Consider the following 144,179-nt stretch of genomic DNA (forward strand, 5'->3'; position numbering starts at 1 on the left):
TAAGGGAAAAAAAAACTTTTTTTCACTGTTTTAGATTTTTTTCCCAGTTGTTGAAAGTAATGGTATTTAAATGTTTAATGCATTAATTTTTCATTCCATATGAAAAATTGGTTAAAAATACAGGGCTGTCCGTCCCCCCGAGTGTACTCTCTCAAATGCTACGGAGCAACCCCCCCAGAAAGAGAGCCCCCCAAATAAGATCAAAACCCCCTCCGCCCCCAAAAATTTTAATGGCGCGGTCTGTGATATGGGCCCATCCTCGTTGGCACTCCTGAGAAATATGTTTCGTAAAGATGTTTTTGAAAAAATAAGGAAAAATGTGCGAAATATACAAAATAGATGATATTAACGAAACTGCATTGTATAAGTACTCAACATCGTTTTCGTGGAACCCGCATATTAATAGTATGCTGGTTTTGAAGCATTAATATTCACAAAACGTAAGGCCTGACTTTTTTCGTCGTAACATTTGCTGTCAATTTTTCCTAGCCTCTTAAACGTATCCATGTAACATCATCGGAATTTTTTCATGCAACCCAGAAATTCTTACAGATAGCTGTGCTGTTCATACTTGAACTTGAAATCACTCACGGTTTACATTGAACACAAAGACGGTTCATTTCAGGCTTAGACGATTGAGATATAAACAAGTCATTTCATTCAGTCACTAATGTATGCGCTGAAGTAGGAGTAAAGGCGACAAGGTTTATTAGCCGGGGAAAAGATCAAATAATTTCCCCGTCGTGTACCACGTGGTACCGTCCTTTGGATTTCTAAGTTTTCTTCCTCTGTTTGTATTCTGCGAGAGCGCAACTTTTCGAACCATTTTAAAATTGACAAAACTCAAAAACTTACAGTATAAATTAAAAAAAAAAAAAAAAAAAACACTTATCCCATGCACTTGCGAGCGACAGAAAAAAAAGTGCCAAAACATTTCAGGCAGAAGGTAAAAAATTCAAATCGACGATCATTCAAATCCCTACGAGATTTAGTGCAGACATGGGAAAGTGCTTCTGTGGAAGGACGGAGTCGCATGGTCTCCCCTCACTTTCCTCCGCGAGGATTCCTGCGTCAATAACCACACCCACTTGTCATATCTATGTGCTAATGATCCTAGGTTCATATCTGAACTTGAAATCACTCACGTTTTACATTGAACAAAAAGGCGGTTCATTTCCGGTATGTTAACACCGCGATAAGAAAAGTCCCAGAAAAAGAACAAGAAGTTCCGTCTAGAACTATACGAGTCTACTTTCCCGTATACCCATACTACTTTCTAGTACATGATCAATATTCTCAAAAATAGCTAAAATCGCAAATTGTTTCAAACATATTTTTGCTGATTTCTAGGAATAAAGTATTCCTCACACATCTAAAAAAATTAAAAAAAAAAAAAGCAGCACCTTTTAAACGAAGCAGCTAATACACTTTTTTCCCTTAAAAAAAATTATTTAACAGCTTTCAAAACGAAAAAATAATAATTAAAATTAATAAGCTTTTTAAAATAAATACATCATATCAAAAAAAAAAAAAAAAAAAAAATCGTTTCTTTTTCCCCTGTTGCCAAAAATAATTTTTTAAATGAATTAATGCACTTACCAAAATAAATAAAAACAATAAAATGTCAAATTAAAGAAATACTTTTCACTGACAAAAAAAAAAAAAATCGTCTGCGCATATCGTTATGTAGAAACATAAATGACTTTGAGTTTATTCGGAACTCCAGCGCTCGAATACGCTACCTTGCGGCAGGGGCGGCAAATAGGGGGGTCAAGAGGGGGTGGTCGCACCCCCAAATTTTTTGAGCAGAATGATAGAAAACATGGGAATTTAATTTATGTATGTCGGAAATCAATGTTCATTTAAAAAAATCTCGCTGGTTCTAAGTAACTATTTGATGAAACTCGACACATTCTCAGACTAGAAAAAGGGTTTTTCGTTATTTGGATCATGACTTAGAAATTCATGAAGTATTTTCCTGCCTTTTCAAAACATAGAAAACTGATAGAGAACCATGGTTAATTTTAACTAAAGAAGACATTTCCTCATATAGGCTAAATATTTCATACTTGTGTGCCCAGTGTGACGATGATATGTCCAATAGGTGCCCGTTCAAAGTGGTGTGGCTGCAAGGTAAACACAAGGAAAGTAATTGATATTTTACATTCACTTTTACGCATTTTTTTTTGAAGTGTATATTTATTTAATGAGTGTTTATCGCTTTCTTTTGCTAGAAACACGTTTCAGCTGCTCAATGCATTATATGCTTTCATAGTAACTTCTTAAAAATGCATGTGCTTATTAAATAAAAATAAAAAAAACGTATCAACAATACCTTTTATGGGGCTGTATAATTATGCAATCTCGGAGTGACACAAGATGGTCTTCAAGAGTTAAAACCATAAAAACATTTCCCTATAACTTTAAAGCAGTGATTTGACGACTGGAAGAATAATTGCAAAACGACTCTTTCAATGGTGAAAAAGCTCATGCCCTTTAGCATGTATGACTTTGTTCGAATTTTTATTCAATTTGTTTGTATTGAGGAAAATTTATGGAAAATGCTTTACTCTATCGAAACATCTTCAATCCGCTACCCTTAATTTTTGTACTATTCAAGCCACAGTTCAATCTACTATTGATCTGCGCATTCGTACTACTATAGTTCAATCTACAGTTGAAACTGAAAATAGATTTTATAAAGATGTATTTATTGTATTTCAATCAATCGTGAAACTTTTCAAGAAAGTTCTTCCTTCGAGCCAATTTAAAAAAAAAATAAAAAAATATCCCACATAATGATGTGAAGTCAAACATTGATTTTCAATATTTTGTATGAAAAAATAGATTCAGTTTCGAATGAAATTAACACAAGATTTGGGGATAATTATTTTTTTGTATGGTTGGCTCTAAATTATCTGGATTGGATTTTGAAAACGAAAAATAAAATTTTTCAATTATGAGTAAAATTTTTAGCATGAGGCAAGAAAAATTACAAGCAATATACCGACAGACTGGTTATCACATCCAGAGACTGCAGTTCCGTCCTTGTTATGGACTCATCAGTATGGAATAGTGAATAACAGAGCTGGAGATAGATGACATCTCATTGAAACTGAGAGCGCCGACGAGACTAGATTATTCAATGATGAAAAATTAAGCCCCTCACAATTTTTGAAGTTGCCAGAGTGATTTTGAAGAGCAAGATATAAAAAGTGTTTTCATACATAACTTTGTTACTTCAATTATTTTTAAAATATTCCTATAAACTCCTAGTAGAGAAAGATTTTTTTATGTCTCAGTATATTTTCAAAGTACAATGGGCAAAAAAAAAACCTTTTCTATTTAGCTGTACTGGCAAAACAGCTTGACACTGGGCACTGATACATTAGGAACATGATTCCCTGCTCTTTAATTTTTCCAAAAATCATGCGTTAAAATTTTTCCAAAAGGTATAAAAACTTTAGTATCGAGATGTTTTGTATGATAACATATTAGAAAACGAATCAAAATTTTAATTGTTTCTAAACACTATTTTTTATTCATATTAAACCGATTTTATGAGCACTTCCTGTTAGCTAACGTGTGTCTTGTCCTGCACTGTGGTAATACATATTTAAGAAACTCGACCCTCCAAATGAAATGCTGAAATGAAGCCCCTGACTGTGGTAATACATATTTAAAAAACTCGACCCCCCAAATGAAATGCTGAAATGCCGCCCCTGCCTTGCGGTGATTTACAAAACTGCCGATGAAACTAAAACATTGCCACGCTGCGTTCCACGTGTGTCTGTTGACGTAAATACAGGCAGTTTGTTCTGAGTATTTATTAACGCAATCGATGTGTCTTAGTTTGCTTTCAGCTACAGAAATTAATTCGTCCCTTAGTAGTATTCTCGAGCTTCTCAAAATAATGTTAGTTTTCCTTATTTCTTTCAAAAAAGTATTAAATGGTGGAAGCGTAAACAAGAAAACTCTGGATTAACAAAATTGGATAACGTTATACCAGGTAAAATATTTTATTGTTTTGTATGAATTTGTAAGAATATGAGTTTTTTTAAATCTTAAATTAATTTAACTAATCATATTTTACAGCAGCATTTAGTTGGAATGGACAGTATGCAAAATATTTACTTGAATTTATTATCGTAGAACAAAATGAAAAATGTTTAACCGAGAAAGAATTCACTTTATTCCTTTTATTCTCAGCTGAAAGGTTTCGCCAAATTTGTTTAGGATTATAGTTTTAGTATTGTGCGATCAAAGTAGCCTTGGCGAGATTTCGCGTTTTTAGTTAAACCATTTTTAATTTTTATCATGAGTGGAATAAAATGATAGTAAGATTACAGAATTCGATAAGTAAAAAGAAATAATGGTCAATCAACTGAAAAGAAAACTACCACCATATAGTATAAACTGTGAGTACACATTTTATTTATTTTGTTCTGAGTGAATTTGAATAAATATCAGTTTTTCAATTCGATGAAAAAAAAAAAAAAAACGAACTTAACAACATTGACTGGACACTTTTCCTTAACCTAATTCCACATAAATGATTTAAATAACCTTTGTTACTACAGTATCCTACTGAAATAGACAGTATGCAAATAAATTTTCTTGAAAATATTTATCGCAGAACAGATTGAAAAATCCAGAAAGAACGTTAAGAATTTGAACAATAAAAAATAAAAGTTCGCCAAAAATCTGTTTATAGGGTTATGGTTTTAAAATTGTGTGAAAGAATAATGTATCTTGACAAGATTTCGCATATCAGGTAAATCATTTCCATGACGAATGAATTAAATGCATGATTTCTTTGGATATCCAATCATATAGTCATAGAAATAAATTATCTAGTGTTAAACGTTACTCTTGACAGTCTGCCACGTATGTGCACTATGTGACAAAAATGTCAACAAATGCTGGAAATGTCACGAAACTGAACTTAATATGTACTAATGTATAGAAAAAACGGTACAAAATGAAAATGCCGTTCGAAGCGAACCAAAAATTTATGAATACCGAATTCAACATCGTGAAAATGGCTGCTTCAGAACAACTTACTGTGTGTTCTGCATTAATTGTTTACTTTCGTAATACTTTTTGGTTTCTAATCTCTTTCTATATGGGTCAGAATAACCAAAAGACTTTGAAAAATCTTTTCAAATGAATAAAGCGAAAAAATCATACATACGAACAAAAATCACAACACTTTTAGCATTTTCTTCGTTATCACATGCGTTTTAGTTTTTAAGTCGGCCATTAGACAGTGACTGCAGTGCCCCCTATAGTTCGTTGGAGTTGCGAATTCGCCGAAAACTGAATACCTAAATTAAAACTTTAGCGTGAAAATAAAAACAAATCATATCAACAATAATTATTTCACAGTGAAAACCATAGCGGCGGAGTCGGAGTCGGAGTCAATCTCATTTTGGGATAAAGGAGTCGGAGACGAATATCCAAGAATCGGAGTCAATCATTTGTCCTCCGTGTATAAATTTTTGCCAAAGCTACGAAGTCAGAGTCGAAGTCGGGGAATCGGAGTCCAATTAATTGTCGGGCACAGGAGTCGGAGTCAGGTGCCTCTAAATTCTCAGAGCCGGAGTCTGGCGTCAATAGCTATTTCCAACAAAATTTGTTTGAAATAAATCCGCCCTCAAGTACGGAATCTACATTGACTTTCAGTTTCCCCGTAGGCGCTAATGTTAAGTTTTTTTGAACTGTTCAAAATTGTACAAAAAATAGTTCAAATCAAAAAGTGAAATATGGGACTGAGGTGTTCTCGCCGAGATCTTTCGAACAAAAAAAAGTTTGTTCGAATCTGACTATTCATTCAAAAGTTATTAGGGGGGGACAGACAGACAGACCGACAGACCGGCGGATCGACAGACATTTTTTCCCCATCTCAATACCATACTTTCCAATTCTTAATTTTTCGATATTTATTTAATTATTTTATTTATTTTTGATTTTTTTTTTTGTTTTTCGCGACTTTTTTAAGATGCATTAAGCCTTCTTTCATGCTTTTTTCTTCTTTTTCTGACTTTTACTGGGAAAGTAGGCTAAAACAGGCAGAATATTGTAGTTAGAATTTTGTGTCTGCTTCTTACCAGTTACAAAGGGAGTTAGTCCAGAGAATTACTGGTTAACTGCAGTTTTTAATGTAAAGGGTACTTTTGAAAATCCTTACTTTTGGTAATAAGCCTGGTCATTGCATTTCCTTTATAAATGCTTCCTTTAACAAGCCATAAGCATCCGTTTGATAACAGATTTGTCACTCGAAAATGTAGACCAACATTTTTTGGTTATAAACTACCCGAAAAAATGCGAGGAAGTATTACTCTAGGAAACACATTACAAGACAATATTTTAAATTGTTGTACTTTGATAGTTTACTTGGGGACAGTGGAACAGTTCGAACCTCTTCCGAACTGCGCAAGAAATTGGTAAATCCCTAGCTCCGTAGCAAGTTAGTTTAAGGTTAAAAAACAATAAAATTGGGAAAAGTTTTTTCTATGTTTCGCAATAGTTTACAACAAGAAACTAATATGTAATTGCAAAATATCTGTAGCACAAACCCTGATACAAACTAATATGATAAAATACACATCCATACAAGAAACTGAATATCAATTCATTTCAACAAACCGATTCTTAGCAAGCATACGTTAGCTTTTAAAGAACCCTTGATGGAACAACTGTCGCAGTTTCCTACAGTTACAATTTTACATTTAGTTATGTATTTAATCTGTCTTCTGTATTTACCTTTTGGATAAGTAGGGGAATGTGGTGCAAAGTGAAATAGTTAAGATGACTGAGCTTTTTCAAAATGAACAAGTGGGAAGTTTGTTTTGAAAATTACGGAAGATAAAGAAAAAAACATCGTACTTTATAATGAAACTTGCATTAAAATATTACTTTTTATTTTTGGCAGTAAAATTGCGACTTCAAAAAAAGTGGAAAAACTTCTTCCTTTTTTATGGAGCAAAGTGAAAAATTGAATATTTTTCAAATGAAATATTGTTAACTCGAGTGTGGAAAATATTTTTGAAAAAAATTAATGAGCAAATAAAAGGATAATTGAGTAAATGAAAAAAAATGAAGCAAAAAACTAATAAATAAATAAACTAATTTATTAATACACGAGGAAAAATAAATGAGTGAATAAAATTGTGAATGAATAAAAAATAAGTTAATGAACGAATTAATAAGTGAATTGCTAAATTAAGAGCTGAAAGTACCTTTGTTAATAAATGAATTGGTAATTGATTTAGTAAATGATTGAACTACAGTAGCTCCCAAAAGTGTTCGTACCCCCTGAAATTTTGTAGTAAAACCAAAATAACGCAAAACTGAATTCGAATATGAAGTCCAATTTTTTTTCACACCATTCCAATGCCATTCTGAATAAAACCCAGTAGTTTTTTTCAAGATATTGCCAGATTTTATTTTTGAAATTTGTCAAAGAACGAAGAGACAGAGAAAAAATACGCCACAAAAGTCATCGTACACTGAAATATTTCGAATAAATTCATAATTAAAGTTATCATATGTGGGTTTTTTTTATATTAGTTTTGCATTGTAATGACACTGTAAAGTCATTTGCCTTTAATTTTTTGTTTATTTATTCCCCAATATTCTGCTTATTATTTTAAAATGGCAGGTATGCGTAGAAAACAGCAAACACGATTCGAAACTTGATTTTTTCCCTTCACAGCAGCCGTAAATTGGTTTGAAATGTCTCTAAATTAGTTAAGTTGAACCATTCTATAGTGAAGTGCTTGATAAAATGCTTTAATGACAAGAATCGGATCGAAAATAAAGTAAGAAAAGGTCAACTGGCAAAGTTAACAAAGCGTGATCGGAGGTTTACAGTTTAAAAAAAAAAAGTAAAAAATACACATTTCAGAACTGAAAAAGTTTCTGCAGAATGGAATGAAACATTTTACGTTTGATTTTAACCTAAAATTGTTCGCCGAGTTCTCTGATTAGCTGGATTAAATGTGACCTCTTCCCGCAGAAATTTTCTTGTTCGTGCGAAAAACAGTAAGCTTACGCTTTTCGTAGTAAAATCAATGATAAATAAGCTCAAAACGTTTTGGAACAATGTCTTACTTATAGATGAAAATAAATTCAACAATTTGGGTTAAATTGTTGTATAATTGTAAATGGAAGAAAAAAATGTGGAATTTAATCTTAAGAACTTAGTTGGATCAGTTAATCAGGACGGTGAAGGTGTTCTTGTGTGAGGGTGCATATCAGCATCAGGACTTGGAAATTTGGAATTTTTTGATGAAATAATCAATTATGCTGTTCATTTAAATATTTTAAAGAACAATTTTAAACTATTAGCTCAAAATTTGGTAATTGGAAACAACTTTGTTTTTTTATCAAGATAACGATAGGAAGCACACGTTTGTGTTTGGTGCCTCAAAAATTGTTCTTAAGCTTAGAAATACCTCCTCAATCGCCAGATTTAAAATTAATGGAACATATTTGGGGAAATCTGGTGGCTAGATTACGAAAATACACCATTGAAACGAAAATCGAACTAGAAACAGTAAGGCTCGAAGTGAGGCTGAACGCTTACTCAGAAATTGCACAAAAAAAGAAAGAAAAAACAATGAAATCTATTCCCAGACGTTTAAAAGCTGTTGTTGCTACTGCATGATATTCTACTAAATAATAACTTAGGAAAAAGTTAGATTATTTACTAATTTTTTGACATTTTTTCAAAGTGTACGAAGACTTTTGTAAGATAAAATTTCCGGCACTTTTTGGTTTTTGATTTTTAAAAAATTAAGTTTTAATGTTCTATTAAAAATTTTCATGTGGTTTTGTTGAAAATAGATCATAGATCTTATAATAAAATATCTATTCCGAAATATTAATTCTAACCAATGGATAAGGGCCTATTTCATTGAAAGTCGTAAGTGTACGAACACTTTTGGGAGTCACTGTATTTCCCTTTGCCCCTTATGCACTTGGTTAATGGCAAAAATATTAAGAATACAAATACGCTAAATATTAACTATATAAATATTGCACCGAATCTAGAAGGACCCAATTAATATTTAAAATGTTAATAACAAGAACTTTATCATTTAATAATATCAAAATAGTTTTTGACTTACAACAACATATTACAATTCGAGTATTCATTTTTGAAAATTACATGTATTATCACATGCTTTAACTTTCAGAGGTAATTTTTTCTTAGCTGGAATAGAGTACACATGTTTCTACATAGTTAAAATATTATTAAGCAAGTGGCACTAAAGGTGGAGTAAATATTTCACCATTTCACTTTGCGCCGCTATTTCACTTTGTCCTACGTTCCCCTAATATGTTGAAAATCCTTGAGAGAGAAAAAATGATGTGCCAAATAGAACAAAATATAAAAAAAAGTTTTTCTGAGAGATAGAAAAATTAATTTAAACCACGAAGAAAAAAGTGAAATAAAAAATTATCTAGAAAAATAACTTTAATAGAACTAACTGTCTCAGAATTATCAAATAACGTTTTACAAAAGAACTTAAGTTTTAAAAAAGGACCTAAAAATTTACTAAAAACTATTTTCAAAATTGGGAAAATATAAGAAGGCAGCTTTCCTGACGAAACGACCATAGACTAATAATAAGAGTAGACCGAGCTATGGCAACCCTTTTGCTGCTCATAAACCAAACCATGTGACTGGTGGATATCCTAGCAACAGCGGGCGTTAATCGTAGAGACGATCAACGCCAGCGCGAAATAAAATAAATAGAATTGATGGAACACGGAAGAATGATCTTTTATGGAGTCCGATTTGTAAATTTGTTATTCTAAGTTGTAAATATTTTGTTAATATAGTGAGTTTTTCGTTTAGATAGTATTGTGCATTTTCTTTAGTCAATTTCAATAACTCTCTAAGCAATAAAAGATACAAGCGACCAAGAAGAATCAGCAAACGGTAAGATTTTTACCTACAGTTTCAATTTAATATACCGATTAGTACATTTTTGCGTTAACGCAAAACGTTTACGCCATTTCGTTCACGCCAACGCTGACAGCTCCAAATGAAATAAAAGTTACCGAAAACTGATCAAAAACTATTACTAATGTCAAAATAATGCATAACTAAAAGAAAAACAGTTCAATCTCTGCACCTGGAAGTTTTTTTTTAATGAAAACACATTGTCTTAAAATACATGTCGAGTGCCAAACTATAGATAATGCTGCCATCTAGCAACCATGCTGTCAAAGTCTTCGCCAAGCCCTTCCACTAGTCACATGATACATCTATGAACCAATTTTCTTCATCAGCAAGAATGAGAAAGCTTTGGTCTACTCTTATTATTAGTCTATGGAAACGACAAAAGCTTCTAAATTAAAACGTTCGTGGAAGGTTGAATGTTGCCATTTCGGCCTGTAAAATCTTTTAACATTTACAGGGTGTCCAGCAAAGGACTCCCTGGTTTCAAAATTAAATATCTCGAAAACAAAGGACGATATTGGAATAAAATAAACTGTATGTTTATTGTGAAACCCATAAAAATCATATACAGGAATGCGGAAATTAGTTTAAAAACTGCCAATAGGTGGCGCTGTACAATATAACTGCAATAGAAGTCTCCATAAATAGTGCTGTGAAGAGAGTTGTTGTTTCAGCAGCAGTTTAGTCTCTCAGATATGCTTACATATACGCTAGAAATTATCGTCCAACCTCTTCGCAGCACTATTCATGGAGACTTTTATTGCAATTACAGCGTGCAGCGCCACCTGTTGGAACTTTTTAAAACTAATTTACAAGTTCCTGTATATGATTTTTATGGGTTTCACAATAAACATACCGTTTATTTTATTCCAATATCGTCCTTTGTTTTTGAGATATTTAATATTGAAACCAGGGAGTCCTTTGCTGGACACCCTGTAGTTTTAAAATTGAAGCGCTTTGGGGAACCTGGCCCCGTGGTAAATGCGTTTCAGTACTTTTCAGTTTTGATCTGTTGAAAATAGTTTTATCGTTGAGTTACCTTGAGTTAGTTTACTTGGTTTTTAGGCTTTAATACTAATTACAAAAAACTGCTTTAATTAGGAACTATTCTTATTCCCTATCGCCAAACTAGTTGTTGGTTTGAATAAATGTTGTTCTCTGTTCTTCCTGAATACATTCTTTTGCAGAATTTCTCAAAACTGTCTGACTTTTTCCAGTGTTGAACTCGTTTTTTGAAGCCTACTAACAAAATAATTTATATGTACCAGCACTTTAGATGCAAAACAGTTATATATCTCGGTTTTCTTTTTCATTCTTTTGAACATCATAACACCATCGAGAAGAGATAAAATGGATTGAGGAAAGACTTTCATTCGTGAAACAAAGATACCAAGTCGCGTGATAGATTTTAAAGCAAAGCATTGGAAAAAAATCAGGTTTCTTTCACTAGTTTTACGCTACAATCATTCGTCGTTGTTAAGTTACGTGACTTGAGATCTTTGTCCAAGCTTTTGCTAAGCCAATGATTGGGCTTGCTCCCTCCATTTATAATTTCTGCTCTAAGCATAACACTCGCAATATTTATTTTTCGTTTTCATTTCGTTGTGTTATTTGTACGTAGTAGTCTTAAAATACTAAACTTTAACGGAAGAAATCATAAACATAGTAGGAGAAAAGTATAAGTTCGCTATAGGATATTACCAAACCTAGAACCAGGAGCACCCCAAACTTAAATTTTTGGGAGCGAGTTAATTCTCAATTTGCCGAATGAAACCCTGAATTTTGCCGAATGATAAAATTGAGGTATGCACACAAAAGTGCCTCTAATGAAAAGGGACATTAAGGTATTTAAAAATCGCAACACTGCATTTTTGTCCCCAAATTTGCCGAATAGGGACATTTTTTGGGAGTCACAGTGTCCTCCCGTGACCTCCAAAAAGGTGTTTCTGCCTAGGACAAATTCTGAAAATTTAGAAAATCAAAAAGTCATCAAATAAAAATAAAAAAATTAAAAACACCTAGGCAACAAAGAAAAGCAATGAATATGTTTTTGATAAGAAAAACAGATCATTTTACTGAAGTAGTAAAAAATATCAAATTAAAAACTTCAGATTTTTCAAACACAAAATTTCCTTCGCTATTCGAATTTTTTTTTCTCCCACACAATAAACATTTCATCGTTTAGTTTCACATCTCGAATCCTCCAAGAGCTAACCCACTTACGTTACATTAAAAAATAACAGCAGAAAAAAAATCGAAGTAAGGGGGGTGGAGTAAAGCTAAATTCCCCTCTCTGTATCCATCCGCGGCAAAAAAGCACGTGGTTGGAAAAGCCTCTCTTTTACTTGCTCATTCGCGCTGACGGCAACCGGCAGGAGTAGATTTTTATCCTATGCCTCCCTCATCGAATCCCTCTTTCGAACATGGAAATTCCTTCCTTTTTTTTCGGCTCCCTATTTTAAGCAACTGATCCAAATATTCTGCTTCCTAATCACCTTGGTATAATTTTAAACGAATCAGTTGTCTTCACATTTTTCTAATGAATGCGGTTGGAATTCGTATGAAGGAAATTATTTGTTTACTGTGAAATAAAGACATTCAGTGCGAGAAGAAAAATAACAAGTATTTAAGGAAGTGATTTAATTTTAAAAGAAGAAATCACTTAATACAGTTAATATTTTGTCAAATCTTTTAAAAAGATCTGTTATTGGACATGTATTTGGGTTGTCATCAAGGATGTATAGTTCAACTAACATTGCAATGCTTGGTGTTGATACTGTTTTACCCCTACGCACATGGCCATATGAGAAGCCATATGAGAAGAGGTCAGCCACCTGTGACAGAATTCAATATTGTGCGAGTGAATGCCGGAATATCGGTTCCATTTGGAAGATCCGTGTACGTTGATCCGGAATTGGATTTACATATCAGTGTGCGACCTGGTGACAGGTGTACGGTTAGAGTAATACAGAACGATCCATTGTCTCAGAGGCCGGGAAAATTGAGTCCGACAAACTTTCCGTGCCAGTTTGGACAAGAAGATGTGCAATATTCTCACTATGGAGCTAGGAGTCCAGCACAGGATAAAATTAGGTTGATGATCCGTTATGACTCCAGTGATGACACTTTCATCATACCCGTAATCATTAATGTACAGGTAAGGACAAAATTTCAAATTTTACAAGCGAATAACATGGCAAAGTTATTCCTTAGCCTTTAGTAATGTACATAATTTTCATTTAAATACATAATCACTAATCAAGTTTATAATCTATTAGCTTATCACCAGGCTCGTCATTTAAAATTTTTCCAGGGACGGGGGGCCATTTTTGTTTAAAAAATCAAAATATATTTAATAAAAGTAAATTCTCCAGTAGTCGGCCATAGGGCCATATACGAGTATGAATTCAGTAGCCAGTAATTTTATATTTATTAATATAATGGGTTATAAGGGATTTTGTTAGCAACATTTAATGCGAAGCTTAAATATAATGATGTATTTTGGGAGGCGGGAGGACAACGTCTCCATAACTATTTGTACTTTTTATTGTAAAAATAATGCAAATGTTATGAAAACTGGTTTCAACCCACTTCTTCATTTGCTAAGTTCCTTCAAACCCCCAAGTCAGCTTCCCCAAGTATTTTTTGTAAATTACGGTAATATAATACCGGTATCTTGAACATTTGGCAAAACATAAAATAAATTAGGATAATGAGTTATAGAAAGAATAACCACAAATTTGTTACTCATTCGAATGATTTCAGCTAACAGAAGTGCATATCACAGTTTTTCAACTTTTTTTGTCCCGCGGGCCAGCAAATGCTTTTGGAAAAAAATCGCGGACCGGCGAGCAAAAAAAAAAAAAAAAAGAAAAAAAGAAAAACCTTTATTTTTGGATTAGTAAAAATAGGGGAAATTTTTTCACTATTCGGTGAGGTTTTCTCCTCTTTTTTATCTTTTTGAAAATAAAAATAAAAAACTTTTCGACTCGGCGACAGTCTAATACTCAAGGAAAACATTTTTGCAACAGTTGAGAGTTTTTCTCTATTTTTACAAAATAATGATAATTATAATAAATAATGAATTACAAAACTTTTCTTAGTGCTTTAAAGAACGGTAACAAAAATTATTTAAATGTTAGGAATAATTATTGTAATAACTATACATAACTAATAAATATTGCTGAAAAATCATAAAAAAAATACGAAAACTAATTACAAATTCGCGTAAATGATGTGGTATAGGATGTTATTATTATGGCATTTTATTTTTTCAGTAAGGACATTTTTTTTAACGGGGACAAGCAAAAATCTTTGGGGAACCGTCAAAGGACCGTTGCCGGTTCACCGGATCACCATTTGAGAATCGCTGGTGTAGATAATACTTTTGAAATGTTTAGTAATTTCCGAACATGGCCATTGGAAATCAAACCATTCGCTCATAACATAAGATTCGTTAAAGTTATTGTGGCATCAACGAAGTTTTTAATTCTACCAATTTTTTTTTAGAAGATTTCATTCTGATGTAAATTGCACTTTTGTGCGTATTTTTCATAAATCCAGGACATAATTAAATTGTTTAAACGATTTTTCTTTTAAATTTGTTTCAAATTAAATTTGGAGGATTAAGACGGTCGCATGTAATCTATTGGCTACAGATAGCGTATTGTTGATGTAAACTTCCCAAGTCTCCCAAATTCATTTATTATAGTGCTAATAAAAGTGCGATTATCTAAAACATCAAACTCATGGATAAATAAATGGGGTGTTTCCACTTACCATCTACTTTCTGGGGTAAAAAGAAATACGCTGTGATGAAAGGAAACATAATTTCATTCAATAACAAACATTCACAAGATCGAATTTTTTATACCCAGTTACGCTCTGTGAGTGTCGTCTTGGGTACTATGAAGAAAATGTTGTGTCTCAATTCATCCAGTTACTCTCCGTAAGTGTCATCTTGGGACTTTGTGTCTAACTCATCCAGTTACTTTCTGTGAATGTCATCTTGGACGCGATGTACAAAATTTTGTCTCAATTTGTCCAAAAGAAAGGATGGGATTAAAAGTTAAAACATTGAAATTATGTTTTCTTTTACCCAAATGCGCGTGCAAGAATTATACTAACCTCTGATAGTTCTGTTTGGCCAAGGTAGTTGGATCTGTAAGGAGCGGGATTCTTGGCTGAAGGGTAGTGGCTTCGATACTGACCTGTTGATGACCCTTGGTGCTGTTGTGTTCACAAATTTCACTACGTTCTCATTTCAAGTCAATATCTCTGGGAGTCCTGGAAAAAAAGAAGAAAAAATAAAAGGGCTATCTTCAGGGCTGCATCTAACTGGTTAAACCACATGTTGTGATAGGTACGGAAGATACTGGAGTGTGATAATGGTTGTGCTGTTTCTTAAATTTCTTACTTGGTTACTGTGTTATTTTCACGGTCGAAATCGAAAGTCTTTCTTTTTTTTTCTCCCTATAAGTTTTCTCTTTCAAAAAACGCAAATTTCCGAAAAAAAAAAGTATCAAAAAAAAAAAAAAAATGCATTACAATACTTATACAAGTGAGGGCTCTGAAGAAAGGTTGTGGATGGAATAATAGCATTGAACTCTAAATCTGTTTAAAAAAAAAGAATTCTTTTTCACCGCATTTCTTAATCAACTAAATTGATTTTCGTGAAGTATGTCATAATTTTACAAACCACTTATCTTCTTCATCCTTTCTTAAAAATGAAATATTTAAACTTATTACAATTTTGTTCCGTGGAAGTTTTTTTTTTTTTGCTCAAGCTCTATTTCGCTCTTTTCACTTCATGTTTTCATGGGTGCACCTTTACTTTCATTTTCAATTCATTTCCAAGTTTATATACACTGTAATGTGATCTTATTCCATGAAATCGGAGGCAGCATTTCTGCCTCCAATTTTCAAGAATAATTAAACTGACACAGCGGCGTAAAGAAATTCATTGCTTTAGGAAGGTTACGTTGGAGTGAAAATAAGGAAAATCGCTCTGCATCTGCCATGTTTAGTAACAAAGATTTATACATCATTCCTACCCAAAATGTTTGTTTTGCTTCAAAAATGTTTGAGGAAATAAAAAAAAACTATCTTCAAAACCTACATTTTTAAAATTAAAAACGTTAGGAAATGTATTAAAAGTTAAAGTAAAAGCACAACTTGTAGAACATGAGATGAAAAGCGTGTATTTCTTTATCAGGGTGGGTAAAAAAATTCAACCCTTGCTTCAATAAATTCCTCACTTGTTTAGATGTAAGCAATTAGAATAATGTGCAATATAAGCAAAAAGCACAAGAATGTAAGGAAAAAAAAGTATTTTAAAGTCGGAATGCTCAGCTTTTTGGAATTTTTGAGATTTGCGTTTTGTAAAATAGCCTTGGGTAATGGGGAACAAATAAAAGTCATTTTCGGATTTAGCGCGCTAAAACTGCATCAGAACCACCTAGCAAAAATTTACGAAAAATGACACAAACCATTTATTACTGTGAAAAATCTAACATCGAATACAATCAGTGTATCTCAAAACTTACTGACATAATTTCATTTTGAATATTTAATTCTATGTTGTTTCGTATGTGAATTTATAAATATAGATAAGATGAGGGTAATATGGGAATACCATTTACTTTTCTTTAAATAACGTTGATGAAATCACCGATGCTTGTCAGTGAAAAGCGCAAAATTCTGAAAGCACCTAAAATGCGCAAAAAGTTGTAAAATGAAGAATAAAGGAAATTTTAACCTCCAATTTCATTTATTTTACTATTTGGCTGAATGAAGATTACCTCCAAACACTTTTTAAATTAAAATGTGTTTAACAAATTTTTAATTTTATTATTATTTTTAAATATGTTTTTTTCATCTGTTCAATCATCGAAATGTGTATGTGTGAGAAAGAGAGAGAGGGAGAGACGCCTGAGAAGAAAGAAGGGAAAAAATAGTCTCTCTACTTACGTCTACTCTACTCTACTGTATTATCATATAAAAATAAAATTAAAATTGTAATTTAAATCAAAAGGAAATCAATACTGAATTTTTGAGTATTATGGCTCAAAGATACTAGGTGAACCGGAAATACATGTTTTTTACATCTATTTCAAACACAATTTTTTTAAATAATTTTTTTTCTTTAAGCACACCTTTTTTTCGAAAATGTGGGCAAAAGGAAGATCCCTGAAGTACTTGTAAAATCTTTTTTCCTCTAAAAAGGGGTTTTTGTGTGTTTGGCCGAATGTTCGACAGCATCTTATATTTTGAAGGGCTGAAATTTGGACAAACTATGAATGCAGAATTTTAGTGAGAACAAATGGATAAATTTTGGATTGAAAACTTTCCAGTGATTGTCAACAAAAAAGTCGTAACATTGAAAAATTATTATACAGGACTAGACTGCTCAAGTGGAACCCTGGGAAATACTAACGAAATGTGTTGGATTGCCTCACCTACATACTTGCCCGACATTGCACCATCTGACCGATAGAACACTTTCTATGTGCAAAAAAAGTCTTGCGTCGAAACTGCCATCTTCAGATATTTTACTACAAAACCAGTCGATTTTTAGAGATTAAGGATTGAAAATTTGCACCTTAGATGGCGAGAGGTTGATAACGAGGGTAACATAAAATATTTTTTTTAACTGAATGGGGAGGAAAAAAACCTCATTAACTTATTTAGATGCTAATTTATAATCTTTTATGTCTAAGTTCAGTGGTGCCCAATCTACGGTCCGCAGGCCATATGTGTCCCACGAAGCTTATCCATGTAGCCCGTTGTTCTGTTTAATGTTACGAATCGAGAAGTATATTTTGGAATCTTTCAAACAACCGATCATGTTCATTCGGTATTACGAACGATTGTTGCAAACTTTCAGCTCAAATCGTCAGAAATTGGTTTCCAAAAACAGATGGAACCTTTGTTTCAACAAAATAAGTATGTTGTAATGTTAACAACTGTTCTTAGTTTGCAGTTTTCTTTTCTTTCCTGCACTTTCCCACATCATCTAAAATAATTTAGATTTTGAAAACGCCTTCAGGCCCTCGAGATTCACCTCAGTATGAGGCACGCCCTTAGGGTAAAAAGGTTTGGCATCATTGTCATAGCTAGTAATCTTTAAACGGAAAGAAAATTTCTGCAATCAACGTGAAAGTAGAATCGATATAGACCAGGGGTTCCCAAACTATGGCACCGCAGGTAGAGGCGAGAGGTGCCGCGAGATGTCTATGGTGTCAATGTATGTATTGTCCGTTTTTCACAAGAAGGCACTTTACTCCTCCCTCATCACGTGGTATCCGATGATTCTATTTCGCTGTTTTCGGCAGAAGAGATATTCGGATCATAGCATTTTGTTGTAAAAGCAGCCGTTTTTAAAATGTAAGAATAACCAAAATGACAACAAACAAGTGAAGCAAGTGATGTAAAGAACACTAGACTTTTTTGCACATTAAAATGCACGCCCAAGTTGTCTGGTTGTCTCCTTTAAAAGCACGTGGATTGCGTACCGCTCACCCCCGCGTAAAATGGAACTCTGCGTTCAAGGGGGCGTGGCGAAGTGCCTTCTCCAGAAAAACAGACAATATGTAACAGAAATAGGTTAGGGTACCGTGCGAAAATACTAATTCTTCAAAGGGTGCAGCTAATCAGAAGTGTTTGGGAACTACTAAACATAAAGTCGCGGATTTACAGGTTTGGGGGTTCCCTTTTGTCTATTACAGAACTAGGTAAAACATTTATCATGTACATTTTCAAACCCCCTTCAGGCCACCTATGGTAGATAGAGACTTCGGCAATTGCTATATGGTAAATCCGCTTCTGTTTATGGATTCAAAAACTAAACACACGCAGAATAAGACGCGAAACACTGAGAAAATATTACAAGCTAAAAACATTCAAATTGTATCTGCTTATTTCTTAAAATTTACTTTTGTTTTAGGTTCTTTTTGAGCAACTGGAGGTCGTCACGAAAAATATTCCTCTCACCGTGGATAAACTGGGTGGTGTCAGCAATCCGATTGACAACCGCGTCCTGCAGTTCACTTACGACAGAGGACAACAGCTGTGCAAAATATCAATTCTAAATGCTGCAAGTGGACTTCCAGCTTACGGTGAACTAGTCAATGATACATCAAATGGGTTTATGCAAGACTGTGATGCCTTATTAAAAGCAGATATCAGGTAAATTACACTTGAAGCTTTTGCTTAGAAATAAGGAGTGAGAACTTGAGTGTCATCAAAGCGCAAATTGAAATATTAATGTAAACCCTTTACCAATGCATCAAGTTGTAAGCTTTGGAGCGTAAGGAATTCGAGAAGCAATTTGAGCCAGTAAAGCGCAAAATAAGTTCCATGATGGTTTTGTATCTTGTGGTTTGGTTACATTGATTTTCTCATTCATTATATTTGAGAATTTAAAAAAAAAAACATTCTGTGATGCTTCAGAACGTATTAAATAAATAAAAAAAAGAACAGACATCAAATTTAGTTCGACAATTTCTTAATTTTAAGTGCCCCATTTGTGTTTTAAGAGTTATTACATCTATTGACAAAAAACTGAAGAAAAACTCCTGCAGTATTGTATAGTTATATTATACAAAATTAAGAAGTAATCGTAATCACCATTTACAAGGAATTATTAACCTGGTTCAAAGTTATGGTGCCACTAAGGGCATTTTTCGCCAGCCGATTCAAATCTTCTCCACACATCCGAATCGAAATTCGAAATCTTCATCAACTAATAAGAAGGCTTTAATCGGTAGTTAGGGTGTCTGACGGAGTTCTAATCCGCTGGTAAATAAGGACATTATAGTTCATTCAGCGAAAGGTGAGAGTGGAAGTAAGCAAAGCAACATGGCACTCGGCCATACCATTGTCTGCTTGGTGTAGGGACGATCGAAAACAACGTCAATCAAATAAGCGAAATGCTCATGAACAGAATAAACAATCCAACGTGTAATTCATGAAAGTAGACAATATTGCATCAAACAGCAACTCTCTTTGTTTACTTCCGCTATCACTTAACCCTGACTGTACTTATTTTATAGGTCATTTTGAATCATGTGTGAAATATGATGTAAAATAACTAATTTTAATAAAAATAATGCAAATTTGAACAAGGAAAAATAAACTTATTAACTGTCTAAAAACTCCCCAATTTTTATTTCGTCAAGTATCAAAATTGACAAGATTACTATTATTGAATCGTACTTCACGGGCTCACTTACGTTTACTTTTGTTTTATATTTGGCATCAGTGGCGTCCTTGTATTTTCTTTTTACTAAAACCTAAGTAGGCTCTACCTGTCTGGTCATACCTTTTGATGTTATCTGCATTGGCGTTTCATATTCATGTCTCTTTGTATATAAGTAAATAAATTGTCAACTTGTGTTATATCTTGATAATTTTTGTTGACATTGTCATTTTGACTTGTGGGGATATAAAATATGTTTCAAAAAACTCCCGAGTTTTCAAGAAGTTATGCAGGGATTCAGACAAAAAGTAGCATACTGAAGACTTTAGTGGAAACAAATGATGATTCATTTTTGGTGCTTATTACTGCAAAAGGATGGCTACAATATCGTTTGCACTAATTTTAAGACTGATCAATTTTGATAGTATAACATATACATTTAAGTATGCATACATGATATACATTTTTCAAAAATTTTGTATTCTGTTTCCTTTGTAGAACCTTATATTATTTTAATTTCCAAAAAAATAAATAATTTTATACGTTTCAAATGTATAAATTGATATTTTCTTTTATAGATACCATCATACATCTCCAAATGAGACCCCAAATCGGGATTACATTCCAATGGTGGTAGAGCTCAATGACTTAGAAGGCAACTTAATTAAACAAGAATATTTCCAAATGATGGTTCGAATTCGTGAAGGAGAAGATAATACTCCACCACAACTCAGCTTCAGTGCTTTATTATTGATGGACGTTAATCAATTTGTCATGACGGCAATAACTCCCAATATTCTCATAGCAGAAGACCACGAGACTCCGTCTGACAAGCTCATTTTCAACATCACAACGCCATTAGGAATTGGAGAAGGTTCCATTGTAAGTACAGACGATCAAAACATACCGATCACTTCCTTTTATCAAAAGGATTTGAATGACCTTAAAATTGCGTACAAGCCACCAGCATCAGATTCTGACGTCAGGCGGTTCTACTTGGTGGAAATGGAAGTGGTGGACTCAGATGGATTAACTTCTGAGCCATTTAGTTTGACAATAGTAGTGAATCCTATGAACACTCTCGCTCCTTTAGCAACTAAAAATGCAGGGTTACTGCTGTTCGAAGGACAATCTAGACGGCTGCAAAGCTCAAAAAACTTGCAAATCTCTGACGAGGACAATATAGATGATGTGGTAATCACCGTTGTGGGTGGAATGAAACATGGACGGTTATTATTGATGGGAAATCCAGTGAAGCATTTCACCCCAGGTGATTTGGAATCTGGATTGATAGTATATGAACATGATGGTAGTGATACTTACAGCGACAACATAATATTTCGACTAAATGACGGACAGCATCAAGTCGAGTTTTTATTTCCAGTGATAGTGTACCCAGAAGACGATGATGCTCCTATCTTGAACGTGAATACTGGTTTAACAATAACAAGAGGAGAAGAAATTGAAATAACTCCATTCGTACTTAGCGCTACTGACATTGATAGCGATGATTCTTCTATTCGATTCATTTTATCGCAGCCACCACCTTCAGAAGGAAAAATGCTCATGAAACGAAGTGATATTCCTGAAGATCCTGAAAACTGGATGTATGATGACGGTTTCTACGAAAAAGATATTTCCTCGTGGACTCAGCAAGATCTTATTGAAGGAAATATATTCTATCGGCACTCAGGGAATCATATTCCTAATCCAGTAATAGAGCGGTTGAGATTTACACTTAGTGACGATAACATTCCTCCAAACGAATCTCAGGTTCAAGAGTTCGTTATAAGAATAATGCCTCTTGATAATATTCCACCTGAGTTACATCCAGACAGTCCATTACAGATGACTGTTGAAGAATTTCAAATAACTGATATCACAAGGCAGCATTTGCGATACACAGATTCTGACACAAGAGATAGAGAACTTATTATTAAGATTACAAAGCCACCTTATGACACGGATGTAAATAATCCAATGAACCCTGGTAAAATTGTTTTAGCAGAAAACCCAGACATAGAAATAACAGAATTTAATCAGGCTCAAATCAATCATCATAAAATTGCCTACAAACCACCTGAAAGCGAACTTGGTCTACTACCACGTATTATTCATTTCAACTTCGAAGTAAAGGATAAAGCAGGTAATACACTTCCAGATCAAGTTTTCCAAATATTTCTACAACCTGTTGATAACAAACCTCCGGTTATTCACAATAAAGGAATTGAAGTTTTTGAAAACGGATTTACTGTTATAACGCCAGAAGTTTTAAATGCTGTCGATGAAGATACTGATCCACACTTGATAACTTTCACAATTGTTCAAGCACCAAAGCACGGTACTTTACAGATTGGAACTTTAGAAATGGTTGAAGGAGATTCTTTTGCCAAACCTGATATAGAAAATAGCATTGTAAGTTATGTAAACAGTGGTTCTGAAATGGATAAAGATAATTTTTTATTAGAAGTAACTGATGGAACTCATTCACTAACAGTAAGTGTAGACGTATTAATAAAAAATATTGACGATGAGGCGCCAAAACTAGAAATATTTCCAGGAACATTGGGAGTTCATATTGAAGTTGAAGAAGGCGGGAGAAGCTCCGTAACAAGCGATTCCATAAAGGCTTCTGATCCAGATACAGACGACCACATGATAACTTTCATAGTTGAAGATTTACCGCATTTTGGTTCAATTGAAGTTAATGGCGTAGTTGTTGATAGATTTAAACAAGAGGATTTGAAAAATGGAAGAGTTTTTTACCTTCACAATGGGATAGAAATCGGGATGGATTCTATAGAAGATTCTTTTAACTTGTCAGTATCAGACATGTCCAACGATTGGATTATTGGAGGAAACGCTGTTGACCACATTTATGCTTCTGTACTTATAAAACCTGTTGACAGTTCGGCTCCAACGGTAGAAGTTGGAAATCCTCTTGTTGTTCTCGAAGGAAACAAAAGTTTAATAACCCAGCATCATTTAAATGCAACAGATGCTGATACTTTAGACGAAGACGTAATTTGTACGTTAATCGAACCTCCAATTCATGGCTATCTTGAAAATATGGCCCCTTTCCCTGGTTCTGAGAGGAAAAGAATTGGAATTCCTGTAAATTCTTTCACTATATCAGATATTTTCCATGATTATATTAGTTATGTTCAGAGCATCCACAAAGGGTCGGAGCCTATTGATGATAAATTTACATTCTTTTGCTCGGATGGCAGAAATGAATCTCCTGTACATAACTTTTCCATCCAGATTCATCCTACCAACGATGAAGTCCCAGAAATTTATATAAGAGAATTCATTGTTATGGAGGGAACTGATCTCATAATTGACTTACCTATTCTAAATGCCCTTGATCTTGACATCCCGAAAGATAAGCTGATTTTTATAGTTACAAAAGAACCACAGCACGGCTTAATTGCTTCTCATATGCCAACAGGTACAGTCGAAGTTCAAAACTTTACACTCGAACGCATCGCAAGAGGATCGACTATAGTTTATCAACACGATGACAGTGAGACAACAAAGGATGAGTTTGAACTAACAGTAACGGACGGCATTCACAATTCAAGCAAAACATTACTGGTAATGATAATACCTGTAGATGACGAAACACCAAGACTAGTTATTAATGACGGATTAGACGTCAAAATAGGAGAAACAAAACTTATTACGAATCGAGCGCTCAAAGCTGAAGATTTAGATTCCGATGATGCTTCCATTACGTACGTCATTCGCCAAGTTCCAAAGCATGGTACAATATCATATCTGGATTTTTCTGGACTACCACTTTACAATTTAACACATGGAATGAATTTCACGCAAGCCGATATAGATAATGAGCTTATAGCATACACCCATTCCGGCCTTGATGGAGTGAGAGACATAATAAAATTCGATGTAACTGATGGATATAACCCGTTTGTGGATCGATATTTTTGGATTACTGTTGAAAGTATCGATTCGGTTTACCCTGATGTCATTAACAAAGGAGTAGAGCTGCCCGAGGGTGGAAAAGTAATACTAGATACTAACACTTTAAGTACGAGTGATCTTAACAGCAATGATGAACTTCTGCTGTTTACAATTACAAGAGCCCCGACGAGAGGTCACCTAGAAAATACCGATTTTCCCGGGGTTCCTATCACTTCATTCACCCAGTTAGATATAGCTGGTAGTAAAATATACTACATCCACACCAGTGAGGATGAGAGTAAAGTGGACAGCTTTGAGTTTGAAGTAAGCGATGGATACAATTCGGTTTATAGGACATTTAGAATTTCCATCACCGACGTAGACAACAAAAAGCCCATTGTGAGGACTACGTTGTTGAAAGTGAAAGAAGGAGGTAAACGGTTAATAACGCCGTTTGAACTAAAAGCTGAAGACAGCGACACTAGTAAAGAAAACATCAAATTCATCATCACGCAATTACCAATAAACGGTAAACTACTGAGGGGTAAAACTGCCGTCGTTAATTCATTTACCATGGCAGACATAAGTGAAAACTTGATTTCGTACCAGCATGACGGCTCAGAAACATTAGAAGACTCTTTTTCTTTTATCGTGACTGATGACACGCATTTTGAGTTTTATTTGTATCCGAACACCAACAAACCTCAGCGAAACCCAGCAACAATGGAGATTTTGGTTGTTCCTGTTGATAATATCATTCCTCAGCTCGTCATAAATCGTGGTGCCACATCGATAACCCCTTTAGATAATGGCGACATTGGATTTATATTTTCAAAGAAGACTCTCAGAGCAGAAGATGTGGACAGTCCAGTTACGGAATTGGTGTATGTGATGACCGATCCACCAAAATATGGAATTATAGTTAACAGCAACCTTGGCAACGGAACTATTTCCAACTTTACGCAAGGTAAGTTTTGTTTGCTATTAACAAAATATTTTGGTAATTTTAAACCTCGCAAATACAGAAAAAATGGCTAATCAACGAAAATAGTGGCATACAACAAAATTTGAAGAACTATAACAGTTATTAATTCAAAATCTAAATTTAATAGTCTGTTTTACCCCAAAACTTGCACAAAATTATACAGAACTAGTGAGTTAGTGGCGTGTGAACGATGCAATCAACAGTGACATATCATATAAATGTTATAGTTTTGAAGAAATTTTTTTAAACATTTAAGTACCTGCACTACTGATTCAGACAACAAAAACTAGATAGTGAACATAACTTCATAACTGTTTTTCGCGAATTGTAGCGTTTAAGAATAAATCAGTTGCAAGTAATTTTGTGTAAAACCTTGATTTTCCACTTTTTTTTCTTTTTGAGACGTGTTACTACTGCCACTGGTGAGCGAGAACAGCTTTTCAGCAGGTTTTCTTGTTTTTAGGGAAACATAGACTATGGATGGAATCTTCGCAACTTGTCTTCGAATCGAGCTAATCGTTATTATTATTTTTCTCCTTTGGGAGTGCTGGAGATGGGTAGACAGACGGTCACAAATTTTCTCATCTCATGTCAGCTTTAATATTTTTTAATATTTAATGATTTAACTTATTTCATTCTGACTTTTTATTTTAACGATATTTTTACGAGACCTTCCTTTACATTTTAACACATATTTTACAAACATATTTAAAAACATTTTACTCAAATTAACCTAAAGGTAGCCACACATTGACTTGTGACCGATTACCAGTTTTCTCCTTAAGACATCTAATGTGACGATCGATGGCACCTCTTCATAACAAGGAGCCAGCATGATGAATGTTTTCCTATCTCTTGATCAGAGACATTCTCAATTTCATTCATCCAGAAGCTTGAATGAAGAGTAAGGAGAAAAAAAAAATCTGTGGATCATCGCTCTACGCTTAATGAGGCCCACGTATTTGTTTTTTCTAATCTACGAGTGTTTTACGCGTTTCTCAACCAGTTTCCAGAAGCTAATTGGATAAAATGCGCATGTTCGTGATGATATTTTGTCGTCTGTTTGCAAGTTGACGCTATTATTGCTCTTGGAAACGTGGGAGGATGTTATAATTTAGAGTCTAACACTTCGTCTATGTTAACAGATAAATAATAATTCAATCTGATGTAAGAATCTGACCCTGAATGTGTAGATTCACTAAAAAAAGTTCTTGACATTGACTTACTGAACTGGAAACCGTGTTTCAGAGAGAACTCAGATTGAAATACTCGCAATTCAATCCAAAAAATAAAATAAATAAATAAATAAAGAGGAATGAATGAATTTAAAATTAATTTAAAGGAATAATATTGCAACTTGCTACGTGGATAGTAGCTTTTACTGTACGTATGTGAAGTTGGAAAAGCAACCAAAATGTGATTACATAGCATTCGCGTTAAAGATCTTCACCGTAATAATAGTTTTAACAATAAATAAATAAATGAAATACGTCCCATTTGAACTTTTTAACGGTAAAATTTCTGAGTTTTACTGGTAAAAAATAATTTATTTATAAGAAATTATAGTAAGGGAATGAGAGGTAAAGTGAAATAGTGGAGCAGAGTGGAATGGTAAAATCTTTTCCGTTTGCAGCGCTACCTTTCCAGTAGTTTTTTTTTTTTTAAATGGGGAAAAGTAAAATCAAATCGTATCGTTTACTTATTCATTCATTTGCTAAATCACTGAAAAAGTTAATTAACTCATTTAAATTCCTTCATTTATTTATTCACTTATTCATTCATTTATTTATTTATTTCCTAATAACTTATTTATTAGAAACTAATAGGGGAATGTGTGTTCTTAAATGGGGCAAAGTGAAATAGCTCCTGTCGTTTACTTTTTCATTCATTTATTATATCACTTAATGAATTCATTAATTTATTTACATTCCTTCATTTATTTATTCACTTATATATTTATTCATTCATTCCTTTATTTTCTTACTTATATACTTGTTTATTCACTCATCTATTTTTTCTCATACATTGATAAATTTACTTATTCCTTAGTTTAGTGTTTCTTTTTTGTTTTTCATTTATTCATTCTTTCTTTTATTTACTCATCCATTCAAACAAAAATATTTTTAATAAGCAAATTTCGTTAAAAAAATATTTTCTCTATCATTTTGTCAAAAGAAATAAAAAGGAAGTTTTACAATTTTTTTGAAGATATAAATTTTCTGTCAAAAATGAAAAATAATGCGTCAATGCTAGTTTTATAAAGAATAATTTGTTCGTTCTTTATGCACTGTAATTTTCAAAACAAATTTCCAACTGTTAATTTTGAAAAAGATAAATTGTTTTAACTATTTCACTTATTCCCACTTTGCCCTGCATTTTTCATTCTATAGTGACTCTACTGATTAATGTAGATTTCCTGTTGCCAATATTATTCTTACTTAGCTAGTACAAATGAAACGTCAAAACCATCTCAATCCACATTTTAAAATTTAACAGGGGAAACGAAGAAAATTTATGGAAAAGTTTTTTTTCCAAATTAACTTACACATGCAACTTTAGCATCAAAATCAGCTCCATCCGTTTTACAGGAGAAACGAAACACATTCCTAGATATATATATTTTTTCAAATTAACTTACACATGAAACGGATTAGTCAAAACCAGCTCAATCCGTTTTTTTTTTTGCAGAAGAAGGGGGGGGGGGGGAAATCACGGAAAAGTTTTTTTTTTTTTTCCAAAGAAGACCGAATTTCGGTAGCTGTTTTCAAATTGATTGAGCTGGATGCACCAAAAATCACTTTTTAGCGTGATAGATAGCTAAGAATAATCCAACGACGGAAAAAAAAACTTTTGAAAATATATTTCATGGACTGAGCTGGTTTTGATAACTATAAACATCTGACATGTCATAATCACAAAACTTATGCAGATATTGAAAAACAACGTGGTGAAACGTAAAAGGTCTTTTTTTTTTAAATTATTTTTCAAAATTATACTCTATGATGAAATGCAAGTAATTAAAGGGAATGAAAGAAGGGAAATTTTTGAAACAAGAATTACATACAGGCAGAAAAGTATAGAAATAACGAATATTTTGAAACTCCAGAATTTGCTTTTTCTTATAATGACTTCTATACCACACGTTTATTAAATAAATAATTTGTTGTTAGAAGAATCACTATGCATATTAGGGTGTTACAAAAAAAAAAAAAAAAAAAAAGAAAGTCGATTTTTCAAGTCGCACACCCTCTTATATTTTTCATGTTCGGTCAAAACAATTGTTAGAAAAATTTATTTAATTTGAACAACGGCAACCTGTGCCGACTTGTGCCCAAAGGCGTAAACCAGCAGTGTGTACTAGGCCGAATCGAAAAAAAAAATTTTTTTTCGAAGTTCGAAATTTCATGTTGATAAAACGTTGCCCCTAAGCCCCACATGTACAACAAAAATATTTATCCAAATTTTTATCGATATATTCAAAAAAAAGTAAGGTAAATTTTAAGAAGTTATCAAGCTGAAAAATATAAAAAGTAATGTCGATAATTAGCGTTAAATAGAAATGTTTGCTCTCTTGTAATATTTAAGTTCCCACTTAGTACTCAAAATATCGATTTTTGTTTTCATTTTTAAGTTAAATTTTTCATTTTAAACAAATTTTTTCATTATTTAGTTACAAATGTTGATTTGAAAACGTGTTCGCTAATAATTTTTGAACTTGATATTTTACTTGAATCTATGTGTAATTTTTTAGAAGAAAAATAAAAAAATTTAACTTTTTGAAGACAATTACAAGTTTTTTGCCTCCTGCTCGACACATAAATATTTTAAAATTTGGATAAATAGTTTGAGGTACATGTAGAGCTATAGGAGCAACGTTTTATCAATATGAAATTTCGAACCTCCAAAATTTTTTTATTTATTTTTGATTCGGCATAGTACACAGGGCTTGTTCACGCTTTCAGGCGCAAGTCGGCACGGATTGCCGTTGTTCAAATAATTTTTTTGACCTAAAAGGAAAAATATAAAAGGCTGTGCAACTTAAAAACCGACTTTCGTTTTTTTTTGAACACCCTAATGTTTGGGACACCCCTATATTTATGTATACGTATTTTTTTCCCGTATTAAATTTCAATTGTAATGCTATGACAATATGAATAACTAATAAATGCATTCAAAAAACAATTGTTCTGATTAAAAAAAAAGTTTCATTTGAAAAATATGACCAAATTTAAGTTTGATTAAGTATGTTACATTTTGTTAAAAATTAATTTCAAAAACAAAAAATATTTTTCGTAATATTTTGTTTTCTGTGACATTATTTTTGCAATTTAAAAACCTTTAAGAAACCTCCAATAACGAAAGTTTAATAAAATGATTCAGCGACATTTTATTATCACATTTTATTTCAGGCTGCGTGCAGTTCAATTGTAAAACAGTTTTTGCTTTCCCAAATTAAAGCGTGCTCAAAATATAAAATATCGTCATAAGCTTCTCAAGCAATCTTCTGACACTTTAATAGCGGACACCTGCTCTCTAGCAGTAATTTTGATAGACGTTCCTGATATTTTCCCATTGAACACATTATCAACAAAACAGTATAAAAAGTGGAAGGGCAGAGGTTAAATGGAATGCTTTTTACAGCTTCATAAATGCCACATAAAGTTCTGTAAAAGAAGAAAATTCCCACTTTAAAGGATTCTCTAAAGCTTTATATTCGTTGATAAGGTTCTCATTTCGTACTTCAGTATTAAAACACGCGTTTTAAACTGAAACGGAATGTTTCAGTTCTTTTGCTATGCTAAGTCAGATTCATTTGCAATAAATTTTGCAAATCTCTAACAATCATTTAATTTAATCTGTTATTTCAAATATGTTAGTTATTATTTTAAATGTTTGTTTTTCAAAAAAAAAAAAAGACTCGTGTTAATTTATAATCACCTAAAATGATTTAGAAATTCGACAACGAAAATCAAGTACGAAATATAATAACTACCAGAGTTTTTATTCCCAGCAAATTATTAATACCGGCAACCTGTAGCTTAGAAAAATTCATTTAAAGTAACTCTTTACATGGATTTCCTTCGTAGTTTGTAGTAGAGAATGAATGCAATGCCGTGAACGTGAGCACCAAGTTAAAAAAATTTTAATGGTTTTGCACTGTTGGCATTATCTAGTACATTTTCCTTTTTACATGATTCTCATTCATCCCATTTTTCATTTATACTTTTTTAGAAAATATAATCAATTTATATTGTAGTAGTAAACTCCATACTTCCTACACATTTTCCTATTCCTTTTCGCAATTTTGCATTGAAGATGTCCTGTTTTAATTGGAAATAAATAAATTAAGGTTTTATTTAAAGGAATTGTGATTAGGAAAAGTCGCTTTACTTCTGGTGTGGCTTAAAAGACCTACGAACAGCAGTATCTCAACTTTTGTTTTGACCCGGTTTGAACGGTAAAAATGAGAGTTAAAACTTCTCGGGTCATTGAGTTTTTTTAAATACATTTTACATTTTATTTTGTGATTTCTATCATAATTTACTTAAATTAATATTTCAATTAAATTTTCAATGCAAATGTAAATAGTTATTGAAATTATTGCAGAGTAAGTACTGTTTAGCTCCGACAAGTTGAGCTATAACCTTGTAAGCAAGTCCATTTCTTTCAAGGGAGAGAAATCAGTAAGAAGAGGCATTGTTAGGTGTGGTTGGGCTACCATTGCAACCCTTTTATTGGCGAGAAAATCCTGTACCACTTGCTAATAGTTAGGTATATTGTTCGCCATATGGGCAATACACTGCCAACTAAATCGCTGAAAATCGTTGAATCGGTCGAGCAGCGGAGCTCAACTTGCCATAGGTGGACAGTAAATAAACCTTTGAAAAAAAAAATCACAGAAAATATTAAAAGTAACTCTCAAAATCAAAGTAAAAAATATCCTATAAATCATCAGTATTATTATTTGGAGTAGATTTTTTTTTTTTTTAAATTTATTCAATTATTATTATTATTTATTTTTTTTAACGATTATTTATTTATTTTTAACAAAGTTTTTGACTGCGTTCTACAAACAGATAAGCGCTTTGTTTCGACTTCTTTGGCGAAAATTTTTGAAAACACGCCAAGTGTTCTGCGTTATGCTAATTCCCCTGTTATCGTTAGTACGACAACTCATTGCTGTCAAGTCCCTTTTCAGCTCATTCTCACATCTGATAATCTGGCAATTTCAGTAATTTTTTCCCCTGCTAAATTCCCCTGTTATCGTTAGTACGACAACTCATTGCTGTCAAGTCCCTTTTCAGCTCATTTTCACATCTGATAATCTGGCAATTTCAGTAATTTTTTCTGTTCATTGTTTAACCATCTAAATTTAGAACTCCCCCAAATTCTTTGATATTTTGAGATTGGTAATCATCGTCCAACATTTCTGCATTCATTCTTGAATCATGCTCAGTGACTTTTTTAACTTTGGCAACAAAACATCTTTTTTCTCAGACGAAGCTCAAGATTTAACTTAATACGCGATAAATCGTCCCGAATTTATGTCAAAATCAAATATCAGAATGTCTAAAGGAATCAGTTAATGGAATTTAGCGACCGTAAAACTGAAACTTTTCAATATTTTTGCAATTTATATTTCACTGAAATTTAACGTGATGGGTAAGTTAAATATTTTTTTAACGTGCTTCCTTTAAAGATAGTTTTTAAAGATTGATTTAGAGAGTCGAAAGAAGGAATAAAAAAAATTGTATCGTGAAGACACATGATAGAAGGGAAGCTTTTAAATTTTTTTTCTGAATTGTCACTTTACCACATAGTGATCACAAAATAGTCTATTTTAATGAAGGAGATAGATTATTAACGACGAGAAAACTAAGCAATACTCGAAATCTGCTTTTTAATTGTTGCCAAAAACAATAAAAAATAATGGACATTATAAAAGATAATTTTGTTAAATATGTGTTGAAAAAAAGTAAGCAAACTAGTTTCAATACTGAACTTAAGCACTGTGGATTACATTTTTCAAACTGACTTGACATGAATCAAAGAAATCTTCAAAAACCAACATTGTTTGAAAGTTTAAACTGGCCAAAATTCACAAATATGCTTGCCTAGTTTCAGTCTTGAAGATCATTTTTTTAAACTTTATTAACAAAAACTAACTTTTTAATTACTATTATTGCTCATTGTTTTGGGCAACAATTAAGAAGCGGAAATGTTTTAACTCACTGTTATTTTTTTATTGCTTTTGGCAACAATTAAAAAAACAACTACGTCACTTCCCTTCACACAAAAAGGTTGTGGATCAGAATTTCAAAGCCCACCTGTAAAAAACTTTCACTTCAAAAATCTTGTTAATATCTAATAACGCTGGCAGTATAAAATGATAATTAAAGTTCTAAGTACGATGTCAAGTATTGGGTGGGAAAAACGCAATTAGTTTCATCATATTTCTCTGGTAGCTCTAAATCTATTTTCATCAAATCCAATTTAAAAAATTACTCCCATTACTTTCTGCCAATTAAATCAATTTGTTTTTCTGCTGACTTGATTAGCTGAAAGTTTTTTTTTCTGTCGTAGTGAGCTAAATCGAAACATGTTAGTGCTCTAATAGAACATCCTAAGTAATTACCTGTAAAAAGGTAATTACACTGATTTCATCGTCACTGTACCAAATCGTGACTAAAGTATTTATTTCAAACAGCTCAAAAGAGGGCCTTTGATATAATTTGGGGAGTTTGGTGAAACCATGATTTATGAAGAGTGATATTATACTCACGTCCTATTTCATCAAGTTTAGTTTATTAGCTGAAACTTTTACAGACTTCGAGGAAAAAACAATTTCTGATGTTATTAAGTTTATGCAAGTTAACGTCAAAAGCAGAATTTGAAATTTGCAGGGGTATCAAAAAATTAAAACTTTTTTTGAATTTTGCTACAAATAATAGTTTTAAGGAAGTAATAATTTTTGAATGTTTTGCTGATTCATGTTTACTAAAATCTAATACGATGAGAAAATCAAACAGTTATATTTTGTAGCAAGTATTTTAGTTTGAGAAAAAATCTTTAACATTTTTTTTTACATCAGAAATCTTATACAAACAATTCTTGAATAGTTTGTTATTTCATATTGTACTAAACTCTCATACGATGAAGAAAATGAACAAGTCCATTTTAAGAAACATTTAGCGAGAAAAAAGTAGTAAAAATGCAACTTTATTATGTGCGAATACAAGATACTTTTAGCGCTGTGAAAGAGGATTTTTTTTTTTTGTCTGAAGTAAAAATCATTATCACCAGGGCCCAATTTCCCAATAGGCAGGGTAGGCAGCTGCCTACAGCGGCAAAGTTTTCAGGGGCGGCAAATTTTTGCTTTTACCAGGCATTTTTTAATTATTACTCTTGAAGTGAACAGCTAGCATTCTTTCATTTTCCACAGTGACACCATTTTCTTGTAATTTAATAATGTTTACTTGCACTCATCTTATGAAAATGAAATATTTTTCAAGCATGGTAATATAGATGTAAAACAATAAGTGTTAAGATAAAAAGCGGGGTTGTTTGAAGAAAAGCAAGTATCACTGCGTTTGACCAGAAGGTCCAACAAGATGGGAGTTTGAATAAGATTTTTAGTGCCATAGTAAAGTTTATTCAATTATGGTTTCTTCAGTGATTGACGTGTACTTTCTCTTCTACGTTATTAATATTTAAAACAAATATTCTGTTGATAGCATTAAGTCAGTGCGGCAAATAAAAATGAGTGATGAAAGAAAGAAAGCTCAATGGTTTTAAATGAAGCAAACATGCTTAGTTAAAAACCGATGAACAAAAAGGGGTCTTCAAAAAGTTTTTAAAAAGTGATGAATGTTTTTCAAATGAGCAGTTTTCAAAAGCATAATCTTTGGACTTTTCGGAATGTAATCCAGTAACAATTTACAAGGGAAATACCATCGCGCAGTGAGGAGTGGTAAGAAATGTAAAGTGAATGAACGTAATAACACAGAGAAAATGATTTAAATCGTTGATTCATAGATGAAAACAATGCTCAATTTGCCGAATTATAAAATACGAGCATGCACGAATATCATACAGGGTAAAGTCAGACCAAACAACGTAAGTAGAAGCACAAATTTGTAAATTACAGCAGACACGTGTTTCGGCGTTACAGGGAACGCCTTTTTCAATGCAAAAATAATGAGCTTATGGATGAAAAGACATCCGACAAAAGCCAAGAGCAGATAAGCAAGCAGCTTAAAAGATAAAAACAGCGGATTAGCCAAACACCAATGACAAAGTTATAAACCGATCAGGAACCAATAGGAATGCAAGCAAAGGTCAGGAGGTTTCGCTTAGGTACGAACCCAGAAAGAAAGAATTCAATTGGACAAGGATTAAGCCGAAGCTTAAACAAAAAGAAAAGAAATTGTCAGTAACCGTGAACCGCAAGAAAGGAAAAGCAGAATGGAAAACCATGAAATAAGATAAACAGAAACAAAAAATATTCGAAAAAAGGAAAAATAAAGATAAATAGAAGAAAATTGGGGGGGGGGGGGGGGGGTGTCAATCAAGACAAAAAGGCAAAAATAAACAAAGGAAGATAGATAAAAATGAGTGGGAAAAAAAAAAAAGAGGGGGGGAATGGGGAAAGGACAGTATTAAAGATATGGGAGCCAAATGTTAGAAAAATATGGAACTGCACTAAGATCGTTAACTAAGTTAGAACTGTTCCTCAAAATATGAAAGGATTCCCAAAAGTCAAGATCTGATGAATTGGGGCATTTTTGGATAATCTGAAAAGAGTTAAAATCAAAAGAGTGATTCGAATCCCAACAATGTTGAGCAATACTAGACTTATTTAATTGTTGTTTTTTCACATAATTTTGATGCTCTTTCAAGCGAATTTTTAAAGCACGCCGAGTCTGTCCAATATAGGCAAGTTTACAACTACAATTAATTCTATAAATTCCACAACAATTAAGAGGGTGAATAGGATCTTTAAGAGAAGAGAATGAAAGTTTATTAATAGGAGAGAACACCACCTGGAATTGGAAACGTTTTAGAATCTTAGCAACCTGATAGCTTACAGATGGAAAGAATGGCAAAACAACCAAATTCTTTCTGATGAAGGTTCGGTTAAGAACATTAGTTTGGGATTTATTTGAAAGTTTTTTATAAATGGAATCAATCAAAGTTGGCGGATGGTCTCTATCAATTGCCACAGCTTTAAGATAATTAAGTTCCACTTTAAGAAGTTCCGACGAAGAACAAATATTAATTGCGCGATAAACGAAAGAATTGAAAGCAGAATATTTTTGATTTGGAGGATGAGACGATAGTCTATGAGGAGGTAAAGAGACAGCAAAAGGTTTGCGATAAACAGTAGTTTCAAAACCAATTTCTGTACGAGAAACAAGTACATCAAGAAATGAAATGCAATTATTCCGTTCTTTCTCACAAGAAAACTGAATATGAGGATCAATGGAGTTTAAAATAGATAAAACCTCATCACTCTCAAACTGATTCTGGTTCATTAGAACAAAACAATCATCAACATACCGAACATAAAATTGGAACTGCAGTTTTTTGAACAGCTTAACCTCAAAATAATGCATGTAAATATCACTAAGAATGGGGCTAAGTGGGTTACCCATAGCCAGACCATCTAACATAATATAAAAATTCCCATTAAAAACAAAAGAACATTGTTTAAGACAAGTACGGGTAAGGAAAATTAAATCCTCAATTTCCGTATTGGTGAAATGAAATTCAGAAAGTCTTCTACGAAGGCATAACAATGAACCCTCGACGGGAACGTTCGTAAATAAAGAGTTAACATCAAAAGAAGCCATAAAAGAATTATTTGGAACGAAACTATGAATTTTTTTAACAAACTCAACAGAATTTTTAATTTTAAATAAATAACTTAATTATCTTAAAGCTGTGGCAATTGATAGAGACTATCCGCCAACTTTGATTCCATTTATAAAAAACTTTCAAATAAATCCCAAACTAATGTTCTTAACCGAACCTTCATCAGAAAGAATTTGGTTGTTTTGCCATTCTTTCCATCTGTAAGCTATCAGGTTGCTAAGATTCTAAAACGTTTCCAATTCCAGGTGGTGTTCTCTCCTATTAATAAACTTTCATTCTCTTCTCTTAAAGATCCTATTCACCCTCTTAATTGTTGTGGAATTTATAGAATTAATTGTAGTTGTAAACTTGCCTATATTGGACAGACTCGGCGTGCTTTAAAAATTCGCTTGAAAGAGCATCAAAATTATGTGAAAAAACAACAATTAAATAAGTCTAGTATTGCTCAACATTGTTGGGATTCGAATCACTCTTTTGATTTTAACTCTTTTCAGATTATCCAAAAATGCCCCAATTCATCAGATCTTGACTTTTGGGAATCCTTTCATATTTTGAGGAACAGTTCTAACTTAGTTAACGATCTTAGTGCAGTTCCATATTTTTCTAACATTTGGCTCCCATATCTTTAATACTGTCCTTTCCCCATTCCCCCCCCCTCTCTTTTTTTTTTTCCCCACTCATTTTTATCTATCTTCCTTTGTTTATTTTTGCCTTTTTGTCTTGATTGACACCCCCCCCCCCAATTTTCTTCTATTTATCTTTATTTTTCCTTTTTTCGAATATTTTTTGTTTCTGTTTATCTTATTTCATGGTTTTCCATTCTGCTTTTCCTTTCTTGCGGTTCACGGTTACTGACAATTTCTTTTCTTTTTGTTTAAGCTTCGGCTTAATCCTTGTCCAATTGAATTCTTTCTTTCTGGGTTCGTACCTAAGCGAAACCTCCTGACCTTTGCTTGCATTCCTATTGGTTCCTGATCGGTTTATAACTTTGTCATTGGTGTTTGGCTAATCCGCTGTTTTTATCTTTTAAGCTGCTTGCTTATCTGCTCTTGGCTTTTGTCGGATGTCCTTTCATCCATAAGCTCATTATTTTTGCATTGAAAAAGGCGTTCCCTGTAACGCCGAAACACGTGTCTGCTGTAATTTACAAATTTGTGCTTCTACTTACGTTGTTTGGTCTGACTTTACTATTCAGCACAAAGGTATTTATTTATCATATCATACAGGGTGTTCCGTTTTAACCTGCGAGACTTTTATTTTCGCAACCGTTAATCCTACTTCAAATTGCAAAAGTGTTCAAAATCAGATGCAGAGTTAAGATATTGAAAGTTTGAAGCAAAAATAAAAACGAGTCGAAAATGCAAAATTTAACTTTTTATATGGGCCCTATAGGTCCCCTAACTAATATTTAGAGAAATAATCTCCATTGAAAACTATTACTGACACAAAAAACTTGACATTTGTGAGACCAAAACGCATGGAGTTATTCCAGTTTTAAGTTTTAAGGGACTATACAGAAAATAAAATCGGAACTTGTCGCCCTTTCAGAAGAATGACAGGTCGTCAAAGTAAGAAAAACAAAATATGAATAATTTTTCTTGCTATTCAAAACCAAATGCAAATGTTATGACGTGATATGCAAAAACACACTACAAAACCTCGAACAATTTCAAAAACCACTCTTTGCACACATATAATTTTAAACACTTGTTAACCGCTATATTTTCACCAAAAAGGTGTTATTGACGGCAAGTGAAGAGTTGTGTAAGTCACAAAACGCTGTGTTTCATATCTCGGTGAATCTTGATCATACTAATTTCACCTTTTTGTGTTGGAATTATTTTTTAATGGAGATTATTTCCTTAAACATAAGTTAGGGGACCTTTTCCCCGTATAAAAAGTTAAATTTTGTATTTTTTGACTTCTTTTTATTTTCACTTCCAACTTTCAATATCTTAACCCTGCATCTGATTTTGAACATTTTTGTAATTGGAAGTATACATCTAGGATTAACGGTTGCGAAAATAAAGATCTTGCAGGTTAAAACGGAACACCCTGTATATTCATAACACCTAATCGTAAGGAACATTAAGCATCATTAAAAAACAATTTTAAAGATTTTTAAAAAGAAAAAGAAAAAAAAATCTCAATGTTGCAATTTTGTCTCCAAATTTTCCAAATGAGCAATTTTTCGGGAGGTCACAATAACCTCCCATCGGGGCACCCCTGAATATAAAATACCATCAATTCTTCATAAGCTTGACAGTTTAAACTTCAGAAACGCAATTTTTTGCGTCCTTTTTAATCACGGAAATTTTGCAACTTTTTTGTTTTTTGAGTAATGGAGGGGGGGGGGGGGTCGCAGATTTCAGATCTGGCTAGGGGCGGTGTGGAGATAAATTCGGCTCTGATAATCACTTAATTTTTTGAGATTTAATTACTCCTTAGAATGAGCTTAAACAGCACCAAAGTTCAAAGGTTTGAAAACTATTCCCAAGTTTTTATTCAAGTTTTTAAAACTCTGAATGGTGTTGGAAGAGCACTTAACCATAGCTTAAGATTCGTTTAGTTACAAAAACGACAACTACAGCTTAATAGTTCTGTATTACTGAATGTAATTCAGAAATAGCATTATTTCCACAAAGAGGGAGAGAGGACTACCGTTCTTCTTCCAAAGTCATTTAGCTGCGACTGAAAAAAACCCATTTAATTCTTTGATAAAAGATTATTTTTTAAAGTGTTATTGAGTTCTTCTATTTGGGCACGTCGTTACCCGATTTTCTTTTTTAGAAACGCGTGCTCAAGTTAATAGATCTGAGGGAGATTTGGAATGACAAATGTGTCTGGATTGAAGAGGGCTTATTTTAAAGAGCTATCTTTATAGCCAACACTCTTTTTGCTTTACATTATAATAAAAAAATAATTTCATTCAAATTACGTGAATCATACATATTAACGTTCTACTTCTGCATCGGAATGGGACTATTCGGCGCGGCCGTTTCGGCGCTGCCCATTTCAATACGACCTGTTCAAAAATCGAAATCGTCAGCATGTAAATCTGCCAAACATTGCTTCAAAATTCAAGATATCTTTTGTTTTTTTAAGTTTTGTAAAAAGTTTTATGAAGTAATATTTTTAAAGGTGTATTTTGTTTTCTTTTCTATTATTAGTTGATAACATGTAAGTTTAAAAACATCTTCATAATTTTTCGAAGTAGATAAGTTAGGAAACAGCATTGACATTTTTCTATGAAATGTAAATATAAAACTCATTCAATTTAAATTGATTTTTTCTTCGTTGCTGATCATTAATTTTGTGCACTTACTTAAATATGTGCTTTGAACACAGGATCGACAAGAAAAAACTTTATTATGTAAAGATTATTATTATTTATTGCTTTTAAGTTTCATAAAGACTAATATAATGAACAAAAAATATTGTAAACTTTTTTTAAAATAAAAATAAAAAATTTTGTGTCTTTTTAGTTCCTGTAACTGTTCTATAGCAGTAAACTGTCGACTGACTATTTCGTAAAAAAAAGGGCAATAATAAAAAATAATAATAATAATAAAACTTTAAAAAAAAAAAGTAATTTACAAAAAATTTATAAATTGATTACAGAAAAATAATAGTGTTTAGAACTAACTTTAAAAAATAAATGATTTTTAGTCAATAAAAAAAAATCAAACATTGCCCTAACTTTACCTTTATGTCCGTACATGGGTTTGTAATAGTTAAGTGGAGCTTTTTGGTTAGTTTGAAACGTGTTTTCACGTGAAGAAGACTTATGAAATTATTTCCAATAGCTGCTACAACAAAGGAGTAATCACCACAGAAACACAAAACGGCTCAGCATTAATTTAAAAAAAAAAAAAAAAAAAATCAACAAAGAGGTAGGACTGGTACTGGCATTATTTGCTAATTTTTCAAGTTATTTTCATTTATGTTATCGCAGTAAAACATACGTGGATCACATATGCCCCCTCTTTTCCCCCACTATAAATTTTAAAACAAATTTTAACCAGCTTCTAGAGCGCTAAATTCACATTCTTCTTCCAGAAATCTTTTTCCTTCTTTGAACTAAAATTTCTGAAATTCATAAAGTTCAGAATGCAAAAATCTGGCGCCGAAACGGCCGGCGCCGAAACGGTCAGCGCCGAATCGGCCAGCGCCGAAACGGCCGCGCCGAAACAGCCGCGCCGAAACGGTCGCGCCGAATCGTAACAAACCCCTTCTGCATGTAAGTTCGGTTAATTTGCATTTTTGTGCATTAGAAAAAATCATTTCATTCAAACTATGTGAGTCATACATGCCAGGGGCGTAGCTAAGGGGGGGGTTTTGGGGACAAAAACCCCCCCCCCGAAAAGTTAGTCTCAAAAAAAAAAAAGAGAAAAAGAAGAGAGAAGTGAAAGAAAAAAAAAAGGAAGAAAAGGAAAAAATTCCAAGCGATTATATATATATATATATATATATATATATATATATATATATATATATATATATATATATATATATATATATATATATATATATATATATATATATATTATATATATATATATATATATATATATATATATATATATTATATATATATTATATATATATATATATATATATATATATATATATATATATTATATATATATTATATATATATATATATTATATATATATTATATATATATATATATATATATATATATATATATATATATATATATATATATATATATATATATATATATATAAAAGAAGTAACCCCCCCCGAAAGTCGGGTCTAGCTACGCCACTGATACATGCCAGCGTTTTACTTTTGCGTACAAGTTTAATTTGCATTTTGATGCACTTGACAAAATAATTTCATTTAAATTACGTGAATCATACATGTTAACGTTTTACTTCTGCATATAAGTTCGGTTTATTTGCATTTTGATGCCCTTTGTATTAACGTCTATTTAAATTTCTAAATGATTTTACGAGCAATTTGAAGCAGGTCGTGCATTTTTTTTTTCTGTATTTTAAAAAATTCAAGCAGCTTTGGTACACAGATAAGACATGAATTGAAAGCAAATATTGGGTAAAACTCCATGTACTCTTATGCAAAATAAAGTATCTAAGTATTATGAAATAATAAATGGATAAATCTAATCCTATGTATCTATGACCTAATATTGTGAAGATGCTGTTCATTTATATTAAGTAAGTACAATACAAATGCATGTTTGAATAAAATTTTGTTCGAGCAACAGGTTTTTCTCATACAGTAAAACCTGTAAAAGTGACCACCTGTCTAAGTTGTCCGCTATTTTCAGACACAGAATTAGATCTTATCATATAATTCAACCTCTGTAAGTTGACCACCTGTTTAAGTTGACCACTAAAGTAGTGCACCGCAAGTGGTCAACTTACACAGGTTTCACTGTATTGGAATTCCTCAAAATATGAAATGAGTCAATTATACGTTCAGAGTGTCAATTTCTTCATTTTACTTCTTTTTATTTTATTGTTAACTGTCGTATTATATTCGATAGACTGACACATTTTCTGATAATCGTGATCTAGGGTTTACTTCAAAATGCGAGCCTACGTTCGAAAATATATGCGACCGTAAATTTGAACCCAAATCTTAATGCATGTGTAGATGTATGTTTTGATATTTTGAAAATATGATATTTTTACTGCCATATGCTAACATAAAGACGGTTTAAAGTTTGAAATATATTACTAAATGGTAATTATAACAAGAATAACATGTTACCATTGTCATTAAAGATTACAGCAATTGTAAAAATTATATTTTGACAATCGAGATATAAACTTTTGTGTAAACTTTTACAACCCGTGAAAAATTGTTTACAAATGATGTGCACGGGTGAATTATTTTTTAACACAAGAAAAGTTTTTGAAGTGATTACATCTAATTCTTAAAAGTTAAATCAGTAGAATTCCCTATAAAAGTTGAAACCACGTAATTTGAAAATAATTTAACTTGCATCAATTTCGTGTCATTTCCTATCAGAAAAATAAATAAATAAAATTATAAAATAGAAAATAAGGTAGCGTATATATAAAAATGTCTTTTACATGAACATCATCATAATTCAAATGTTTATCAAATGAAAGAGTATGATGATCCTTTTTACAATCAAAAATTAACAATGTTCCAAAATGTCGTTCAGAGGGAGCATTTACAAGCTCCACTCAAATTAATATATTTAGACATTTATTAATGCTGAATATGTAATTAATATATCTTTCCATTTCAGACGACATAAACCGAATGAAAGTACGCTACGTTCTGAATCCGAATGAAAATGCTACCAGTGATCGCTTCCATTTTAAAATTGTAGACAAAGGTTAGTAGTTTTTGGCTGTTTTTTAAACATTGTTCGATTATATTATTACTACACAATTAACATATTAATCTGAATGATAGAAATTAAGCTCTGTATTTATTAATTACTAGCCGCCTGCGGCGACCAGCTGGTTCGCCTTTTTACGCCATTCGCCTTTTTGCGCCAGGGTTGCCGTCTTCGGCGGCTGCCTAGACAATTTAGCGACGGTATTAATCAATGTGTTTCTCTAGATATCAATATTATCATTCGCCTTTTTACGCCGATGTTGCCGCCTTCGGCGGCTGCTTAAACAAATTTCGTGGAGGTATCAATCAATCTATATCTATCTATATCATTCGTAGTATGAATAAAATATTTTCTATATCTTTCTTTAGTTCCGTCGTTTGAAATATTTTTAAAGGAGGAGGAGGGGAGACACAAACGACGTATACTCTTCATGCAAATTTTGTAGAAAAATAACAAAAAGCACTTCCACTTTTATGTGAAAACATTGTTCTTTCAAAGTCACGGTGTGTGTGGGGGGGGGCACTGACACCCCGTTGAAATTCCTTAAATGACGGGCATGCCTCTTTCTTGCTGTCCATCTACTATATCGACCTTTATATTTGTCTATCTATCAAGCTATACGATCTAGGCATATCTACCTCCTGACTGTACAATCTTTTTTTTTTAAAATAAGTATTAATTCGGAAACAAAAACATTTTTTGCCCACTCAACCTCTATCTATCTCTGTATCTACCTAACCTAACCGCCAATCCGTAACAAAAACAAAGATCATGCAAAAGATCGCGGGCTTTATTTAATCAAAATAGCCCGCAAAAAAAAAAAAAAAAAAGGGCTCTATGTTCCCCGTAGTGTTCAAAAATTAGCTCTTGATGCAAAAAGATAAAAAAACTTTTAAAAAAAAGGTAAAGAAAAGGCAAACGATTTCAGTTGGATCACGTGATGAGGTAAGTTCGGAACTCATCCGGCAAGCGAACAGCTCGCGTTATGTTCTGCCATTAAAAAATCGTAAAAAAAAAAAAATTATTGCGTATTTTTAAAAACTTTTTTCTTCTGAAGGGGGCAGAATGTTTTTACTATTACCAACTAAGCTTTTAGAATTGAGGGTTCAATACTTTTTGCGGGATGGGTTTCGAAAAAAACTAAACTCAGAAAAAAATGAAAAATAAAGGTTTTTCAAAAATTTATAAAAAATACAAAAATTTCTGTATCTTCAAAAATTTTTCATTCACCATATTTAAAATTAAATTTCCTACACTATAGTACAAAAAAACATTTGTGTGGTGCGATTGGTTCGGGGTTTGTGAGGTAAAAAATACTAAAAAGTGCAAAAAAACACATAAAACATTAAATAACTTTTTTTCTAATTAAAATATCAAAAATCGAAGCCCGAGGTGCACAACTTCAGCAAAAACTACACCTGTATACCAAATTTCATCTTTCTAGGCCTTACCGTTTTCCCGGGATGCGTGCCACACACACACACAAAAACATCTTATTTTATTACTAGCCGCCTGCGGCGACCAGCTGGTCCGCCTTTTTACGCCTTAGACAATTTAGCGACGGTATTAATCAATGTTTTTCTCTATATAACAATATTATCATTCGCCTTTTTACGCCAATGTTGACTTCTTCGACGGCTGCTTAAAAAAAAAAATTGTCGATGGTATTAATCAATCTTTTTCTCTATGCATCAATATTAACATTCGCCTTTTTACGCCAAGGTTGCCGCCATCGGATTCTGCTTAAAAAAATTTTGTGTTGAATAAAGTATTTTCTAGATCTATCTCCCGTTATGTCCTTTGGAATATTTTTCAGGGAAGGGGAGGGGAGGCACAAAAGGCATACTCTTCATGCAAATTTTGTCGGAAAATAACAAAAAGCATTTCCACTTTTATGTGAAAGCATTGATTTTTCAAAGTCATGGTGTGTGGGAGGGGGGGGGGGGGGGGGGGGGGGCTATTGATCCCCCGTTGAAGTTCCTCCATTTCTTACTGTCCATCTACTGTATCCACCTCTATCTTTGTCCACCTTTCTTTCTCTCTCTCTATCTATCTATACGATCCAAGGATATCTACCTCTGATAACAATCCTTTATAGGTAAAAAAAAACATTTTTTGCCCACTTAATATCATCTCTCTATCTACCAAGCATAACCACCAATCCCTACAAAAATCATGCAAAAAAACCGTGGGCTTTATTTATTTACTTTAAATTACACGTAAAAAAAGGCTCTATGTTCCCTGTAGTGTCCAAAAAGCAGCTCTTGCAAAAGTTAAAAAAAATCACCGCTTTAATTGAATTAATATGCGCAAAAATATTTGACCAAAAATAAATATAGCAAACAGTCCAGAAAAAAAATAGTTGGAAAAATAAAGATCTAAGAAATCTCTGAACGTTAAAAAAAATAAAAAAAAAAGTGAAGAGAAAGCAAACGATTTCAGTTAGGTCATGTGATGAGGAAGTGCGGAACTCAGCCGGCAATGCTTACAGGTCGCGTCGTGTTCTGCATTTAAAAAAATGTAAAAAAAAACTTTTGCGTATTTTTAAAAACTTTTTTCTTCTGAAGGGGGCGGAATGTTTTTACTATTACCAACTAAAATTTTGGAATTGAGGGCTCAATACTTTTTGCAGGCTGGGTTTCGAAAAAAACTAAACCCAGAAAAAAATGCGAAATAAAGGTTTTTTCAAAAAATTATAAAAAAATACAAAAATTGCTCTATCTTCAAAATTTTTTCCTTCATCCTATTTAAAATTAAATTTTCTACACTATAGTACAAAAAATATTTGTGTGGTGCAATTGGTTCGGGGTCTGTGAGGTAAAAAGTACTAAAAAGAGCAAAAAAAAAAAAAAAAAAACGCATAAAACATTAAATAACTTTTTTTCTAATTAAAATATCAAAAATCGAAGCCAGAGGCGCACATCTTCAGCAAAAACTGCACCAGTATACAAATTTCATCTCTCTAGGCCTTATCGTTTTCCCGGGATGCGCGCCACACACACACACACACACACACCCACACACACACACACACAAACATCTTATTTTATTATATGTATAGATAGATAGAAGATATGTATAGATTACATTCTTCCCTTTATAACATCATTTTTAAAACAATTTTAGATAACATATTTCACTTATTTATTAATTTATATTGTTCTCAGATTTGGGGGTATCAGTATAACCGCCTCAGTATTGTTGGAACTCGGTGGGAGAACTCAAAAACATCGAACTCCCATTAAATGAGAAGGACAGTGGTCGTGATCAGAAAGGTTAGCAGCGAATTTTCTGTTAAAAGTTATTTCTCATTGTTAGAAACGACGCTTCAGGAAACACAGCTTGTTTCGTCAACGCTTAATGATGACAACCCTCGCTTTTTTTGTTTTCAACAGATTTTGAAGTGGACTCGCCAAAGGACGAATACCCACAATCCTGAGCTGCATTATATATTACTTATTTCTTGATAATTTACTTATTTTTTTATTATTAAGCTTTAATATTAAGAAGAATTAAATTATTTTATAATACCTATTATACTATATTCGTTACAGAGTGCGCACAATTTCAACAACTATTAAATTTTGCTTGGAAGCTCATTCATTTTGGCACTAATTTCTTCATTTTTTTAATCAAATGGTTGGTCATATTACGAGGCATCCTAAATCAATTTTTTCATAAATGTTGTTATCGAGTTTTGCTAGCTAAAAGTTTGCTTACTTGTGTTATCTTTACGGCTTATGAATTTGAAGCTAACATATTTAGTGTTATCTGTCTCTTTATTAATTGCATATAATTGATGAAGAGATATAAGAAAACTATGAATATTTAAATTTTTTGCGAAGAAAAAACTGATCGTTTTGGAAGAGAAAAAAGAACGTTCTTAACTCATGAATTGCAAAATATATTGCGTACACTTGTTGCAGGGGTCACAATAAACTTGTTTTTCAATCGGAAACATTTCGAGGTTCACGATGCAAAAAAGCGTTCGCCATAAAGCTTCATTGGCTCTAATGAGCAGTCGCAATGAAGCTTCATTGGCTTGCAGCAGCAGTTGCAATAAAGCCAAAACAATATAAATGCCTTTAGTATTGTATTTTGTTTTCAGTACATCTTTAGTTCTGCTTTTTGTTGCTTAGACATGGCAGTAAGAAAAAGATAATAAATTGTGAATTTTTTTTTTTTTTTTTTCAAACAAAAAAACTAGAAACGCAAAGCATCTAGGAAAGATGTCAGAAAAATTTATATAGTCTGACACAAATCATGCACAAATAAATTTAAAAAAAAATCTAAAATAACTCATACATGAATGTATCTTGGAGACGAAATACGAACTTACAAACTTACTCGATATTGCACTCATTAAGGCTTTTCCAAGAAAATGGAGTGAATTTATGAAAGTATGGATTAAATAATCTATTGAGAAAATGGTACCTCTTATGTTGTACATCATGTCTTACACAGATTCAAATCGCATGCAGAAGTTACTGCAGTGGATGAAAACAGCTTGTAATAAAAGTCTCTTCCAGATATGTTTACGACCCATTCCTTTTCATAAAGATTATGTGATCGTTCCCGACAACGTTGATGATCACAATCACATCTGCATCAACTCTGAGCGTAATTTGGTGTCCACGAACTCCTTCAGTCACTCCAGTCTTCCCGTTTTCATCACTGTTCGGGAATTTTAGTTTTTGTACCAATTAGCAGTTTATATCGTAATTTTATTCAGATTGAAATCAAGCATATTGTTTTCATAGTTAGATGCTGCGATCACTAGATAAGTGAAAAAAAAAAAAAAAAAAAAAAAAAAAAAAACAGGTTGTGCGACTGCGTCTAAAGTTTAGAACATGAAATGGAATGAAATTATTAGTAAAGTAAAGGCAAAAAAAAAATGGGTGGGGGGGGGCAGGGTAAATAAAATAAAAATTAACTAAACCGGTAGATGAAAAAATTATTCTATGTGAAGTGACTGAGTATACTCGATCATTTATTGCTTTTTTTGCATTATTAAGTGTCATATACGCCATCCATGACACAGACTACGTCTAGGCCAAACACTTTTTCGGGCCTCAGGTAATAAAATGTACCATTTTTTTTTGAAGAAGGGCTCCCCCCCCCAAAAAAAAAAAACATGACATGATAATTTGCGCCGTTAACCATTGCCTAGTCTGCCTTATTAGACACTAGATGCATTGCTTAGCATTACACGATCTACTTCGAAAATAAAAGCTGTATCTAGTGATGCTTAAATAAAAGAAAAAAAATGAGTAAAATTTCCCGATATAGTGTATAAACGGGCAATTTTATGACACAAAGTTTAAGTTTAAACTTCTTCGTTTTTTTTTATTCCAAAAGTTTAGTCTTTGTTATTAATAAGCGTAAACATTTTGCTTCACGAATTTTCTTGCGAAAAGCCCCGAAGTAAGTAAAGGATTTCTGTACCAAATTTGGCAAAGATCCAACGTAAACTGGAACTCACACACTGATGCACAAATAAACATTCATTTTTATACAGAGAGAATTGACACTGTCGGAAGTTCTCTTTTGATAGGAGATACTTCACAGTTTATTCCACAAAGCAACGCTTCTTACAGCTAACTGCCAATACGGACTTTTTAAAATTTCTCTGCTACATAATTTCATTTGATAGTTCCGTTTCTTACAAATAGTTTCCGTTCCAGTTAGCAATGAGGTTGCAATAAGTGCAAGAAACTAGATGTATCGATTTCGAATTTTGCTTACGACATAATTTTTTCAGACCTAATTTTTATTTTATGCTACTCTTGAATCATTAGCACGCTTCTGGGCAATTCAAAAAAGCAAGAGCTGCGAACAGATATCTTGTAACATGACAAGAATTGGCATCATGGAGTTAGTTTAAAAGAGAGTTTCTCCAGTCAAAAGAAAACTATTTTAAACGTTTGGTAAGGCTGAAAGGAAAATATTTCATTCGGATGAAGACTAATGTTGCAAATTAACGGATAGTTGTGCTACAGAGAATGTTTAGTACCATATTTCTTGTCAGAATATTAGACTTCGCTTCTGTTGCATAACGCATTTAATTAACTTTCTAAAATATAGTAGAACAGCAATTGTTTGAGCTAATTGGGGATTATAAGACGCTTTAGGTACGCAGCAATATGTCAATATGACTTAAGAATTAAAGCAGTGGAATTGTTAGCTACGCACACCTGTTACTATTTAGAAAATTAAACACGATAAGCGTAAAATATAGTAGGGGAATGTGGGGCAAAATGAAATAGTTAAGATAACTTACCTTTTTCAAAATGAACAAATTGGAAGTTTAAAAAAAATTACAGAACATAAAGAAAGAATAATGTATTTTTTACAAAACTTGCATCAATCTATTATTTTTTATTTATAGCAGTAAATTTGTACCTTTAAAAAGAGAAAAGAAACTGGAAAGTTTTTTTTTTTTTTGCCTAATCACCTGACTGCAATCCTTAATTACGAAAACTTTAAGTTATCAGACACGAAGTCTTTTACAATTTATCATATAATTTTGTATTAAACTAGCAAGAATACCCGGCGTTGCCTGGGTCAGTAATATTTATGAGAAACAATCGTTATTTGCATCTGTTTTCTGTTTTCGGTGAAAGAATTCAAAACACAACTTTTCGACGTGTTTAATAAAATCGAGATTCTTCCTTGCTCATAAACTAAAATACCAATAAGTATGAAGAACAAAATAGTATTCATTTAGAAAATGAAAGCACGACATTTAAGCATATACAAATTTGAAGAATTTCCAAAATATGAAATTAAACTTCATTATGTTTAAAAAGATACACATCCACTTTTCCTCGTTATTTCTGTCTGAGATCTTGTTGATAGTTCGGAACGCTTTTACAGTACATCACGTAAATAATTATTTCATTTTTAATTGACAAAAAGAAGTAGGCATGATGTCCGCTAGTCAGAGAGTGAACAGTAACAGAACAGAACAGGAACTGAATACTTTAAAAATGACATTGGAAACAAAATTAATAAACAAACGGAGCCGCAAAGCTGAAAAAGAAACTGTTTTGATACCAAAAATGTTTATTTAGTTAAACAGCTTCTTAAGTTGCAGTCGTATTCTTGTGAAGTAGAAGGTAATTTCACGTAGAGGTCAAGGTTTATGATTAAGTCTTCCGTCGCTCAGCAAGGCGTCAAATAAGTTAAAGCGAAATAAAGAGTGAAAGAGAAATAAACTGAGGCAAAACGAGTTTTTACTTTTTAAATAGCCAGTGGCGTAGCTACAGTTTTTGTACAGCCTGGGGCGGTGCCTTTTATCTTCCGCCCTTTCTTTAAGACATATCTAATACATTAAACCATCGAAAATCATTGAACTTAAAATTGAAAACTTTATTTAAGGGATAAAGAAAAGTAATTTATTCCGCATTCTTCCCAATAAAAAAAAAACAAAAGAGAAGAAAAGAAAAAAAAAAGCGTGGTGGGGGAGAGGGATGTCAGGCACCTGTTTCAGAGTAATTACTATTTACTGAATTTGTAACAATATACTCACTCGCTACGTCAACTGGAAGAGACACTAACAAAAATGCCATTCAGATAAATAAAATGCGCCAATGGTGCACAGTATTAGTTAATATTCTTGTTAGTAGACGACTACTGAAAAAATGGTCTTTTCTTGACAGATTTTTGTTCATAACTTATTTACAGATAAGAAAAAATAGCATTTTCTGAAAAAAAAAAGAAAGAAATGCTAGTGAATTCTTTAAATATGGCATTTTTTCATGTGAAGAGAATCATTTTACATACAAATCTTTCACCTCCTGCTTTAGAATCCCGTTATTTTAGTACCGCTTCTCCAGGATACACTAACTTCCTCAAAAATAAAAATAAAAATAAAATAAAAAAATCTGCACCTGTGTTTCGAGCCAATGAATACATTACAAAATATATATATCATTTAATGTTGGTCTTAAGGAGGATGATAAATATCAGTTGTAATGAGAAATCGTTGATATTCTTTCTTTTTTTCTTGCGTTACTTTTTCTAAGGCAGCAACCAGATTCGTTTGACCTTATAATGGATACATATGCTATGAACTACTTTTTCGATTAAGTTGCTGTCGTCACATTCCGATGCTAATAATTTTATCTTATGCGTAAAAACACATATCCTATGTTTGAGCTAGATATGTGGCATGGCGGAGCAGGAATAATTAAATAAAATTACAATAAATATCGAAATAAACGAAAAATATCATAGGAACCATTTGAAAGTTTGTGAAAACACCTGCACTTTCAGTTCTAATCATGTGGTGAGACAGATGTTGAAGGCTGGTTCATGGATACTAAGATGATTAGAATGTAGATTGAAGTGTGGTCTCTCTCTAACTTTTTGATGTTCTGTCTAAGCTTTTTTAAGTCTTTAACGTTAGTTAATATTTATCAGAGAAATTATTCAGCTCATGAAATAATTTCTACCTCATATAAGTAGTTATTATATTTTATTTTATTTTAGATACGAGTTTTCAATAGCATTCTTTTAATGTATCTTTTATGCCTAAATTATGTTTTACGCATTATATACTATGCATTTATTAATGTATTACGTAATCTACAAATAAAGCGCCATGAAAGTACAGATAGACCAAATAAATTATGTACAACAGTTCATGAGAGTTGAATTTTCTAATAATTATTTGTGATACGGTTCACTTTTTTTTCCTATTCAGATTTCTTCCCTGGGTGTTTTAGGAAATTATTTGATGCATTCTTCAATATTCAGTATTGATACAACTTGCGAATTTCTAAGAAAAATATGTTTTTTTTTTTTTTTTTTTTTTTTTTTTTTTTTTGTAGCTGAAACCAATTTCACTCTGTATTATCTATTTTGTCCACTATTTTGTTTCATTTTGAAGCTGGTAACACTCCCCGTCTCACCTCGAAGTTAATGTTACTGAAAATGAAACAAAACAAGTATTATCTGAATTATATCCAGAATCGTATCTGTCTTGTGTTGAACATGCTCCTTACTTTACGGCACATTAGATACGACAGCAGAAAGTAGGTTTAGTCCCTGCAACACTTGCGGTATTCGTAAAGATTAGCCCCTGACTGATTTAAACAACAGAACTAGTCAAGTTTTTTCCCCATTGCAGTTGATCCTTATAAACACAAACGCCTTTGTGCGGTTTTTGCCTTTTTAGCTTGGAATCGTTTGTCGTTGCGTTTTGACAGACGACTTTCTTCTGTTTTTGAAAAGAGAAGACAGAAAATAATGTTTATCATAGATTGACGAAGATTGTCAGCAGCAGAGTTGAATCTTGAATTGACTTTGATGATTGCGTTGGGAGAATTTGCAGTAACTGGTGAAGAAAAAAAAAAGTTTGCAGAAAGTTTACAAAGAGATCCAGCAATATTTAATATAAGGCAGTCAAATAACAAATCAAAGCTTTTCAAAAAAGTTTAATGAAACATCCTTTTTGCCACAAAAGGGTTTTTCTAATAAGCTGCATAATCCATTATACGAGATCAAAATGACAAATTACAACGGTTTGATACGTTGGAAATTTATTCAATCGAGCGGGGTATTCTTTTAACCGATACTTTTATAAGCGGGGTGTATTATTAGCGGGGTGTAAACTGTATATATTTTACACCGTAATTATTATGAGGCTTTTGAAAGGTGATCCGATGGATCTGATCAGATGTGGCGGTGTATCTGATAGTCTTGAAGTACAGTGAAATCCGGTTACAACGAACTACAAGGGACCGCAAATTTTATTCGTTGTATCGGGAATTTCGTTGTAATGAAATACAAATAATGTAATGGCAATTAAATCGGGACTGAAAATGCATTTTGTTGAAACAGAAACTTCGTTGCATTGGTATTCGTTGAAACGGGATTTCATCGTAATTAAAAGTTGACGGATATGTACTTTGGATGTTTTTGCACAAATTGCATTTGTTACTGTGAAAGACCAAAACCTAATAAACTTCGACTTTCACACTAGTAAATGTGATCAACAATAAATTTAAGATGAACCATCTTCTCATGAGTTCAGCGTACAGTGTTAAGTGCTCTTACTTAACTCTCTTAGTTTATTTCGGCCCCACCTATACCAATGCTTAAGTAGGTTTCTTGATACTTGATACAAAACAATATCTTAATCTTCATGTCCGGTACGACCGTGAGAAACTACAAGGGATGTAACAAGTGCCAGGTGCAACCGTACGAATTCAGCCCATAATTTCTCCACCCCTAAAATGTACTCCACCCCCTAACGATATCTATTCTCTTTCATCCATTCAAGGTGCTATCGACACGCCTTTCAAGGGAAACTCGTTTAAGTCAAGCTGTCTCGGTTTAAACGGTGTTCAGCAAAAATGATTGCAATGTTTCTCTAAAGGAAATGCTTGCACAAATTTCATGCTATTGAAAATTGTTTTCAACCAATTTTTCAGTAAAAAAAATTTCATTTATTATTTCAATGTTATAAAGCATGTTATTTATGTTTGCATATTTTAAAGCAGTAGCGTTACTAGGAGGGTGGGGGTGCTTAAATTATAGTTGCTGTTTGAGCCCTAGTTTGCAGCTCTTCTGCGCAAAAATAAAGATCATCGGAATTTATTTTTTCCTCGCTGCTAAAGACTAATAAATAAAGAAAAATGTATACTCTAGAAATTAAATATTTAACTAGCAAAATGTCCTCTTAAATAAATGTTTAAATTACATTTAAGCTATCAAATTTTAACGAAAATAGGGCGCAATGTTAAGGGAAAGGACAGTTATAAATTGCGTCTTAGGCAAATTTTGCATCAGTTGCATTCGTGATTTGTACTTTAAATTAATTTTTCGTCACTTCATGTTTAGATTACAGATTTTTTTGTCTGGTGAGGGGGAGGGAGATGGATGAGGTCACAAATTACCGCCCCCGGTGACGCCAGTGCAAGGAGCGTTACCGTATAATTATAAAAGGTAATTTCGCAGAAATATAATTGAATAAAAGATTTTAAAAAATCAAAAAATTAAGATTTTTCTTCCTTGACAACAGTTTAAAAACCAATCGTTCACCAATTGCCTTTTAACTGCCTATAACACTTTTTCAATCTGTTCATTAAAAAATTGAGCTAAAACTAAATGAAATCACAGTAAAAATATACTTACGGAGATAAAACTTTCATTCAAATAAGTTAAAAAACATGATGTAGCCAGCACACGACTTCCTTGTATGTCTATTTAAAAAAATCTATCTTTTATGAACTGAAAACAAATGGGTGCGTGTATGTATGTACATCCATTAGAAAAATGCTTCTTTAATGTATAATATTTCATGATTTTTTCCCACACTGAATATGTACACGAAAATAGGGTAAATGTAGAGAGCAACTCTTTCAAAGTTGAAAAAGTATTTTGTTTTTATTTTGGTCTGAAATTTGCTATTGCAACAAAGTTTTAGCATCTCATGTTTGACGTCAAATTTGCCTCCTAATTGGCAAAATGTCACAAAGGTGACGGCAAGCAGTTAGTGACAAAGCACTTGGCCACGTTTCAGTCACTTAACGATCTTTCAATTTGCATTGAAGTTTCAATTTGCAGTTAGTGCCCTTTCATTATCTGTTCTAAAACAACATTTTGCCTCTTTGCCGCAAAATCTTAAAACTACCTTTAGTGCTACAGTGAAACCTGTGTAATTTGACCACTTGCGGTGCACTACTTTAGTGGTCAACTTAAGAAGGTGTCAACGTATAGAGGTTGAATTATATGATAAGATCTAATTCTGTGCCGGAAAATAGCGGTCAACTTACTACCAAACGGCACGACCTTGAGGGTCACGGATTCGGACAAAATTCTAGATATAGGTCCATTCCTACGAGGTATGAATCCAGGTAAAGCGGTTTGACTGCATAGGCTCTAGTTCGGCTGCAACGGGGGTCCAAAGTTGGTAAATTGGATCCAGAAATGCAATGAAATTTCCTTTAGAATTTTCATTTTTTCCTATTTTTCTGCTATTTTACTGCAGTATGAGCCATTAGCATGCACTTACCTTTGAAATAATTATGCTGTACACTAATTTCTAATATGTGGTTCTCTAATTTAAATAGGATACTAATTTTAATTTCAAAAACTTGAATGCCAAAATAACATGGTAAAAGGAAATTTATCGATTGCAAATAAAACTAATTATTTTCGTTTTAATATTAAGTGTCTGCTACCTGTAGTAAAAAGTATTTATCGTTTTCTAGTAAAAAAGAACTTACTTTAACTGGACATTTATCGTCTGCTATCAAATATATTCCACAATAATGAGCAAAAAATTAGGGAAGAGAAAAAGTTCTGATTTATTGCACCACATGGCACATAAAAAAAAAACAAAATACAAGATTGTCTTGACTTTATAAGTAACTTAAATATTGTCCATTAATTAAATAGGTGTTTTCCCTTCCACTCGTTGTACTAACAAAAGGGGACAAATGTTTTGGGAGAACTAACGTTGTGCCGTAGTCGTCTGAACTTCCATTGGAAACGCGATTGAATTTCTATGGCCAAACTAGAAACTTTGGACCCTCGTTTCAGCCAAACTAGGGCTTATGCAGTCAAACCGCTTTACCTGTGCTCATATCTAGTGACAAGGGACCTATATCTAGGACTTTATTCAAATCCATGACCCTCAAGGTCGTGCCGTTTGGTCGTTAGACAGGTGGTCAACTTACAAGGGTGGTCAACTTTACAGGTTTTACTGTACATAGTATTGATTCCTTGAGATCATGGTGACAATAGGCTAAAGAACATCCACTAAACTATTTTGAAAAAATGGTTTAATTAATGTTCCAATTCATGCAACAAAGGTTAATATAAAAAAAATTATCGTTTTTGAGAAGAAGACACAAAAATGAACTGATCCATGGACAAGACATGCACCACTTTTCTTTAAAGAGCCATTCGTCCCACCTCGTATTCCTGTCAGATACGAATTTAACTTACCACTGTTTTCAGGGATGGGATAAAAAAAATATCCGTGCTCTTGATTTTACGTGAGGTCACGTGTAACCCACCCTCTATCCGGTACTTATCAATGAAAAGTTAAAACGAGGGAAAAGAAAAGAGCAAAACGTGGGCTATCACAAAAAGAGGGAGTTCCTACCTGCCGCTACTAGGCGTCTTCTCGATAGGTGGGCTGACGTATATTAGCGCTTGGCAATTGAGGTAATTCGTAATTGCCCCTTATGATAAGGATTGTTTTCCCAAACGTCAAACCACAGTTTTCTCATAAATAATTGTACCTTTTAGTGAAAGTAATTACTTAAACTGGACTGATCCTTTGCGTTGTAGAAAAGTTTTAAAAAAAAAAAAAAAAAAAAAAAACGAGATATTGCAGAATGTTCTCACTGTAACCATATTTTTTACAAGTAAAACTTGAATCATTTTCTAAGAAACAATATTTTTTTCAACCCCCGGAGATGATATAATATGAAACTTTTTTAAAATTCTGCCTAAAAAACCATCAATTTTAATAATTAATCTTTAATGCATACTAATTCTGTAATTGATGACAGGTCATTGTTTTAAAGATCAATCCAACCCCATTTACTTATGTACGTATATAAGATAAGATAAAATTTATTAACAAACAAAATACACATACATAACAGTAAGCAAAATTAAAAAGTTATAAAACTTACAAATTATAAAACATGAATTACAAACGTCATAACAAAACATTAAGAAAATCTTGACTATAGTTCAACATGAGTATTAAATTCAACACTAAAGAGCGCCAAAGGCACTGTCCGCTAATATGATATCTTTTTAATATTTTTATTTCATCCACCCACATTTACTTATTTATATAAATGTGATAAGTATTTAATATTTTGGTTTTATAACATGAGGTATTCCAAAAATTGCATAATTGTATTTTTTTAAATTTTTTGTTCAAAGCTGCCATTTAAAAAATATGTTGTCATTATTTTCAATTTTTATCTTTTCTTTGTCTGTGCATAAAAGCATGGTAAAAATTCTTTGTGGACAAACTTTAACAAGTCAACATTATATTATTAATACGCCTACATCTGGTTTTCTAGAAAAAAAGGACATAAAGCTAAATATTTACCCTCATTGCAACACCTTTTGCTTTAAACACATGAATTCAATAAACTTCTTTTTTTTAAATGTACTCATGAATCTCTACTGCGTTAAAAAGTCTATTTTCAAGTTTAAGTAATATTTGAAAATCTTCAACTATAATTTATTAATTTATGAAAAATAAAATTTAAAAAGCAGACCGTATTTATCATTTTCACAAATGGCTTATATTTAATTAGTACTTGAATTATTTTATAGACTTTGGTATTGCATGTTGACTATGAATGTATTTAAACGATATTTTTTCAAGGAAGGAAAAAAAGTTTATTATTTTTTTCTTTCCTGAAAATAATAATAATAATAATAATAATGAGGGTTATTATTATTATTCATTGCAAATAAACTTCATTTTTTAAAAAGGCTTGGCTAATAAATAAACTATCATTCTAATTAACTTATTCATTTTGTTTTAGGGAAGAATGAGTTAGCAGGCCAAAGTTTCTCTTTTAACTGGGCTTGGATTAGTTTGGAGAAAGAAAACTACATTGTTCACGAAACTGATGCATTTTTCTATTTGACATTGCAACGGAGAGGTTATTTGGGGGAAACGTCCTTTGTGGGTGAGTTATTTTTTTATTTTTTGCTTATTTAATTTTGAGGAAAAAACTGAAGTTTTTAAATCTCCTATCAAGGAATTAAATTGGGATTTATTATTTTTAATCTCCAATGTTTGAACTCGCTGGAGTTAAAATTTGCCTCAATGAAACCACTTTCAATGATATTTTTTAAATGTACTTATCTGTTACGTATTAGAGTTGTCCCGTTCTTGCTGTAAATTAGATTAAATTTTTCATTAAAGAAACAATTTTGGTTTTAAATAGGAAAATTACACTGGTCAACAAGGTTTCTGTTCCACATTAAGTAAGTGGTGACTTTTATGTTTTAGGGGGTGCTGAAAAAGAATATGACAATAAAAATATTCCATCACCTACAGATATTTGAAAAATCCAAAATCTTTTTAAGGACATTTTTTCATTACATGTACAATATTTTTGTCATTTACCATTTTATAAACAATTACAAAGCTTAAAACTAGTATAAAACACAAAAAATATGTATTGTTTAAAAAGTTGTAGAAGAATGGAAGAGATTTTTTATGAAAAAAATAATGATACTTGTAAAAAAAATTCCTAAATTTTATAATTTATGTAGCTGTAATTGCCTTAACTGCGGAAGCTTTATTATTGGTACTAACACAAACTTAAATAAGATATAATATTCTAATAAGATTCCAAGAGTAATCCCAAGCATATTAGGAGTAAACTGTCTATGATATCTCGCTTAAATTGCAGAAATATCCTAGTGGAAGCGCTTCGAATGCTCGTCGTTCACAGCTCCCATACTTTCAGGGGGGAAAAAAATTCAGTGACATTGAACATCCTATTTTTTTTGTAACTTATTAACATGTGTTTAATTAATTTTTCATAATTCGGACTTTTATAATTTCCTAAGAACTGTGTCGCTAGATTTTTAAAATCAATCCATAGTATTTTTCCTAAATTACTTAAACTAGCTACACAACTTAGGTCCTTCATAAGCATTCTTATCTGTAGTTCAAAGAAAATACCCTACTTAATTTTTGAATAAATGAGTGATAGGAACTGTTCCTACAAATATTGAAATCCACTACCTTTTTATGCATTGATTTAACGAAATTCTTCATCAATCCTAACTGTATGTGTAAAGGTGGGGGAATATATTTTTTGAATCGATTAGAGGAACGTTTTGCATATATATATATACATTTTTTCATCTGCAATACATTGTTTGCGCTCTGGCCATTTGTATTTTGATTTAATGTTCATGTATTGTCCTGCTGTTCCAATCTGCTCAACTACCGTGATTTTGCGTGAAACCGAAATGATACGGAGTCTAGCCCCATCTAATCAAGGTCCCGTATATAAAACTTATCAAAGTGAATTCGGTTTCTACTCTCTTGTTACATGTTCTATATGTGTCTATGGATTAAATACATCTAAAAGAAACATATGGTAAACTTTTAACTGCTATGAGATAGCATATATAATCCAAAACTTATAAATGAAATTTCTGAAAAGTGGAGGATGATAGAAAATTTTTGCAAACATGTTCTTTTTCAGCATCTTGAAATCTATAGGAAACATTCAAAGTACATTGAGGAAAAGAAAATTCGTTAAAATTTGTTTTTCAGTGTTATATGAGTTTTGTGATAAATAACTTGAGTTTCAAAGTAATACCAAAAATTAGTAATGTTTTTCGTCACTTTCTTCTGCAATGTTACTTGCAACTTGTTCCTTTACGTCAATATTTTTTGGAATATTGGTTGGAAATGTCTCGTTCATTTACGGAACAAAAAATGCTACTTTTATTCATGCATTTCTACTTAAAACATTTAACTGGCCAAAAGTGAAGTTGCAACAAATTCTTTAGTTGCGTTAAGTCAGTGGAAAAAAAAATCTACCTTTCATCCTCTAATGGCCTCAACTGTGATCTACATTTATACAATACTCGTCTAGTCGGTATGTCAGAGCTTGTTGCGCAATATACGACTGACGCCTTATCCAAAAAGCTGATCTGAACGTCTACTAAACTCATACATGTCATGTAGTTGCACAGGAACAATTTAGTTCCCGTGTCTTCGTTTACCGATCCTTCTCAATTTTGTCATTTTCCTACCAAGAAGTCTTTACAAGGAAATAAAACCTACCGTTTTCGGCAAAATTAAAAGCAACTGAATGATAAGACGTTGACATTAAGAGTTCCAAATGAGCTCTGTTATCGAAACATTCTTGGACATCACTTGAAGCGCCAAAACATATGTACTTCCTGATGCGTATTTCGGGTAGTTGCCGTATTAAGGCACATTTCTGATGACCTACCGTGGGAAAAGAACGTGAAGTTGTAAAACTATCTCCAAGATGCTGCATTCGATATCGAAGCGTGACTCGTTTTGGATTAAATAGACAGTCATTAGAGACTTAACTCTGAATTTTGTAACGAAAACGTGCGACTACTGTTCTGGTTCTCTGCATATACAACAGAGTTACGCATGAACCCAGGTTGAACCAATATCTGGCTCTGGAAATTGCGTGCATTGGTATTACTTTACCTGGCATAACGGTCATGCTAGGAAATATACTCTTTTTTTCCATTATATTAATTGAATATTTTACTAACCGGAACAATAATTGTTTAGTTGTGTGATAAGTAAGTGTATTTGGAAAGATATTGTTGTACTGAATATTACATTAGTTAAAATATAACAACGGAATCCTATACAGTAGTTAATGTAAAGTATCAGAAAAAGCGTCATCCATCAAAGCGTCGAATGTCTCAAACGTCTGTCATCGAGAAAAGATTACCATCATGGGTTGAAATACATACTATGAAATCTACCGTATAAGAATGATTATATAACAAAACGAATAAAAAATGTAAAATTGCTGCAACTAAAAGGAAAAATTTTTGTTACTAAATTGAAAGGGGAATGCGTTCATCAGGTATCATAATTGAAACTAACTCATCACTCGGAGACGCGGACAATGAGCACTTTTCAGATGTCAAGCCTTTTTAAAAGGTTGTGAGGAGTATACTTTCCATTTAATTTAATGACGTTTAAACATTCACATCTACTAATTTCATTTGTTAGATGGTATTTTTCTAAAGATGAGTGAATTATCCATGCAATTGCACTTTTTAATACATTAGAATCTATAAATTTGTAAACCGATAACCTATAGTAGTATAAGCATAATAACCTTTTTAATGAATAATCACTTTTAGGCTTGAATCTGAAAAATGTGACCGCAAAACAAGGTTTAGATTTTGGTAGATTATATGCGCATCAAGTCCAGTTTAATCCAGGACAATCAGAAGCCAATTGGAAACTTCCAATAGTAGATGATGGAATTTATGAGAAAGAAGAACTCTTCATCATTGAATTAGAAGACCCAGTACTTGCTGTTCTGGAAAAGCCTGCCAGAGCAGAAGTAATAATTTTTGACAAGGAAGATGGTAAGTTTCAACTCATTAAAATTTTGAAAACATATATAATAATAAATGTTTTATTATGTTATTCTAGATTATCTCACTGAAATATTTAGAAAAAGTATAAATTTGATAGCTACTCGGTGATTTATCAGGTACTTGTCAGTACTTAAGAGCTAGTTGGGAAAACATTCCATTGAATTCCAGAATGCAAGATTCGAATGCGTCGTCGGGATTCGATGTGGTACCTTCTTCAAAAACACCAGAAAGAAAAAAGAAAAGCAATCTTTCAGAATTGCAAATGTAGGAGGTTGTGAGACAAATTAAAATAGTTAGTTAAGATCAAGTACATTTTTTTCTCAAGATGAATGAAATGGAAATTTAATTTGAAAACTACAGTACACAAAGAAAAAACAGTGTATTTTAGACAAGCGTACTTGTGTTGAAAAGTTATTTTTAATTTTGGCAGTAAATTTGAACCTTCAAATAAAAGTGCAAAATTGTTACTTTGCCTCATGTCATAAGGCATCTTCAAATGAATATCTATAAATATTTATGTAATGAAATATTTTCTATTCTTTTTTTTTTAAATATTCTTCATTGAAAAAATAGCAAAATAATGGAAAACGACTAATTGAAATAATAAACAAATGAATAAAAATAAATGAATTAATGAATAATTAAATAAATGTGAATAAATTAGTGAGTGATGAATAAAAAAGTGAATGAATAAATAACTCATTGTTTAAGAATAAATAAATAACTAAATAAATAAATAAATGAATGAATATGTAAATGAAATACTAAATAAAGGTTTGAATAAATGACATAAATTATTACACTTTCCGCCATATGCACTAGACAAGTTGCACTACACAATTAAAAAAAAAAAAAAAAAATTAAATGAGTGAGTACTGCACTGAAACTCAGTAGGTTTCAATTGACATTTGAAATGTTAATAAATGAAATTATTTTTGATCTGCCACACAATATTACAATATCAGTATCATATTTTGAAAAAGGTTTGTATTTTCACGTACCTTGATCTTCACAGGTAACTTTTATTATTATTATTATTATTTTAACTGGTATTAACAACATTTTTAATAACATAGTTGATATGTTTCCAGATAGGTGGAGCTGCAAACATAGAAAAACATTTCAGTTCCATTTAGCCGCTATTGTATTTTTCATCTCCCTACCTATAAAAAATTTCTTAATGTCCTACGCGCTATTTGTGATGTTTTCATTTCATGTTCAAAAGTGTCCATTAAAATACATCGTTGTCTGTTTTTACGTTTAGTTTTCGAACATCACATTTAATGTATAATACTTTTTTTTTTTGTTAAAAATGCATTTCAATTTCTCCTTCCCCCCTCCCATCCACGTCTCTTTACATTAGTAAATCAAATATTTTTTCTCGTCACTGTAGAGCAACTTTTCATTTTGAAAATATTTTACGATCATAAAAAAGAAAAATGGCTTATTTTTTGGTTTAAGAATTTTTTCTTCGAAGTGTTGTAAAATATGACAACATTTTTTAATTTAGAAAAATAAAACTAATACTGGGCTAACTTTGCTTCTAATAACTTTGCTTTCAAGCGCAGAGTTCAAACTGAGAATATAAATATTTGTTGCAGCTAAGTACATAAAAATAGCTGAATTAAATTGTAAACATTGAAAGCAGTAATATTTAATGTAAATTATACTAAAATAGTTACAAAGAAGCATAGATGATACTCTGAGCAGTATTAAACTATTTACATAGACATCTGAAAGAGTCGCTTATTATGTATAATTTTCCAAATTGAATAACGTGCTGAAATCTATCATTAACTTTAAAAAAAAAATGATCCCAAAAATAAATTTCACTAATTTAAATCTATTACTTCGAGTCGACTTATTTGGATTTTTTTTTTTTTTAATGTCAAATAGTTTAGAAATTTTTATCAAATGAACTTCTGAACTTTTCAAGTGATATACAAAATTAAAAATAACAATTATGTTCTAATTATTTTTTATAACCTTGTTTTTTCATCATATTTTTAGTGAGCTTTTGTTTCTTTCTGTAGAATCATTTGTTTTTATTCCTGATGATATTTACGAAGTTGAGGAAGATATGGGACATTTAGAAATATCAGTCAAGCGTAAAGGCGACACTTCAAAAGAAATGATGGTTATTTGTTCAACTGCATCAGGTAATAATGATAACAATAATAAAACATTATATGAAAATAAATTTTGCTTTATACTGCTAAAGAAGACGCTCATGTTATTTTTCTTTTCTTCCTTGGCATAACGACGATCACAGATCCTTGTAGCACAGATGGTGGGTGCAACGTTGGGAAATATTTAGAACAGTTGGCAAACATTTGGGTGGTTTGGCCAACAATTAGTCAACAGAATCTCAACCTCAGTTATGAGGTTGACAGCATTTGGCAGTACCAATATTGGTCTAGCATAGTTTTTCGTTGGTATAATTAACAATGAAAATTGAAAATGATAGAAAGTTTGGCCAGGAATGAACCAACAAAAACCCCAATCTCAGCTTATGTAGTTGGCAAGAACGACAGTAACCAAGCATCGTTCTTTGTTGTGATGAGTTCTCCAAATAATTTAAACATTTTTAATCATTTAAATGAGTTCTTATTTAATGAGACTCCTTTTCAAGTCAAAGCATTCCTTTTTCATATGCATGTTCATTTGCTCTTCTTATATATTTGGTAAGCTTTCTTTAAATTGCGTAATTTAGAGTCAAAAAATATGCTTTATATTAATAACATTAAAATTTTACTAAAGGTGTTTTAAAATGTTAATTTAAATTTTCAAAACTTAAAGCGAATTGTTGAGTATTCTACCGTGCAAAGCACAAAAGTCGTATATGCACTTCTTGTTAAAATTCAGTTACGGTCACTAGGTTGTACTTAGTCACATGTTTCACATACAAGTAAAGTTTTTTGGTCATTTGCCAGTAAGAAATATTTTTAAAAAATTCTGAAAAAGTTGCATTAGGATCAAATACATGGAGACACAAAACTTTAAACGCCAGTTACTCATTTTGAATTCAGTTGCAGATACGACTTTTCCGCTTAGCACGGCAGTATTATTTTCAGATCGCATACAATAAGCTAGCAAGATTACATAATTAAAAAAAAAAAGAAAACAAAACAAATATTTTTATTAGGCTTTTCAATCTGAATTCAAATAATTTTTTGAATTAAATATTGATTTTTTTCTATTAGCTATGCAATCTTATTGAAGTGTTTTGTATGCTTGATATTAGATTTATTTTGAGTATACTGATAAAAAAAACCCGCAAAAAAAAGTTACAAAATGCCTGAAGTAGAGAGTGTTAAATAAAGTACAGTTAACATGTTTCAACTAATATTAAACACAAAATGTTTACTAGGATTGAGTAAATGTCATCAGTTAAATTTTATGACTAATAAAAGAACCATATTATATTTATTTTGAAGCAACTGAAAGTTAAATTAAAAAGAATTCAGTTTGAAGGTCAATGTAATAAAATAAGTTAATAATACGAGTTGAATATTAAATATTTAAAAAACAATTTAATAATGGAGTGTTAATGTAATTCAGTTTAAAACGTGAAAAAAAGTAAGTAAACAAATAAAAAAAAGAGAAAGGGAGGGAAGGATAAAGAAGAGAGACATAAAAACGATCAAGCTGTTTTAATGTTTCGAAAATTAACGTTGGGCAATGTTGTAAATTGATAAACACATTAAAATTTCTACATTTAGACTTACTTTTAACATTTACCTTTAAACTTAAACATTTACTTTCAAAATTTCTACAATTCTTATCAATTCAAATTAAAAAAAAGAGGCAGAAATGCTAGAAATGCTCTTAATGTGAAATGAATAAGTCTATTTTCACCCTTAAGTGAGAACTAAAAGTTCCAAAAATTAACGAGCACATTAAATTTCATTGAACATTTTAACACTTTGTTGATCATAATCTTTTTCCAATAAGGATTTTTTAGTTCGAAATTTCTAAGAATTTCTTTACAATAAAATTTATTAGGTTAATAAATATCCTAAAGAAGAAAAGATGCTCAGATCTTAAAATCGAAAACTAGTCCAACAGTAAATTATTCCTTCATAAAGAGGAATGTCTCAACGTCTTGTTCACACAAACTAGCCATCCCATTAAGTGTCGTTAACATCAACAATTGCAATTTTGGTTAAATGCCTTTTTTATATATATATATATATTTGTTACTGCAAGAGTCCGAATCTGGTAAATGTCGACATTCATCAGTAAATATCAACATTTCGTATGCCAAAGACAACGTCGAAAGACCGAATGTTTCCAGTGAAAGTTGACATTTTATTTTTTCGGTCTTACACGGTAACTTATATAGTTAATCATCTTTTATCCTTCTAGCTTCTGCAAGAGGTACAGCATCAAAAGCAGTTCTGTCGTTTTCAGATTACATTAGCAGACCTGAGGACCACACCAGCATTATTCGCTTTCTTCAGGGCGAGGATCTCAAATTTTGCAAGGTAACAATTATTGACGACTCGCTGTACGAGGAAGACGAAGAATTTACAGTTAAGCTAACGACGCCAGTGGGTGGTAAATTAGGCACTCACAACCAAACTGTAGTCAAGATCGTATCTGACCTCAAAGATGGTAAATATATGTTTTATCTAGTATAGCTTGGGTTTGACTGTTGTAGTTTCAAAACATTATCATGAAAAATATAAAAGTCTCTGCTTTGTACTGAGAAACTTTCCGTGTTTCATTTATTGAATAAATATATTAGGGTGTTGAATGTTTCTAATATCATTTTCAGTGCCGTCGATTTATTTTGGAGATACAGAAATATTCGTGGATGAAAATGATGGATATGCTGAAGTTTCGGTGTGGAGAACTGGGACAGATCTTAACAAATCAGCAACTGTTACAATTCAGTCAAAGCCCTCTGAACCTGTTTCTGCTAAGCGTAAGCACTAAATTTTTAATAATACATTTAGCTCTTATGACGAAATATCTCCAACACCAACTCTTGAATCAAACAACGAAAGCTTGAATTACTTATCTTGAAGATAATCACGTGAAAATGCAATTATTTTAATTCACTTAGCCCGTTACTACGGAAAGTCTACGGATTGAAATTTAAAGCAAATATTTTGATAATAGCCGAGGAGTTAATAAAAATATAATTGAAGTTAATTTTTTTACATTGTATGAATATAAATTTACATGTATCAGATTTTCAAAATGGTGTAAATCTGTGGTCCGCAACATTTTTTCACCCAGGGACTGCACGTAACATTAAAATGATTCTCGCGGCCAGAACACATGAACAATTTAAAAATATTTACATTTTTTTGCTAAACAACAAGAGAAAGCTGTTAGCATTACTTGATGCTTATTTTCTTGATGAGAAGCTTGCGTCTATTTTCCAAAAATCTATTTCTAAATATTTAACTGCTAATTTGTGGACATAGTAACATTGAAGAAAAGTGGTCACACAGGTCAATTTCATAACAATTTCATCTAAAATATAATTGATAGTTTAGTAATACATATACTTATTGAAACCAACCCCCACCTTTTAGCATGAAGAATTAGGTTAGTAATTCATATAACTAGCATTTATCATGCATTCATCAAAGCTTTTCTTCACTCTTAACGGAAGGATCACGTGAAATAACGCTTTTTCATTGAGACTTCCTAAGATGGGCGAGGTAGATGAACGTTACTGCTTGAAATTTTAGTACGTGGTTTTAGGTTTTCATTTTGTGCTCATAGTGATATTTTTCCTTGCATGTGTGGATACCAGGGAGGGCAGTCCCATCCTTTGACGGAATCTACAGGCAATTTTTCGACATTGAAGCCCAAAAAGTGATTTTTAGAAAATCTTCCATGAATTTAAGGGGGTTCTTGACAGGAAATGTTTCAGAATTGAAGTCTTAAAAGCACATTTGCGGAGCATCTTTTGTGACGTAAGAAGAAATGATGATGGGAAGGGAGGAGAGGGTAACTGTGCCCAAAATTTTTCATGTTTGGGGTTCTAAATTTTATCATTGGGATATTAGAAAGAGAAGAGGTTTGAGGGCTTTCCGTAACACATTTTTCAATATCGAAGTCTTAAAAATGCGATTTTAAAACAAAACTTCGCCCCTCTTTTGAAGAACTCCTAGATCCTTTCTTGTTTCATTGATACCATTAGTGAGAAACTAAACATGTTAGTAAATATGTTCAGAAAATATTATAAGAAATGGTATTGATTTAATAAAACTGCAACAATCTTAGCCGTAAACACCGCACAAGTATGTTTATTTAACTCTGCCTAAAAAAATCACAAACCAGAAAAAGACAGAGCGAAATCTGTCTGATCGTTACGTGTTAATGAATAGGAAGCCACTCGCACAATGGGTCCGAGTTCAAATTCCTCTTTAAACTATAAATACTCTTACGATCCATAAATTTACTTTGTTCTCTGCCTGCTTATCTAAATATAAGTGCAGAAAATGGTCGCTCTTTTGGGTTACAACAAAATGTACCAAAGTATCTGCGATTCAAGTATTATTTAAGCATTAAATTTAATTTTATTAAAGTATAATAAATCTATTATGATAAGACATAAATTGTTCGTTTATACATTAGAAGTATAGTAGAATATTCAATTTAAAATCACTGTAATTATTAAACACAGTATAAATATTTTGTTAACAGGTCGCATACATTTTTATGTGCTTGTGTGTAACGCGTTCTTACTTACAGTTAGGATTATTGATTGTTACAGTGGGACTTGATTACGTTGGCATTGGAAAAAATCTGGAGTTTTCACCTGGAACAACAAAGCAGACATTTCGCATCATTATTTTGGATGATTTAGGACAGCCCCATCTGGAAGGACCTGAAACGTTTGAACTTGTTCTGCGCATGCCCACAAATGCCGTTCTCGGAACTCCGGATAAAATTACAGTTACAATAAACGATTCTGCTTCAGATCGTAAGTATTTCAAACAGGTAATTTTAAAATGAGTTTACTGAAAAATATATAAAAGCTTTTATACTTGCTGAGAAAACCATTTCATTAATTAAAAAAAGTCTCTAAAGGTATCATGTTCACAATCAGCTTTTCCATGTTGTCTTAAGATTTCGGAATTCTGTGATACGCGCAGAGAGATAGGCATTTAAAAGAGTATTGCTTAAGTCAGATATTTCCAGTAGAAATTATTATACAGTGAAACTTCAGTAAGTCGAACTTCAATGAGTTGAAAACTTCGATTAGCCGAAGTGAATATTTATTCCCGTCTAACTGAACGGAGAACTAATGTTATTTATTTTCGATAAGACGAATTTCGTTGAGTCAAAATATTCGAAAGTCGATTTTTTTCTTGACTCGTCAAAATTTCCTTGTTAACGTAACTCTTTAGGTCGAAATCTTTTCTTTTCTTTCTTCTTCCGGAAAAGTATGATCAAAAAGAAAGAAATCGGCGCTATTGCGTTGCATCAAAAGGCGTCTAGACAAAGTGGATCAAATAAATCTCTGAAGTCGATTATTAGCACATAATTTGGCAAGTTTTTTTAATAGAATTATTGTTTGCTTTATTTCCTTCCATAGAAAAGAAAAACCTGCTCATGGGGGAAACCAAGGCTTTGATTAAGAACAGCCCGAAAATGCGACATAAAAATCAGAGAGGGGTGTGTATATTTGGGATTATAGAATAATTCCACTTTTAGTGAAAACGGGAGAGGGAGAGTTATGGACTATTTTTTGGGATTTTACAAAGCGGCTGATCTTTCCAAGACTGACTTTTTTTCTTTCGTTTTTATAAAAAGCTAGTGTTTGTAGTGCCGTTTCATTGATTCCGGAACGTTTGGTATCGAACTTTAATAGACTAATAGAAAAATTAAAATTTTAAACTACCAAAAAAATTTGAATTTATTCGACTGTAGCATAGCAAAGAAGAGGGAATTTTCATTAAAGTTTGATGTGCCTCTAAGTTTTCAACAATTTAAAAAAAAAAAAGTTTCGATTGGCGGTGCTCTTTCCTTGATGCTTTTCCTCCTTCTTTGATGCTTTTAAAAGTATTCATTCTGTCGCCTCAGAAAAACAATAAGGCATCTAGTCCCAAGAATAACAGTAAAATACCCTGCTGGTGCTTGGAGGCGACAATATCTTTGATACATTATTCTATCACTTTTTTGCTCATACTCTAAATTTAATGGTTGTCACTGGTGATATTTTATATTATTCTAGAGTTTTGTTTTCGAATTCGATAAGACGAATTCTTGGTAACTCGAATTGTTTTTGCATTCTCTGCAACTTTGACTTATCGAAGTTTCACTGTATCTGTATATTTGATTAGAGTTACGGAATTTTCTTCTTAGAAAAATAACTCTTTTCTTTCCTTTACAGTTCCCAAGTTTCAATTTAAAGATTCTTCATATACCATATTCGAAAATGACAGTGTTCTGAACACGCTCATCACTAGAACTGGCGATCTCACACACTCGGCTGCTGTGCGATGCTACACGCGACAAAAATCAGCGAAGGCAGGAATCGATTATGAAGAGCGGCCGAATACCTATGACAGCCTCATTCTCTTCCAACCAGGTTTGTTTGTGTGGAATTTTGTCCTTTTGATAAAAACAATAAGAATATTTCTAGATTTTGGCTCGGTCGCCAAAATTTAGGTAATAACCGTTTTATCCTGGCAGTATCAACTAGAACCCCTATAACTGGAGAGGCAACGCATCCGCCATTTTGGAGCAAGTGTACAACAGGGAAAGCTACCTTTATTGGCAATCATTCGCCAAATAGGGAACGAGAGAGTCGGAGAGCGAAGGTGAACATTGGCGAAATTTTGGAAACTGTTGGCGTCGTTTCCAAGCTGCCAGTCACTTCGCGGGCTATTATTAATACATTTCTTTTTCTTTCTGCATCTGCTGGAAATGTGAAGAGTTGAAAACCTTTTTTTGAAGATGTTTACAAAATTAACAGCCGAACTTGCACCCATTTGACTCACTTCAACACATGCTAATGAAATGTAAACATCAGCAGCAATGCTATCTCTACGAAGCACTGGATCAAGTTTGCTCCAAAATAGCGGATGCGTCGGCTCCTCCACTATAGGCGTGGGTCTCGCTATTGGGGCCTTAGTATCAACAAAGCCGAAATACATTGCGTCTAGTCTTTGGCGGGTAAAAATGGCGTCAGATGAAAAATTGCCAAGATAGTTACCAAAATCTTCTCAAAACAACAGCTATCCAGAGAAAGAATTTTCCTTGCATTGTAGGAAGGAAATATTCTTGATGTCACTGGAGTGATATCTTTAGTATTGGAATTAATTTTATTGAATTGGCAGCAGAGGTTGCCCAGTCTTTGCGCCGTATGTTAGTAAATGCACTGAAGGAATAAAAAAACGAGGCGAAGTTTCTTTGCTCTTTTCTAATTTGAAAAGAGAAATGTGTAACTCATTGAAAGCTCATTAACTTCTGAATTTAAAACATACCTTAATGCTAAGTTTGTTCAAGAGTTTGATAAAGTTCAATAAGTTTTTTTTTTAAACCTACTAATTTAAAAAAATACCAATTATTTTGAAAAGAATTAATTTTTAAATCAAGAATTCATTCTTTGAATTTTCTAATTTTTGTGTTTTAACTCAGGAAATTTTAGACATTGCGGTTTCATGAAGCAGTTAATGGAGTCAAAATTGGTACATTCAGTTGTTGCTCAACTTGTGTTCTTAACCGTCAAAAAAAAAAAAAAAAAAAAAAAAAAAAAAAATTGAGTCCAAGTCGGTCAAGGTCCTTTTGAAAAATCAAAGGAGCACCAATTACGGTCAAGTAAGGACAATAAGCAATTCCGAACTGCTCAAAAAATATTTCTTTCCGGTTCCTAATATTTCATTAATGTTTCTAGTCTCGCTTGTTTAGAAGTTTTTCTAAAAAGATTCGAAATAGGTACAATTAAAAAAGTCTAGGCATTCTCCCAATCCCCCCTCCTTATTTACTAAAAATGAGATTCTTAAACCAAACAGAGAAGTGTTAGGGGAAGTCTAGATAGATCGTCATGATTACCTCAAAATTAAGCGGAAAAATAAAATCATTCTGTTTTTGTGGGAACGTCACATTTTCCTTAATACCTCATCAAACTTCATAAGTAAGGTGTCATTTTAAAGTTTTTTTTTACCGCGCTTTCGGCAAAAAATTATCAAATTCACATATTGCATTTTTTTTAATACCACAGCTACAAAAACCGGAAAGGTGTGTTTATTTAAAAATGCAAAATAGAGTCCGACTTTCAATCTAACTGTCCAAATCTCGTTGTCTTTCTTCGGCCAGTTTGCTTTTGCAATATTTTTAAAGAAAGAATTTTGCGTTTAGGGGATTTGAGAACCTTTAACCTTCAAAATTTTTGATTTTCTGGAAAAAATAATGTTATGCATTGTTTAATTCTGAACAGTTTGATACCTTATTTATTACCACGAGAAAAAAACTTTTCGAATTATTTTTAAAAAATATAAACTACCCCATAGAGATTGTTGTCAACAACGTTTTAACCTTTTTATTTTTTTTCAGTGTCGAAAAGTTTGTTATATATTTGTATAAAACTTGTCATGTATGTTTGTTTGTTTCATCCTTATGACTTGAACCTAAATTTTAATTCAAAATGAAATTTAATTTTCTAAATAATATTTTCTTTCAAAATTTTAGTAAATTTTGATAGTATTTTTTAACATTTCAAATAAATAAATAAATAAAAATAAGATTGGGTCCTGAAGTAAGCGCATGGCAATACTTTAAAACTAATATTGGAATTATACATGCATTTTACAGCAAAAGAGAGTGAATGCTGATACATATTATTTTTTGAACTTGTACAGAAATAAATGATTACAAACTTTTAAATAATGGTTATTTTATCGTGTCGTGTTAAAAGCTTAAGAGTCATGAAACTCCTTAATATTGATGCAACGGGAATACTTTTGCCAATACTGTCTAACCACGGATTGTATGGAAAGGCAAACATCCGGTTTACACGCGGAAATGGAAGCATCCATTAGTTTTCAGGGATGTCAGATTTTGCAGATGTATGTTAGCCCCTAAATTAAGCAGAATCTCATTCAAATGAGCGGAATACGTGCATAAAATTTTTATCTTTCCCCTCATTCAGGTGGAGTCGCCTTAACTGGATGTTTGCCAATTCCATACAATCCGTGGTCAAACAGTATGTTGTTTCACACACAATGTTGTAAATGTAAATGTATGTTGTTTCACATATGAGGCAGTGAGAAGCAAAGGCTCGTAAGTGAGTTCAAGTTTTGAGTAAAAGTTAAGGTTCTAGGTAAACCTTCATTGAAAAGTTTTTCTAAATCATGCTGTATAACAACACCTACCAGGGCTAATTGTACTATCCCTTGCTTGCCCAAAGACAGAGGAGAGGTTCACCTACCTTTTTTATACTGGATATCTCCAAATATTTATTTTTGCCACTTATATCCCTTTGCTTCTCACTGCCTCATATGGTGTTTTTTGCCGGGCTATAAGTTTCAAGCGCGAATGCTTTGATTGGGTCAACTAGTTTATGAATAATGTAAATTTTACTACCATTATTTACAACGCATAAAACAACTATATATTAGTTAATGTATTATTCATATTGCAAATGAATTGATGACCTTCACTCTTTGTATTATGCTATGTTGCTTAAAGTTGTTCTGCCCTTTCTTAATTGATAATTTAATTATGTTGCTAAAACTGCATGTTGCTTCCACCACACCAGGAGAAACCGTAAAACCGTGCCAAGTGGTTGTGACCGACGATTCCATCTACGAAGGAGATGAAGAGTTTCGGTTGGTTCTCGGATCACCAATCAGTGATACTGCAGGGGGTGCTCAAATAGGACAGAGGAATGAATCTCTCATCACAATAAAAGATGACAGTGATAGTAAGTACATTTTTTTGAGATTACACATAGTTTTTTAGTTAATCTCCTAAGACATAATTGAACACTTTTGTAATAATGAGAAGCTAAAAGAATTCATGTTTTGTCGTTGATGTGAAATATCAGACAATGGATTTTTTTTTAAAGAATTGCCTTTTGTTTTCATTCTGAGGCGCCAATGAGAGAGAAAGAAAGAAAAAAGGCATCCCTATCATTTCTTCATACGTAATATTTGTCTAAGTTTTTTAATTGCAGTAAAATCAGTATTGAGAAATGGAGTATTGAATTTCATATGCTACGTACTGCAAATGTTAGCTTCAGCATCAGGACATATTTGTAAATCAAGTACAGTTACAGCAGCCGTGCATCCATGGTTGCCTTATACACTATATACCACTGTATACAGTAACATATTTGTGTTTTAATTCGATTAGATTTTCTGGAAAACGCCTCGTAATTTTTTTTATTAGCACTAGGAAACCATCTTTTACAGATGTATAGTATGGCTCTGATAACAAGATGTTTGGACTTGAGGCAGTTCATTTCTTTTGGGAGGCAAGAGGATGAATTATTACATAGACACAAGCCCAAACAAATACACAGTATATTACTGGCGAAGCTAACATAGTTTTTCCACCCTGTTGTAACAAATGGAACCTTTTACTCCTTGGCAAGTCGGAGTTCAAGTACTCAGATCCAAACTATATTTTATATGCAGTCCTTTGTTTGCGTTTCCTATATGCTTTCTAGTCAAAAAAAAAAAGTTTCAGTAAGAATTGTTATAACTCAAGGCATAACGCTAAGAGGTGGGGTGAGAAAAGTAACAACTGTTATGATAACACATAAGGCCTTTCTTTTTCACATACGAAACAAACTGAATGTTTTAAAAATAATAATAACTTCCTTGTATTTTGCTTATTCTTAAACGTTTCTATTGCTTTAACAGAACCAGTTATTCAGTTAGAAAAAAACAGATACAGTGTAAACGAACCTCGGAAGCCTAAGGATTCAACGACTGTAACCATCTCTGTCATAAGAACTGGAGATTTGTCTAAGCTATCCTTGGTGAGGATTCATACGAAAGACGGTTCGGCTAAGTCTGGAACTGATTATGTCCCGTATTCTAAAGGTAAAAGTTCAACATTTTTTTGCTTTTACTCTATTATATTTATGATTTATTTTAACTCACAAATTTCCGTTAACTTGTGATTATTCTTCACTCGGGAATAGTCTTGAGCTACAAGTTTAATAGCTCAATTAATTAGTTTATGTATAGACAGCACTCAGGAAAAAGCGGTTCCTCTTTGAATCGCAAAAAAGTAAAACGGATAATTAAAAGGAAATTAATTGAACAGGAAAATCCCTTTGAAATGATATACAGTTTGAATTTGTTTATCTCGATCATGCTTATCTCGAAAACCTCTCTATGTCGAAGTTTTTCAATTTTCCTGCTTTTATACCATAAATTCAATTTTTTTCTCATGTTTTTGTAGAATGAATTTTCCTGAAAACCACTATAACTCGAATTCTGACTATACTGTCTTTTTTGAATTAGGTTCCCGCTATCTTTAGCTATAGTACAACTTGGAAGCAAAAAGCATTTTTTTTTAAATATTAGCAAATAACCCTTCTAGTCTTATAATATTTGTAGCCCAAAGAAAACTTCATGTACAAGAAGCAAGTTTTCTAGCGCTTTTTTGAACAGGGGGAAAAGCTTACTAAGCTTTTTTACTTTCAAGAAATTGAGAACAGTTATTCTGTTGTGTTTTCTGGATTTTCGCACTTCTAATGTTTATATTATTTTGATTCTAATGTTTAAGCTATAAAAATCTCAACATTTCTGAACGACAAACGTTGAAAAATAATTTATCGTACTTAATGTTATGCATAAACTTACTATCAATTTGTAAAACGTGTAATCACAAAATATCATACCGTAAAATATTCAACAACATTAAGCAAAATAATCTATTTGGTCTTTGACTTAGTTCCAATTGCTTATGTTTATAACTTAACCTCTGTATCTCAATATCTCTATATCTCGAATTTCCTTCTGTCCCATGAAATTCGAGGTAGATAGGTTCGACAATTTTTTGTTAAATTTTAGCTTTCGTCAGATTAATGTTTTTGAAGTTACTATTTTTCTTTTCAGAATTGCAATTTAGGCCTAACGTAAGTCGTCACATAGTTGAAGTCGAAATTTTATATGACTTAGAAAAAGAACACAGAGAAGCTTTCACGATACATTTGAAACCGGACCGAAACATGATTGCAGAAATTAAGGTATGTTATGTGTGTAAGTAAGCTTTAACTTTTATTTTGAATATATTACTTTTTATTACGTTAATTATATAGACCATCTTATCTGGAATCTCTTAATCTGAAGTGATTGTTCGGAAAAATTAACTATTTTTTCTTTTTTACTTTTGTAAAACCTCAGGAGGAAGGGTTATAAAGATAGCTGTTGCACACATTCTACGCTTTGCTGAATATTCTATGGCATCTTTACTAATAATAAAGCTCAAAGTCTCTTTGTCTGGATGTCTGTAGGATGTCTGTGACGCGTATAGCGCCTAGACCGTGTCATATTATGTATTGAGACTCCTCGACGTTTAATATGCATTTTATTTTAGTTGAATTTGGGAACCAGCTTTTCGTTACAACATTTATCGCATCTCAAGTCGTTCTCACAATATTTTAAAAACCTTAAGTCACGTTCACTTACAATTATATTAAAAGTAACATTTGATGAAATAATTAAATATGCAAGGCTAAACTATATTACACGCCCTTTCGTTTCAATGAAACAATAAAATAAAACGCAAAAAAGGAAAATTAAAATTTCAAATTTGGCTTAAAGTTTCAAAGCAAAATAAAAAGTCAATCATAGTCCTTAAAACGAATTGGCGGTCTAATTGCTCTTTTGGGTCTCGCCATTTTTGGAGTAACTGGAACAGCTTGTTTCGCTGGGGTGGAATCATCTATCTTTCTTGGTCTTAAGTGTATTCTATTACGACGATATACAGTTCCTTCTGTGGACTTAACTATATATGATCTTTGGCTGTGTTTCTCTATAATAGTTCCTGGTATCCATTTACGATGATCAATCTGTAGATACACGGGATCTTTTACATTTAAACATTTTAATTTCGTTGTTGAAAAATCATAATAATATTTTTGCTTGTTTTGATTTTCCTTGAGTTGCTGAATGGTGCTTCTAGTGGAAAATAAAGGCTTTAGTAAAATTGTCTTCTGGGGTACCACTGACCTTAAGCGTCTTCCCATCAACATTTCTGCTGGAGAAGGCAATTTAAATTTTGGCGTGTTATTGTACTCCAAGATTGCTAAATTAGGATCGCCTCCAGAAGTTTTGACTTTCAAAATGATGTTCTTCATAGTCTCTATTGATCTTTCAATCATTCCATTAGATCTTGGATATCTAGGAGATGAGTTATAGGTTGAATATCATATGATTTCAAAAATGACAAATATGCTTGACTGTCAAAAGGTGGGCCATTGTCTGAATGTATTTTCTGCGGAATTCTATGTGTACGAAATATTTGTTTAAGTGCACTGATCACTGCTGTAGCAGTTTTCGTGTTGAGCTTCCTCAATTCTATAAATTTTGAATGGTAATCTATTACTTGTAAGAAGTTATCTCCATCCAAATACATAAAGTCTACGCCAACTTCTTCCCAAGGCAGTTTTGGAATATCATAAGGCATTAATGTTTCTTTCTGATTTGCAGTTTGGCGCTCTTGGCAGACTTGGCATCGCTCCATGTAATCTTTAATATGTTCACTCATTTTCGGCCAGAACAAAGATACTTTAGCTTTATTTTGACATGTAGTGATACCTTGGTGTGCAGAATGAAGTTTAGATAACACATAAGATTGCATGGTCTTTGGCACAACAAGTCTATGTCCAAGAAAAATCAAGTCATTACTATCATGTAACTCTTCTTTAAAATTCCAATAAGGTCGTAGGTTTTCTGGAACTTGACTAAATTGTTTTGGCCATCCATTTTGTATTAACAACTTTAATCTGGATAGATCTTCATCCTCCTTTACAGCATTTTGCATTTCAGTTGTTCGTTCATCTGTTGTTGATAGAATCATATGTACAGTTGCAGCTCCTCCCTCCAAGAAACTTGTGTCTGCATAGACCTTTGTAGGACTTCTAGATAGAGCATCTGCTGCATAAAGTTTCTTCCCTGTGACATATACAAGTTTAACTCTGTATTTTAAAAGTTCAAAAAGCATTCTTTGCAATCTTGGCGAAAGATTTTCAATTGGTTTTTTCAACAATGCAAGAAGAGGCTTCTGATCTGTCTCCACAACTGTATCAGTACCATATATAAAGTAGTAAAATTTTTTACAACCATTCACAACAGCTAAAAGTTCTTTCTCTATTTGGCTGTACCTTTGCTGAGTGTCATTAAGTGCACACGATGCATAGCAAACTGAGTGGTCTTCTTGTAGTAAAACTGCTCCTAAGCCGTATTGGCTAGCATCAACAGAGACAGTAGATTTTAAATCAGGATCATAGTACGCTAAAACTGGTGCAATGGATACACATTTCTTCAAATTTTCAAACAATTTTTGTTCATTACTAGTCCAAACAAATTCACTCTTCTTACTCAGTAGTTTTCTCAATATTACTGTTTTGTCAGAGAGATTTTCGATGAAATTTTCCTAGGTATGTAGTCATTCCTAAAAATCTCTGCAATTCTGTTTTATTAGTAGGTGCTTTGAAATCAACAATAGCTTTAATTTTATCATCATTAACTGAAACTCCTTCATTAGTTAAGTTATATCCTAAATATTTAACAGACTTTTGTTTAATTTGACTTTTCTCTTGGGAGAGTTTCAAACCAGCTTCTTTTGCTCTGTTTAAAACTGCTTTGAGTCGTCTATCATGTTCCTTTTCAGTTTTACCAAAAACTAAGATATCATCAATGTAGACAAGTATACCCTCTAAATCTCTAAAAATAGATTCTATCGTATTTTTATATACTTCAGGAGCGCTCGATAAGCCATAAGGTAATCTCCGAAACCCAAACCTCCCAAATGGAGTGGCAATTGTACATAAATTTGAACTTTCTTCATCTAAGGGTATCTGTAAAAATGCTGAAGATGCATCCAGAACTGTAAAGAATTCACCTTCAATCTGAGAAAATAAGCTCTGTTGTGTAGGAATAGGATAGTGTTCTCGTTTAACGTATTTATTTAACATCCGAGGATCCATGCAAATTCTAATTTGATTATTCGGTTTCTGAACTATCACTATAGGATGTACATAATCAGTCGGCTCAACAACCTTTTCTATGACACCTTGGTCTACCATTTTATCGAGTTCACGCTTCACTTTCAATTTTAGTGAATATGGAATTATTCTCGGAGCTGAAATTTTGGGTTCAGCTCTGGCATCGAGCTTGATTTTATACACGTATGGTAATTTACCCAATTTTCCAGTAAACACATCTTGGAAATCTTTAACAATATCCTTACCAAGCACAGAATCAACATGAACTGATGACTTTCTATGAACAAAACCCATTTTTTCACAAGCTTCAATTCCTAATAACGCACTTGACTCTTGGTCAACAATAAAAAATTCAATCAATTCTGATTTATTTTTAAATTTACACATCAGTTTAGAGGTTCCTATAACTTTCAGTTTATGCCCCGTGAATGATGTTAACTTTTCCCCTGTTTTTTTCTAAACTCTCATTTTTCTTCACATCTTTAAAGATCCTAAAAGGCAAAACATTAACCTCGGCTCCAGTGTCAATTTTGAGAGATACTTCTTTATTATTTATACAAACATTTTCTCTCCATTTAGACTTTAAAGTATAAATTTGACACTTAACTGAGTCTAGTTTAACTGAATTGTCTTCGTCTTCATTTGATGTCGAAAAATTATCATTACTGTTAGGTTCATTTATTTTCTTCTTTTTCTTTTTCTTCATTTTACATGCAACGGAAAAATGGTTCAAAAGAGAACAATTATAGCATTTTTTCCCATATGCTGGGCATTTTCCGTAATCATGAACTGTTTTACATTTGGAACAACTTTTGTCCATTTTGCGATGGGTCATTATTTCCTTTATGCCTATTAAAAACTTTCCCGTGTTTCTTTTTATCCTTAACAGCATCTATGTCTTTCGGATTGCAGTCCGAATGTTCAGTCATAATCTGAATTTGTTTAGTACTGGCTTCTTTTGCCCTACAATACTCTATAGCTTTTCCCAAAGTTAGCTCGGTTTCCATGAGCTATTTTTCTTTCGTCGCGGAATCTCGTATACCGATAACTAATAAATCTCGAACTAAGCTGTCCTCTTGGTTCTCAAAACAACAGTTTTTCGATAAATTTTTCAGATTTGTGACAAATGAGTCAACAGATTCACCTTCCTTCTGTCTGCTATTAAAGAATTTATAACGTGCAATCACAGTATTTGTCCTTGGCTGAAAATAATTGTCGAAAGCATTTAAAACTTCGTTGAAATTATTTCCAATTGCTTCACTAAGTTTGAAGTCTATACATTCTTCGCCCATTATTCCTAATAATAAAGCTACTTTCATTTTATCTGGCTTCCTTATTTTATCGGATGCCTCCAAATAAAGCATAAAACGTTGCTTAAATTTACTCCAATTTTCGGACAAATTGCCGGATAATTTCATACTTGAAAGTGCTTTTAACTCCATTTTTAAGGTATACTAATCTTCAATCAAACATTAAACACTCAGTTTCGCAATAGCCAGAATATATCTATAAACTGACCTTTTATTATATTGCATAACTACTAACCTTTATCATGCCAAAATCGCTGAATTTAGGTTCGTTTTCAGCTGCCACCATGTCATATTATGTATTGAGACTCCTCGACGTTTAATATGCATTTTATTTTAGTTGAATTTGGGAACCAGCTTTTCGTTACAACATTTATCGCATCTAAAGTCATTCTCACAATATTTTAAAAACCTTAAGTCACGTTCACTTACAATTATATTAAAAGTAACATTTGATGAAATAATTAAATATGCAAGGCTAAACTATATTACAGACCGTTCGACCGATCTTCATGAAATTTGGCACAAAGTTAGTTTGTAGCATGGGGGTGTGCACCTCGAAGCAATTTTTCGAAAATTCGATTTTGTTCTTTTTCTATTTCAATTTTAAGAAAATTTTCCGGGGCAAAATTATCATAAGATGCACGAGTAAATTACGAAATTATCATGATGTGGAATGGGAGAGCAAATGAACATAGCCAATTGGCGAAAAATTCGTCATCCATTATTTGTAAATATACAGGCGAACCGAATGACCTTTTAATTTTCAACTACGGGCGAAGCCGTGCGGGTACCACTAGTATGCAATATATGTATATGTTACGGTAAATGTGATAAATTGGTGACTGTATATAATTACCGGTGATTACACACAATCACCAATAAACTTGGTAAATATGATCAATTATTCAATATTTATCACATTTACCGATTTATTTATACAATCCCCGACTCTTGATATGGAATGGAATAAATTTGAATAATTTTCTAGAGCAGCGTTACTTAAATTCGTTCCACGGGGTTCCGTGGAGATCAATCAAAGTTTACACGAAACTCTCATTCTTCATTTTCCTTTCTTTTTAGAAAAATCTATCAAAATAGTGAATTTTCAAAACTTAACTTAAATTTTCAAATTTAAAGATTTGTTTGTGTCTATAAAATTTTGTTTTTAAAGTTGTTTTCAAAATTAATTTTTTGTTAATTTTTGAAATTGTTTTCACATTAACAAATTTGATTTGAAGCAATTTTCACTTTGACTGTCAATAAAACATTTTAAGGATGTTACTTCAAACTATACTACTTTTGAAAACAATAGGGGTTTCACGAAAAAACTGGTAATTAAAAAGGGTTCCACTCATTAATAAAATTAAGAAACGCTGCTCTAGGGTAACGAGGGTTTAATTCCAAAATAAGTAATATTTTCAACACTAAAAATTACTTTTACAATTAAAACAAGGTTTGATATCTATCAAAGTTTACAAAAGTATTTCAATCAAAAAGAGTAATAAAATTAGTTTTCCTTTACTTTAATTAAATGTCTTAGAACAAACAAATTAGATAATAATATAATAAATTATGTAATCGAAAGCGTCACTACGGGAGAGGAAGGATGGAGCGGTCCACTCCAGATTACTCCTGATAAATTTCTCCAAATAAATCTTAAAACGCTTAATTTATGGAATTTTAAAGAAAATTGATTACATTATTGTGGGGGCAATTTTATAAAATGCGTTGTTCATAATTTTACTTGTCTCTTAATGTAAATTTTCGATTTACCCCAGAAATTGAAATTAATTTCTGACAATTATATGAACATCATATTTGCATATATATATATATATATATATATATATATATATTGAGCGTTCAGGCGAGGGGATGAAGTGTATTACAAATTGCCGCCCCGGATGACATAATCACCACTAAGCCAAGTAAAAGTGTTCCAATTTTTTTATCTCTACAACCGCCAACTTGTAATCAAGAATGTAATAAATTCGGATCATTTTTCTGAATGAGGTCTTAATTCCAAAGGAGGAAAAATTTTTTCAACTTCTCTGAAAATGCGTAGTTAAGAATTAGAAATCCGCCGTGATGACTGTTAAAAAATACAATAATATTTCAAAGTAAATAAATGAATAAAAGTAACACTCTTTTACTTTATTTTCATTAGATATTTTGTAAAACACGTTTTATACGCGTACAATATACACTCAAGAGCCAAAACATTATGACCACCTGTCAATAAGGAGTTGGCCCACCTTTGGCGCGCAACACAGCTTCAACCCGCCTTGGCATGGATGCCACAAGTCCTTGGTAGATGGCCGGAGACAGATTGTACCAAATGATTAAGCAATTGTCACGCAAATCCGAGATATTGCGAATTGGTGGTCTTTGAACTCTGAGCTGCCGTCTCATGACATTCCAAATGTGTTATATCGGATTGAGATCCGGTGAGTTAGATGGTCAGGACATTAACTGGAATTCAGCATCATGTTCCTCGAACCACTCCAACACAATTTTAGCGTTGTGACACGGGGCGTTGTCCTGTTGGAACATTCCATTTCCAGCTGGAAAAACAGAGGCCATGTAAGGGTGCAACTAGTCTGCAATGATGTTCAGATACCCTGTGGCATTTGGGGTTACAGCACCACAAGCATGGGTCCCAGAGACGCCCAAGAGAACGTCCCTCAAAGCATAATACCGCCACCACCGGCCTGTGTATGACCTACTGTACATTGAGGGAGCAACTGTTCGCCCGGAAGACGGCGTATCCTGACACGGCCATCGCCGTGATGCATGACAAAACGTGATTCATCTGACCAGGCACCTCTCTGCCACTGATTCATGGACCAATCGCGATGTTCCCGGGCCCAGCACAGGCGCAGTTGGCGGTGACGCTTGCTCAGCAAAGACACACGAGTGGGACGTTTGCTGTGTAGCCCCATATCCAACAGTGTCCGCTGAACAGTGTGCTTCGATACTATTCTACTTGGCCCTGCATTGTGTTGGACTGTCAGCTGAGCCACTGTCTGGCTCCGGTTTTGCTTCACCATGCGAGACAGTCTCCGACGACCTTTTTCTTCGATAGCGTGTGGACGTCCAATACCATGTCGTCTACTGCTGGTTTCACCGTCATTCAACCACTTTGCATAAGTACTAACAACTGTAGGTCGCGAACAACCCACGAGTCGTGCAGTTTCTGAAATACTTGTTCCGAGCCTTTGAGCCATTACAAACTGCCCTCTATTGAAGTCGCTTAGATCCGCAGCCTTTCCCATCACACACAGAAGTAAGTGAAAGAATGATTCTTCAGACTCATCAGCAGAAGTTAAATACCACTTTAACCTGCTCACGTGCCTTCCGCGTCATCCAGACGAGTTCATTGCAAAATGTAGGGGTGGTCATAATGTTTTGGCTCTTGAGTGTATATTGCAAATAAAATTGAAAAATATAAACTTCTTTGGTACCTTTGCTTAAGGCCTCGTTTAATAGTCTGTTTCTGCCACCATGGCCAACTGATAAATGTGCTTCATGAATTACGGTAAACATTTCTTAAAAATACAAGTAAAATCTGACGTTGTAGCTGTCTTATTTATGGGATAGATTTAGTTTTTCAACATTGACAAAACTGTCATTACGTCATATCTTTTTAGTCAAAGTTACCCTTCGGAATTTTTTCCACTATTTTGTCCACTCATTTTGTTTTTTCTATAGTTCAGATTTTTTAACGAATCGTCATACTTTTCTTTCGTCAACAAAGACCTGTATATATTTTTTTTTAAATTCATAACAGTTACTAAAACTTGAAATTGGAAAGCTAAAGCATTTCGGCCAATTACTAGAAACTCTATAAAAGAGAGAAAGCAAACATCCCGGAAAAAAGAGTCTTCCAAGCACAACATCAGAAATACAGTTGAACAAGTATGGGAAAAACGTTGTACAAATTAATGAAAGTACGGTTTAAACAAAGTATCAGTAAAAATTGAGATAAGGTCCACAAAAAAACTACTGCAAGCAGTAAAAATTGTGTTTTGGAGGGAGCAAGTCCAATCATCGGTTTAGCAGAAGCTGAGGCAAAGACCCCAACTCACGTGACTCAACAACGACGAATGGTTGAAACGTTTTGCTCGAAACTAGCGAAAGAAACTTGATTTCTTCCAATGCTTTGCCTTAAAATCTATCACGTGACTCGGGGTTTTTGCTTCACGAACGAAAGCCTTCACTCCCTCTATTTTATATCTTCTCAATGGTTAATAAGTAATTGCTAACAGGGAGTTAATTTTATCAAAGCTTAATAAAGCTGTTGAAAGATGCGTAGAAATTATATTTTGTAATCTCTGTTACCGCAAAAAATGCTACAGCTAAGCAGTTCAACAAGTAGATGGTGAAAAAAAAAGGTTTTAAAAATGCTTTTGAGCTGCTGACTTGAATCAAAGACGACTTCAAAAATCTGCATTATTTGAAAAGTTTTGAAGTGCCAAAATTCACAAATCTATGTTTGCTTGCTCAGCACACTTGAAGATACAATAACTCGATTTAGTATTAATGCACTATTTCACGTGCGTTCCAATTTTGTTATTTATTTGTATTTCACAAGTTTTGTAGCTCTGAAAATGTCAGAGGCTGGTATTTGGTAACTTTTCTTAAGATAAATTCGGCTATTTTTCTGACGTCATGTAAATTTTATTTATTTATTGAGCAATCACGATTGCTAATTGTTTTTATTTGACCGTCCTTGATGTTTGGTTCATTTTTCAACCCCATCGTCCTCTGCAGGCGCGACTCCTCCCGGTAGCCGCTGCTCCTGGTCAGTGGCGTCCATGTCTGCACACACGCACGCTCATGCACACTCACACACAACCAACCACATACGCGCTTTTACACACATACAAGCCTACACATATACAACTAAGCACACGTAAACGCCCAAGAGAAGGGACAGGAACCGTTTTTAGAAACAAGCGAGTGGGTAGTAACCAATGAGTAGGGTCTTGTCGCAATTCGTGATTGCCGAAAAACATAATTTGAATTCAAAATTTCAGAATTAAAATTAATTTTGAAAATTCAAAAGAGTTTTTTTTTCAATGAAATATAATTCATTTATTCAAATTGGTCCCATGCAGGAATTAAACTACGACGTTTGAATGGAGAAACATATCTTACTTCTCGGCTACCGAGAAATATCTTACAAAATGAACTGTAATATTGCTTTATACACGGTTCTAGGAAAAAACGTCCCCAGCAAAACGTCCCCGGAAATAACGTCCCCGGAAGAAAAGTCCCTGGAAGTAGCGTCCCCTATGAAAAAACGTCCCCTGGAAAAAACGTCCCCCATGAAAAAACGTCCCATATAAACAAAATTGAGATGCTATGTTTTTTATCATTTTATGCAATTTATTAAAACTTTAGCAGCATTTTGGTTGAATACTTTGAATTAAGAAAGGGTTTTAGCGGCGCCATCTATTAAGTAACTAGTTAACAAGAGATACATCATTCCCTTTATGAATTGCTCCTACTCCCTACAATAGTACGACTGTAGTTAACTAGCTAGCTAATAGATGGCGTCACTAAAATATTTTTAATTTCATGTGTAGTTTTCTTGGCGCTTTAAGTTAAAAACTGAATTTTAAATTTTTTAAGGGAGATTTTTTTTTCTGTTTTCTCTTATCGCTAAAAGTGAATTTAAGGTTTTAATATTTTAATGCTTTGGTGCGTCCCTGCTGTAGAAACTGTGCAGAGGAAAATAAGAAGCTGACGTTAAGCGCTCATGCGCTTTTTTAAAAACTATATTTTTCCCGCAAAAGAAGACTAGTGAGAGTGCTCTTCGTTGCATTTGACGACAGACGTTCATTGCTGTATTATACATCGTCTTGCAGTGGAAAATATTTGTGGAAATGCGAAATGCCTTTGACGTTTGCAAAATCAATAAATGTAGAAATGTTTTGCACGATAGGGGATTCCTATGCTCAAGAAATTTCTACATTTAAAAGTGCCTACGAGCCTACGAAAACTGCACGGTGTAATCTATTTCAAATAACCTATTTAGAAATATGCCACTGTTGTAAACTAACAATTCATTTTTTTTTCTCACTTTACTTTATTTTTTCAAGGTGATAGAGTTAAATTAGATTTTTAAAATGAGTTTGGTGTTTGAAATTTACTAAATAGCGACAAAGCAAAATAATTGAGTTGTCATCATGAACGGGGTATTTGAAATATTCGGAAAATCATGCATTTTTTGACAGCTTCCGAAATTTTACAATTTCAATATTGTTTTTAGTTTAAAAGGAAAAAAGAATGATCTTCGAAATTGCAGGAAAGAGTCGCCAAAACTAAAACTAACTTGCTAAGACTTCAATAAACGTTTTCAAAATGCATTTAGCTTCTCAGAGGTTAAAACTACTGCTAGAAAATAAGAAAATAGTGAATAAAAATGTTTTCCTCTTTATTAAACTGATTGAACTTATTATTTAACAAAAATAATCATAAACCTTATCGCGAAACAAATGGCTCGAATACGAAAAACTGCTGCTAGGCATTTATGTAAAATATAATATTAATAAAATGCTTGCGTTTAGACTTCTTTGGTCATCTGTAATCAAATTTTACCGGGATGTGAAATAAACTGACCGGGACTGTTTAGAGCATCTGGCAAGGCTATATATACGTAATAATGTTTGTAACAAATAATTATTGTCAGAAAAAGAAGAAAAAAGCATGAAAGAAGGCTTAATACATTTTAAAAATATCCCGAAAAACAAAAAAAAAGTCAAAAATAAATAAAATAGTTAGATAAATATTGAAAAATTAAAAATTGGAAAGTAGGGTATTGAGATGGGGAAAAATGTCTGTCGGTCTGTCTGTCCCCCCCCCCCCCCCCCAATAACTTTTGAATGAATAGTCCGATTCGAACATTTTTTTTTTTTTTGTTAGAAAGATCTCGGCGAGGACATCTCATTCCCATAACTCATTTTTTGATTTGAACAATTTTTCGTTAAATTTTGAACAGTTCAAAAAAACTTAACATTAGCGCCTACGGGGAAATTCAAATAAAAAATAAATCTTGAACTTAGAAGCGAAGTGGCTCCAAACAAACTTTGTAGGGAAAAGCTTTTGATGAAAAACGTGTATCGAAAATATCTTTTTGATTTGAGCAAGTTTTCGTTCAATTTTGAACAGTTCAAATCTCTGACCATTAGCGCCTAAGGGGAAACTGAAAGTCGATATAGATTCCGAACTTAAAGGCGTATTTACGTCAAACAAACTTCGTTGGAAATAGCTCTTGACGACCTACTCCCGACTCCGACTCCGAGAATTTAGGGGCACCTGACTCCGACTCTGACTCCTGTTCCCGACAATTAATCAGACTTCGACTCCCTGACTTCGACTCTGACTTCGTAGCTTTGGCAAACATTTTTATACGGAGGACAAATGACTGATCCGATTCTTGGATATTCAACTCCGACTCTTTTATCCCAAAATGAGATTGACTCCGACTCCGTTGCTGTGGTTTTAACTGTGAAATAATTATTGTTGATATGATTTGTTTTTATTTTCACGCTAAAGTTTTAATTTAGGTATTCAGTTTTCGGCGAATAAACTCGAAGTCATTTATGTTAAAGATATGCGCAGACGATTTTTTTTTTTTTTTTGACAATGAAAATTTATTTTAATGAACTTATTATTATTTTTTTTTCGTTTTGAAAGCTGTTAAAGATTTTTTTTAATGAAAAGAAGTGTATTAGCTGCTTTGTTTAAAAGGTGCTGCTATTTTATTTGTTCGTTTTTTTAAAGAAAAGTAAGGAATATTTTATTCCTAGAAATCAGCTTAAAATATTTAAAAAATATGTTTGAAAAAAGTTGTGATTTTAGCTATTTTTGAGAATATTGATCAGGTACTAGAAAGTAGTATGGGTATACGGGAAAGTAGGCTCGTCTAGTTCTAGACAGAACTTCTTGTTCAGCTCGGAAAGCGGCCTCTGCAGCACCACCGCCCATCGGCGGCAGCGCGGCTCCTCTGGTCCTGAGCACTGTCCCACAGAATCTTCTATTGGGCGGTGGCGTCCATGTGTGTGTGTCCTACACACGCATGCTCATACACACTCATACACGCGCGCGCCTTTGCACACATACACACACGCCTACGTGTACATACGCAAGCTCAACTACACGTAACCACCCAAGAGGAGGGATATGTTTGGGGGAAGGGGCGGGAGCCGTTTCTAGAAACAATAACTCCAATGAGTAGGGTCTTGTCGCAACTCATGATTGCGAAAAACATAATTTGAATTCAAAGCTTCAGAATTCAAATTAGAGTTGATTGGGGAAAGTGGGTCACAGGTCCTTTTTTTTTTTTTTTGAGCAATCACGATTGCTTATTGCTTTCATTTGACTGTTCTTGATGTTGTGGTTCCTTTTTCAACTTGGACCAGGGACACCAGCACCACCGCCCACCAGCCTCTGCGGGCGCGGCTGTCCACCGGCACTGAGCTATCCGCTTCTCCTGGTCGGAGACGTCCATGTCCTAAACACACGCACGCTCACACACATACTAACACACCACTTCACACACATACTAACACACTACTTCACACACATACACTCACACACGCTTACAGGCATACACACAGGTCTACGCACACACACACAAGCCTACACACGTACACAAACCTACACACACACAACTATGCACACGTAACCGTCCAGGAGGGGCAGGCTTTGGCGGACAGAAGCCGTTTCTAGAAACAATAACTCCAATGAGTAGGGTCCTGCCGCAATTTGTGATTGCGAAAAACATAACTTGAATTCAAAATTTCAGAATTCAATTTTTTTTTTCTGGGATAGCATTTTTTTTTTTTTCAAAATCGGTCCATCCGTTTAGGCGCTAGAGTGCCACAGACAGATACACAAACACACAGACACGTCAAACTTATAACCCCATTCCTTTGTGTGTCGGGGGTTAAAAATGAAATCGATGCTTTTTTTTCTCCTGTAAAAGTTTTCAAACTGTGTAATACAGAAATACACCGACATAGGCCAACCCGAATTACACGAACTTGGAATTTCGTGGTTTCATACTTTTTATCACAAAGCCAAGAAAGAATTTGTTCCACCAATGTTTTAGCGACTTCATTTAGCTTTAATAAACAAAAAGTACCTTTTTTAATATAGTCTCAAATAGCCACCAGTAAAATTTGTTAACCAGATATTAAATATATATATATATATATATATATATATATATATATATATATATATATATATATATATATATATATATATATATATATATATATATATATATCACAAGGTTGAGTCCTGAACATCAAAAACTACCAGTTTTTTTTAAATGTTGATTTATATATATTTATTCTATTTGCTTGAACACTCGTGGTATACATTACTTTCTGTAATCCATGTCGGGAACATTCGTTTTCGTTTTGATGGTACGATGTAATGATTGTTTACATGCCAGTATTTCTCGCACATTGATGCTATTTAATTACTATAAAACAGAGTGTTCAAACAAATACTGAACAACAGGCAATTCGTCAGTGGAAATGGTAAAACACTTTGCATCTCAATTTTGTTTATAGGGAATTATTTTCATCAGGGACGTTTTTTACTAAGGGACGATTTTTCCTAGGGGACGTTTTTTCCAGGGATGTTTCATCCGGGGACGTTATTTCCGGGGACGTTCTGCTGGGGACGTTTTTTCCTGTCACCCGCTTTATACATCAAAATATAAATAAAATAATTTTTTATTAAATTTTTCTAAATTTGCTGACAGTAACTTTTTAACAGTAAATATTGACTAAATTTACCATTAAATAATTTCAGCTGATTTTCTTTGAAAGATTATTAATGATTATAATGAAACGTTTTCAATTCACGGGAGCAACTCTGACAGAGATGTCACTCGCAACCTTTTCAAATGAACGACGTCGTTCAAATGGACGAGTTCAACAAACGGGTAAAAAAAAAAAGAACAATCCTCTGATGAACATATTATTAAAAAGAAGGACATTGCCCATCTCTAATTTATAGCAAAATCAAATCTCAATTATTTTTCCTACATTTCACTGTCGGTGATTAACCATTAATTTTCGTAACGAGTTTCATATTTTCTTTTCAGGAGCCAAAAGCCATCATATACATTCAAGAACTGGACGTTGTAGCTGATGTTACCTTTCCTACAAGGCCTATAGTTGTATCTCTTAGGGATTATGATGATGCCGATAAAGCATCTAAAGAACCGATATCTGGTTATCCAGTCGTCTGTATAACGGTAGTTAAATTGTTTTATAATAATGCTTGATATAAACTTGTATCATTTGCTTCTGTTTAAATATTTTGAGATAGATACGGTTAAAACTTTGTTGACATTATTATTAGTAAATATCTGGTAAGAAATTGAAGTAAATAAAATAATTCAAACTATATCTTGGATAAGAGAGGTAGGAGAATAAAACCCATCCATGTAGACTTCCAACACACACTTCGCATATGTAAGAATATTCGTTTATAATAAAATATTTCATCTAAGGAATAAAAAAATGTTATAATTTTACACAATTAGTAAGAAAATATGAAACCTAAAATGTTTATTTACAAGATGGCACGTTTTCGCGCAATCAACACATCACTAGCTAGATCAATTGAATTTGTTATTTTTAATCAGTTAAGACAAGTCGATCTACATTAATTAAGAGGAAAAGAGCATCTAGTTGTCAAGAAAGAAACGATCAAAATTTCACGAGCAATGTTTAAGGTAGGGGAATGTGGGACAAAGTGAAATTTTTTAAGATCACTGAGCTGTTTCAAAATGAACAAATTGGAAATTTGTTGTTTTGAAAATTGCAGTACATAGAGAAAGAACATTGTATTTTATAATAAAACTTGCATTGAAACAGTATTTTTAATTTTTGGCAGTAAATTTGCGTTTTCAAAAAAAGTGGAAAATTTTCACTTTAAAAATTTATAGGGGAAAGTAAATGAAATATGTTTCTAATGAAATATTTTCTATTCGATTCAAAAATATATTTTTGTGCAAATGAATCAGTAAATAAAAGTTTTAATAAAGAAATGAAAAGTTACTGAAACAATGAATGAAAAAAAATTAATTAATTGATACAAGAAAAATAAATAAGTGAGTAAAAGAGTGAATGAATGTTGAAATAAGTGAAAAGAAAGAAAAAAAAATAAGTAAATTGCTCAATGAAGGAATTCAAATAAATTTATTTATAAATAAATGCGTAAGTGATTTAGTAAATGATTGAGTGAGTAAACAAAACAAACTATTTCCTTTTGCGCCATCCACTGTGCCCCGCATGTACGGGAGTAATTGCCCAAAATATTTAAAATACAAATAAGCTTGATATTAGCTAAATAAATACTGCACCGAACATTAGAAGGTCTTTTTTAATATCGAAAATGCTAATAAAAAGAAATTTATCATCTTATAATAATAAAAATATTTTTCGACTTACAACAAAATATTACAATATAAGCATAAATTTTTGAAAATTGCCTGTATCACCATATACTTTAATCTTTGGTGGTATTTCTTTTCTTGACTGGAATGTGCTACTATGTAGTTAAAATATTACTAGATTGGTGGTGCTGAAAGCAGAGTAAATATTTCACCATTTCACTTTGCCCCGCTATATCACCTAGGCCTGTTATTTCACTTTGCTCCATATTCCCCATATCTAGTAAAAAATCTAGTTATCATCTAGTAAACTATTTTTTATTTTTACGATAACCCGTCCAGGAGATTTCATCATACTCTTCAGTACCCAACTGTTCGCCCGAAAGATATTACTCAATATTTCTTCCAGGATATTAAGTAAGGTTTCCATTATGCAATTATTTTAAGAAAAAATGCAATCTCAATGTACAATCAGAAGACTGCACATTTTCAATCAACTAGCCTAGCATAACACAAGGTTAATTGAGCAAAAGAGATCATCTAATTCATTCTCAATTGAACATTGACAAGAGTAATTACAAATGAGATAAGTTTAGTAGTACTTGTCCTACTGTAGTTAATAAAAATTATTTTCGATATTTTTTTTTCAATTACATTTCATAGCACCTTTTGGCATCAATCCGAATGTTACACTAAGAATGTTTTATTTATTTCTAATGTTTTATTCCTCAGCCATGCAACCCTAAATATCCAGATTTCTCGAAAACGGGTAATATTTGCATCAAGGAAGGAATCAACAACTCCCTGACGATGTACAGGTGGAGGGTTTCTGCACCCAGTGGAAAAGATGGCGTCACAAGCGAGTTACGAGACGTAGAATCTACAACGTTTTTTGCTGACACGCACCTGATCACACTTGACAGTATCTACTTTACTGCAGGTATTCAATTTTATGCATTGCAGACAGAAGTTTTTCTCGTGAACATACTTTAGAGTAACTTTATAGAAATAGTTCAATTTTGCTAGCTTGAAGTCTGACCTTGAGAGAGCTAATTTCTTTCGATGGATTCCACTGAGAGTGGAAAGTGTTAATTGCATGCAATTAACATGCCTCAACTCAAACTCAACCCAAGACAGTGCACTGTCTTGGGTTGAGTTGACGCCTCAATAATACGGCAAGCTAATTGAACTCAAATTTACATCAATTACACTTACATCTTTAACTGAACTTTCCAGGAAGAAGTAAATGTTCTCAAGGTTAGGCTTCAAGTTACAGGATGCGAACTGTATGCAATTTTGTTCATTTACTCTTCTTTGTAAAACCATACTTTTTTCAAATAGTGACCGTTTTTCTGATATCATGAATGGTTTAACAATTGCGCATCGCATAACAATTTACATAATTAAAACAAAATTCAGATTGTTATTAATATTTTTTTTACAAGAATTGCATGATAATACTTTTAATGAATGCATTGAAATTAATGGGTAAAAATTACATTGAAGAAATATATTTTAATTCGGTTTGCGTAACGGGTTTAGAAATACTCATTATATATACTTAGTATTATACTTTTAGCAATGGAGTAATTATATTGAAAAACTGTTACTAAGTATAAATAAGGATAGTTAAAAATAGTTTCTTTCAACTTAGTTCGATTCTAAAATGCGTACTTTTAATACTAGTTTTTTTTTTTTTTTTTTAAATAACTATATTTATTAAAAGTTACGCAATTAAAAATAATTCTAGTAGAAATGCGAATGAAACAAATTTCATTGAAAATTTAATTACTAGAAACTCGCCGTCAAGGTATGACGGGTGAAAATTGTTTCTACATTTGAACTAAGCAATTGCCTTTCTGGTGATAATTTGATAGCTGAAATTTTAACTCCAACGGATTAACCCTAAACTCCAGTAGATAGCGTTCATTGTTGACCCCTTTTTCGTTTCTTCATTCCCCTGAAATGACAGTATTACCAGTAAAATAGTTAAATACCGAATCCAGTTCAGATTTGTCAAAATAAAGCATTCTCCTGCCATGTCAAACATTACCAAAGTATATTATCAAATTATCATGCCGTGGCGCAAGTTTCATTGTTGATGACGTCAGGAGCGTTACTTGGTCAGTGAATTCGCTATTTATGAAGATAATAAACATACCTGGATTTAAAATAAATATCATATCGAATTATTGTTATCATTAAAAGTTCTACATAATCTATTGCTTGGTTAAATTATTGTATTAAAAAGTTTTTTTGACTTTTTTTTTTTACTGTAACAAATTTCAAACTAGACATTTATATTGATACATTCTTAAGAACTTTGATAATTTATGCTCAGACATTTCCTTCATTTTAGGCAGTAGAGTGCTATGTTCTGCCAGAGCTGTCAGCAAAGACGGGGATCCAGGCCTGGAACTGAACAGCGTACCAGTGACTATATCTAGAGAAGGACTTTGTGCTCCAAAACTAGAAGGCTCAGTTGGAGCAGAACCATTCACTGCAAAAATGCGCTACACTGGTATACTGCTTGGATTTTATGGGTCACCGTAAATTTTATTATCAGTGAAAATTAGCAAAATTTAATTAAAATTTAAAGTGTTGAAACGTTTGAGATGTTTTTACTTATTATGTTTACAAAAACTTATTTTTACATTTTTGGAAGTTATTTGTTGGACAGACACTCTTGCACGCTGTTAAAAAAAATTAACTACATTAACTACAAGGAAAACTCTAAGGAACTTGGTAAAAAGTTTCCTTACCAAGGGAAGTAATTGCTCAGGTATTTTAGTAACGTTATTTAAGACGAAGCTGTAACAGATACCTGAAAATGTTATCGAATCATATTTTACCAGAGATTTTCTAGTAGTACTACAGTTTTATTTTCAGTGTATGAAAAAACATTGATGACATAGAGTAAAAATAAGTCACGTGACTACGAGTTAGAGCTTGCGATAATAAATAAGTCCTTACTTTAATATCTACTAATTTTATTTTCGAAAGTCAGTATAATGTTTTGATATCGCATAAAAATCGCTGTGAATGAAAACAGTCATAAATAAATCACTAACTTTTACAACAATAGTTAGAATGTGAAATAGTCGAAAAAGAAAAAAAAAAAAAAACCATCTTCAAAGAACAAGATTGATTGATTGAATAAACTAATTGAACTAAGCTAACGATTAGATGAACTGACTAAATAATTTTTAAATTTATCATTAAAATAGAAATGCTCGTTTGCACTCGTCAACCATTTCAGCAACTTAGAGATTTACGTCCAGGACTGGACATTCAGCGGTGCTTTCACTCATCCGGTCGACAGTCACCTATCCCGTGTCATACAATGACAGTCGTATGGCAATCCTAAAGCATAATGTCATTTTTTTTCTTTAACATCAGAACAATAAAAATAATACTTCGTTCGGAATAGATGCTTTTCATGGCTCGAGAAATGAACTTATTTACTGAAATCGGGGTGTCATTTTCACTCGCCACCCATTAGGTCACTTGAAGAACTACATTTCATTTTAATAGGATGTTCAGACAATAAGTGATAAGGTTTGTTTAAGTTTGTGCTCTCTTGCATTCGAAAAATTTCCGTTAGGCAAAAGCGAGACTTCTATTGTAATACAGACCCATTCAATCCACATCATTGTTGCTGTCTACAGGCACGTTATATTGCATAATTGAGTTAAACGATACGGTTTTAACAGTATTTTTCTTTTTTTCTGAAATGACACGAGTACTGAGCTGCCGTGTGAAGGTAAAGGGTGTAAAGTGAAAGTAAAGGGTAGAAATGAGTTTTTGAAATGCCTGAAGAAACACGTTTGATAAATGATTGTTGTTGATTGACAACAAAGAATACTAATATATCTAAAAAAATTTCAAATGAAAACACAAAATCATCAGTTTCAACGTTTCATAAAGAAGTACTCAAATGTAATAACTAATCTGAGACAGAATTTTTGTCTTAAACATAGATTAATTGGACGCAGGAATTAAACTTTAACTGCAGTTTAACTTATGTCCTTGCTAATTTCTTTTACGGATCGTCCGTAATTGATGTCAAGCTTTAAAGGGGGATGGGGCTCCAGAAATTGTGTAAATATGTGACGAGGGGGGAGGGACGAGGTAAAAAAAGTGCGACATCACGTATTTTTAAGAAAACAATATGCTTACGTCAGGGGTGCCCACTCTCCTAAAAGCAAGGGGCACACTCCTCTAAAAATCGTGACCCCCCCCCCCCCCCCCAAAAAAAAAAACAAGGGCCGTCTCGAAAAAAGAGAAAAATACTCCTCAAAACAACCCCCTAAAAATTTCAATGGCGCACTCTGCGCCATGATCAAAAGTGGGCACCTTGCTTATGTAATCTAGGTGAAGTGTGACACTTTGTGATAACAGGGGTGAGAAATGTCAAAAGGATGAAAAAAAAGTGTGACATCATCTATGGACAGTTCCTTATCCCTTCTAAAAATTTCTTACCAGGTCCATCTGATCCAGAACATCCAAACTTGATCAAACTGACCATCATGATACCGCACTGGGATGGGATGCTGCCAGTTATTTCAACGAGAAGACTGACAAATTTTGAGCTGATACTCAGCCCCGACGGATTACGTGTTGGCACGCATAAGTGCTCCAATCTTCTGGACTACAAGGAACTGCAGACCAGATACGGATTCATCACCAATGCCACGAAGAATCCGAATGTCGTGGGAGAAATTGAACCGTATCAGCTCAGCGCTGAAATGAGAAGTGAGCCTACGCTGAGGTAAGTTATTCATTAAAACATTTTTTTTTTAAATTTGGAGCACCTAGAAAAGCAAAATAGGTGTAAGTATCAAAATTAAAAAATTTGGAGGGAACTTTCACAAATGGTAGTAGAACCTCTCATCTGTTTTGTGGCAAGAGATGATAATAGTTTTTCTGGTAGCGGCTACATACGGTTCATGCTTTTCAGCATGATTTTAAAAACGTTTCAATGAAAGTACCAATGTTAGAAAGAAGTTTACACTAACTAGTTTAGTACAAAAGTCTGTTTTAGTATTTATATTTTCGATACAGAATGAGAACGAATGTTAATAACAGCATGATTAAAAACAAAACAAAAACTTTTCACTAAAAACCTACGAACGGTTTAGAAGAATTTCGCACTAAAATTTTTAATGGAAAAGTCTATTTTAGGTACTTTCGATCCAGAATGAGATGCAATCTTACGCTTTACAAAAACTGCCCTTTAAAACAACAACGATTCATTAGGAAGATAACTTTAAAAATTCGAAAGCTTTTGATGTTTACTTAAGCATGCCCTTGGTCTTTTGAGTAAAATAAAAAATGAACGTGATATTTTGTAAAACACGAGGCAAATTTGTCTTGAAAAAAATTTAAATGTTACTTGAAAAAAGTACATTACTATCACAATTTATTGTCTTGTTTTTGTTGTAGGATATCTACACTTGCATAATTTCAGATCATGAATACATCGTTCCCTGTCACTCACAAACAGAAAAAGAAAAAAAAAAAAAAAAAAAAATCAAGGCATCACCATTGTTATGTAAGGGTTCAGGAAAAGTCTAACGAGTTTGGAAACACGTGCATACAACCTGAATGAAAATGCGTATTCAAAATCAAAAACAAAATGATTTTATTTCACGCAGTACATAATTTGAGTTTTTTTAGAATGTATGTATATTTTATTCAAAGATTCACTCTTCTATAAATCAAAGTTTATATTGTATTCAGTTTTTTTTTATCTTAAAAAAATAACACGATCTCTGTGTGCGAAAAAGACATCGTGCCGAATATATTGTCCGGCAAGTCATTGGATAGAGTGTTTTGAATTTAATAGAAGTGCGCGACAAACTTGATGTTTTGTTTCAAATATAGAAGCTCTAGAAGCTAACCCTGAGCATAAAAGAAATGAAAAGTTGCATCTGTGTGATTGTTCATCACATGCAATTTATTAGGTGGAATTACCTTTATTACAAACAGTGGTACCCCCACGGCTTTGCTCGTAGTAGAAAATTAAAAGGTCATTTGGTTTGCCCGTATACTTACAAATAATGGATGATGAATTTCTCCCTAATTTGCTCGCCCATGTTATGGTAATTTGCTCGTTAACGTCATGGTAATTTGCTGGTCCATGTTGTGGTAATTTAGTCGTCCACGTTACAATAATTTGCTCGGTAAAATGTTCTTAAAAATGGAATAGAAAAAGAATAAAATCAAATTTTCGAAAAATTGCTCCGAGGTGCACACCCCCATGCTACAAACTAATTTTGTGTCAAATTTCTTGAAAATCGGCCGAACGGTCTACGCGCTATGCCCGTCACAGAGATCCAGACAGAGAGAGATACCGACATCCAGATCGAGAGACTTTCAGCTTTATTATTATTTAAGAAGTTGATAAAAGCAGAAACATTTATGTAATTACTAACTTAGTATCTGGTATAACACAGCCTCTCAATATTTTTAATTATCTTTTATTTAGAAACTTGCAGCTAAACAAATTACATACTAATCAGAACACTCCTCATATATTCATCATACTTATTGGCAAACGTTCATGGAGTCCGATACAGCATTACCTTATGTTTCATATGTACTATATATTGTCCTATATTGTCTTAACAAAATCGTATGAGCTCAACAATAAATGTTTTTCATCACATACAATTTTATAAGTTGAAGAACACGCCTCATATACTCCCCATGCTTATTGGCACAAACTTTCATATAGAGTCTGATACAGCATAACTTAATGTTTCATACGGCCTACCGTATTGTCCTATAACTTTTCTTATAATTTCAGCGTAGCCTTTACAATGCTGCCAGGTGAGTTTTGCCCTAACTATAGTAATTCACAACATTACATGGAATATTAAACTTTTTAAAGATTTGTTTACCGTAATTGACGACCTATTAAACGCACTATCTTTTCTTTACTAATAATAAAGCTGAAAGTCTCTCTGTCTGGATATCTGGATCTCTGTCTGTCTGGATGTCTGTGACGCTTATAGCGCCTAGACCGTTCTGCCGATTTTCATGAAATTTGTCACAAAGTTAGTTTGTAGCATGAGGGTGTGCACCTCGAAGCTATTTTTCGAAAATTCGATTTTGTTCCTCTTCTATTCCAATTTTAAGAACATTTTACCTAGCCAAATTATCACAACGTGGAAGAGTGAATTACGAAATTATCATAGCGTGGAACCGTAACATTGGTGAGCAAATGAACATAGCGAATTGGCGAGAAATTCGTCATCCATTATTTGTAAATATACAGACGAACCAAATGACCTTTTAACTTTCAACTACGGGCAAAGCCGTGCGGGTACCACTAGTAATCTATAAAGTCTGAATTTTAGAAAAAAATATTTTAAGTAGGCAGAAAATTAACTCACTGAAAATAAAAATAAATGTTTGACAAATTAAGTGCGTAGTGATAAAATATTTCACAACGAAAATAGAACAATTTAATTCAACGTAGAATCTCAAAAACTTGTCATGATCAGTTTCAATGGTGCAAAAATTAATGTTTTAATATTCTACTGGTTCAAAATTCTACAATTATTTTGCAATAATATTTAACTATTTTCTATGCCTCCATAAAATATTTAGTTGTATTTTTCACTCGACTTGCCCTTAATAGTACCCACTGCCTGACAGACACGGATTGATTTTAGGGCTCACTACGGAGCAAAAAAAGTGCTTCATAAGAATTAGGAACTACGAGACATGCGCTTAAGAAGGGACGTCGTCAAGCGCGTTTGACTTCGCTAACAATTTACCTTTTATGGAATACTAGCGGTACCCCCACGGCTTTGCCCGTAGTAGAGTATTAAAAAGTCATTTGGTTCGCCTGTGTATTTATGAATAATGGCTGATAAATTTTTCTTTGCTATGTTCATTTGCTCCTCCATGTGACAGTTCCACGTTATATAATTTGGTAATTTAATCGTCCACGTTATGAAAATTTGCTCGGAAAAATGTTCTTAAACTTGGAATAGAAAAAGAACAAAATCGAATTTTCCAAAAAAAAAAACCGCTGGAGAGTGCTACGAAATAATTGTGTGCCAAATTTCATGAAAATGGGCCGAACGGTCTAGGCGCTATGCGCGTCACAGAGATCCAGACAGAGAGACTTTCAGCGTTATTATTTACTAGTGGCACCCGCACGGCTTTGCTCGTAGTAGAAAATTAAAAGGTCTTTTGGTTCGCCTACATATTTACAAATAATGTACGATAATTTCTCGGCAATTGGCTAGCCCATGTTACGGTTCCACGTTATGATAACTTGGTAATTTTCTCGTCCATCTTATGATGATTTTGCTCGGGAAAATGTTCTTAAAATTGGAATAGAAAAAGAACAAAATCGAATTTTCAAAAAATCGCTTCGAGGTGCACACCCCCATGCTACAAACTAATTCTGTGTCGAATTTCATGAAAATCAGCCGAACGATCTAGCGCGTCACAGAGATCCTGACAGACAGACAAAGAGAGATCCAGACAGGACAGACAGACAAAGAGAGATCCAGACAGAGAGAGAATCAGGCAGAGAGATATCCAAACAGAGAGACTTTCAGCTTTATTATTATTAAAGATTAACGAACTGCTTCTGTATTTTTATCACGTATGAGTCACTATTATTGTTTAAGGATTAAAAAAAAGCATCAAATGTATAGATCGTTTTAATAGCCGTATTTAACTTACTTTTTTCATTTTACAGAATAATTCACGTAATTGAGTTTTGTGTAATTTTTTTTTAAATTTCAGATTTTATCGTAATTTAGACTTGGAAGCATGCATGTGGGAATTTACGACATATTATGACATGTCCGAGCTGGTAAATGAATGTGGCGGCGACATCGCCACTGATGGCCAGGTATTTTATCATTTTAATATTAGTTCAAATATCTTTCTCTAGTATTATTAGAATCTTGAAGTTCGACCAAACGTTCATTACGATTCTTTAAAATTAGATCTCCCCCCTCCCTCTTTTATTTTTATGCAACATTTTGACCGAAATTTTTTATTTTGGTGACAAACAATCCTCGCACCGCTCACTGTCGATGAACTCATCTTTCTCGTAAATCAGTTCTACATGCTTATCAAATTACATATTGAAACACTGCTTTAACATCCCATCAAAAAGCTTGGACTCTTAGAATTCACTAAATCAGAACGCCTCAATTTGTTACATATCGAACTTGACATCAACTTTGCGAAACCTGATGGTTTTTAAATACATAAAAGATATATTTTGATTTAATAATATTTTTAAACTGAAACAAAAGATGATTATGAAGTAATTAGGAGACGATTCTTCTTTATTCTGTGGCAGAATCGATTTTAAAGTTTAAGATTATGGGCCTGCCATATATAAAAGTTGAAACTATTAATCTAGTTTTGAATTTTCCAGCGAGTTTATCTATTCTGTAACTAAACTCGATAAAACCGTGTAAACAAACACCTGTAAACTAACTACCCTCACCTCCTCAATTATTGCAGATGAAACAAGATTTAAATAAAATAACATTTAGCCTTTCCACAGGTTTTGAATTTGGTGCAGTCATATGTGTCCGTTCGTGTACCGCTGTATGTCTCGTACATTTTTCATTCTCCGGCAGCAACCGGTGGTTGGCAGCACAACGACCTGAACTCTCAACTAAGGCTCACTTTTGTCTACGACACAGCAATTCTTTGGCAGCACGGTATTGGTGCGCCCGAAGAATCATTATTGCAAGGTAAGATGACTTCTAACGAGAGAACGGTGTAAGCTTGTTTTTCCAGAAAATTTTTTTTAAATATGGTTCATATCGTCGCTAAAAAGACGAATCGTATCTCAAAAAAAATCGAAAAATGAGTTATGACCACCACAGAAATGTCTGAAGTCGATTTTATAATATGACCAATGGGCGTATCTCTACAATAAATAGTAAAAAAGTTATAGTCCCTCACACTGGTGGCGGTTCTCAAGCGATACAGTAAACTGGAAATATTTAAATTGGTTTTCTGCAAAATGTTTTAAAGTGAGATACGCCACGCTATATATACATTCAACTCTCAATAACTCGAATTCTTATAGCTCCAACATTCCTATAAGTGCTCACCAAGAACCACCTACCAATAACTCAAAGGCTTCAGCCGATCCCTTGAGACTTCGAGCTTAGAGAGTTGAGTGATATCAAAGGCGCTGAATACGATGGAAAGAGTCTAGTTTTTCGAAATTTTCTAGTTTTCGCGATATACGACGGTTGATATATTGCACATAACAGTATATTTCACTGGAGTAAATCTCGATGCACCAGACAAGGTCTAAAAATGTTCACGAACCTTTTAAAAGTGAGAGCTAAATTAAGACTACTTTATACATGAATGCCGAATTGAATATAGGAATTGAAAACTAATACGTTAGAGCAGGGATTCCCAGAATTTTTTGATTTGCGGCATTTTTTGATTTGAAGAATTAGAATTTTCGCATGGCATCCTATTATATTTGTTATACATACATATATTAATACCATAGATATCTCGCGACGCCCTTGGCCTCCTCCTGCGGCACTCAACTTGGGAACTCCTGTTCGCTAAAGAATGATCAATGACTACCAGAAAGTTTCATAAGCATTCCATAGCTTCGTAACTACCGAGACATAGCCCTTGAAAGATGCCATTATCATGCAATATTTCAATCTCGTCTATCTTGAAAGCGAGAAAGTTGCAAACCATTAGCTCCCGACCATCGGATTTAGCGTCTTCAATAAATGTAAGAACCATGTTTGAGTTTTTTTCCTGGGACAACAAGATCATTATGTCTTTTCGTAAGTTAGATTTGTACATCAGGATTATCTGTCGCGCAGTTTATTTGTTGCAAATCATCGATACATATACATGTTCCTGGGTGATATCTAAGGTACGATTTCTAAGGTTTTTTTCCCTTGTGTCTTTTAGGTCATCTGTACCCAACTCGAATGACGATAGGACAAGACGGAAAGTTGCTGGTCAATTTTCGAACTGAGCCAAGATTTAAAGGACAATTTGTGCTTAGTCATAAAGGTAACCAAAAAATATTCGTTGAAGTTTTTTGAGGTGTATGTTCAAGCTATTTTACCTGTACCTTAGAGCAAGAACAAACAATATCAGACTTAAAATACTTAAAATACACCGCCAGCTCAGTTATTCCATCCGAGGTGCCCGGAATAAGAATCACATGAGCTGGAGGCAAAAAATCTCTTAAGGGAGCCAAGAGAGCCAAACAAACTGGTAGCTAATGTAGAATTAGCAACCGCAGCAATGGTGCGGTTCAACTCAAAGATTGATGGCAAAGCCAAGGTATTTTGTCAAGGTGTTTTGTTGACAATATCAGAGCTTGACTAAATTTTGTTTATGATGGAAATTTGTTCACGAATAAATTTTTCGATGCCGTACTGAACAATGTATGCAATACCCTAGTATTGAGTTATAGTAATCACATTTGCCTAAATTCAGTAATCCTTGTATTTTCAACATCCTTCCAGTTCGTGTTACCATCTAGTTTCAGCACGAAACTCTACCTTTTTCAAATACACTTTTTATATTAAAAATTGATGAGAACTATGTCTAGAGTAAGTGGTGACTATCTATGTTCAATGCTTTAACCAAAACTTGATGTGAAAAACAATTCAAATGTGCCAGTGTAATTAATTGGTAGCATTTTTGGAGAGACGCCTATAGATTGTCATTAAAAATAATAATTGAAAAATCAATAGCGTGAAAAATTTACTTACAATTCTTTGAGGAAAAACTACCAACTGAATGAAGTTTCAGTTCTGATTTTGTAGACTTTTAGATCATTTAATTTAAATACAAATTGGTTAGTACTTTAAATACAAACGTGCTGGTTTCATAGATTATCCTTACAGTAATAAGAAGAATTGGAGGAGATGTTTAGTAGTGTAATGAATGTGTCCATGAATGTATGACAGACATGATCGTTTCAGTATTGTACTAGGGTTCAAAGTGCTCTAATTATGGCGGTCTTCACAACGTGATGGGCCACCCCGGGCGTAAAACATTCCGAGCCTGATTGTAATGCCTTTATTTTAAAATTTATATTTTTTATAATGAAACCTGCACGTTGCGGGACTACGAATTTTCCTTGGACTTACTATGCTTAAACATATATCTAGATAAAATTTGATGAAATGTTTGCAATGGATTTCGAACGATTGTGTCAATGTTCGGAAACAAGTGTTCCGGCGTTGAAAATATTTTGCAATTAGAAATAATTTTAAGGGTTTTTTTATATATATGCAGCCGAAAAAAAATTTAACAAGCGAGAACTTCTTACTAAAATCTTCATTTTAATTTCAAAAGCTTTATTTTAAGTTTTCAAACAGTTTAAAATCATTTTCAGGAATGTTATATTTTGTTCCCTTTTATGTATTTTTCCGATTCCATTGCAGATTCGGGACATGTTTCCATGGTTATGACTCCAGAACACCCAGATCTTACGTTTACCTTAGAATTGATTCGAACAGAACCTACATTTGCTCAACCCGAACAAGAATGGCAATTCGTGTCTGATTATGCGGTAAGTACAAGGCAGGGAAAAAAACAATGCATAGCTGCATTTTACTTTCGAATACTCAAAATATATTCTCCCACGTTCGTTCATACTCGAAAAGAATTAATACACGTTTCCTCTCTTGTTTTTCTATCTTTAGATTTGCATTTCTTACGAATTGGATTGATGTTCAAATTGTGAAGTTACACAGAAAACTTTTTTCTGTTTAAATCTTTTTAATTTTATGAGTTAAAATGGGATTTCCCAAAAACAAGTAAGGAAATCTTACAGCAGGAATTATTAACTGAGGTAGCTAGTCCAATAACTGATTTATGCAAAGTTGAAACAAAGATTTCAAGTTACCTGGTTCAACTATCCTTAGTGGGACATACGTTTCACGTAAAAGTACTGAAAGAGAAACCAGATTTTTTCCAATACTTTACTTTAAAATATGTTATGTGACTTTGAGATCCTTGATTCAAGAATTGAAGGAGTCACTGTCTCTACCATTTATCCCTCCTCAACGAGAAGAATCTGTAGGGTGCACAGTCATCCTGATTTTATCAGAATTTTCCCGCTGTTTACGAACTTGCCCTAAAATTCGTGTTCGTGTCCTGTTACGTCCTAAAAAGTTTTGTAAGATATTAGAATGATGAAGTTAAAATCGGTATTTTGATCCGTGAAATGGAACATAATCTTAAATGTCTGTGATTAAAAGTCATGATTTACTGTGTAGCATATGTACACTGCTCAAAAGAATTAAAGGACATTGAGGTTTTGGGTTAATCTTGAAAATGGAGAACGTTTTGGAAAATTGATACATTATTGACAGACGTAGTAAACTATGAATGACAAAAATTACATTTGTTTGGCAGAAAAAAAAATACTTTTTTTTTAATAAACTTTTGGGTACAAAAGGAAAAAAAACACACACACTTTATGCATATGAGAAAAACAAATAAAAAAGAAGGTTTCCTAAAATGGAAATCGCTTTTAGTCGGGGGTATGGTAACCTCGGACGTCCAGCAATGTAAAATACCTCTGAAGCCTGTAATCAATGCGCCTATCAGTGAGGGGCTAAGGTATTCTGCCCCACTCCTCCTGAAGAACTCTTTCCAGTTCTTGGAGAATTTGTGGTGGTGGTAGGCGTTCAGAAACTCGTTGCCTAGAATGTCCCAAACATGCTCTATTGGGTTCATATCTGGAGAACACGCTGGCCATTCCATTGGTATGATGCCTCCCTCCAAAAGGAAATCATTCACCTAGTTAGAGCGATGTGATCTGCAATTGTCGTCTATTAACATGATGTCATCCCCAATTTCTTCAGGGTAAGGGACTACAATAGGTCTGAGGATCTCATCCATACTTCGACAACCGGTCAGAGTTTCCTCCGGAATGACTTGCAGATGGGTGAGCCCATCAATGGAAATACCAGTATATAACATCTCAAAACCACCACCAAATCTGACACTTTCGTGCACGAATGCTGGATTGTTTCTAGTGCCACGTTCCCTCCAGATGAAAATACGCCATTATCAGGATGAAGAGAAGAACTCGTCAAAGAAAAGAATATATATATTGCTCCATTCATTTCTGCTCCAATTCACATGCTCTGTTATCCACTCCCTGCAGCGCGACAGTGCCGCGCAGCTAATGTAACACACACCATTGGTCGACGAGCTTATAGACCTTCAACGTGAAGGCGATTTCGGACAGTTTTGGTCAAAATTGCGGTGCCAGTACTCGAGCGAAGTTGTCGTTGTAGTGGAGTGGCATTCATACTTCGGTGTCTCCGAGCCTTAAAGCTAAATAACGGTCTTCATTGAGCGTTGTTGACCGTCTGCCACCTTGTTCTGATCTTCAGCCTGCACTTCCAGCATTTAAAAAACATTTCCATATCCTAGAAATCACACTTTGCGAACTCCAATAGCTTCTGCTGCCTCGACTTGTGTTTGGCTCCCATCTAGCCTGCCAACCACTCTAGAAGCTTCTGATTCCGATAAATAACTACGTTGAGACATCGCACTCATCGAAACAATGTGCTTACTGAATGTCGATCATTCTCTTCTGCTTTGTCCTTAGAACAATTTTAGAACTAAATCTCATTCGCTGCCACTAAAACGTCGTCTTCGGCGTCAAACTAAAAATTTGCATACTGCGATATTAGAAACAGAAAAATTTATATTTGGGACACCCTTCTTTGATTCTATGCAAAAAAAAAAAGTATTTGCTAATAAATTCTTTTGTACAAGACTTACAATATCCTTTATTGTTTTGAGTAGTGTATTTTTTCCAGTTCTTTGAGTAAAATTGAGTCGCTTGTGCTATTGCCAAGTACTATTAAAATTTCGTTATGGACATTTAAAACAGAAATTGAGATCAATAATATTCATTTAAGTGTATATTTATTTTCTATTTGACATGTTTTGGTTTTAAATGTTTAGTACTGTTTGTTATTATGCAGGCAAAGTGAAATAGTTTATTTCAATCATTTATTCATTCATTTACATTATCTATAGCTTTATTCATCCATTAACTAACCACTACTTATTCACGCATTTATTCAAGCAGTTCAAACAGCTCAAAATTTGTTTTAAATATTTGTTAAAAAAATTTTTTCTTTGCAGAACTGGCAATAGTACAATTCTAAAAAAAAAAACCACACACAAGAAAACTGCTTTTGTCCACTGATTTGACTTATTCACTCACTGAGTTGCTGCACTTTTTCCCTTTGAAACCCCACCCTTCCCGTCACAAAAACCTGCAGTAAAAACCATTAAAATTCTCGCAGTTTTTTTTTTCTTAATAATTGCACACATCAACAAAAATGTTTTTAGTGTCAAATAGTGAGGTAAAACACCAGTAGTAGCCAGTGCTTTAGTAGGGGCTATTTCAAATTTACTTACATATTTTGAAGAAAGAAATGAACAATAATAATGTAACTTTTTTGTTGACAGTTAACGTAACTATCATATTGAATCAATTTTATTCATCAGTTATTTGAATTTAAAGTAAGTAATGTAAGTTCTTCGGATGGGAGAATTTTAGATGGCCACTACTGAAATTTTCAGATTTTGGAGTCGTCGCTAATGGATCAAATTTGAGGTTTGGGGAAAAATTGATAAAACAAAAAATTAACAAATTGAAATTCTGACATTTTTAGATCATGGGACGATGAAGGAAGAGATGGTCTATAATACGCTCATTGAGTTTCAAGAGAGGTAATTAATATAGAAGACCCACAGTTTAAAAATACATACTTTACTGTGGTCACCAGTAGTGTTTTAAATCATGAAGTGGCCACTACTGAAGCACTGACCACTACTGTTTTACATCACAGTTTTTAAAGATAATATGAATTCCTGAAAGTGGAATTGTGTTTGAATGTTCATTTATTGGTCAGACAACTCTGTATGTGATTCATGTTTCCGAGGAGCACACAAAATAGAGGTAGATCTTGAATGGATAAAAAATTCTTTGATTATTTTTAAAAATTGTAAAATCCCTCTAATGCGAACACTAACGGGACAAATTTTTTTTGTCCACAGCAGAGAGGTGTACGCAGGACAGGGGTTTAGTAATGTTATTTGTCTTGGAACAGGGGAGTTAAAAATTGTCCGCATAAAAGGGGCGTCCGTTAGGAGGGGTTTTACTCTATTTTTATGAAGTTTGAGACCTAAAATTCTCTTTTAAAATATATTTTAATTACTTTTTAATTTAATATTTTTTACAAAAAGGTGCGAGATTATTCCGGTCTTTACCACGTAAAACTCATCCCTTGTACAGTAACAGATAACGTAGAATTTTCAACTCCTCCGCTGTGCAATCCTCGAGACCCTGTCAGCTTCGATCTACACGTCCGGTTCCAACAAGTAACTGATCCAGTACCAACGGAGTACAGCCTCAACACTCAGTTGCATTTGATGCGTAAAAGGGATCTATGGCTCAGCAACGGAAACATGGGATTTGGACAAGACAGCGATGCCTCTTTTGTTGCAGGTAAGTACAGGTACAATAAGTTTTAACTCCCTAGCATACAATAACGTCTCTATAAGTAATTCATTTCATGTGTCAATGCAGATATCGACTTCACTGAGACATTCATTCCATGTGACAATGAAGACTAACGTCCTTGAGACGTCATTCATTTCATGTGCCCGTAGACTTTTTGAAGTCCCTGAGACGTCATTCATTTCATGTGCCATTACAGACTCTTGGATGTCTCTGAGACGACATCCATTTCATATGCCCTTAGAATTTTTGACGTCCCCGAGACGTCATTCATTTCATGTGCCATTACAGACTCTTGGATGTCTCTGAGACGTCATTCATTTCGTATGCCATTACGATGACTATGAGAAGTCACTAGTTTTGTATGCCATTATATAATCTTTGACGTCATTTATTTCAAGAGCTATGGTAACCTGACATCTTCAAGAAGTCATTCAAATTCCATTATAACCTTACGTCTTTGAAATGTCGTTGTACGTCATGTACTTAGTACGACCTCAGTACGTACAATGTCATGGTGGTCATGTATTTAAATCAGGCACACACATACTTACGGCGCACGCATATTCGTTCACAGACACATATAGAGATGAAGTTTGCATAGTTATAGTGAATCAAGACCATGTTTTTTTGCTATTTACTACTACTGCTATAGCAGCATTGTCAAAATCACTAAAGTTATATAAATTCCGATTTAAAAGTTCTGAGCTTTTAAATTATGGTCCTCATATACCCTTGTTTTTATACTACAAAAATAAAAAGGAAGTTATCCTTCAAATCCTTTTTGTGTTACTGTACTTTAAACCTTTTTTTTTTTATCATCCCCTTATTAGTTCTCTTTTTTTTAAAAAAATAACCTTACCTTAACTGTCTTTTTCTTTTTCCTTCATTTGAAAATTCGTTCATGGCGGTCAACTTGTTAACAAAAACTGACCACAAATTATACACATAAGATATTTCCGAAAAAGTAAGAAAACGAAAGAAATTATAAAATCAAAAAATAGCAATCCGCATCAGTGAAGATAGTTAATTTAAAACTGGAAATCAAGCTAGTGTCCCTCGTTTCAAGGCATCCAACAATTAGACTTATAAATGAAGTCGATAATAGAATTTAGTAAATGTATTTTACATTTTGTATTCCATCCAAAACATAACTTTTTTCATTGAAAACAGCAGATATGAAATCTGTATCAATTTTTAACGAAGTAAAATTGAATAACAGCAAACATTGTGACACACGGAATTTTATTACATGAACCTCACAAGATGAAAAAAAATTATAAAAAAAATCCATAAATGAGAAAATATGTAGACAAAGAACATTGAAGACACATCATTAAAAATACTAAAAAAAATAAAAATGCATTAAAATTACGTTAGCTAGATAGAAATGCAAGCGATACTAAGATTGTAAATATAATTTATGTCACAGAACGAAATGAATGTGGAATTATGATTAGATTTGATATGTCTTCAAAAGTGTAAAGAACATTTCCATTGAATGAAACACGCTCATATTTCATTTTGAAATGAATAATGCGGAACTTTATTAAACTTTATGACAATTCCTCATAAGAAATAATCCTATCTTTTTGGACAAAAACACTTTCTTAGATGTAAGAGAGCTTTTGCGCTCACCATAAAAGTTTTTTCAATATCAAGTTAAATCATTAATTTCAGGAGCGAGAAGTATTTTAAATCGTAAAATTTGATTTTCTTATAAACCCCCAAGTTAGTATGCAAAGTTAGTATGCATATGCAAAGAGCATCAAATGAAACGTATCAAACCAGAATGCGAAAACTATGAATAAAATAAGTAGAAAATTGTTATTATGTGGTAAACAACCAAGTCTTTAAAGCTTTATGACTAGCATCATAATGCATGAAAGTAAAAAAGGAGTACGTTTACTTTATGTCACTGACAAGTCATAAAATATTCATACTTTCAATAAATGACGAAAATTGTCTTTTATATTTTATGTCTCCGTCAAAATTCGAAATAATTTGCTACGAGTTGCCTCTTTGTAGTTTAAGCTGAGGCAGAATATTACAAGCAAACACTCCGCTTGCAATTCTGCCCAGGTTGCAATGGAATAGCAGCTTATTACCTAAGCTTTTATTTTTCAAGTTGACTTGTGCCTTGTTCGTGGACCTCTCGAAGATGTACTGAAATAAATTTAGCAACCAATATGAAGGTAATCTCAGTCTCCGTAAGAAATTTTTGGCCTTTAGATCTGCTGTGACTATTCTTGGCGGACCATCACAAACAAGGGGGATACTCCAATACGTGGGTATTGTGACTAGCTGTTTGGTATTCTCTTAGCAAAATTAATCTTTTACTTCCTTTATTGTACAAGCAACTATATTTGTATTCCTAGTAAACTTAACTAGTAATCTTACCCCCCTATAATTCGATACTAAGCAACGATTCTCCGACGGTGGCTGTAATCTTCAGTTCTTTTACAGGTGACACAGTCTACGGTCGGGTGATGATGGATCCGACACAAAATCTTGGTGAATCCTTTATCGTCAACGTGGAGAAGTGTTTCCTCTGCACTGGAGTGGACGGATACGTTCCGAAATATGATCCGATCAACAACGAATATGGATGCGTCACGGATTCGGAGCATTTGCTTTACTCCTTCAAGATCATTGTGAGTGTTGGTTGCGTTGAAATTTTATCACAATCCTGTGATAACTCATGACTTTAAGGGCTCCTTCACACGAGACAACTAAATTGAATCAACTTTCGAATGAGCGTTATTAAGAAGTGTAACCAGGTAGAAAAGTGAAGGAATCACCTGTCATCCCTCACACCACAGTCAAATGCGGTTGGTGTGCCGTGCGCACTAAATTCGACCAATTAGAAGACAAGTTGATTCAACTAAGTTGCCTCGTGTGAAGACAACGAAAAATGTCAGCCAACTAGTTGACAGGCAACTTTTTTGAAACGTTGATTCCGTTAACCACGTTGTGTGTATAAGAGGCCTGAAACCTCAGTTTCCAAAAATGACTTTAAATGGGTTTGACTACCCTACACTTCAGGGTCCTCCATACATATCACTTTGCGTAGTTCAGCGGGTTGAATATGGCCCTAAAGGGAGCTCCGTTTTTTGATTCAGACCAGGAGCCAAGCAACCCCTGACCCAACACATCCAGAAATATGGATTTGGAATGGAAACTTGGAGGACTTCGTGACTATGACACATTTAATGTACTTCTGCCACCATTTGCGAACACGGAGGATCTTCGACCGGCAGACATCGAACCCAGGATCCTCCAGTTACCAGTCCAGCTTATTACCAAACGGGTCACGACGGACCACGGGACTGATTGAACAGGGGTGCCCTCCGTAAGGCTAAGGGCGCACCCCCTAAATATCGCGAAGATCACCTCCCCATAAGCAAGAGCACCCCCCCCCCCAAAAAATGAAAAATATCCCTCAAAACACCCTCTCCCCTTAAAAATTTTAATAGCGCACTAACCCCTCCCCCCTTATGTGGGCACTCCTGGATTAAACATGTAAACATGGCGCACTTGTAACCCACTTATCATCGTATTTCGGTTTTCACCCGAAAAAAGGTTCTGCTTGAATCCGGATTTCAACTGGGTTTTTTGGTTTGTGCCCAGAAAGCGGTTAAGAAATTCGAGTACGACATTGGGTAAAACGATTTTCCGAGACATCAGCGTTTTTCACATGTGAACGAGGGCGATTTGCAATCTGTATTTTTTACAGCAGGAGCAGGAATATGCGGGTTATAAAAGTCCCTTGTGAAGGCCACTAATGTCACATCATAGTTATGTTGCCAATATGACGCTTCTTAATGTGTAATGTCAATGATGAAGAGTAATATTATGTGCACACAGCACGTTCAACAAAGTTTTTATAATGACTTTAAAAACCTGATTGTACGGTCATGATTATAAAACGGGCTATGGTTGAAGCGAGTGGTAATTTGGAAATTTTCACGCAGTTACAAATCCACGCAGTAGTTCGGTCATTAATTAATTTTGCTAAGAAGCTTGTTTGAAGTTGCTAGTAATTTTATTATTTGTATTGTTGTTTTTATTATCACACTCGAGAGCGCCATGAAGCCTATTATGAAATAACGTGCTACAATTTTGAATAATTTCATTACTACGGTCAATAACTAAAACTACTAGTTTTCTTAAAAAAAAAAAAAGAAAAGAAACATGCTTTCATAGTATTTTTACCAAAAAAAAAAAGAAGTAATAGCATTGATTACCTTTTGTGGGAAAAAAATGAGGTCAAAAATTATTTTAAACATTTTTGTACTGCGTTAACAATCCTTAGACCTCTTAACGTCTTAACAATAAGGCAGCTCAAACTTCTGGTACTACCCACCCAATGCAGAACATAAGCTGACGCTTGATTTTCCGAATTTCTTCAGACCAAGGTTTTTTTTTTTTTTTTTTTTTTTTTGTAAGAACGAGAATTGGTAAAATCGAAACGTGTCGAAAACTTTATACTACGTATGGTACGCCTATTTCCACAGTAACAATCAATACAAAAACATATATTTTTTTCTTTGTTTTGCACCATGTACAAAATGCGTATAAACACAGACATCAAAAAATTCAAATACAAAAATCATGGTACTCTGACCACTTTTAAAATAATTTATTCCTTTATAGAAACAAACGAAAATACGGAGGTTGGTGAAATTGAAATTTAAATAAAAGTTATCTTCGCTTCCAAGAAATTTCCTGTCATTAGCGCCGGAGTTCTTATGAAAGACAATTTTGACCTTATGTCAACTCAGTAAAAAAGAGATTTTTGCCGTTTCCAGATCGTTAAAATTAATGAAAAATGAAAGTTTCAGTTAAAGATTTTTTGGTACTGGTGAGTTGTTCGTAAAATCGTGAGTGTTCGTAAATTAGAGGTACGTAAAATCGAGCATCAAACAGTATGAACGAAGGTAAAAACTTCCGGCTGTTAAAATTACATGATCATATTGATTAATCTATTAACTTCTCTCTTTTTAGGACAAAGGAGCCCCAGGATCTGTAGCAAAGCATTTTCGCAATGTGTCTTTCAATGCTATCCTTGCATCTGATGATCCTAGTCGAGAAGTACAAAAGCTGAGGAAGCAATCCAACTCCGATGGATTCCACTTTGATTCAGCGCCATTGTTTCAGGTAGGAATGGAAGTGTCAGGAGAATATTCTCTGAAAACGAAACCATTTTCAGGATCTTCTCCTGCAATTGAAATTTACAGAATAATCAAGAATTTTCGGTGCATCGTAATAGGTAAGGTGAGTTCGACAAAGTGCATACCCTAAACTTCAAAGATCACATCGAGGACGTGGAATTCGTAATAACAGCCATGTGAAAGTCGTGAAAAACTTCAACTACCATTCTGAAAGCCATTTCAAACTTTTACTGTACATCACATCCGAAAATATCATCTAAAACAGTGGTGCCTAAGATTTTTTTTTACCCCAGAGGACTGCACCTTATATTAAAATGAACCTGACGGGTCAGAACACATGTAACCTCTGAATCTATTAAGTTTTTATAGATGACATAACAAGGAAACGTACACACCGAGAATTGTTATCAACAAAACGTGCTTATTTTATTAATAAGAGGTTTACATCTGATTTTTAAAAACCAATTTCTGACTTTTTCTTGAACTTTGCAACAATAATTCTTTATACGGCATGAAGATAATAGGTAGTTTTGGAAGATTCTTGAATATAGTTTTGAATTCGTAATGTTGAACATAAAAACGAGCAGCATGGAACAGCTTCGCTACTCCCATAAGACCTGCGGACTGTAGATTGAGAACCACTGTTAGAAAAGTTACATATCCGTAATAGTACAAATTAAAAGTTAATCGACCAACTATTTTCTTTTTTACTCAATAGTTTCTTAATATAATACTTGAAACAATGAAAATAACTTTTTTTAACATAGATTCACATCATAGATGTTTTATTTTCAGGTTTCATACGGTAGACAATGGTTCGTCCATTGCATTTATACAGATCGATCCAAAGAAAAAGCGGTTCGGGGCATTGGAAAAAGAAGCATCTCTAGCCACCGAATCTCCAGGACTGGACTTCATGAAAACATTGATGTTGGATTGAATGGCAGAGGCACCAACATGAACAGACTTATTCTCGATTATTCTGGTGCCAAAAGACATGTGTATTCCTCCACAAATCGAAAACACCAAAACCCAGCAGTCACCGACAGCAACATGTCTGGTGAATCTCCGGTTTTGGTTGCCATGTTGGGAATAGTTGGTACTTTATTGGTTATTGCGGTAACAGTTTTAATGCTTTCGAAGAGACAGAGGGTGTCCGATTCTGAACCAAGAGCCAGAGAGTCTACAGTAGTAACTAGTCACCATGGACGTGCTAGAGTGATCAATGTTAGACAGTATACTTTATCCAGCGATGAACATACGGAAGTGTGATGTGCGACGAACTTTAGACTTGTGTTAAGTATATTGTCATCCTGCCAGTAAGACTGAAAAAAAAAATATGTACCAAAATTTATGATAACTTATCCCATTCATTAAATTCTTCAACATTTGCGATAATTAAAGTTATTGTTTAATCCAGCGTTTCTTAACCCTTTTTGGCCCGCTCAACAGTAAACGTAATTAATGTTGCAGTTATTGTACAAGTATTGTAAATAAATCCTTGCGAAAAATCAAAGGAAAGGTAGAAACATAATCTTGGAATTCACTAGAGTGAAAAAAAGTAACAAGTGGCATATACGAACAGACTCAGCGGTGAACAAAAATCATCTATTCAAGATCCTAAAATTATGGCCTTCAAAAGGTTTTAATTTATTATTTTAAATCTATTTCTATGATTATTTTATTTGGTTATTTCTTTGAACATGGATACTTTTTTTTAACGCGAAGAGGTGTAAAAATCCCTGAGAAACGCTCTAGTTTTTTGAAGACTAGTATCCGTGCACCCTAGTAGAACAGATGATCGGTCCAATGTTGGAAAATGGTCGGAATAGTAGGCAAACAGTTGGCTAGTTTCACCAGAAATTAGCCAACAATATCCCAACCTTGCTGAACGTGGTTGCAACAGCAACATTGCCCAACATCGATACCACGATGGGAAAAATTACGATGAAAATTAAAAACGGCAGAAAGTTTGGTCAACGACTAGTCAAAAAAACCCACCCACAGCTAATATGTGGTTAACAGAAACAACAATGGCCCGGTGTCCCAGCACAGTTTACAGGTGGGATTTTAAAAATAATAATAAAAACTAATAAAAAATGGAATTGGCTGGTTAGCTTGGCCAACAATTATCCAGCAAAATCCGAAAGTTAGGTTCATGCAGGCATGCAGAAAAACTTGGTCGGATCGTCGTTGGTTCATTTGTGAGAACTTCGTTGACGAAGTTCATGTGCGAAAACTTGGTCGATCCATTGATCCATTGTAGGAATCTCTGGTTTAAACAATTGCATACATATGCTCGCAATTATTGAAGAATTAGTCTTTAACAAGAAACTGATTCAAATAATTCCTTCATTGTTTCATGTTGTGAAATGAAAATATTATACATAATGAATTTCTCGTTTTTAATCATCACGCCTTGCACTTGTTTTTCTATTATAAAAAAAATAAATAAATAAATAAAAAAAGTTCAAAGAATTTATATCAGTTTTTAATATACAGTTTCAGAAGGATCAAAAGTTTGTTTTTGAATTCGTGTAAAATTTTAGTTATTCCAAGAATTGAACTATACATGTATTACTTCTCTATAATTTGTGTTCTGAAAGTTAAATTCAATATTTCCTTTTTCATTTATTAGATGTACGCGATTTAAGGTAAGAAATGGAATTTCCGCTATATACTCATGAATTGTTTTTGTTTTTTTCGTTGAAAAATATACAAGCTTGTGTCAAGATACTATGTTCAAATTTAAACAATTCACGAATGAATTTTATTTATTCAAGAGTGATTTTACCGAGTTGTATTATTTCTCTCTGTTTTGTATTTTGGAACTGAAATAAATCAAATATTTAATTCACGGTTTTTAATCTGTAAATGATTTACAATGAGAATTAAATTTATCTTTCGTTGAAATTTTACAGATAGTATACAACTAGAGTGCATGCTTCTTTTTCGGCAAGGCAGAAACTGGCTTTTTACATAAGGGAAAAGTGGTGGTCCAATAAGAGGGAGGGGAGGGGGATCTATACTTTGCAACTGTGAATCGATTATTTCAGAAAGGGCATAAGTCCAACAAATGAAACTTTTCAGGATTCAATAAAAAGTGATTATTTCATACATACGTGAACTAAGTTCTACAAGAAATTTTTATGACTAATCTAGCCACAAGTAGGATCATTACCACACCTTTACTTACATTTAATTTCGTCGCTGAAATTAATTTAAAAATTTGGACTTATGCCCTTTCTGCAATCAACAACCTGAAAGGCTAGTTTAGAGTGATGAAAATGTAAATCATGTGAAACATATTTGTTTCTAACTGATTTATATTAATTAAAAATAATATAACAAAGTGTCAAAAATAATTAGTGAAGTCCGTATGCATAAATTCATTATCTTAAGATAATAGATCCTGTATTTTCTTCTTTCTCTCGTCTTGTTTTTGTGAAATAATGAAGTCTGATGTAAAAAACTAATAAACTGAGATAAAAGCTAAAGAATTTCACATGTGTATTCTACTATTCATATTCATCGAATACATCCTCCACGGAAATCGTCTTTTTCTATCCTTCTCTTGTCTAGTTTTGTGTATCAAGTTCGATATACAGTACATGTTAATATGATTATGTTCAAAATTCCACTGGATAATCATCTTGATATCTGCTATTTCTTCCTACATAATGAAAATTTCTTTGTGTGCACAATGTTGGCAAAGGTACACTGTAAAAAAAATCCGTAAAATTTACAGAAAAAAACTGTCAGCCAGGACGCCAGTTTTCTTCCGTTTATTTTACAGAAATCTTCCGTATTTTTATTATTTATTCAAGCTGATTTATTATTTTATGAAGATTAAAAAATGAAACTATACTTTCATAAATCCATTTCAATATTTACTATACTACTACGAAATACATGTATACAAAGGTAAATTTCCGAATATGCCTCTGTAACAGATGACAAAAAAACATAATAATAAAATATTGATTAGAATGCAATGAAATGGAAGTTGCAAACGATTTAAAACTTACTCGCTTTAAATAAATATAAGATCAAAAACCCGAGCACGAGAACGAAAATCGAATTTCGAAGATTCGAAGAAAAACAAAGTATAACCGGTTACAGATTCAAAAAAACAGAGAAATCCTGTATTTTATTACGAACAGTTTTTTTCTGTAAAAAATACGGATAACTTCTTCAAAATTTACATTTTTTTTACAGTGTAGTTCAGCCTACAAGCGTTACTTTGCAGTATCCCCTTGAAAACCGTTTATACGATAGCCATGCATAAAACCGTTCCTTTTGGCGTTCTATCGAATATTTTTCCAAAATCTCAATTTGGGAGATAAGTCCTCTTAAAAAAAAAGCAACCGTTTTAGCAGTTACAGATTTCATTGTTTTCAACTGATTTGACGGTGAATCTTGGTGTATTACTTTCAGAATTTCACTTATAACAGATTGGGTTTTTCATGGTAATAATCTGTAATAATTTGTCACATTTGCTTAACAAAAGTTTTACTATCCCAAAATCCGGTCGCAAAGGACAAACGAATGTCCTCTCAGAGGAAAGTCATCAGCAATCTCGTGAAATTTCTTCAGTGTTATTTCTCAAAAAAGTCTACTGCAGTGTTGCTCTTATTTTGACCAACGTATACCTCACTGAAAGCGTACAGTTTTTTCGCAGTTCCTAGAGTGATATTAACAAAATCCCTCAGAAATTAGCGAATTTCATTCCGATACTTTTCTGCCTCAACTCTACCCAGGTCGAGATTTTGAATTTCCTCCCTGACCGCCCTAACTGATTGACCTACGATTACCATAATAACGCTAGGTTAAAGAAGTTATTTGTTTTTACTTCGTTTCGACAAAAAATCTATATCTTCTATGATCTTGCCATATATTCACACTGTGTCTTACTATTCCTTCCTTCGCATTTCGTGCAGAAAGGGCGAAGTCCGGGACTTATGCTCTTTCTGCACTAAACGAAAAATTTGGCCCCTAAATAAAGTGCATTGTTGTACAAAGATTGACTTCCCTTCTACACGTCGATATCTCTACATACAAGTATGGTAAAACCACAGCTAACTCAATTTTCTCAAAAATTGGACCTATATGCGGCTTTTTCTAAAACAATCGATTATTCTTTCGCGTAACATCATGGTGAAGTTAAAAGGTGTGTCTAATAAAATTTACGGGATACGGGGTCTCGGGGTCTCTGTGGTAGAAGCTTCGTCTTCTAAGCCGGAGGTCGTGGGTTCGATTCCCGCCGGTGCCCTGGGAGTTATTTCCTTCTCTTGTGTTGTAAATCTTTCCTGTGTGTGTCCGGAGGCAAAGCGCTTGGCACGCAGTCCTCTATGTACGTAAAACTGTTTAACTTCTAAATAAAGTTATGCGTTTAGACGATTTAACGCCGTCTAAATACTATCAATAGTTAAGTTTCCTAACTTATAACTAAAGACTTATGCAAGTCTTACAATTCAATGTTTGTTTTCATTTTCTTCATGGTTGTATGGGTGAAAAACGCTCGAATAAAGTTCAGTTCAGATCAAATGCACAAAATACATTATAGTATTTGGGTTTTCATTTTCTAAAAATTTAATGATAGTTACATCAAAAATTATGCCTAGTAGCGGTTAAAACCACTTTCATGTTAATTTCAGTAAGTTACCGCCCTATAGCCAGGGCTAAGGTAGAAATACATGAAATATACAGCCAACTCAGTCATTCTAGCCGAGTATTGCAGTTTCGTGCTTATTAGCACTCATCAGCCCGGCTTAGGAAGTGACTGAGCTGGAGGTGGAAAACCTCTTAAAGAAGTCAAGAGTGCCCAAACTGGTTGCTAATATGGAATTAGCACTGACCAGACGAGTTTTCAACTCGACTTCAACTCGAAGATTGAAGTTAATGCATGGTAATTTCTGTAAGTTACCGCCCTATAGGCAGGGCTTTAAGGCAGAAATACATGAAACACACCACCAGCTCAGTCATTCCAGCCGAGGACTGCAATTTCGTACTTGTTAGCACTCATCAGCCCGGCTTCGGAAGTGAGCTGCCTAGCCCGGCTTATAATAAATATTGCAGTGTTATAGAAAAGTAATATATTGGAAATTTTTCGGTATCATGCAAACTTTATCCATTAGGCAAAAAAAACTTTCGATATCAATGCCATCTGCATATAATCTGATTTGTTACCACTTATCTGCTGTGACTTAATTTTCTACTTGATGATACATTGAATAAAAAGTTCAGAAAAAAATAATTTGTTGGTAGTATATCCCATATACATAGAATAAATGATTTTTTCTTTTTAAATCAGAAAATGTTTATTAGAAACTTAATGTATGCAGAGAGAACTAAAGAGTGATATTAGAAAGTGAATATTTTGAGTATAAAATAGTTAATATGAATGGCCTGCCGTCGTAAATAAATATAAATTTACAAATTATTTATTTCGAAATACAAACTATCGAATCTGTTTTGATTTTAAGAGATTAAGAGAAGAAAAAGTTTCATGAGCAAACATTAATTGTTTGACTGAAAATTCTCCATTTCATGGCCTTTTTTTACTAATTTTTCCATGTGTTGACTACGCCAACAAGTGTTTCACTTTTGCAAAACTATATATTTTTGAGAAATGATTGTTCAAATGAACAACATTGAAGCTCAATGTACATTTAACTGAAAAGGGATCGATTACTCCCCCCCCCTCTTTTACAATTGCTTTTTTCTGCTCAGTGGGCAGGAAGGAGGCAGGAGAGCCTGGAATGGATTTACACTACATTAGAATGGCTTCTAATACCCAGGCTTGATCATCTCTGTCTACAAGCCACACAAGATAAGACGACGAAGCGGCAAATAAATTAATAAAATAAAATAAATTGCGTACAGGCTCCTAAAGGAGTTACTATTAAAAAAATTTGAAAACAAAGTATTAAACAATCCTCTACGTTTTGGAGATTCTACACACGAGTCCTGAATTCCTATTCGAGTGAAATAAAAACACTTCTCATTCTATTTACTCGTTCCAGTTATTCTATAGTCTCTCATATCTTATCTAGTTCTATCTAAACGAGTTTATTTCATTTTAAGTAGAGTATTTCGAAGAATCAATATAAAAAATGTGCGACTATTTTCATCTTCACATCAGCGAACTCCAGTGAAAACAAAAGTAAGGGTGCCCATCTCCCCTCCCCCCACCCAAGAGCAACGGCATACCCCGCAGCTATCACAAAAGGCCCCCAAAAGTGAACCCCCTAAAAAAGAGAAAAATATCCCCCCCCCCCAAACTACACATACAAATTTCAATAGCTCAGTCTGTGCCATGACCACTTCCCCAAGGTGGGCACCCTATAAAAATGTGTTTAAAATTAAAATTTTTGATCAGAATTTTCAATTTTGAAATTTATAAATTGCAGCAATCAGTGAAATATCTACAGTCCGAAATAGAGGTTGGATGTGCTGACATCTGTTGACGACAGTATGAAGTAAACTCTGTCTTTGAGAACTTAAAATTAATTAGACAAATCACTCAACTCTTCCCGCTCCCGCCTTACTTTTTGTTTACATCAAATCATTTACTTTTAATGCACTTAAAAAACAGATTTTTTTTCATTTTTATTGTTATAATTAGAGTGATTATATAATTTTTATAGTGATCAGGGCCGGCTCTCGTAGTTCTGCCGCCCTAGGCGATATTGACAAGTGCCCCCCCCCCTCTCCATTGAACCATAATATTGTAAAATAATGATACATTAATAAAATAAAATAAAAAAAAACAGTTAAGTGCTTAAAATTAAAGTGAGTTTCTATTTAAATTCCAAAGTGATTAAAGTAGTGCATCTTATGGCACTGAGGCAGATATAATAATATTTTCAGAAGACTTGAAATCATTCAATTTTCTGGCTCAAAAATTAAATTGAATTTCTAGTTAACTTCCGAACTATGTTTTGCATATGCAAGCACTGGTACACACTCTAAATCATTTTTATTTGCTTTTATTTATTTATTTTATTTATTTATTTATTTATTTATTTATTTATTTTTTTTAGCATTGAAGTAGGGAATCTTATGGCACTGAAACAGATATTTATACTTAAGATAAAAAGTTTCAACATCGAAATTCGCCGAATCTAAAATTTGCAGCCCTAGGCGACTGCCGAGGTCGCCCAGGAACCGGGCCTGAAAGTGGTAGCCCAGAGGTTGGTTATTCGACCGTAATTTTATTAAACACATTTAACTTTTAACACTATTAAGGTTCTCTAGACAATAACTATTGTTACGAGTCCAGCCACTTCAAGAAATTCTTTAATGACGACACAGTTCTTGAGAAAAACACAGGAGATTTATTTACAACTGTGTATAAGAAATGTAGTTAAAAACTGCAAAATTAACCATAGCAATTAGGCAAATATCAATTAACACCGTAAACTCAACGGTTACACACGTATTTACATCAAAATACGCAAAAACACAACGCAAAGGCTAATACACACTTTCCAGAGTAACGACGAAAACGAGACTAACTCTTTATGCTGCTGAGGCTATTTATAAATCCTTGAAAAATGTCTACAATATTCCATTGAGAAGTTTCGATTACATTCTACAAATTTCTCGTATTTTCTTTTTATTCCATTCACAAATCTTATCTTTCAGAAATGGAGGGACCATATATTTCATTCGAATGTAAGGGGGTTGTATATTCATTACAAGAAGCTATTTACATGTTACGTTACTAAGACAATTTTAGATGTCAGATAATGGAATAAACGCCAAATTTAGCCAGATTACAACAAATTAATCATAAAAATAACTACTCTTCACACAATTTGTAACAGTATACTTCTATAATCATTGTCCAGTCACGTATGTCCCACACCCTATAATATTATTCAGCATTGTATTCACGTTAAATATTTAGCGCAAAATATCGCATAAAAATTAATTTTCACTTACTTAAAATTGCTTCTAGCTCTTTTTCAAGTCATATAGGGCCCTCGAGTTTCCTATTGCACTCAAGGAAAAAAGCTCAGGGGTTCTCTAACTTTTCTCATTCGCGGCTCCCTTTGAAGTGTAAGAATTTTCTCACGGTACCCTAGACTATCTCTTTTACACAATTATTGGACACTTCGTGGCAGCCCTGGTCGCCCCTTATTTCAGCACAGGATGCCGTGGCACCCACTTTGGGAAACTTACTGGCTCAGGGGATATTTTTTACGCGCTTTCCAACCATACCAAGCTCAAAACACTCAGATGAATTTTTCGAGTAGAATCAGCTATTTGTGACTTCATATGAGAATAAGTTAAAATTTATTGTTTCACGCTCCGTATAGCTCACGTAAGCAATAAAAAAAAAGAGTCGAATTTGAAAATTTTTCGTTTTGCCAACTATAAAACGCCTGTACATTTTTTTCTAGTTAATTTCGACGCTATTGTGAAAAACTTCGTTGGGTGCATTTCTTACAGGATTTCCAACAGTAAACTCAAAAAAATTGGGCAACCCCTTCACGTAGAAAGAGCCATTTTGAACGAAAAGTGCGTTTTTAATTAGGAAAAATTTGCCAAACCTTTTCTGAAGACAGTCCTAGGGCCATCTTGTAAACTGCAGTGAAGAAGAACATGTTCAGCACTCTGCTCGCCAACTCCACAGTCACAAAGAAAATTTGGCGAAATGCCAAATCTAAACAAGTAACTTTTAATATTTCCATAGCCAGTGAGAAATTGAGACAGTTTAAAATTTGTAGAAAAATAGCTGCACTGCAGACGATGAAAAACAGTAGGGAAGAACCCTAACAAAACCCCCTTCAAGTTTGGGAGATATATAGTTGCCCTCACATTTCCCCCGTAGGTGATAATGTTAAATTTTTTAAACTCTTCAAAATTTAAAAAAAAAAGTTCAAAACAAAAAGTAAATTACAGGAATGAGGTGTCCTCGCCAAAATTTTTTAAACAAAAATACGTTTCTGTAGCACAATTTTCAGATTACTGCAAACACGTGTTTTGGCGTTCCTTATAACGCCGAAACACATGTCAGCAGTAATCTGCAATTTGTGCTATTTGACGTTGTTGTTTCTTATTTTACTTTATATGCACAAATAAGGTATTTATTTCTGTTAAAAATACGTTTATTCGAATCGGATTATTGACAAAAGTTATTAGTGGGGGGGGGGGGCAGACACTCGGACTGACCTACATGTTTCCCTCCTCAAAACCGTACTTTCTAATTTTAAATTTTCTGATATTTATTCAATTTATTTTTAGACTTTTCTTTTGTTTTCAGCGATATCATTAATACGCATTATGCTTTTTTCATGCTTTTTCTTCTTTCTTTTATTTTTACGGGAAAATTGTCTACAAAAGTCTACAAATTTGATGCGGGAACACCAGAGATTTGGATAAACGAGTTTTTACTGTACTTCCACCTTAAAGGGTTGTGTCCTATATCCACTTTATTCTTAGCTCAGATTCTTTCTTTCCGTTGTTAATTTCTATTACACAAAATGCAATGAACCAAATTCGATGAGACACGATGATCCACAAGTATCTTTTCCCCTTATACATAAGAACATAAAAATATCTTCCAATTATTTCTTCTGTCTTCCCAGCACATAATAATTCTTTCTGCTGTGAATTCCTTCCACAATATTCTTTCGTTCATTTTACGTAGAGCCAAAAGATCTCAAACATTCTCAGATCTTAAAACAATTGTGTCATTCCAGCAATTTCTGAGCAACATTCTCATTATTTTAAACTGTTCCACTCATATTTTAATAGTTTTTCTACTGGGCTCCAGCAGTAAAAAGTAGTGTAGCAAGTGATTATTATATTTACATAACTAAAGTATAACAATTCAAATTATGTTCCAGGTACGGGAATTTCAAAAAATTTGATTTTCTGATGGTGGATAATTCGTCATTTTATATGCATAAGAAATGTTCTGACAAATCCCCCCCCCCCTCGGAAGGCAAATTTCGACTACGCTACTGTCCTAGGCAAATGCACAGCCTGAATTAAGCCCTAGTGGCGCTGAAGGAGAACAAGATATAGATACTCTATATTTATAGAGTATGTTTTTGACAGAAGTAAAATGTTTGGACACACTGGCATAGATTGTTAATATTCATAGCGGTAAATTTTACACGTGCAAGTTTACAACAAGATATTTTTATGTGCGAGTATGAGGGTAACCGCACCAGTAACAGACAAGGGTCCAGTAACAGACAGTCGTAAATTTGGATTTAAATAGTGAGAATTTTAGGCGGATAAAACTGATGTTGTGGCCCACGAATACAGTTGAAACAATCTAGTGTTACCAGTGTCAACTCTATGAACCGGTTGGTATTTACAAGACAGTGGGTGGAAGTGGAAGGTTATGAACAGACACCACAAGGTCAGCTGGTGTTTCATGTACATTCGAATTTAATAAGACTTTAGTTCAAAAAATAAAGAACTTTTGCATATTTTGAAGAGAAAAAAGAAGTTTTGTCCATTGTTCATCCTTTTCTCATCCTATTTATACTGGGTATCATCAGTTTTTTTGGTGTCTGTTACTGGGGTGGTCGGACTTTTTTCGAAACTGAGTAAATAAAAATAGATCTAAGTAATACAGGGGGCCCAGAAGCTGTCAAACAGTAGATGAGATGAAATTGCACGAGAGAAACATAGTTTAAAAAGTCTAAATACATTTAAAAGGCTCAGAAAATTGAGTTAACCTGAGAGCAATGTCTTAAGCATGTCTGTGACTGCTGCCGCTACCCTACTATGCTTGCGTAGGTACACATATTTTATGCTTACTATTTGCTTGTAAAAAATCATCTGAGTGAGTCATATCATTATTGCACACAAAATATAATCTACACGGTTAACTTTTCAGTAAGCCAAGTTCAGAAATTATGGTCAATCAAAAACCATAAAATCATGACTAATTAATAAAATTACTGGTATCTTAGAATGATCTTTTGCTTCAATGTAGTCGTTTCCAAAATTTTAAACGTATTTTTTTTCTGAAAGAGCATGCCTAAAAATATAGGATCTGAGCATTTTTTAAATAATTTGTTCAAGTTTAATATTTTTAAAAAATTACTTAAATCGGTGCGTTTTTACTGTTTACGTTTCTGTCGGGTGACATCACAAATGATGAAATGCCATTCAGTGTTGCCATTTACGGAGAAAAATATTTCATTCGCATCTTTACTCATGTGTATTGGCAACGATATGGTTGAAAGCAAGCGTAGAGCGCAATATTTAATTCGCTTCTTGATTAGCATAACGTGGAAACGTGGTAGAAAGATGCGCCATATTACATCATCTGTGACGTCATAAAAACCAAGCCTAATTTTCAAAATCGGACATTTAAAAAAAATAATTAAAAAATAACTTGGGAAGATGAAAGTATTTTCTGGGTCTATGTTATTTGTTTTACTTATTCTATCAATTTCAGTGACTAAAAGTAGTACTTTTGACTGAAGGAAACAACCCCATTATTGAAATGTGATCCTCTCCGATGCGTTCACGAGTATCCTCCCTTTACAACGACCTTTGGTATTAATTTACCAAGAAATTTCATTTTTATTACAATAATTACGCCTATAATCGAATCCAATCGAAATGTAATGCATCAAAAACCATTTTACCTGCCATTCGAAACAGGAAAACGATGTTTGGGAGCACGAAAAATGTTTCGCTTTTACCAATTCTCTTTCCAAAGCAGGAAATTACAAAATCAATACATCGCCCAATGATCTCGAAGAAATAATCTCATTTTAACTGAAAATAAGTCATCATTCAATTTTCTGGTAAAAGAATGTTCAAGGAATTATTGCTTTTCGTTGATCCAGAGCTGCGTTCGGACAGACGTAGGTTTCTTCCATCGGGAATGAGTAAAAAAAAAAAACTTACTCGTGAAAAAATGGTTACAAATATTTTTTAACAGAAATTCATAAACTATGGAGGAACATGCAGTAGGCTTGGGATCTGGCTAATAAAAAAAAGCAAATTAATGGTTACAAATATTTTGTTACGAAAATTCATAAACCATGGAAGAACGTACAGTATGCTTTTGATCCGGCTAATAAAAGAACAAATTAGTGAAGAACTTAAAACTAGAGTTAGACGACTTGTCACTTGTGAATGGTTAACATAAAACTATAAGGTAGCAGAAAACAACCAGTCATTGTAGAGATTCAAATAAACGTTTTGTATATTGAAAACTTGTTGGAAAGTACAGCATTACGTAAATATTAGTTCCTAGTCGGCTTTTAGCCTTTAAAAATAGCATAAATGTGCGTTTAGTAAGTTATTAATTAAAAAGATAATTTAACGTGAAAAAGATTTGAGTTTTCAAGCTGCAGCAACACAGAAAATGACTGCAGTGCTACAGCAGTCGTGGTGAGAAATCTTTGCTTAATAGCGAGTAATCTTAAAAGATTAACTAATGTTTTATCCTGGCAAATGTAGGGATGATTTTATTTTTGGACAGGCAATGTTGTCCTTTTTAATGATCCCTTCACCAGAGAATTTTTTTTTTTACCCGTATACTGAGCTGGTTCATTTGAATACCTTGGTTCACTCAAAAACTTATTTTGAATTTTTAAAAATTTCACGTTAAAAATTATAAAATATAAATAATTAAAAAGTATAATCGAATAATATATTATTAAAAAATCCAAACAGCAGGCTAAAAAAATAAAAAAACCTTATTTTTTTATCTTACCAGTGTAAAAAAGATGGAGAAGAGAGGCTGAGAAGCAAGTGATGTCGAATGCTTTGCTATAAAATGGAAAAGAGAAACGATAGACTTATTACATGTTTATGTGTATAGTATTGCTTGAAGTCTAATGAAATTAAAAAAAAAATGAGCGAAAGAAGTGTGGTAAGAGTACTATTAGAGCTCCAGAACAATGTTCCAGGTTCCAAACCGTTCGAAAAAACAGCCGTTCATATTTAAGGAGATCGTACTGTACCGATCATTTAGGCTTCCAACAGACGAGGCATCTTAGTTGAACCAACTATCGAACGGGTGGTTCTTAGGAAATGTAACCAGATAGAAACGTAAAGGAATCACCCGGCATCATTCACACAACAGTCAACTCATCAGGCACACCAGGTACATGTGCCGCTACCATTCTCTCAACTTCAGTGGATCACACTCACCGGGAAATTGCCAAGCGTTTGCTCTAAACGCGAGTAAACTTGTTGAGTCAACTCGGTTCAATTTTAACAGCGTTGTGGAGCAACTGCTCGAATAAATTCAGTTTATTAACTTATTGGAAAGAAAGTTGATTTAAATAAGTTGCCTCAAGTGAAGACAACGACAAAAATAGTTGACAGGCAAGTTTTTCGAAAGTTGATTCAAATGCCTAGTGAGTAGCAGGCTTTAATGGAGCTGGTCTTTTAGACCTGTTCGTTTATGAATGACATATTCCTCATTTTAATCTATGAAAAATGAAACACAGTACGAAATGTAGGTGTTAATGAAAACAATGTATTACAATGAGAGTTTGGAACAACATGAACCGTCAGCTCGCGTCTTGCAGAAAATTACTACTTGGTTCATAGCAGATCAGTACATAAAAAACCCATGATACATAATGATGAGTTGAAGCATAGCCAGAGCATTACTATTAACTTTCAGTGGAACCATTATTAAAGTGCAATAGCTTACACAGCTCTACTTTTCTATTTCTAGAGCCAATCTCCTTCTAATTTATTTCAAAACAATTGCGAAAACTACACATTCTGCAAGGTAGTTTCTCAGGGGCACTCCGGTGGGAGGTCACGAGAGGTCACTGTGACCTTCCAAAAATTTCCTTATTAGGCAAATTTTGTCACACAATTCGGCAAATTTGGGGACAGTTATAAAAAATTGAACTTTTTAATGCTTTTAATAACAAAAATTGTATTTTTAAGCCTTTTAATTATGATGTTTTAATGTATCTTTTCATTAGATGCAGGCATTTGTTTGAGGAAATGCTCATATCTCATCATTAGGTCAAGTTTCATTCAGCAAATTGAAAATTTTCGCCCTCCCAAAAATTGAGGTTCGGGCATTCTGTGCTTAATTAAAAAAATAACGTCTGCCATTAGTGCGGCGAACAATAACAATTTTTGTTTTTTCATGGCTATTCACCATTTTTACCCTACCATAGCAGCGCTTCGCTTACCATTGCCCCGTTTATATCCATAATAGCACCCTCGAGAATGAACGATTTAGTGCATTACATTCAAGGAATCCATACATTCTTTAGTGCTGCGATTTTCCAACTCAAATACTTCTAATATCGACATAACTCACACCAACATTATATATCAAACTATTATTCTTGACAGATATTGTTTCGAACGAAAACTCATTTTTTCCAAAAAATATTTGAAATACTTAAGATATCGACAGAAGGAATTCAGAAATAAATTTTGCGGATATTTTCTGCATCTCTCCGTTTACGATCGTAAACTTTACGTCACAATGAGCCATTGTGTTGCTAATATCAGTCTCAATGCCCTTCTTCCTGTTCTCTGCAGTTCAGTGTCACAATAACTGAGCAAGAAGAAATGACAGAGCATTAACATTATTAAAGGCGTTAAAATTGACCTTCTGAAGGACATTTATTATCCTAAAGTTTCTTGCACGCAGCTACATAATTTAAGGCGGACGGGAAGGAGTCTTTCTTTTCTCTCATTCTCATTGTTTCATACAACCAACCGCAGGCATAAGAAAGTAGATCTCAGTATGACACGTGCCTTGTCACATGAGCTAAGCAATGAAATCATACATAAACATGCACTGATTGCACTCATTTATCAATTTCAGGCCTTTCACGAATGGTTCATCATTGCCAAGGGCGTGCACAGAAATTTTGGGGCCCGTCACAAATGACATTTTCGGGCCCCCTCCATATTGATTACCCCTATATTTCACCCCTTATTCTAAAATATTGGGCTACCTTCAGGCTAGGACCCGGGCTAACAGGTGTCTCCCCCCCCCGGGACCCCCTGATTATTGCTGGAATTGCTTTGAGCATAAAATTTAATGTAAAAGTTCTTTCGATTTGTATCATATGAGGCAGCAAGAAACAAAGAGATGTAAATGGAATTTTTAAATTTTTTAGTGAAACGACTTAATTCAGATCCTAGTAGGTGGAAGGGGAAGGGGGACTTCCATTGAAATTGTTTTCTAAATCATGCTGTATAGCAGAACCTACCAGGGCTTTTACTACCATCTCCTGCCCTAAAACAGAGGAGAGGTTCCCCTGCCATTTGTTCTGAATGTCTCCAACTTTTTAATTTTGGCACTTATATCCCTTTGCTGCTCACTGCTTCATATGTGTCTTTATTTAAAACGACATTTACATAACTTTCCTCATTTTTCAAGCAATAAAGATACTTCTTATGCAAATTATAATAGCACTTAAAATGAGAATCCGACTTAGAATGAACGATGATTTTTTCCCAAAGTGGTCCACAGGACTCCAATTGCTCCATGTAAGTCTGCAAGGGGTCCATGTTAAGGAAAGAAAAAAAATCAGGGATGCATATGGGAAGCAAATAAGGGTCCGCAAGCGTAGATCCCATATTAGCAAGATATCACTAAAATTTAGGCATTTTATAAGTGCTATAGAGCACCAAGCACAGTTTTTACTTATGTATACTTCCGTAACACTTTTTTTGTAATAAAACTACAAAATTTCACGCAACAGAAAAACATTTGCTTAAAAGTTTGTTCTAAGAAAAATAGTTAATTTAATATAACTAATTAAATATTTACTAGTTAACTAATTAAAAATTCGTTTAAGAAAAGTTTAATGTTGGAAAAATAAAGCGTTCTTCCTCACACGCTCAGTGACTGATACCAAAAGAAAAACTCTCACGAGCTTTTTCACAGCAATGTGCGTGTTTTATTATGCGTGTGAGTTTACACGGGTTTTTATAATTCTTTACATTTTTGCAACTTTAGATACAGCTTTAAAGTAATATTAGTCAGGCGTGTTCCCATATAGGGTCCATGTACGCCGCATACTTTCAAACATTTTTTAGACATATAGCGTATGCCCTCAAATTTCCAAAATTTTCATTGTAATTCCTATTCTATCATCGCATTTTTAAATTTTCCTAAAGCAAAAATAATATGTTTATGTCAACTACATGTATGTTAACCACCAAAAAATTTCGAGATGTGCCACCTGTCCTCTATTTTAAACTCTTTAATGAAAGAAATATTAATTCTTATAAATTTATAAAATGTAACCATAAATAATTAGAAAACTGTCAGAAACCTACTTGATTTATTCAAAAACACTCAAATTTATCTCTTACATATGATTAATTCTTATTAATCCTTAATTCTTATAAAGAAGGGGTACTGGAGATAATTTTAGTAAAAAAAAGGGGGCCGTGACACATAAAAGTTTGGGAATCAGTGGCGTACACACTCTCTCATATTTGACCACTCTCCCCTGTATACAATTTATTGCTGTTTTATTTCTTAGGTGGTTAGCGCGAAGCATTTCAAAAAGATAATGAGGACTCCAAAGGGGAGGATGGAGGTTTGAGTAGCAAGATGCTTTGGGTTGCCTGAATTTGAAAGCATAGTTGACTTCCGTACACGGAATACTTCTGCTCTTTCAAAACGCTGAATCGGAACGGGAGGTTTTCGGACATGAATCTCACCATAACAGATTTGAGGAGTCGCCTAATCATAAAAAATGCATCTGATTTAACGTTTATATCAATAAATGGTCCTCCGGTTGCAGATTTCAATGCGCGACCGACGTAATTATTTGGCTGCGGAATCATCGGTCGGCAATGTCAACCCCATACGTGGCAAAGTTAAAGATGGTCAGGAAAAGGAAAATGAACACAAAGCCTTTTTTGTAAACATATTTGAACAGTGTATGTAACCGCTTTTTTTTTTTTTATCTCGTTTTTGAATAAAAAAGTTAAATAAATTCTAGAAACCTTCTAGGTATTCCTGATCCATTCCCCTGCAGTGGTTTTGCCAGAGGTGATAGTGGGAAGTAGTATTAAAAACGAGTGGTAAGAATTTATTAACTGTCGTCTCAGATGAAATGATTTAGCTACCGGTTACAATTTTTACCAAGAAACCCTAATAGCTGCGTATAAAGAGTGGTGATTAGACGGTACAGTGGCTTTTCAAAGCATAAATAAAATATGAATTTAATTTTACTAGTTTTTTTCTTCTCCCGAGAAAACTCGGAGCTCTATCACCCTTGCGTTATAACCTTAAGAATTTCTGGCCATACTATGTATATGATCGCATACACATATTGCGTGTAATGGATTACTGAAAGTATTCCCTCAGAAAAATTGATGGGAACATAACTGAGTTTAAATAAAGTATTAAATTAATAAATTATATAAATTACTAAACTTTTTAGAACATATTGAAAAAATGCATGAAACATTTTCTTGACTTTTACCGCAGTTCAGCACCCATAGGCGGATTTAGGACTGAGTTCCTGGGGGGGCAGGATTTCTTTCTTTTTTTTCTTTTTCTTTTTTTTTTTTAGCAACATTTTTACTGCCCCCACTCCCATGTTTTTGTCTGTTTCCTGTGATGCATAAGTCCGTGCTTTATTTTTTTGTGTGTCGTTTTCATTAATGTATGTTTTCATGCTGTCCTTTTTGAATTGACCTTGAGAGAGGGAGCTGGTATCAAGAGAGTGACGCAGGGCTCCCTTTTAAGTGGAAAATTGAATATCTCCAATTTTAGGAGGCCGGGGGGTTTCTCCCCCAGAGGAAATTTTGTAAAACGGATATAAAATTCTGCATTTTGAAGCCTTTTAAAGGTTAATTGGATAGACATAGAAATTGATAACTAGATTATACAGTTGTACAATATTGTTCAAACTTAGTAAGAAACAGCCATTTTAAGTTTGAAAGAAAAAATAAACTATAGATTTCTTACTGCAACAACCTTTTTTTAATTATAAGTAGTGCAGAAAGTGAAAAGGAATAGAAAGGTAGTGTATCATTTTTTTTCCTGGCTAAACAGATTAACAATATGCAGTAGAAGTATTTGGAGCTCATTTTGCTTAGGATTTTCAAAGACGTATCTAATTATTTTCAAGGACTCGAGAATAAATAAAATTATTTAACGCACTTCATTTGTGCTTTCCAGTCTCTGATATTTTAGTACTTGATTGTAAATTTTTACAGTCCTGTTCTAACTTTGTGAGAAAAAGCTATTTTAAATTTAAAAGAAAAAAGAAACCATATATTTCTCATGACAACAACTTTTCTTCAGTTGCAAGTGGGGCAGAAAACGAAAAGAAATAGAAGTAGTGTGTATTTTTTTCCGTGCTAAACAGATAGACAATATGCAGAAGAAGTAAGATAAAAGCAATCAATACAAAAGAATTTCCAAAATACTGCATTCGGGATTGAATAAATAGCAAGAAATGAAACATGTGAGTCACAAAAATTTATTCCAAATAATATGTTACCAACGTGAGAATCGTGATTTTTACACTTTTAATACAGGATATGTGGCAAGGAACTGAATTTGACATATTTTGTCATTCCTCCCCCTCTACCATTTGTTAGAAATTTTGAAATTTAAGGTTTGTAGCCACATGTTTCCAAATATTCAAGGTTTTCAAGTACTTAAAAATGAAATTAGTTTTTTCAAGAAATTCCCATTTTTTAAGGAACGAATCATGAAACTTTTTGGGGAGTTAGGGACTCACTTCAAAGCAGGGGCCCTAAGCAATAGCTTGTTTATCTTATAGTCAAATTCGGCCCTGTTTGTAATTCGCTCTTACCTGCAAATTTTTGCTTGATTTTTTGTAATTTTTACGAAAATTCGTCAGTTTTTACGGTAAAAGGATTTTTACGATTTTACCAAACTTTGTTAAGTTTTTATAAACTTTTATAAAATTTCAGCAAATTTTTCCAAAACTTTTGATGACTCAATTATTTAGATTTCAATAATAACAAGGACTGACTCACTTAGACTTAGATGATTATGACACCTTACTTTTTAAACAGTATTTATAAAGTAAGAAAAATTGTACTCTCCCTCTAAGTAAAAAGATTCATTTAATCAGAATACTCAGATAACTGAAATTTATTCAGTGTGTGGTAGTATTTATTTTTTCTCTCTCTCTTTAAAAAGAGAGAGAGAGAGAAGGGGAAAAAAAACTGTTTTTTAGAATTTCTCAAAAGGTTAATTAATCTACTAAGAACATAAATATTATGCACAAATAATACTTGAAATGTGGACATAAATCATAACAAGTAGATCGTTATTTTAACGCGAATGGGGGGTGGGGGTCCCCTTTGCTTTAGGTTCTAATTTGTTAAAATAATCGTCAATTATTATAAGGGTGCGTTCGACGAACCTCACCGGTCGATCGGTAAGTAACCGGTGACTTACCGCAGCGTTCTATGATCAACCGGTTACCTCACTGGTTACCATTCTAAGCAGTTGATTGGTTGATTGGAGCACGTGATCATTAGTTGTCACGTGATTAACTAACCGGTCGCTCTCGGTCGTGCTCATCGAACGCAACCTAAGTGTTGCAGTTTAATGTATAGCTCGTTTAGCCTATATTTTCATTCATATACTTGCCTAAATGGTTTTCAGTCCAAAAAAGTGAACTTAGACACATTTTCAGCACCTCAGTGACAGCTGTACTATTTGTATTTAATGTTCGTTCCCTACCCCCCCCCCCCCCCCCCGCTCCTCTTTTCTTTTCTCCCATCAGAAAAGGACATTCGCTTTTCCCTTCATTTTTATTGAACTATTAAAAAAAGAAAAGTTGATTTTTTTGTGAGATTTTGGAAGGTGTGTTGTTACTATAGAAAGTCCTCCCAAAACTGGGGGGCATTGCCCCTATGCCCCCCTATAAATCCAACCGTGCCCTTCTAAACTATTCAAAAAAGAAAAAAAATATTTTTTTTTAAATTTTTGGAAGATGTGTTGTTACTACATAAAGTCCTCCCGAAACTGGGGGGGCATTGCCCCCCCTCTGCCCCCCCATAAATCCGCCTATGTCAGCACCGAATATTTTGATACATTTTGCTTTCATCTGATGGTTTCGAACAGTTTGGGCAAAATTTAATTCACTGCTTCGGAGAGCTCAAATGTAAGTATTGCATTGCCTAATTAATTTCGTAACTAGGTAGGAGTCTACAAAAACAAGAAAATATTGTTATGGGGTCCACAGGACGAATTCGATGCAAGAACCAATGTGGTGCAGCGCCGCCGTAGTACTGAGCAAAAGTAATCACGTTTATTTAAGTCCCATAGTTTGTTTTTTCACCAATCAGCGTTTTTATTTGGAGGTAAAAAAACGATTCAACTTGTGGCTCAAGCATGGTAATTTAAATAATTAAAAATTATATGTACATTCCTAATCTAGCTTTAGACAATTGTTTCTTAAAGAGTTCTAAATTTCGCTGAATTCAGGCATTAAATTAAGAAAAATTAAGAAATTTGACGACCAGTTTTCTAAAAACTGATATTTTGATATTTAGCTGCTCCTGCTCGAAGGTACAGATAAATTACCGTATTAGGAATGGCAACACAGTAAGAGGCTATTGAGTCTGGTTGACCATCGACCTCTCTCGTTACTCCTTAATATTAAATTGTTGCCTCTTTCCGACTTCTTTATTCTCAACATTTTTTATAAACGATTTGGAGGATCAGTGTATAAATGCATCATATCTTTATTTTCAATTCCAATGTTTATCATATTTAATAAACGATTTTTTTTTCAGTGCAACAGTTAACGAAGTTCTAAATTCGTTTAAAGTAGCAGGGTAGTTGCAGGGGTAAAATCTTCGACGCAGTTTCCCATTCATTTGGGGGTTTTCATTTGGAAGTCAAATCTAGCCATCGGATGTGATGGAAATGTTGTCCAAATGTGCCTAAAAGTCGGTAACTATAAATATTACTTCCTCCATAAATTATTTGCAGTGACAATTATTTAGCTTTCATCAATGTGTAAATTATGGATATCGTTTTTAGTTTCAGCAAAATAAAATAATAAATAAATACAAAAAGATAACATCCAGCATCCAGTATTCATTTGAATTTTGGCGCCTTGAATTCAAATAATGTTTTTCTCAAACATGGATTGCGATAGGACCCGACTCGTTGGGTTTCTTGTTTCTACAAATGGAATGGAATAGAAATGACCAAGAAATTTTCACTCGTCATAATATGACTGGTGATTTTCTAGAATAGCTAGTACGAGACATATCAATAAAAAAAGAAAAAAAAAATGGCGATTAGAATACGGTGGCAAAGATAAAGATTTTATAGCCAATATCCATCAGTACACTTATCATGAAGACTATTAACAGCGAATAAGGTGATTTATTTTTGTTTCTTATCAATCTTAAATGACGAGAATTAGTAAGTTGAAATTCTGTATTTAGACGAAGGTTTGCTGTTTAAGATCATCTATAAAGGCGTTTTTTCCAGAAGAAACGTAACTTTACACAAAAAAAAAATAATGTCAAGTCTACTTGAGTTAAGCACTGAAAAAATACAAATAACATCAAACCGCAGACGATTTGTAACTATGACGAAACAAATTTCGCTCCCTCATTATATATCAAAAAGAACCATCGTCATGATAATCTGAAAAATCAGAGCTACATCAACTTTGGTCAAGTGAGGATAATAAATTCGTGATTGCTCAATAAAGTATAGTTAAAACTATCAGATTTTTGAGCATTCTGAGCCGCACCCTTATCTATCTATATTAAGATAATTATGCCCGACACAATATTTTTTCTTCCTGAATAATGGAAAATATTTAATGGGTCAATATTTTGTAGAGCTTATGTGACTTGTTTTAAACGGAATAAGATACTAGTGAAACGTTACAGTAGAAGTAATACGCATAAAACGCATAAATTTGCGTAAACAGGAGACATTTTGAACATTAAAAAAACAACTGTGTGATGAGAAGCCAGCTTCTCATGATAGCTTTGCCGAAAATCGAATGTAATCTATGAGTTAATCGATTCTGAGAGGACAGCTGGGGAGCTAGTACGAGGTTAGATAATACAAACGCATCTATACGTTTATCTCGGTTCATAACTTTTTTTTAGCTTTGCACAGCGGAAGGTCTTTTTTTTCTACTGAATGAAAATGATTGCTTTAAATTTAAGTAGGACTTTTTTTTCTTCCAAGTTAAAAAATTATGTGCTTTTTCCACACTCCTTAAACCAAGTTTAAGTTTTCACCAAGATATTTCATTGGTGAAAAGTTTCCCCAGTATAATAGTGCTTCTGGTGGTCACCAGTTTGTAAAAGCACCATTTCATTGGTAAATTTATCATCAATAAGATGGTTGAAGCTAAACTTTGGTAGATTAAACCAATTTTTTTGGTGGAACATGGAACTATTTTAATGAGTGTACCGCTTCTCATTAACTTTGCCTAGTTAATTGATGAAAGTCTAATATGCAGTCAGAATCTCAAAAATGCATTTGAATAGAAGAAAATGAATTATTTTAGGATTAGTTGTTGACATGTGATTCCTTTGTTTAGCAATAAAAAATGAGAATGATATTTTTTTTTTAATGTTGAAATTCGCAAAAAGTGATTAATTTTAAAAGTAAGCAAATCTAGCTGTTCTATTTCTAAACGAAATAAGCTAGCAAAGAATAAAAGAAAGAGCATATAATAGCTGATACATTTTACGCATAATTTCTCACCTCCAAAGAGGTTCTCATTAAAAATTTAGCAAAAAACATAAGCACCTGAAAATGAAAGATCAATTAGCTGGTTATGATCCAGTTTTTCGATGCCGAACATTTTCTCACATTCAAAAGACAATTATTTCAAATGGTGGAATTTTATGGAAAAAAAAAACATCCGCTCAAGGACGAATGAGGCAGTGAGAAGGAAATGATGTTAGTAAGTTTTAAGTAAAAAGCGTTTAAAGTCAAGGTCCTAAATAGGCTTTCATTATTTTTTTTCCCAAATCATGCTGTGTAGTAGCACCTACCAGAGCTACTAGTACCATCTTTTTCCCTAAAGTTCCTTTATTATTTGTACTGATTATCTCCAAAATTTTAGTAGATGCATTTCACTCAGCCCTTTCAATGAGATCGTTTCCAAAATTTTAAAAGTATTTTTTTTTCTGAAAGAGCATGCTTAAAAACATAGGATCTGACCATTTTTTGATAAATTTGTTTACGTTTAATATTTTAAAAAAATTACTTAAATCGGAGCGCTTTCATTGTTTACGGCTTCTGCCCATGACATCTCAAATGATGAAATGCAATCCAGTGTGTCCATTTTTACAGTGCAAAATATTTAATTCGCATCTTTACTCACGTGTATTGGCATGGATAGGGTTGATAGCAAGCGTAGAGCGTAATATTTAATTCGCTGCTAGATTATCATAACGTGGAAAAGCGGTACAAAGATGCGCCAAAGAGCATCATTTGTGACGTCATCAAGACCACGCCTTGTTTGAAAAAACAGACATTTTAAAAAATTAATTAAAAAAATACTGTTGGGAAAATGAAAGTATTTTCTGGGTCCATGTTATTTTTGTGCTCATTCTTATCCATTTCAATGACTAAAAGTAGTACTTTTGACTGAAGAAAACCACCCCATTGCTGTTTGTTTGATTTTTAAATTGTTACACGAAGAAGTGGTTTGAAGTCCTTGTATAAACATGAACTTTAAAGGCTTTTCATTAACATTCCACCTTCAAGTATAAAAAATAGATCAAAAAATTTTACTTCCCATTGAAAGAAAGCATTCATACGATATAAGTCAAAAAAGTCTGAAGTTACAGCATAAACAGGAGCGCCCACCTAGGGGGTCATGGCGCAGACTGTGCTATTGTTTTTTTTCGGGGGGGGGGGGGGTTTGAGGGTAATTATTGTATTTTTTCGGGGGGGGGGTGTTTTGAGGGTAATTATTGTCTTTTTTTGGGGGGGAGCTCTTGCTCGGGGGGGTCTTCGTGATAATTAGGGCGGTACTCCCTTGCTTTTAGGAGGGTGGGCACACCTGACATAAAGGTCTGATTTGGCATTATTATTTCCCAAGAGAAAACAGCTACCATATCGCACCCCAGCAGGGAAAGTGACACACCTCAAAATTTTGAAAAAACGTACAAACTATTGTCTCAAAATCTAAATTTAATGCTTTTTCTTGCCACAAAACCCACACCAAATTAGCTTACGTAACTGGACTGGTGTCTGGTAGAGCAAAAATGGTCTAATCAATAATGACACATCATTTAAATTTCATAATTTAGAAGAAAGATTTTTGAGCTTTAACTATAGACAATTAATTTGGACAACAAAAGCTAACCGTTAAACAACACAATATTTTTGAGCATATTGTAATATTTGAGAATCTCTTATACTATTGCGTAAAATTTTGATTTTCTTCAATGCGGTTTTTTTTTTAGTTGTGTCACTTTCCTTGTTGGGGTGTGATACGTTATCTGGCCTGACGCTCGGCACGAGACCTTCCACGGTGCAATGGAATTTGGACGCAGACCACTGTCCACCTCCAGTCCTAGCCAGGCGGATTCTTGCTTGGTAAAATCTATCTTTGTGTTAAAAGATGATACTTGGAGAAGATAAGAGCCGTGTCTTATGATAGATTGAATAGAGTTTTTGCAATGAAAGGAGCCTCATGGAAGAGATCATTCTAATGCTGTAAGGGTTAAAAAGCATATTTCTTTTCATGTAATGTCAACCTCTATGTATCGCTCCCCGGCAAGGAAAGTGACACAAATAAAAAGAACAGCATTGGAGAAAATCAAGGTTTTACTAAACAGTGAGTGATTTAGTCTTAAATATTACAATTGGCGCAAAAAAGTTATGATGTCATGTTTAGTGTGATTTTTTTGTTGTTGAAACCTATAGTACATCTTTAAAGTTCGAAATGTTTTTCTAAATTACGAAATTTCAATGCTGTGTCGCCAGAGCATTGAATTTAGATTTTAAATCAACAGTAATTATGTTTTCCCAATATTTCCAGTTGTTTCAATTTTCTTGCCGAGGTGCGATATGGTAATAGCCTGGAATTGAATTACAGCCCAGAACTGGCACAAATTTTATTTCAATAAACCTTCTATTCAGTTTTTGCTCATTTACTTGAAAAAATACGCCTAAACTCCGTACTTCAAACTTCAGTCTTTAAGGAAATTAGCGGTTTCTAAGATAGTAAACATAAAAACAGCAGTTCTAATTTTACTGTATGCTTGAATATCATATAAATCTCACTTTTATTTGGAAGATAAGCTTCAATTAAATAAGGGATGACGTGGAATTACAAAACCTTAACGGAAGTTTACACAGCCACACGTTTCAACAAGGAATTATGTTTCGTTTTTAAAATAGGAAATCCTTCATATAATTTTGCTTTAAGCGTGCAGTCAATTGAGAGCAGAATTTTCATTTGAAAAGAAGTCTGGCTTTAGTGCTGGACAAAAGACCGCATAATAAGTTGCTTTTACTGTTGAAATAACTAAGCGCAAAGTAAAGTTTCCCCCTTTTGTATCAATTTTTTCCCCCATTTCTTTTTGTGAAAGCACGAAACCAGAAATAGAACGTTATTTTTCTTTCCTTCTAGTTTTTAATTTGCGTCATTCTTTTTCTTCTGGACGTGATATGGAATATTAATTAAGAAAACATCTTTCTTGGCAAAAGAAATTTCAAGTACGTGCTATCGTCTCGAGCATCTGCTGACATTTTTTTTTATTTTCTTGCTGTCAATAAGTGTCATTCCTTGTTTTTAAATAAATCTTTTTCCGCCGTAGCATTTGCAAATCTCTCTCTCTCTCTCTCTCCCTCCCTTCAAACTTTTGTGCACCATTTTTGCAGTTTTTCTGATAAACGTAAAGTTTACCACATAATTCTATCGATCTTTGTTGTAGATATATTTAATTTTGAAATCAGGGCTTATTCGCTCATCACTCTGCGTATATATATATATATATTTTAATTTATTTATCTTTTTTCCATTCAAACCCGCTTAATGGAAATGGAATAGACAATTTGCGACGAAAAAACTCGAATAAGATGGATACTCCATTATCCGGGATCCAAATGACAAATTACAAGTAGGGTAACGACCCCAGTAATTGGCACTTTAAGAGTTTGTCCTTAAACTTACCTCTATTTTCAGTATTTAGAAAAAAAATACTCTCTGGCAAATATTTTTGTATCAAAGAGTGCACATCTGTGCATCTATTTGGTTCACTAAAATCAAAAATATTTGAATCGATACTTTTATAAAAATATGCATATAAAAAGTTACCAAAATCACCAGTAATTGGCACCTGATACCCCAGTGTATGACACCTTGTGATCCAGTAATTGGCACATGTTAATAGAACTGAAAAATCACTTTATTTTTTACTTTTAAATTACATATAAATTTTATCATCATAAGAAACATGAATAATGTTAATGTAAAGTAGGTAATCTTTACTAATAATAAGGCAGAAAGTCTCTCTGTCGGGATCTCTGTCTGTCAGGATCTCTGTCTGTCAGGATCTCTGTCTGTCAGGATCTCCCTCTGTCCGGATCTCTGTCTGTCAGGATCTCTGTGACGCGCATAACGCCTAGATCGTTCTGCCGATTTTCATGAAATTTGGCACAAAGTTAGTTTGTAGCTTGGGGTTGTGCACCTCGAAGCGATTTTTCAAAAATTCGATTTTGTTCTTTTTCTATTCCAATTTTAAGCCCATTTTTCATATAAATTTGATAATATGGGGAAGAATTTGTTTTCTTTATCTTTACTAATAATAAAGCTGAAAGTCTCTCTGTCTGGATCTCTGTCTGTCTGTCTGGATCTCTGTGACGCGCATAGCGCCTAAACCGCTCCTCCGATTTTCATGAAATTTGCCACAAAATTAGTTTGTAGCATAAGGGTGTGCACCTCGAAGCGATTTTTCGAAAATTCGATGTAGTTCTTTTTCTATTCAAATTTTAAGAACAAAATTATTATAAGATGGACGAGTAAATTACGAAATTATCATAACGTGGAACCGTAACATGGGTACAAGCCAATTGGAGAGAAAATTCGTCACACAGGCGAACCAAAAGACCTTTTAATTTTTCTATTACGGGCAAAGCCGTGCGGGTACCACTAGTATTATATAAATTAATGCTAAATCACTCTTCTTCATGTTGGAAAAGTATTTTAGAGAAATAAAAACATAAATTTGGAATGTTCCATGGAAAAGATATTGAAATTAATGCTGTTTCATCCTTCGGTTTACAGTTTTGATTTTACGAATGCTACCAAGTTAGGTTTGCCCCTAGTATAGTTATAAACTCATAAAGCATACTTTTTTGCATAAGTTTTCCTCTTTTTTATTTATCAAATGCATCAAGTCGGTTTTCTTTCTCTTGAAAAACCACCCGCCGCAGGCGGCATTGAGATACCGTAAGTGGCGAACATGGGTTAGCGAGCGAATCGAGCAGAGGACGGAGCCCACAGTATAAAATTAGTTACTGACTAACTTTCATTTGGATTTTTTTCTGGTGAAAGTCACTCCAATTGACAAAAAGCCGCAACTTCAAAAATTGATGATTCAAAAATTGAATTTTTTTGACAATTACTATACAAAAGCTACCGATTTCAAATTCCGCTTTACCACATTCGTAATCTACGCAAAAAACTGAAGATAATGACACCTCATTCAGCTTTATCGCGGAAATGACGCTATTTCCCCAGTACTTGACACACATGCCAATTACCGGGGACTAGCAAAATTGAAGCACCAGTAAATGGCACCCATCATTATTTTAAAATTCCAAATAGGGACAAAAATATACTTCCACACAATTAAAGTAACACCTTTCATCTAAACAAAACTACTGACAACGAAAATTTAAAACATATTTTAAGTCAGATGTTAATGGATTTATGTGCATGCTTCCCTTAAGCCAAAGAAGAAGCTTTTGCAACAAAAATGGCTGATTTGACACAAGCCACAATTGTTTCTCTTTCCCACGTGCTGCTGCCATTTAGTAACATGAATTGAAGTTATAATCTTTAAAATTAATGTACATTCAGTAGGTATATAGCCTTCTATTTTAAAAGAATTGGATACGAGTCTTTTTTTAGGACATTTTTGTTGGAAGTGCCAATCACTGGTGCCGTGCCAATTACTGGGGATGTTACCCTACAACGGTTTGGCACATTAAAAAGTTATTACATTTAGCGGGATATTCTTTTAATCGATATTCTCAAGTAGCGGGCTCGATAGTAGAAGAGTGCGGGGCAAAGTGAAATAATTAAGATTACTTACTTCTTTCAAATGAAGAAATGTAAATAAAATAATTAAAAAACCATGAGATGATGTGTTGAAACATCTCATGGTTTTTTCCCTACCCTTGAGGAGTAACCCACTGATGAGACCATAGGGTATTTTGGGATTTTTTCAAATTTTCGTAATTTCTTGTTCAATTTTTTATTGCTATTAAATTTATCGTTTACCAGTATCATAGAGCTGCCTATGGCGCCTCTTGAACTGAATTGTGATGTTCAATTTGATTGAATTGTCCAGGTCACAAATACAGTATATGATAGTGTTTCTTTTATATATATATATATATATATATATATATATATATATATATATATATATATATATATATATATATATATATATATATATATATATATATATATATATCATTTAAAGTCTCACTCGTAAGTGGCACACTAGCAAGTGTATGAAACAAAAACAACAAGAAATATATAAGAATAATAACAGTATAAATTGAAAAACTATGCGAAGTTGAACAATATGATTTTTAGAATTTTAGAATGGGCAGTAACTGCTACGTTATCAAAGAGCTGGAGCAGTTGGCATAATATATTAATTTACAGGTATATATTATGCCAACTGCTCCTGCTCTTTGATAACGTAGCAGTTACTGCCCATTCTAAAATTCTAAAGTTCATATTGTTGAACTTTGCATAGTTTTTCAATTTATACTGTTATTATTCTTATATGTTTCTTGTTGTTTTTGTTTCATACACTTGCTAGTGTGCCACTTACGAGTGAGACTTTAAATGAGATATATATAATATACATTTAACACTTTAGCTGCATTTGCGCTGTCTAATTGTAGAATATTTTATTTTAAGTTCTAAGAATTATATATATATATATATATATATATATATATATATATATATATATATATATATATATATATATATATATATATATATATATACGTATCAATGCCTTTTTTTTCTTATTAATTTACTCATAATATAAAGGTAAAGAGTTTATTTGAACGCGCTAATCTCAGAAACTACTGGTTCGAATTGAAAAAAATCTTTTTGTGTTGAATAGTCCATTTATTGAAGAAGGCTATAGGTTATTTTTTAAAATAAGATTGACAGAAATATTTGTTATTGCAAATTAAATATTTAATTAATTGCTTAGATTTATGAATTCCTAATAGATGGCGGGGTAAGATAACTCTTCGAGAAGTAGCTGGCCGATAGTATCGATAGCTGCGATGAACCATGCTCATGCTACGCTGTTGTGATCAGTGAACAGATTTTTGAATGCGGTTTTTTTTTCGATGTTCAGGTATACATAATTTGATTTTGTAATATTTTTCTATTGGGTTCCGTTTTACTTATTTTTTCAACGTTTGTTTTTGTTCTTATAGTTGAAGATAGTTACTTATCTAAGTAAATAACTTGATTTGTCGTATTATTCAGTTGTGATTGTTCTTTATAACGTTTTAATTATAGCATTGTTTATTTGGCGAAACACTTTAAACTGCAGGTAAAAAAAACCGCTTCACTCGCTAAAGAGTAGGGTTACGGTAGCATGATTGCTTGGCGCGTTAAGCGATGAACTATGTAGTTGAAGGATTATTTTGAGTTTTAAAGCTACTGTTAATATTTTTACGTGTTTTAGCGAATAGTTTTAAATTCCAAAGAGACTTTAATGGGTCTTTTGAAAAGGTGTACGCATTTCAGTAGAAGAAAAATGATCATTTCACGTCAGAAGGGGGCGGAGTTTTTTTGTTCAACGGACTTCCTTCGACTTCACAGCACGGGTATCTCGCCATGAGGGTACTGCTAGTAGGGCATAAATGCAATACAATTAATAAATTTTTTAGACTATGTCAGACTATGTCTGATCTTCATCCCTTACCCTAACGTCAATAAATATGACATATAATCGCGTTTTAAAAGCTTCAATTTCTAGAAATTTCCGTTGAGAGCGCTGCTCCTCAACCCCGTTAACATCAGCAAAGAAAGTCTAAAATTGGGTTTTTAAAACTACAAGTTTTAAAAAATTTCCGAACCTCCTTTTCCTTACCAAATTTATTTATTTATTTATTTTTTCAATGTGCCCATCTCTCCCACCTCCTAAACTTTTTCCTGGTTGCGCCACTGAAAACAGCTATTTCCGTTGTCCGCTTTGACTTTGTGAGGAATCTTTTTTCTAGTACAAAATATTTGTGTCAATGAACATGCTAAATTATAAATTTATAATTATGTATTGTAAAAAGAGGTAAATAAGTAAAACAAAAAGTTTTTGCTATGAAAAATGTTTCAGTGCTTTTAGCTCTTGAGTTCTAGTACTTTTGGAACAATAGAAATTCATTATTGAACCAGAATTTTTATTGTTTTATGATACGCTGAATACATCAAAGAAAAACGTATTTCAGTATTTTTCTTTTGAAGCATTCAGCGCAATTGAAACGTTTTGAGAAGAATCTTATTGAAGTTTTTGTTTTATTCTCACATCTTATTAAAAGTAATTGCATTTCTTTGAAGAACCTCGCAGAAATGAATTTTTTTTAGTGAAAAAATAATTTGTGTATGAAGTTATGACCTGAACAATAGCTGTTCTATTAATTTTATTTCGAAGTTATGAGCGGAAAAAAACTGACAGTTTAGCGCCTCTCTAATTTAATTTAATTTCCAGAATGTTGAATTTGTTTTTTATTGTTTTTTATTTGTTGTTTTGTTTTATATTTTGAATAGAAATATAACAATTTATTTAATTATTTATTAAAGCCGTAGAAGCAGTGTATTCGAAACAAAAGCGAAATATAATTATTTTCGCAACATTTAGTTTTTTCTACTGTTTTAAAATTATACTTGTAATTATTC

At 33.2% G+C, this 144,179-nt stretch overlaps 1 protein-coding gene across 1 annotated transcript; it reads left to right on the plus strand.

The window, feature by feature from the left end:
• The first annotated feature begins 12,791 nt into the window (after positions 1–12,791).
• LOC129216583 (FRAS1-related extracellular matrix protein 2-like) lies at positions 12,792–114,910 on the plus strand. The gene is made up of 26 exons (XM_054850797.1): positions 12,792–13,133; positions 18,921–19,162; positions 20,753–25,068; positions 42,231–42,320; positions 56,861–57,007; positions 60,210–60,440; positions 62,486–62,611; positions 64,821–65,069; positions 65,233–65,382; positions 67,192–67,401; positions 68,815–69,012; positions 72,184–72,348; positions 73,292–73,474; positions 74,498–74,628; positions 89,053–89,205; positions 91,081–91,288; positions 92,708–92,869; positions 94,834–95,119; positions 99,121–99,229; positions 99,899–100,091; positions 101,296–101,400; positions 102,789–102,916; positions 106,627–106,888; positions 109,367–109,554; positions 111,908–112,060; positions 112,870–114,910. The coding sequence occupies exons 1-26, from the start codon at positions 12,792–12,794 to the stop codon at positions 113,344–113,346; spliced, it is 9,204 nt and encodes a 3,067-aa protein (XP_054706772.1). The 3' UTR covers positions 113,347–114,910.
• The last annotated feature ends 29,269 nt before the right edge of the window (positions 114,911–144,179 follow it).

The sequence above is a fragment of the Uloborus diversus genome, chromosome 2 (assembly GCF_026930045.1).
Source record: "Uloborus diversus isolate 005 chromosome 2, Udiv.v.3.1, whole genome shotgun sequence".
Classification (NCBI taxonomy): Eukaryota; Metazoa; Arthropoda; class Arachnida; order Araneae; family Uloboridae; genus Uloborus; species Uloborus diversus.

Bases quoted from the DNA above. Each gene is read 5' to 3' on its own strand.
- LOC129216583 (XM_054850797.1), top strand. From the start codon at position 12,792: ATGAGAAGAGGTCAGCCACCTGTGACAGAATTCAATATTGTGCGAGTG. The intron at 102,917-106,626 runs GTAAGTACAAGG...TTTTACAAAAAG, and splicing joins AATTCGTGTCTGATTATGCG to GTGCGAGATTATTCCGGTCT. The intron at 109,555-111,907 runs GTGAGTGTTGGT...CTCTCTTTTTAG, and splicing joins TTTACTCCTTCAAGATCATT to GACAAAGGAGCCCCAGGATC.